This window comes from Crinia signifera, chromosome 11 (assembly GCF_055691185.1).
Source record: "Crinia signifera chromosome 11, ASM5569118v1, whole genome shotgun sequence".
Taxonomy (NCBI): Eukaryota; Metazoa; Chordata; class Amphibia; order Anura; family Myobatrachidae; genus Crinia; species Crinia signifera.
The window spans coordinates 89,194,726-89,329,862 of record NC_139227.1 but is presented as its reverse complement, the minus strand read 5'-3'; the positions used below and the strand labels follow the sequence as shown (position 1 = coordinate 89,329,862).

At 45.5% G+C, this 135,137-nt stretch overlaps 1 protein-coding gene across 2 annotated transcripts; it reads right to left on the bottom strand.

The window, feature by feature from the left end:
* Positions 1 to 30,179: 30,179 nt before the first annotated feature.
* On the bottom strand, positions 30,180 to 86,141 carry LOC146046373 (synaptotagmin-2-like). 2 transcript variants are annotated; one of them, XM_083165634.1, is made up of 9 exons: positions 86,056 to 86,141; positions 45,003 to 45,154; positions 44,654 to 44,820; positions 43,616 to 43,711; positions 41,939 to 42,106; positions 38,333 to 38,500; positions 37,764 to 37,881; positions 35,022 to 35,155; positions 30,180 to 31,974 (listed from the first exon to the last, which is right to left on the bottom strand). In XM_083165634.1, the coding sequence occupies exons 2-9, from the start codon at positions 45,106 to 45,108 to the stop codon at positions 31,741 to 31,743; spliced, it is 1,191 nt and encodes a 396-aa protein (XP_083021760.1). In that variant the 5' UTR covers positions 45,109 to 45,154; positions 86,056 to 86,141; the 3' UTR covers positions 30,180 to 31,740. The 2 variants fall into 2 exon arrangements, with proteins under 2 accessions (XP_083021760.1, XP_083021759.1); XM_083165633.1 differs by lacking the exon at positions 86,056 to 86,141 and adding an exon at positions 45,425 to 45,605.
* Between the last annotated feature and the right edge of the window lie 48,996 nt (positions 86,142 to 135,137).

The following is a 135,137-nucleotide window of genomic DNA, read 5'->3' as shown; positions in this document are numbered from 1 at the left end:
CACTATATGGTTTTACAAAGCTACTTCTAGCTAATCGGAACCACCAGGCCTCGTTGTACAGTAAGCCCAAGCTCCTGAATACACCTTTAATTAAGTATTCCTACGTCGCATTATAACCGGCCTCTCTGCCCTTCCCCTGTCTTTTCCGGGCACTCTGCCCTTCCCCTGTCTGGTCTGGGCTCACTGTCTTTCCGATGCCTGGTATAGGCACTATGCCTTTCCCCTGTCTGGTCCGGGCTTGCTACCCTTCTCCTGTCTAGTTTGGGTACTCTGCCCTTCCCCTGTCTTGTCCGGCCTCCCTGCCCTTCTCCTGTCTGGTCCGGGCATTCTGCCCTTCCCCTGTTTGTTCAGGGTACTATGCCCTTCCCCTGTCTGTTCAGGGTACTATGCCCTTCCACTGTCTGGTTTGGGTACTATGCCCTTCCCCTGTCTGGTCTGAGTACTATGCCCTTCCCCTGTCTGGTCTGGGTACTATGCCCTTCCATGGTCTGATCTGGGTACTATGCCCTTCCCGTCTCTGGTCCGGGCTCACTGCCCTTCCCTTGTCTGGACCGGGCACTCTGCCCTTCCCCTGTCTGGTCTGGGTACTATGGCCTTCCCCAGTCTGGTATGGGTATTATGCCCTTCCCCTGTCTGTTCAGGGTACTATGCCCTTCCCCTGTCTGTTCAGGGTACTATGCCCTTCCCCTTTCTGGTCTGGGTACTATGCCCTTCCCTGGTCTGATCTGGGTACTATGCCCTTCCCCTGTCTGGTCTGGGCTCACTGCCCTTCCCTTGTCTGGTCCGGGCACTCTGCCCTTCCCCTGTCTGGTCTGGGTACTATGGCCTTCCCCTGTCTGGTCTTGGTACTATGGCCTTCCCCGGTCTGATCTGGGCACTCTGCCCTTCCCCTGTCTCGTCTGGGTACTATGCCCTTCCCCGGTCTCATCTGGGCACTCTGCCCTTCCCCTGTCTGGTTCTGGGTACTATACCCTTCCCCTATCTGGTCTGGGTGCTATGCCCTTCCCCCTGTCTTCAAATTACAGGGAAAATGTACTAGGATGTGGAATTGAAATCCCATTGGTTTTGCTGTAGAGAGCTCAAATCCACTGAGAGACCACATTTTAGATTAGAAAATTGAATGACCACCAATAATTTTCCCAGTAAAAGAATAGAAACCCCAGATGTACTATGTGGCAGGTATAGAACCCATTGCAAACTTTCTCAACAATGTATATAGAATAAATGGCAGAATCTGCCCAAATAAATGACCCTCCTCATAGGCTGGATCTCTCTAAAGCTCTGTACAGGTCACTAAGATCTGTGCAGGCCGGGATACTTTTACATTGTAAAGGTGCTAAAAAGAAAAAACGGAAAGTATTATGGGAGACAGACACCATGGGGTTCCCTCAACTTTTCATTAACCAGTACTAGATAACACAAAAAGGAGGGGTGTTAATCGCACAGGTTAATAGTAGTATAATTTTAATTATAAGGACCCTTGTATTTCAATAATGTTATAATTCATATATCATCGACAAAGAAGGGTGTGCTACCACTGGACATTAATTGAAACAGAACATTGTAATTTTTTGAAGAGACAAAAAACAACTGGAGAATGTCTCTATGTGATGCACCAGAAAGGAAAGAAATAAAATGTAACTTTTAATTGATACTTAGTAAAACTTAAGCGAAATAAAAGACACAGTACATATACACAAACACATACATGGACATTTTAATAAAAAGGATAATTAAATCCTCACAGCGTGGAACCCCCCTGTCCCCTGAAATGTTAGTAATAAACCTTTATAATAAAGGAATCTGTTTATTGATCCGTAAATGAACTGGTTTATTTATTTGATGCCAGTTCGTGTGTTAATACACAGATTTTCCTAAGGTAGTCTCATGATGTGGGGTAATAATCCCCTAAATGTTATTGTTACTAGTGGCTAAATTTTTTAAGTGAAAGATGGGTTAAATCAGAAGTTATTTTTGGCTACTGAGTTAGCCTAGATTGCCCAATGTGTATGCCTAATTGGCGATTTTCACTTATAACACAAGATGAATTTATTTAAATAGCATAAATAATTTCAGCCACTTAGTAATATCCAATGGACAAGTAACACGGCTGGCAGCAGGTTGCTATAGATACGGCAACCGGTTATCTGCACTAGGAGCCGCGAGTAGGTAGTACAGCGTGCTGCGGCTTGGAGAAGCTCACCGGGGGACAAGTAAGCGCTTGTGTGGACGTCACACACAGCGCGTGTCTGCCGGGCAGACTTTTAAACGCTGAAACCGCTACCTATAAGTTTTTAGGAAAAATACAGATCAAAATGCATTTCAATAGGGTAGGGGGAAACAGGGGGAGAAGCCACGAAGTGTACAGTCGGCGTACGCTTCGCCTAGCAGCTTCGTCAGGACCAGACGAAGCTGCTAGGCGAAGCGTACGCCGACTGTACACTTCGTGGCTTCTCCCCCTGTTTCCCCCTACCCTATTGAAATGCATTTTGATCTGTATTTTTCCTAAAAACTTATAGGTAGCGGTTTCAGCGTTTAAAAGTCTGCCCGGCAGACACGCGCTGTGTGTGACGTCCACACAAGCGCTTACTTGTCCCCCGGTGAGCTTCTCCAAGCCGCAGCACGCTGTACTACCTACTCGCGGCTCCTAGTGCAGATAACCGGTTGCCGTATCTATAGCAACCTGCTGCCAGCCGTGTTACTTGTCCATTGGATATTACTAAGTGGCTGAAATTATTTATGCTATTTAAATAAATTCATCTTGTGTTATAAGTGAAAATCGCCAATTAGGCATACACATTGGGCAATCTAGGCTAACTCAGTAGCCAAAAATAACTTCTGATTTAACCCATCTTTCACTTAAAAAATTTAGCCACTAGTAACAATAACATTTAGGGGATTATTACCCCACATCATGAGACTACCTTAGGAAAATCTGTGTATTAACACACGAACTGGCATCAAATAAATAAACCAGTTCATTTACGGATCAATAAACAGATTCCTTTATTATAAAGGTTTATTACTAACATTTCAGGGGACAGGGGGGTTCCACGCTGTGAGGATTTAATTATCCTTTTTATTAAAATGTCCATGTATGTGTTTGTGTATATGTACTGTGTCTTTTATTTCGCTTAAGTTTTACTAAGTATCAATTAAAAGTTACATTTTATTTCTTTCCTTTCTGGTGCATCACATAGAGACATTCTCCAGTTGTTTTTTGTCTCTTCAAAAAATTACAATGTTCTTAACCAGTACTAGGCTGTAGTCAGGGCTAGAAGTACAATAGAGGCATAAGCCGCAGAGTGATCCAATCATCTCCAGTCGGCACCATAGCTGGCTTTCCCTGGGGGGTTGGGCTCTCAAGGAAAGATGCAGGCACCCCCCTCATGGGTATTACCACCTCTAGTGCCAGTAGACCTAGAGCTGTTCTATAAACCGTGAGATTTGGGTGTGGGGTTAATATAGTAATATAATATATAAAAGTGATCATTTGTCTGTCCTTCTATCTTTCTATACACATCCAGTTTACAAGGGGAGATTGTGAAATTTTACATACAAGCGTATTAAAACACGTCCGAGGAAACTGAAAGAAATTCCAAATCAAAATGACTTACTGTTAATTTTTTATTAATTAAAAAACACAATTTTTGCTGCACCCTCATATGTATGTTCCAGCATAACTCCGGAATGGCGGCAGCAATTTACACCTATGGTTTACAATCTGGGAAATGGTACAACAAAGAATAGTATGGTGTGGCGCATTACAATCTGTGAACACACTCTGTGGGGGTAACACTCCCCTAGGGGTGGGACAGCAGCACAGAGTATTTTAGGAAACATCATAGCACCAGAATGACTTCAGCAATTTACACCTATGATTTACAATCTGGGAAATGGTACAACAAAGAATAGTATGGTGTGGCGCATTACAATCTGTGAACACACTCTGTGGGGGTAACACTCCCCTAGGGGTGGGACAGCAGCACAGAGTATATCAGGAGACATCATAGCACCAGAATGACTACAGCAATTTACACCTATGATTTACAATCTGGGAAATAGTACAACAAAGAATAGTATGGTGTGGCGCATTACAATCTGTGAACACACTCTGTGGGGGTAACACTCCCCTAGGGGTGGGACAGCAGCACAGAGTATATCAGGAGACATCATAGCACCAGAATGACTGCAGCAATTTACACCTATGATTTACAATCTGGGACCAAACGCTGTGGGGATAACACACCCCTAGGGGTGGGACAGCAGCACAGAGTATATCAGGAGACAGCATAACTCCAGAATGGCTGCAGCAAATGACACCAAACTTGGTACCCATATGACTTACAATCTGTGAACAAACACTATGGGGGTAACACACCCCTAGCACCCTTAGGGGTGGGGCAGCAGCACAGACAATACCAGGACATGCATGATATGTCAGTGATGACAGGTCTGCACGTGACAGGTACAGTGACATGATGTAAGGAGGGGAATGGAGATAGCACGAACCCACACACTGAGAGATGTATAGTGGCAGTAGAAGGGTCCCCCAGCAGCACAGAGTATATCAGGGGATGTGCTGCGTACAATAACAAACAACTAATGTTATTTATACTGTGTGTTTAATATTAACATTGATTTTTGTAAACAACCATATCTTAAAATCCTGGGCAACGCTGGGTACTTCAGCTAGTAATTACAATATTTTTATGATTAGGCTGCAATTAGGTTAGGTAAATGTAGAAGTGTCGACATTCATACTGTGTGACACAGTGAATGTCGGCATATGTCTGTCACCAAACTGAGCTATACTATGGGTTATAGCACCTTTCTCCATAAATTTTGTTTGTACAATTTTATTTAAATGTCTTAATCTGAGTAACTGTAGTAACAAATGAAGTAAATGTAAATTACATGGACATCATTAATATTGTGGTTTGTAAAAGACAAATGTAACATTTGCCAGTGTGAAAATTAAACTAAATTGAATGAACATACTAATGGATATTTTGTCTTTACCTGGTCTTGGCTGATCTTCATCCGGGTCTTCAGCCTTACCTGCCGCTCTCTCTTGCGGGGATTCCTCCTCTCCAGATTTTCTTGGTGAAGTGTTCTTCTTCCTTCGGACATCCATCTCCGTCTTCTGGTCTTTTTTTTCTGTCTTGCCGCTGGACGATTCCTCAGGTGCTTTCTTTTCAGGCTTTTGGGATGATTCCTTTCTGCGCCTCTTCTTTCCGACCATCTCCTCTGGCTCCTGCTTTGGACGGAACGCCTCCTCAGATGGTTCCACTTTTGGCTTCTGGTTTCTCTTCCTCCTGCTCCTCTTTCCGGGCATTTCTTCCGGCTCCTGCGTCTACCGACGGGTACACCTGATCCAATAATTTATGTGGTCTGATCTGGCTCCTGCGTCTTCCGACGGGTACACCTGATCCAATAATTTATGTGTCCTGATCTGGCTCCTGCGTCTTCCGACGGGTACACCTGATCCAATAATTTATGTGGTCTGATCTGGCTCCTGCGTCTTCCGACGGGTACACCTGATCCAATAATTTATGTGGTCTGATCTGGCTCCTGCGTCTTCCGACGGGTACACCTGATCCAATAATTTATGTGTCCTGATCTGGCTCCTGCGTCTTCCGACGGGTACACCTGATCCAATAATTTATGTGGTCTGATCTGGCTCCTGCGTCTTCCGACGGGTACACCTGATCCAATAATTTATGTGGTCTGATCTGGCTCCTGCGTCTTCCGACGGGTACACCTGATCCAATAATTTATGTGTCCTGATCTGGCTCCTGCGTCTTCCGACGGGTACACCTGATCCAATAATTTATGTGGTCTGATCTGGCTCCTGCGTCTTCCGACGGGTACACCTGATCCAATAATTTATGTGTCCTGATCTGGCTCCTGCGTCTTCCGACGGGTACACCTGATCCAATAATTTATGTGGTCTGATCTGGCTTCTGCGTCTTCCGACGGTTACACCTGATCCAATAATTTATGTGGTCTGATCTGGCTCCTGCGTCTTCCGACGGGTACACCTGATCCAATAATTTATGTGGTCTGATCTGGCTCCTGCGTCTTCCAACGGGTACACCTGATCCAATAATTTATGTGGTCTGATCTGGCTCCTGCGTCTTCCGACGGGTACACCTGATCCAATAATTTATGTGGTCTGATCTGGCTCCTGCGTCTTCTGACGGGTACACCTGATCCAATAATTTATGTGGTCTGATCTGGCTCCTGCGTCTTCCGACGGGTACACCTGATCCAATAATTTATGTGGTCTGATCTGGCTCCTGCGTCTTCCGACGGGTACACCTGATCCAATAATTTATGTGTCCTGATCTGGCTCCTGCGTCTTCTGACGGGTACACCTGATCCAATAAGTTGATTTACCTTTGAGAAAAAGAAAGAAGTCACCAAGGTGACAATATAGGCGCTTAAGGGGTTGGCGGTTGTGCCAGCTGCTCACACAAGGGGAACATCAGTCCCCAGAAAAGGTACTGGCAGAAAAAAAAAGGGGGGGGGGGGGGTTGTGGAGCTCTCAGATGTAATATGTTAGTAATATATAAAACAATCTATTATGATCAATTGGGTATCACATAAAGGTTTTTTAAATTTCATATGATGAGATATATGAAGAAGTTAATTCATAGTAAAAAGCAATATAAAATACACAATAAAACATACTCTATATCAGGGGTTCCCAATGTTTTTCTAATCACGGCACCCTAGAGTATCAGAATTTTTCCACGGCACCCCTAGGCCCCAAAAAATATATATCAAATGAAGTAGATTGTGTTTATATGCTTCTTAGGTTCAGTTATGTGGTAAAGGGCAGGATTTGCTTCTGATTGTACACATTTTATGATTGGCAGCCACCAGCACTGGATTTGTCCAGAAGTAATTGATAATAAATAATTTGATTTGGTCCTAGACGACCGACCCGAGGCACCCCTGCAAGTGTCCCGAGGCACCCCAGGGAGCCTAGGCGCACAGTTTGGGAACCACTGCTCTATATAAAGAATGCACTCTGGTGTATTATGGAAGGACAAAGGAAAATATACTTAGACATGGCTCGCTTGTTCCTAGTATTGCTCTCCTCCAGTAGTTAGATGTGGTATGTCACATTAGGATCCATGGTAGACTGGTATTGTGGGTGTCCATAAACCTGGCTGGTTGCCTTGTTGTTTTGTTTCCACTCGTGAAGAAATGTTTATTTTTTATTTTTTTTATTATACGTACTCACGTTATATAAAAATAAGAACAATACATTTAAAAGACACATTCACATTTCAATTAACAGAAAGGAGACAAGCACTATCTTCACACACTAATATCCTATGGGTCAGAGACCTAACAATGTTCCCTGAAGGGCTTTGATACATTGAGGATAAAGTACTTATAAACACCGAGCATACATGTTACATGTTAATCTTTCTGTAAGCAGGACATGGCGATGCAGCCTTCAGACTCCCCCAGAGTGCAATTGCATCCTCCCGTTACTAGTCTCCACAATATTCTGACATATATCGATACATACACTATTTCAAGTTTTATAGTTGTCTCCTAGACTCCTCTTCTTGCTTCCATTCAACAAGCGAAAAACAGATCTTAATTTTTTCTTGGACTTGGGAGGAGAGAGTTTGTATAAAATCTCCCCAGCTCTCAAGAAACTTATCTTGATTTTTTACTTTTTTGTGTGGAAGCTTCCACCCAGTCCATCAGGAATATAGTTTTTTCAAAAACAATTTCATAGATGGGGGTTGTGGCTGAATCCACATCTGCAGAATGGTTTTCTTTGCAGTGGCGGATATAGCCATCATCACTTTATCATTAGCCCTTCTGCTCCTGGTTGTCTTATCATAAGGTTTTATACTAAGAATGGCCCATTGTGACGATATTTGGAAATCACTCTGTATATAGGCTTTAATAAATCGTTCTACTTTTTTCCAAAAATGGAAAACCTCGGGGCAACTCCAAAGGCAATGGACCAGATCTGCTCAACCAATCCCACACTTCAGGCAATTGCTGTTAGATAACCCAATCGTATTCCTCCTATTTGGGGATAAATATGCTCTATGATAAATTTTCAAAAATAACTCTGTATATGTTGGCATGGGTAACATCTTACAGATAGAGTTCAGATGGGTGTATAGATCATTCTCTGTCACCCCCGGAAATAACACAGACCATCTGCTTATCACTGTTTTCGCCACTTTGTCAACGGACATGGGGCCTTATTCAGATCTGAGCTCAGTACAAATTTCTTTGGAAAATGGGCAAAACCATGTGCACTGCAGGTGGGGCAGATGTAACGTGCAGAGAGAGTTACATTTGGGTGTGGTGTGTTGAAACTGAAATCTAAATTGCAGTGTAAAAATAATGCAGTCAGTATTTACCCTGCACAGAAACAAAATAACTCACACAAATCGAACTCTCTTTCTACATCAGGGGTGGCCAACCCATCTGAGACAAAGAGCCCAAAATAATTCCTTTTAAGACAGAGCCGCACCTATTCAAAAATGGGTGTGGCCTAGCTCCCAGAAGGCCATGCCCCATTTTAAAATGGATTGTGGCTTAGAATGACATTTGCCATATATATATATATATATATATAACAGGGGGAAAGCACGCACCCACGGAGACTGAAATAAGGCTTCACAGACTCAAATAGCTGTCAAACGTTTTCGATGCTTTATTGCATCGTCATCAGGATAACGAGTGTCAAACAAAATCAGCGTATATATAGACATACAAACAATGAACTCACCCCCCGTGCACCAGGTCGCCAGCTTCCGGTCAGGTCCAGCACGCCCAGGCGATGACGCGAGCAACCAGCTCCGGTTGCCTAGACAACTCTGCAACAAGCGCGCCGGCTATTGACAGGCGTCTGCTCCCCGCTGCGTCATCATCCCGTCCAGCCAATAGGCGCGCACCACCCCTCCGGTAACCACGGAGACCTGGAATAAACAACAATACGTGCGTTACATAAAATACACAACAAAGCTTAAAAACAGTGCATTAATGTAAACGGAACATGCACGCAATATAGAACATATATAAGCATGGAAAGCAATCTTCATAGCCTAATTCAGGCTGTAATAAACATGTGTACTGAAGTCAATGTGCCTATAGAAGAGAACAAGAGGCAATAGTTGACCTAACAAAAAGCTATAAGTATATTTACATAATCAATAGGGCTGTCATAAAAAACAATGGAAGCCAGTGGCCTCGTTTAATCCATTAGGGGACAAAGTACCAAGTCGGTGTATCCACCTAGCCTCTCTTTGTAGGAGGCGTAGTGAACGGTCTCCCCTGCGCAAATTATCAGGTTCATGATCGATTATCATGTATTTTAGCATGGAGATGTTATGTCCATTAGTCACAAAGTGCCTAGCGACAGGCTGATCACTCCTGCCGCTGGCAAACGCTGCTCTCAGGGTAGATTTGTGTCCTGCTATGCGTTCTCTCAGGGTACGGTCGGTTTTACCGACGTACCCGAGCCCGCACGGACAGGTGATGAGATAAATGATGTACTTAGTGGTACACGTGACCCTGTGTCTAATGGGAATCCTAACCCCCGTGTGAGGATGTGGAAAATCAGCACCAGTATTTAGTGCACGACAAACTGCACAGTTAAGACACCTGAAACATCCTTTTCTTAACTGTAAGAAGGTGTTCTGTACGGAATCAGCCTGTTTCATGCCAGTGATGTCTGTTTTCATCACCCAATCCCTGATATTCTTGCCACGTGTGTAGCAAGACATCAGGGTGGTGCTTTTAAGGTTAAGATCAGGATCAGTGCTGACAGTGGGCCATAGTTCTCTGGATGTTTTCTGTATGGTCCCACTACAGGTATTATAGTGGTTGACCCATGGTATCCGTTTAGTGAGGGAAGTTTTTTTGCGGGTCTTAAGTGTGTCAGAACGATCCCAAGCTAGGGCCCTGTTTTTAGACGCATCGAGCTGAGTGCGTCTATAGCCCCTTGCTAGAAAGTCAGTGTACATCCTGTCAATGTGTTTAACAGCTATATCACGGCTGGAGCAGATTCTTATAGCTCTTAAAAATTGGGAATAGGGCAGAGAATATTTAAGTTTGTCGGGATGGAAACTGGCCGCATGTAGGGTGGTGTTCCTGTCAGTATCTTTACGGTAGATTTCAGTATTTATTTTACCATCACTTAGTGTCACCTGTACATCCAAGTAGTTAACACTGCTAGTGCTCATGTTGTGAGTAAACTGTACCGGGTGTCCAGAAGCGTTGTGTGATCTAATAAACTCCTCCAATGTCAATTGATCACCTGTCCAAACCAAGAACAGGTCATCAATGTACCGTTCATACATTAATGCATTAGTAGAAAAAACATGATTATTGAACATGATGTCATCCTCAACGCTAAACATGTATGCGTTGGCGTACGATGGGGCCACATTGGACCCCATCGCACAGCCTGACGCCTGTAGAAAGAACATGCCGTCAAATAAGAAATAGTTGCAGGTAAGTACCATTTCTAATAAATCAATAATCAAGTTCACATCAGGGCCCGTATAGTGCGTACTGCCATTAATCAATCTTGCGACAGCCTGCATACCCTCCAAATTGGGGATCACAGTGTACAGACTGGATATATCCAGACTGCATAAGATGGAGCCAATAGGAACAGTGTTCATCTGTAGAAGTTTATTAAGGAAAGAGGTCGTATCCTGCAGGTATCTAGGATGATTCTGTATACACGGTTGTAAGATGGAGTCCAGGTATGTAGATACTTTATGAAAAAGTCCATTACGAGCTGATATTATCGGGCGTCCTGGGGGATTGCTGGTCCCTTTAAGTTATTTATACAAGGACTGGGTGCGTTTGAAACAAAAAGAGGTGGACTTCCTTTACCATGGGATTACTCTGAGTGGATACCACAAAGATAAGCGCATACCTCGGGGGTTCAGGATAAAGAACTCTCCTACCATTGGCCGTTTCAATTCCCTATTCTGTAAAAGGTGGATTGCGGTGCTTAATAAGTGCAGCTTTGACTTATTACTCCTCGTCATTGAGGAATCAGCCCGTGAGCTGAATATTGCACAAGAAAAAACCAAGGCGTTTGAGCAACTACACCTACCCACTTTTCAGCTTGACACCACACAGGATTGGGCCAATAAATTGGAGGCACAAATCAGCAAGTATAAAAGAGATTTGATGATCTTTAAGAAAGAAAAGCTCAATAAAGTTATCGCTGATTACGATCAGAATAGGGTCTATCAGTGGGCCTCCAATAGTGAGCGACAGAGGGCACGTTACAGACGGCCTAGAGATTACAGGCAATTGTGGCAGTCTGACTCATCACAAGAGGCGGGGACTAATAGTGAATCTGAGAGTGTTCCGATTACCAACAGACAGGTTGACAGTGTGGCCCCTTTAGGGGTTGGTTCCCGTCGCAGACGCGGCGGACCCGCAGACGCACCCGCAGAGGAGGTGAAAGGGAAAGGCAGAGGCAGAGGAAGAGGACGAGTAGGGAGACCCCCACTCCGTCCGAGGACTTAATCTTCAATTTGTCTGATCACCCGCTCACGACTATTGAGGAACAGGTACTCAGGAGAGGCATGTCTTTTGTTCCGACAGTTAGGCTGGATGACATGCAATGGTCCATTGAAAAATATAAACTTGGCCGACAGCTGAGACTTTATGAACATTTTAATGGAGCAAAAGCCAATTCATGCCCTGATCCTGATGATGATAATATACTGATTCCATCTGCAGTACAGAGCCTACAGAGAAAATCACGCTTCGATCCTCTGTCCAATAACCCTTCTTTAAAGACCTTTAATCGCCTACTTGATCATCAGACTAAGAGGAATATCGACATACAGTGTCGACAGAGAACTGTATACAACAACATGAATCCTTCTGAGCTGCGGGCGCTCAAAGACCTAGCTGGGTACACTGACATTGTAATACGCCCCGCTGACAAAGGCGGGGCAATTGTAGTACAGAGTCTTACTGACTACACGGCTGAAATAAACAGGCAACTGAGTGATGGTAACGTGTATCGACGTTTGCCACAGGACCCGACGTTGATCTTTGCAAAACGATTGGAAACACGTCTACAACTGGCTGTATCTGATGGAGTGATCTCCAAGAAACTCATGACAGCACTCATCAATGTGGCACCAGTGGTCCCTATTATTTACACGTTGCCTAAGATACACAAATCCACCAGCAATCCCCCAGGACGCCCGATAATATCAGCTCGTAATGGACTTTTTCATAAAGTATCTACATACCTGGACTCCATCTTACAACCGTGTATACAGAATCATCCTAGATACCTGCAGGATACGACCTCTTTCCTTAATAAACTTCTACAGATGAACACTGTTCCTATTGGCTCCATCTTATGCAGTCTGAATATATCCAGTCTGTACACTGTGATCCCCAATTTGGAGGGTATGCAGGCTGTCGCAAGATTGATTAATGGCAGTACGCACTATACGGGCCCTGATGTGAACTTGATTATTGATTTATTAGAAATGGTACTTACCTGCAACTATTTCTTATTTGACGGCATGTTCTTTCTACAGGCGTCAGGCTGTGCGATGGGGTCCAATGTGGCCCCATCGTACGCCAACGCATACATGTTTAGCGTTGAGGATGACATCATGTTTAATAATCATGTTTTTTCTACTAATGCATTAATGTATGAACGGTACATTGATGACCTGTTCTTGGTTTGGACAGGTGATCAATTGACATTGGAGGAGTTTATTAGATCACACAACGCTTCTGGACACCCGGTACAGTTTACTCACAACATGAGCACTAGCAGTGTTAACTACTTGGATGTACAGGTGACACTAAGTGATGGTAAAATAAATACTGAAATCTACCGTAAAGATACTGACAGGAACACCACCCTACATGCGGCCAGTTTCCATCCCGACAAACTTAAATATTCTCTGCCCTATTCCCAATTTTTAAGAGCTATAAGAATCTGCTCCAGCCGTGATATAGCTGTTAAACACATTGACAGGATGTACACTGACTTTCTAGCAAGGGGCTATAGACGCACTCAGCTCGATGCGTCTAAAAACAGGGCCCTAGCTTGGGATCGTTCTGACACACTTAAGACCCGCAAAAAAACTTCCCTCACTAAACGGATACCATGGGTCAACCACTATAATACCTGTAGTGGGACCATACAGAAAACATCCAGAGAACTATGGCCCACTGTCAGCACTGATCCTGATCTTAACCTTAAAAGCACCACCCTGATGTCTTGCTACACACGTGGCAAGAATATCAGGGATTGGGTGATGAAAACAGACATCACTGGCATGAAACAGGCTGATTCCGTACAGAACACCTTCTTACAGTTAAGAAAAGGATGTTTCAGGTGTCTTAACTGTGCAGTTTGTCGTGCACTAAATACTGGTGCTGATTTTCCACATCCTCACACGGGGGTTAGGATTCCCATTAGACACAGGGTCACGTGTACCACTAAGTACATCATTTATCTCATCACCTGTCCGTGCGGGCTCGGGTACGTCGGTAAAACCGACCGTACCCTGAGAGAACGCATAGCAGGACACAAATCTACCCTGAGAGCAGCGTTTGCCAGCGGCAGGAGTGATCAGCCTGTCGCTAGGCACTTTGTGACTAATGGACATAACATCTCCATGCTAAAATACATGATAATCGATCATGAACCTGATAATTTGCGCAGGGGAGACCGTTCACTACGCCTCCTACAAAGAGAGGCTAGGTGGATACACCGACTTGGTACTTTGTCCCCTAATGGATTAAACGAGGCCACTGGCTTCCATTGTTTTTTATGACAGCCCTATTGATTATGTAAATATACTTATAGCTTTTTGTTAGGTCAACTATTGCCTCTTGTTCTCTTCTATAGGCACATTGACTTCAGTACACATGTTTATTACAGCCTGAATTAGGCTATGAAGATTGCTTTCCATGCTTATATATGTTCTATATTGCGTGCATGTTCCGTTTACATTAATGCACTGTTTTTAAGCTTTGTTGTGTATTTTATGTAACGCACGTATTGTTGTTTATTCCAGGTCTCCGTGGTTACCGGAGGGGTGGTGCGCGCCTATTGGCTGGACGGGATGATGACGCAGCGGGGAGCAGACGCCTGTCAATAGCCGGCGCGCTTGTTGCAGAGTTGTCTAGGCAACCGGAGCCGGTTGCTCGCGTCATCGCCTGGGCGTGCTGGACCTGACCGGAAGCTGGCGACCTGGTGCACGGGGGGTGAGTTCATTGTTTGTATGTCTATATATACGCTGATTTTGTTTGACACTCGTTATCCTGATGACGATGCAATAAAGCATCGAAAACGTTTGACAGCTATTTGAGTCTGTGAAGCCTTATTTCAGTCTCCGTGGGTGCGTGCTTTCCCCCTGTTATACAACGGCCGTTCGCGTCCTTTGGCACTGGCACCGGAGCAAGTTGCCTTTCTGGATCGGAGTGCCTTCCCTACAACCTCCTCTATATATATATATATATATATATATCCATGGGGTGGGACGACACTAACTTAAAAAGTTCATTAATGCTGGGGTACACACTCAAAATAGTCCTCCGTGTGGAGTATATTTGGTATATACGTGGGTACAGGTAAGGTCACTCGCCAGACTGAAATTTTTAAATCATTGCTTTATTTCATCATATTCATACGCTGCCAATACCCTGGTCAATGTTTCGACCCGAATTAGGGCCTTTATCAAGACTTGTTTTGACAGCCATCATAAATACATTGAACAAGTGCACACCTTGCGGTGTGGAGAAAGTAGCAACACGATCTGTTGCACATGCCAACTATATATATAGTATATGTTTGTGACGGCGGCACTCACGCAATAAATCAGTCAGGAGACTTGGCTGTCACCAACGTTTCCAAGCCAGTGCGGCTTCTTTATCAAGGTGTAGAAGACCTTGATAAAGGTCTTCTACACCTTGATAAAGAAGCCGCACTGGCTTGGAAACGTTGGTGACAGCCAAGTCTTCTGACTGATTTATTGCGTGAGTGCCGCCGTCATAAACATATACTATTACACAAGCTGTATGGTTACAGTCTTGTTTAAGGAAGGCACCACGATTTACAGACATTAACTTGACAGCCGGGGAGTGCCGCTCCAATATATTGCTATATGTGTATATAGTCCGAATCGTCTATCCACCGTCTGGATCAGCAGGGAGATAGACGATTCGGACTCAACTGTTTATCTGAAATTGTCATCAGTCGGAGAGGTGTGCCATTTTCGCCTTTTATTCTGATATTGCTGCTCGCTTCAGTAGAAGCACTACAGGGTCATCTGACCCACAACGGTGACCACACCTTTTTAAAAAACCTATAAAGAGTATACTTCAATGTATTTACACTATACCAAGGTATAAAGATTCCATAGATCTTGGTGTACTACCCCTGAGGAAGTCCCTAGTGGACGAAACGCGTAGGGTTAATTCGCATGATCAATCTACACCTTTGTTCGGAATCACTATGAATTACTACGATCCACCAACAATCTCTGTAAACCATTCATGACAAATGTATTTTAAACCATTTTATTGTATGAAATAAATTTTGTATTTTTACCATTGTGGATTGGTGATATCACCTTCTGAGCGCACCTCTACACCTTCTTCTCTCTACCTTGTACATCAGACTCCCATTAGCGGCGGAGCCTTTAGAGAAGTGCTGCTCACCTACAGGCGCAGGACAGGGACACAACCCCCCCTTTTTTTTTATATATATATATATATATATATATTATAAACTATTGTGAGAGTGACAAGAATCCTGACCTAAAGCAAAAAAACCCAGATAAGCAGCGAAGACCCCCCTGGATATCCCCCCCCCCCCCCCCATACACACACACAGCTCTTATTTACTGTATATAATTATATGCATTATATTAGTTACATACACTTTGCCCAGAAGGGCTCAGGATGGCAGGAGGCTGGGGCAGATCAATGCCAGCCAGAGCAGGAGCACGGCATATCAAAGCGGCATAGATACGCCGACTGGGCAGTGATAAAATGGCGCAGAGCACACTGCTCCTAATGTGACTGCGCATGCGCTGGCTCACGGCGGCCGTGGCTTGTCGTCACACATGAAAGGCCGGCGCCGCAGAGCCGCACATCAAAGGGAAGGAGCCGCCGACCATCATATGAAGGGATGATAGCTGCCGAGCCACGGGTTGGCCACCGCTGCTCTACATGTTGCATCTGCCCCACCTGCAGTGCACATGGTTTTTCCCATTTTCCAAACAAATTTGTACTGAGCACAGACCTGAATAAGGTCCATGGTTCTGAGAAAATTATAATAAAAAGAAAGGGCTTTTTTTTACCAGGGTGTGGTTGTAACAGGAGCTTATCTAGGTCATTGTCCCAGTAATTTTCCTTTAATATTTGGGTCATTTCTTGTACATAATGTTGAGCTTGAATGAATGTGAGATCTAATGGTATACTCGCCGCGTATTTCTCTGCTACCTGACTATAGGTCATAGGCCTTCTATTCACAGCATCGATTAATTGACCAAATCTTACTACACCCTTATCTTTCCAACGATTAAATGGATGCGCAGCTTTACCATCTTGGAAACTAGGGTTATATAAAAAAAATTAAATTGTGGAAACTTTGGAGTTAATGCCCAATCTATGATGGACAACATACCATGCTCTTCTATTGGATGTTAATAAGGGCTTCGGTGTGTCCCGAGATTCAGCATCCGAATCTGTAGAATGGAGAAATGCCACTAGGTCCCCCTTCAGAAGGGTTGCACAATCCAACTCTATGTTGGTATACTCTCCTCTCCCAGATCCAATCCCTTATATAGCGGAAGTGAGAAGGCAGGCTATAGCTCTCCATATTTGGGAAGTTAATTCCTCCTTTTGCTTTAGGCTATTGTAATTTTTGGAGACTTATTCTGGCTATTTTTCCTTCACAGATGAGCTTTCTAAATATTTTATCGATCTCCCGAGTATCTTTAAGGGACAGGAGGACAGGTAGCATCTGAAGAGGATACAGGAGTCTGAGGAATGTTATCATTTTAATTAAATTTATTCTCCCCATCAGAGATACTGGTAATTTTGCCCATCCTTCCATTTCACATTTTCTAATAACAGAGCCTACATTCAAATCATAGAACCGGCTAAGATCCTTGGGAATATTTACCCCAAAATAAGTAATATAGCTTTCTGCCCATTTTAATGAAACCTCATTGGCCCTTGGTGGTTTTTTAACTCCTATTTTTAAGTAAAGTGCCACTGACTTATCGAAATTTAAGTCAATTTGTTGCCAAGCCACACTTCCCTGTTGGACTATGGAAACTTTTGATTTACCATCCCACTTGGACCACCCCATTAACCAGTAATTGCTTACTAACTGGACACTTCAATTTGGGACACCACCACCTGCATATTCTTGGAGCCTATCCCCAACGTGAGTTAGAAAAAACTTTTTTTACAAGTGGAAACAAAACAACAAGGCATCGAGCCAGGTTTATGGACACCCACAATACCAGTCTACCATGGATCCTAATGTGACATACCACATCTAACTACTGGAGGAGAGCAATACTAGGAACAAGCGGGACTTGTCTAAGTATATTCTCCTTTGTCCTTCCATGATACACCAGAGTGCTTTCTTTGGTACTTGTGTAGTTTCACGGCGGCAGCTTACGCTACATTTGAAGCTACGCTAATAGCGTAGCCCAACGGCTGCCTTACTTGTCTAGTTTCACCGCGGCAGCCTAAGCTACGTTATCAGAGTAGCCCAATGGCTGCCTTACTTGTGTAGTTTAATGGCTGCAGCCTAAGCTACGTTACCAGAGTAGCCCAATGGCTGCCTTACTTGTGTAGTTTAACGGCGGCAGCCTAAGCTACGTTACCAGAGTAGCCCAATGGCTGCCTTACTTGTGTAGTTTCACGGTGGCAGCCTAAGCTATGTTATCAGCGTAGCCCAATGGCTGCCTTACTTGTGTAGTTTCACAGTGGCAGCCTAAGCTACGTTATCAGCATAGCCCAATGGCTGCCTTACTTGTGTAGTTTCACAGTGGCAGCCTAAGCTACGTTATCAGCGCAGCCCAATGACTGCCTTACTTGTGTAGTTTCATGGCGGCAGCCTAAGCTACGTTATCAGCATAGGCTGCCACCGTGAAGCTACACAAGTTACTACAGTACTGTTGCCGGGAACTGCATCTCTGTCCCTGGCAAGCCTAGTCAGCGCCTCTCTCACACCGCAGGCGCCAGCATGATCCCCTCTCTTTGGCGGAGAGGGGATCATGCTGGCGCAGGCGGAGAGGCGCTCCATCTGTTTGAGATGCAGGAGCATCTGAGTAGCTATTACGGCAGGGTACAGAAACCCTGCCGACAGGGTTAGGGGTTCTGTAACGCGTGCCTCTCCTGTCCAAAGAGGGGGTGCGGACGCAAGTGCGTCTCATTCACAATGAAGGATGCATTTGCCAGTGCTCCATGTTACATACTGGCAAATGCCTCCTTTTCAAACCCCCACTATCCACGGCAGCCCGAAACGTGGTGAGTGGACGCGTTACACGTCCTCCCGACCTTTTCATACCCCACTGGCGTGGAGTTGGTTTTATATAGTTTGGCGAGCGGACGCAGATTATATGTAAGGTAATCCGCATCCCCTCGCGGGGCTCGCTACGCTCGCCAGGCTTCGGGCTCGGTGGCTCGCTGTGCTCACCACACTATATAAAATCAACTCCACGCCGACGTGGATAGTGGGGGTATGAAAAAGTCGGAAGGACGCGTAACGTGCTCGCCACGCTTCGGGCTTCCGTGGATAGTGGGGGTGTTTCAAGAACACATTCACACCTGTCATGTCATACATCTAATGGGCCCCATACATCAGCAATTAATTGTGACAATTTTCAGATATAGAGATGATTGCCACAATTAATTTTAGATGTGTGGGCTCCCCCTTTTGGCAATCCCAATCACAATCGCCAATCGATTGCTTAATCAGGTTTTTAAACATGTTTAATAATCTGGTATTATCTGCAGATCTTTTTTAGATGTGTGGGCATTCCCAATTCGTTTTCTTCATCTATTTACATTATATACAGCTGAAATGACAATCGATTGGGGCAATTTCCAGATATGAAGATGCAATCTTTAGATGGAAAAATCTGCCGATCACTGAAAAAATCTGTAATGTGTGGGCAAAGTCGGATAGATCTGAAAATCCATTTATCTGGCCAAAATATCCCAATATCTGAAAATCCATAAATTGTGATTGCTGATGTATGGGGCCCATAAGACAGTAATGACAACATGTGTTAACATGTAACTGGATTTGACTGACTACGCTGGATCTGGCAGGGATGCTTATGCGGCCGCGGGAACACTACGCTACTTCTGACTGACTGTGCTAACTATGCTGGCCGTGGCAACACTACGCTTCTTCAGACCGACTACACTAACTACGCTGGCCGCGGGAACACCGCTGATTCTGACAGGGTCGCTACGCTGACGGCGTAACTGCCACCGTGAAACTACACAAGTACCCATTCTTTATATAGTGTATGTTTTACTGTGTATTTTATATTGCTTTTTACGGTACTTGTGGAGTATCACGGCTCCCACGACCTTCATCGTATGCTGATTGTATGCTAAAAAATCGCATTGAAATGTGTATTAAACTTGTGAAATGCCCCCAAATGCCATTTTTCATAGTGCACCACCCCCACTATCAACGTGAACCCGAAGCGTGGCGAGCGCGGCGGTACGCGTCCTACGACCTTTTCATACCCTCACTATCCACGTCGGCATGGAGTTGAGAATAGAAAGTGTGGCGAGCGCAGCGAGCCACCGAGCCCGAAGCGTGGCGAGTGCAGCACGCCCTGCGAGGGGACGCGGATACCTTCACAGCTATACGCGTCCCCTCACGGGCTTCACAGGTATCCGCGTCCCCTCGCGGGGCTCGCTGCGCTCACCACGCTTCGGGCTCGCTGCGCTCGCCACACTTTCTATTCTCAACTCCACGCCGACGTGGATAGTGGGGGTATGAAAAGGTCGTAGGACGCGTACCGCCGCCCCACGCGGGCTCGCTGCGCTCGCCACGCTTCGGGTTGACGTTGATAGTGGGGGTGGTGCACTATGAAAAATGACATTTGGGGGCATTTCACAAGTTTAATACACATTTCAATGCATTTCAGTGCAAAATCGGGTGCCATCGCATCGCATCGTATGCCATCGCATACGATTTTTGAGCAAAAATGCTAAAAAATCGGTAAAAATCGTATGCCATCGTATGCCACTACATATGGCATACGATGCCATACGATGGGAGCCATGATACTCCACAAGTACCCTTTTTACTATTTATTAACTTTTTCATATATCTCATCATATGAGATTTAATAAACCTTTATGTGATACCCAACTGATCTTTATAGATTGTTTTATATATTACTAACATATTACATCTGAGCGCTCCACAAACCCCCCCCCCCCCCCTTTTTTTTCTCTATCAATAAGTTGATTTACCTTACCTTGATTCGGCTCCTGCTTCTTCAGACGGGTACGCCTGGTACAATAATTGGCTTTCTGGCTCCTGCGTCTTTGGAAGGGTCCACCTGATCCAGTAATTGTCTCTCTATCTCCTAAAATCGCTTTTTCTCCTCTTCTCAATCCTCTGCTTGGGCTCCTGCTTCCTCCTCTGATGCTGTCTACTGCAGAAATGCCAGTTGGAAAATAACTGCCACTCTCAGCTATGAAAGTGTATAGCTTGGGTCATGTGACCAGCTTGCTGCTCTCCCATATACACTATGTAGTATCCATGCTGTTGGGTATCAATTTTTTTTTACACGTAAAGCACATCTAGTAAAATCTCTGTTGGACTTTTGTTTGTATTGGTATGGGGGATGGGAGTTAGGAATGGAAGTGGTGCGAATATCAGATCCCCCAACGTGACTCCTTCCATCAGGTACAAGAGGCTCTGCTCTTGGGCTTCATCTAAAATCACTAGTGTGATTTGGGCACTTTTCATGTGATTCCAACTGATCGGTCTGCTAAAAAGTGTCAAATATAGATAATATAAACTCAGACTAGGGAGACCCAAACCCCATCACTGTTAGCCCTAACCGAAGACTGTAAAGCTACGGTACCCTGGGAGTCCCCAAATAAATGAGGAAATAATACTATTGATTTTAGTGAAAACTTTCTTTGGGATATAGACAGGTGAATATTGCAAAACATATAAATATTTAGGCAATATAACCCTATTAAGGAGATTCATGCGACCGGCTACAGTGAGAGGGAGTTCCTGCCAAGTATGAATCCTTCTGTGGAGATCCAATGTAACTGGGACAATATTATGCTGTGTAAAGGCTTTAACATCTGAGGTGATCCAGACTCGTGATTTTTACATTTCACAATTTTTTTTATGTCTGGAAAAAAGGTTCAGATGTAGGTTCAGATTTAAGGCCCATACACACTGAGCGACTTTGTGCTGGAAGTCGCTCTAAACAGCATGTTTGAGCAGCTTTAAGCTCAAAGCCGCCCAGTGTGTATGGCCCGGCGGTGAGCGCTGCTGCGCGCTCCCGCAACATCGCCAGGAAAGCCGTTCATCTGCCGGTAATACCAGCAGATAAGCGGCTTTGAGGACGGCTTTACATAGCTCTGCGCTATGCAAAGCCGTCTGCCCCCCGCTGACGGCGCCAGGCAGGGGCAAAGCGGCTCAGTGTGTATGCACTGAGCCGCTTTCCCCCATTGATGAAAACGATCATGGCTGTCCATACATGCTCGGCATAGTCGCCAAGTGTAAATGATTGCCGCTTTAAAATAAATGGAGATTTCTTACCAAATCTCTCACTTTCTGATTCTCTCATCCTATTACATTTCCCCAAAGGTGTTGCTACTTTGTTGCAAAAGAATTCGTGAAAAACTCGTGTCAACCATGTTCATGCTGACCGGTCAATGTCGACCTGGAGTATGTGGGCCATTTTTAGATGTCGACCTACTCACTATTGGTTATTAGTGGGCAACCTAGTGATTGTTGATGTTGACATTGTCCACCGGATACCTAGCAATTATAGGATCTGAGTGGTTGCTAATAGCAACACCTCCACTAATATTTCATGAAGCTTTAGTAAATCTTCCCATTAGGGTGCATTTATATCATGGACTTAAACACGCATTAACCCTGACTTTATTTGTTACGTAGCACTAGACTGCAATTCCCTTTATTGATTTCATATAGGCGGGCGAGACATCGAGAGTTACTTATCCTCTTATGTGTGAATGCTCCTCTTTTTATACTTTCTGCGTGATACATGTCATAGACATTCCATCATATATGGTATGGTGAATGGATGTCCAGTGCTCTTACTTCCTTCTTCTGAGCTATTCTGTGTTCCCAAATATATTTTTATAGAGCAATATGCATTGTCAGCCTGGCTAGTATGTTTCTTGGGGTTTGTTTATGAAGAGTTGTGTTTTTTGCGAGACATGGCTGCTGTAGTTTAGAAGCATTTCCCTTTTATATATCAGACAGAAACATGATCAAAAGTGACGGGTCTTACCTGTGTATCCCTGGCGTTACTTTGTTCGTTGGTTGTGCCGCTTATTACCGTATGTTTGACATGATTTGTAACGTAATGTGATTGTTATGTATCTTGGGGGTGACTATTTGTTAGAACCCTTTGTTGTAGCTTGCTTACGGAGACTGAGGAAGACTTGTGAGTCGTGGCTTAGGTGCCTACTGTGATTATTGACTACTTGGATTTTATACAGGTAACAAGTTTCACTTTTAGCATGGTTCCATAATGGGGATTTGCCAAGCACTTATATGTACGACCGTGTTAGCTGCTCTGGTGGTGTTCTGAGCTTCTGTTCTTAGTAGATTCTATTTATATCTGTTTCTTTATATATATTACTCCTTATTGCAATTTGGCTACTTTATTGTACTTTACATCATTTTGTACATTGTTTTTTATCTTTTGGTGATGGTCGTTGTTGCATGCAAGTCTATGCAAGATGTCAGTTATGTACAAATACAGGTCATTCCTCCCAGCCTCATTTGCTGCAACACTGCAGACTGCACCAAGGCTGTTTTCTGGTGGCGCGATGTGGGAATGCAGGCTATGGGTACATGGGCATATGCAGGTTCCATTTGATTTCGGAGGTCTCTCTAGCACCAGGTGTATGGTTTTATGCACGGATAGCGATGACAGCTACTTTCACAAGTGGATGGATCGGGGTAGAATGGCCGCATAGCTGGGTGTACAAGAGGAGAGCCACATTTATTTCTGTGCATGCACTTTGGCCACATATACTGTAAAGACATGTAATAGGATGTGATTTTTGGTACGGTTCTGAAATCGCATCATATCGCATGCATGTTTTGAAATCACCAATCTTTTGCCTAATTTGCATATGTAATAGAATGTGGTTTTTCGGGTAGAAATGGAATTCAATTGCGATTTTATGGACATTTTCACAGAAATGTGTAAATTATGGTAATGGTAATGTGCGTTTTTTGGTACTAATGTAAAAAAAAACTGCTTGGGGTCCCCCCTCTTGAGCCAAACCAGCCTCGGACTCATCGAGCTGGTCTTGGTTCAAAATATATGGTGGACAAATACGTAGGAGTCCTCCGTATTTCTGAGACAAGCTCCGGGCTCTTGGACCAGTCTTGGTTCAAAATATAAGGGGAACAAAAAACTGGGGGTCTGCAAGTATTTTGGAACCGGGACCAGGCTCCAACATTACTTTTTATAGAAGGTCCGTAAGATGAGCACTGTGGCTGGTCAGTCCTGGACGGGGTCCGTGGGGGAGTCAGAACCCCCACATTAAAGCCGCTCAGGGGCTTATGCCCACCATACCAGTTTCTAATGGACTCCATTGTGACACATTACGCATACTAATTGGAGGAGAGTAAGACTAGGAACAAGCGGGACCTATATAAGTATAAATTCCAGTGCCCTTCTATTCTATTCTGTTTTATAACTAAGTGAATTTTTATTGTGAAGTTCTTATGGTTTTTGATACATTTTTTTTATATATTGCATTTATTATATGTTAGATTTAAATAAATACCAATGTGATACCCAATTGATCATAATATATATATTTTTTATACTGCTAATACAGCACTGGAGCTCTCCACCACTACTTTTTTCTTTTCCGCCCAGGGCTTAAGTTCGGTGCTGTCCCCGACATCCCAGGGCGGTGGACGCCAGGCTAATCTGTGTAAAAAAATTTAAGGAAAAATTGATATTACTTTATACAGGAGAACTACTCAGGGTTCCCGTCTCCGCTATAGAAAAGGCTGCTCACTCGGCTGCTGTCAGTGGCAAGTGAGCGGTGGCAGAGAGGACAGCGCTGGACCAGGTAAGTATGTGTTATTTGAAGTGTATAAGGGGTGTCTAATAAACCTTTTACTTTTCTGGGTGTGTGTGTCATTAATTCCACATTCTTTTTTTACACATATTAATGCCCCGCATGCTGGGTCTTGTAGTTCCCCTGTATAAAGTAATGTTTTTTTTCTATTTGTTACACAGATCAGTCTGGCATCCATTGTCCTGGAATGCCGTGGACAGCACCAGACTTCAGCCCTGGACGGGGGACGCCCCCCCTCCCCCCCTTTAATGAGGGGATTCTGACTCCCCACGGATCCTGTCCAGGGCTGACCAGCCACAGTGCTCATGGTACAGCCAGGGATCCTTGTATAAAAAGTGTCCCCCGGCAGTGGCATGACAACACTGGCTGTTGGAGCCCGGTGCTGGATCCAGAATGCGGGGGACCTCCAGTTTTTATGGACACCGTATTTTTTAGGACCAGGGCCACTCCAAAAGTCCAAGGCTGGTTTCAGAAATACAGGGGACCCCTATGCTTTTTTGTCCCCCATATTTTTGGAACCAGGACCAGCTCAATGAGTCCAGGGCTGGTTTAGCTCAGGAGGGGGGGACCCAATTTTTACTGCAATTTGCATCCTATGACATGTGCGAATTACACTAAAAGTCTCAAAACTCTGAAAATCTCATCCTATTACATGTCACCCCTTGTGTCTGACCAGCCCGATGCTTTGTACTCATCCTTGAGTTAAGTTTCTTTAAAGCTGAAAGTAAGAAATCACGTTGTAAAGAATAATTCCCAAGACTGCCGCCCAGGGTGTGTGTGGATCGTACTTGCCTACACTCTTGGAATGGCCGGGAGTCTTCTGAATCTCGGATGGTCTGGGTGTTTGTTGATGTGATTCGCCCTGAATTGTGTCATTGTAGCTACACACCACACTTTACAGTGCCAGTATCCTCAGCATTGTATAGTGTGGAGAGGGCCATTATGCAATTGCGTTGCCATGCCCCACCCTCACTTTTCACACTTATACTGTGCCAACTTCCCTACTGTGCTGACCTAGCTGTTGCCTCCTGGAAGTGGCCAGTGCCAGATTAAGGTATAAATGGGCCTGGATCTGAAAATTATCAAGGGCCTATTATGCGCAATAAAAGGGGTTGTAGCCAGCACCTAATAATGTGTGTGTGTGTGTGTGTGTGGGGGGGGGGGAACCAGTGTTCTGGTTGGGTGGTCTACTCACGGGTGTGTCTCTATTTGTGTAAATACTAACTATATGTCTGGAAAAGGAAGGGGGCTGGCATAGGAAAAATGCAGGGAGATATATTGGCAGGTGTCCAAAGTTGCACCCGCAGGACACAGATGTCCTAAGATACTTGCGGGGTGAGGCGGCACTCCACTCATAAAAAAAATACTGAAAGCTGAAACTTGGTAGACAACATTTCAGCACCTTTTATGTGGTCACCTAAGGTTACCACACCATATACCCATTATACAAATCATGTAACACAATAGTAACCCCCCTTATTCAGTACTTGCCTCTTACACATTATGCCACATGGAATGAGCCAAAATTCACACTATGGCACACAGATTGAGTCAAAATTCATGTTATGCCACTGGATTGAGACAAAATACACACTATACCAAACAGATTGAGCAATAATGCACAATATGCTTCATAAACAAGGGCATTGCACGCCAAAGGAGCGCATTAAAAATTGACACCATAATACCCATTACATGTTAAGCCACACACCATAATGTCCATTACGTATTATGCCAAACACCATAATGCCTATTAAAAATTATGCTGCATCAGTGCTGTTTACCTACATGCTCATTGCCAGGGGTTCCATGCTCATTGCCAGGGGTTCTATGCTCGTTGCCATATGGGATTACATGCTCATTGCCCAGGGGGAATACATGCTCGTGGTAACTGGGGAACAGCTACCGCCAGGCAGAAATGACAGCCATTGACAGCCGGGCAGAGAGCAGGGGGCTGCCCGGCTGTATTCAGAACACTGCAGGTCCCGGCTATTTAAAATAATACCCCTTTCACACAAGAAAATGCAGGGACTTACCCGGGTATATGGTCCCAGGATCATACAGGGACATTCCTGGGCTGGCCCCTTTTACACCAGCCTAGTCCCTGCATTTTCTGTGACCAACTGACCCATTTATATGTGGACGAATGATTTTGGTCCCGTGAAACCGGACCATTTGGTTCCAGAGAAATCTGCCCTCAAACAACATGAACAGCCATGAAATTTCAGAAATGAAAAAATCGGTTTACCCTCAATATCTCTGGAACCAATTAAACCATATGGACCAGACTGGTCTCAGATTGAAGGCCCAGCGATTTGGGTTCAACCTCGAGCTTCTGTGATGCCGGAGGGGGAACTGGCAGCCGTTGGAATCGGGTGGGGGTCGGAACTAGAGGGTCCCATGTTATTCTAGGGGGAAAACAATCCAGCTTTGCCTGGCTCGTTGGAAAGCCCTGGCCCTCAGCTACAAAATGGGCATATTTGGAGAGTTGGCCTGGAGCTGTAGCTCCATCAGGCCCATTGTTAATCCGGCCCTGGAAGTGGCAATCAGAAAGTCAAGTGTGTTGTATATAGATAAGACAGAGACACACACATACTGAGGGGGTCATTCTGGTTGACTCGCAAAGGTTGCAAGCAACTAAACACCACCCGCAAAAAACATCCCCCCCTCACATGACCAATGTCCCTGCATGCATGAGAATAGATGTTTTGCATAAACATCCATTGTTGGTCACGACCATCGAATGATCTCTAAAGCATTTGCAAATCTAAGTCACTCTCTAGTGACTCAGATTTGCAGCACCCCGCTACATGAACAGGGTGGGCAGCTGACATTCAGTGATGTCTTCAACTATACACCTTCCCTACCCAACCACAGCAGGGCAGAAGCCAGAGTAATTCTCCAACTATCCACCTTTCCAACCATAGCAGGGCAGAAGCTGCAGAAGCCAGAGAAGGTCTCCAACTATCCACCTACCCCTGCCAACCACAGCAGGGCAGGAGCTGCTGCAGCAGCCAGAGCAAGTCTCCAACTATCCACCTTCCCTTCCAGCAGGCACAGAAGATCCTGAAAACCCTTAATGAATAAGCAAACAATGAAGAGAAAAAAATTCCGTTTGTCAAAAGTTTTGTAAAGTAAAAATGTTTATCATTTAATGGACCCCTATAGGCCTTTATGGATCCATTTAATTGAGTCTGTTTATTGTGTTGTATTCAGAAACAGAAATAGCATGGACCTTTATGACAGCACCCCTAAGGGCTCGTCTGATTAAACACATCTTCGAACTTAGATTGTCCCTTAAGATGATGGGGTAGTGTGCAAAGTTTGAATACAATTAGTTGAAGCGTTCGAGAGTTATTGTGGAACATACATACACACACAAACATCATTCAATTAAATAATATATAGATTAAGGGTGAAATTTACTAAGATGTGAAATACACTTCACATGTGATGTTGCTATGGGTAACCAATCACATCCTGTCTACTATCTTCTAGAGCTGGGGTAGCCAACCCTAGTCCTCGAGAGCTACCAACAGTGCATGTTTTGCAGGTCTCCTCACAGAATCACAAGTGAGCTAATTAGCTCCATCTGTGGATCTTTCAAAATGTGTCAGTGATTAATGAGTGCAGCTGTGCAGCAGCTAGGTGGTCTGGAAAATGTGAACTGTTGGTAGCTCTCGAGGGCTAGGTTTGGCTACCACTGTTCTAGAGGGTGCTAAATAAATAAGAAGTAGCTTCTGATTGGTTGCCCATAGCAACATGACCTGTGAAGTGTATTTCACATCTTTGTAAATTTCACCCTAAAAGTCAACTGATTGGAGTCCATGTCATAGTGTTGTGAAATTAAGCATTATAATTATCTACATATATATATATATATATTATATTCATCTACATATATATGTATTATATGTCTAGTGTCCATGTGTCATCTGTTGGCAGTAAGTGAAACTACATCTAGGTTTCGAAGCAGTTGCTTCATGCGGGCTTACACTGCCATCTGTTGGCAGAAAGTGAAGTTACATCTAACTTTTAAAGCATTTGCTTTGAGCGAACTTACTAATTTGGTATTATATAACCCTAACTAGGTTACTGTACACGGTTATTTAGCAAGTCATTTGTAAATATATAATTTATTGACAAAGGATGGAAGTATATGAGTTTATTAGCACTTACTGTCACCTAATAATTACAAGCCAAAAATGCAGTAAATGGGTTGTGGATTTACAGTGGGGGGTTATTGTCACACTTGTGGGATCCGAAAGAATAATATATGTAAATCAAAATAAATAGATGCAAATGCAGTAAGTATATAGTATCTAACAGAATGGACCATTAGGAAACCCATGTCAGAGGCGGTACTGCAGGCCTGATGTCCTATCCGTCAGAGGCGTACTGCAGGCCTGATGTCCTATCCCTCAGAGGCGGTACTGCAGGCCTAATGTCCTGTCCGTCAGAGGCGGTACTGCAGGCCTAATGTCCTGTCCGTCAGAGGCGGTACTGCAGGGCTGATGTCCTATCCATCAGAGGCGGTACTGCAGGGCTGATGTCCTCTCTGTCAGAGGCGGTACTGAAGGCCTGATGTCCTCTCCGTCAAAGGCCGTACTGCAGGCGTGATGTCCTAACCGCCAGAGGCGGTACGGCAGGCCTAATGTCCTATCCGTCAGAGGAGGTACTGCAGACCTGATGTCCCCTCCGTCAGAGGCGGTACTGCAGGTTTGATGTCCTATCCGTCAGAGGCCGTACTGCAGGCCTGCTGTCCTATCCGTGTCATCTGGAAATGTGGCCTATTCTGATGCAAGCGCACAAATACGTTTGATAAAATGACATGAATAAATGTTTACAGAGCCACTAATATAATAATGTGATCATGGGGCATGTATGTTTCCCGAATCCACCAGATTCCCAATCTTATGAATAATAATGCAGCCAGGGATTCTGGGGTCAGTTCAGTTAAACAAAATGGCGGCATAGTTGTGTTGGAAGGGTGACACTTCGGGACCGCCTACATTGCTCTCCATGAGAATTGCAGCATCTGTGGGTGATTTCTATCATGATGTATGCACCCGAGCATCATGGCCGCTAATAGAGGTGGATAGAATACTGGCCTCCAAGTCCAAAAAATGTTGATGGTGGAGAACTATCCTGTCTACATCGCGTCACATTGGCTATAACACTATGGGGCACATTTACTACAGCTTCTAAAAATGACAAGATCCTGTCTTTCATTTTCTAGGATGCTAGTGAGAAATGAGCAGCATCACTTTCAGAAGCTATAGTGAATGTACACCTGTGTCTAACACCTAGGGTGAAATTTAATAGGATGAGAGATTCAGAAAGTGATAGGTTTGGTAAGAAACCTCCAGGTTTTTTTTAAAGCGGCAATCATTTACACTGCAAAATCAAACTCGATTTGCAGTGTAAATGATTGCCACTTTGAAAACACTGGAGATTTTCTTTCCAAATCTCACCCTAATCTCACCCTACATGTTCTTTCCAAATCTCACCCTACATGTTCTTTCCAAATCTCACCCTACATGTTCTAAAACATCAGGACTTCTGCCTTTGTGTGTATGTGTATGTATGTGTGTGTATATATATATATATATATAGTATTTTTGAAGGAGGGCACTCACCATTTCGCAGTAAAAAACTTAGCTTTTTATTCAATCCATTAAAATATTGAACTTAAATCGTCAACGTTTCGGTCTGCATCTCAGACCTTCTTCAAGACAGACAACAAGGCAATAAGAGATCTTTCTCCAACAGAGTCTCTGTTGGAGAAAGATCTCTTATTGCCTTGTTGTCTGTCTTGAAGAAGGTCTGAGATGCAGACCGAAACGTTGACGATTTAAGTTCAATATTTTAATGGATTGAATAAAAAGCTAAGTTTTTTACTGCGAAATGGTGAGTGCCCTCCTTCAAAAATACTGTACTATGGTCCTGTGCCTTGGAGTGAGCACAACCTAGATGGATTGTTGAATTGTGTGCGGATTCCTTGTATGTATATATGTGTATATATATATATATATATATATATATATATATATATATATTCTAGGAGAGGAAAGAGGAGCGCTCCAAATAGTGCTTTATCTTTTTATTTCAATCAAAAAAATATATAATCCACAGGTACATTGTAAATGGTGTCACGTACCACAATTGACGGTTAGGCACAACCGCGGGTGATAATCAGCATGAACTGGGGCTGTCTCCGTCAGCAAACGAATTGGCAAACGGGTGCTCTCACCACTCTCACATCCACCACGGAGTTCAGACCAACGCCAGGCCACGCCCCTACGCGTTTCGTCACGAGGACTTTGAAATAAAAAGATAAAGCACTATTTGGAGCGCTCCTCTTTCCTCTCCTAGAATATCGCCTACCTGAGAATCCAGGTGCCCGCAAGGGTAATTAAGAGGAAGCTGCCGGTTTTATACTGGATCTGAAGTGCTGGAAAATTATCTCCTTCTCCCCCAAAATAAAGGGACTGATTTTAAATCCTACTGAAAGGATAAGGACTTGCGCGCTAATTGGACTTTATTGTGATATATATATATATATACTCGCTAACCTCCGGCACCCCGATAGTAAATCTGGCTTTGGTGCCCTCCACCAAGCCATGGCACGACCCTATGTACTAAAAATAATGATGAAAGTGGTGGCACTCAGAGACTTAGGACTTAGTAGTGAATAAATAAAATGTGTATTTCACATCTACAGGTAACTAAAGTGCCATAGTGCAAGAGCTAATAAATGTAAACAAATATATCACAAAATTCTAAAAATTCTATGCACCTGATTTTTTTCTTTTTTTTACATTTATTAGCTTTTGCACTATTGCACTTTATTTACCCGCTGTTATAATTGGGTTATTAAATTAAGCACTTCACACATGGGGCTCTATGATGTGTTGCTATAACAACCTGATGTTTGTTTACAGCGTCACCACAACCACACGGATGGGCACACTAACGTCCCAGCCGTTGGAGGCGGGTCTCAGGCACAGGTCTTAGCTGACATCACATCCACCGGAAGTCTCTGAGTGCCGCCTCTTTCATCAATATTTTTATATACTTTCTGAGTAACTTTTGTCCAGATTGTGCAGACGTGTTTTTGATTTTATGATGCGGCATGAAAAATAAAGACATGTTTAAAGACCATTTCCACCAAGGATATGGTCATGCTCGTTGGCAGTATGGCCACACCCCATTTGTGCCACACTAACGCCAACAGTTTTGCTTTTAAGACTTCCTCTGTTGGCATATTGGACTCTTAGTGAATTGTTGAGGTCTCTGTTAGTTGGGTTATTTATTCAATGGCTGATGATGAAAGACTCCACAATGTGCACTTTTCTATCTGTTGGGAAGAGGCAGTTTGAAATTATGTTTAAGGTTTAAAACTTTGTCAACTTCTTCTGCTGGCTGAAGAGTGTGCCACTGGGCAACGGGCCTTCTGGGATGTGCAAGCATGTCCGACCAGTGCCGTAAGGCGTTCCCTGAAGCTCGGCAGCCTAAGTATATCTTTCCGATCTGCTCATTTTTATTGACTTTATCGTGGTCCCACACTGAGATGATAAGATCCACATCCTGAAGGAGAAAAGAAAATAAGTGTCACACACACACAGCCTGTAACTGTCGCCAATACATTAATAAAATGTCAAAAACCCTTTTCTCTGGAGACAATGTTTTTACATCGATGTCGACTACTGGAACGTCAACATGCATTAGGTCCACCACTGAAGGTCGACAGGCTTAGGTCGACTCACGCAAAAGGTCGACTTAGGCTTAGGTCGACCCACGCTTTTCCGCATTTTTTGTCTCTTGAATTACGACACAGTTGCCTTGGACACCGTCCCGGTGCACCACGTCCCCTCACATGGCTCGCTGCACTCGCCATGCTTCAGGCACAGTACCTCGCTACACTCGGCACACTATTCTATTCTCGTTGCATGCCCCAGTGGATGGTAGGGTATGAAATACCGCGTGTCGGCTCAAATAAAAACGTGAAAAACCAATGTTGACCTTTTGACTGTTGACCTTCTCCATGTTGACCTAATGCCTGTATGGACCTAATGACCCTGTCGACCAAAAGCCATGTTGACCTTTTGTGTTGACCTACTGCCTGTTGACCTTTTCAAGGTCAACATAGTGAAAGTATACCACCACCAGGAGTAAGATTCACTGAGAACTAAGCAGATTCTATTTAACAATCTTTTCTTCGAAAATCAATGGTCTTTGAATAAAGCATGTTTACCCTTTAACCCTTTGAGAGATGTTCAAAATATCTGCTAAAAATTCCAGCGTCGCTCACATTTGTTATATAAATTAAAATAAAAAATGTGTTAAAAAATATTATACTATAACCATAATATTATAAGAAAGTCAATTAGTAAATGTTATGGTATATGGGGGAAGTGGTATTATTTGAAATATAACAAATCTCACCCAGCACTGTAAAGGTTGCATGCCTAGTTAGGCTCAATCCCTAGATAAATCTTATATGCACAGTATAGTATACTCTTTCTTTTTTCTTTTTCCGATGTGTATAGTCATAGTTTGTAAATGAGTAAAACGTGCATAATAAGTAAGTTGTCACAAGCAATCGATTGATGGTAATTCATTTTCTTCTTTTTTTATTAATTAGGGCAGTGATGCTCGTGTTGCACAATATACACTCTCACATGTTTATATATAGCATAAGGTCATAGATGGTAGCATTTATGTCTCTATCTTCCCGACTGTTGGTTTTCTCTTTTCTGTATTAGTTCATTTTTTTAGTAAATAATCAAAGGAGCGACTTCACACGTGTAGAAGAACATGTCCATAGTTTGAGCAAATAGACTGGGCAAAAAGCAAGCCAGTATCTCTAAGAACCTAGTACTTTAGTAAAATCCTCTAAATTCCTCAACGGGATTTGATGAAATACTATTACCTCTCGTTTTAAACAGGGGAAAGGGAAATAAGTAGTATAACTTGGCCAAACCATGTAGGTTGCTGATTGTATGTAAATGTATGTGATGTATGTAAAGGTTGGGTGTTTTTGGGTATAAATGATCTTTGTATATGTTATTTAGAAAAAGTTTCTTAATAAAGATGATTAATAAAAAAAATATGTATATTATACTGGATTTTCTATATAAGGTAAACATTGCAGGTCATCATGATGAATAAAATGTTTGCTTGGCAATTTTCACACCAATTTTGACAAATTCACTTGGCACTCAATGGGATAATATATAACCAATCTTTTTTCTTTTTTTTTCTAAAATGCCACCAAAATTGTTTTCAATAATAATATTTAAACCTGATTCAATATAATTTGTTTTTATTTTTACAAACATACCAAATCAAGTTTGGATTTCGCCGAATCCAGTCATCTGTTGGTTCCAGCCAACTCCTGTCTAGACCCAATTCCAATCTGGTCCAGTGACCTTATACTATTGCCACAAACTCCTATTGTCCACCCAAACATATACTTCCCTTCAGGGCTGCCGAGAGGGGGGGGGGGGGGAGAGGGTACGATTTTTGGCCCCTATACGATGAAAGATTGTATAAGCACCCTAAAGGGTGCTTTAAAGCGGTACGCGTCCTCCGACCTTTTCATACCCCCAATATCCACGTCGGCGTGGAGTCGAGAATAGAAAGTGTGGCGAGCGCAGCGAGCGGACGCGGATACCTTTACAGGTATCGGAGTCCCCTCGCGGGCTTCACAGGTATCCGCGTCCCCTCGCCACGATTCGGGCTGGGTGGCTCGCTGCGCTCGCCACACTTTTTATTCTCAACTCCACGCCGACGTGGATAGTGGGGGTATGAAAAGGTCGGAGGACGCATACCACCGCCCATTAGGGTGCTTATACAATGTTTAATCGCATCATATGGCATTGTATGCCATATACAATGCCATACAATTTTAAAATTGTATGGCATTGTACAATATTGCGCGATATCGCGTCGCATCGCATACCATCGTATGCCTTATGGTATGCGATGCGATGGGCGCCGCCAAAATACACAAGTACCGTGTATTATGTACGGAAAGGGAGGTGCAGGGTGGTGGCAATAGTGTAGTGTGTACAAGGAGTAGCGGCGATGGGTGGGGAAGAGGGTGCAGGGTAGTGATGGTAGTGTGTGCAGGGATGGCGTGTAAAGGTATTGACAGTTGTGTAGTGTGTGCTGAGTGATGAGTACAGGTAGAGATGCCAATCCTGGGCATTTTTTTTCAATCCCGGGTAAGGGATTGAAAAATGCTCAGTCCTGGGATCCCAGGGCTTGGCATCCCTAATAAAAACACACCTGACCCCCCACACCGGCTTCCCTAACTCCAGTACTCACAGCCACGCCTTTGGGCTCTGAACTCCACCCACCTCACTAAGCTTCCCTCATTGATGTTGGTTAAGTCTATCAGAAACTCTAGTTTTATTTACAAGCCAACTCCTGAGGTTGATTCACAGACCAGACAAACTCAACCCTCAGGTGTGACAATCTGGTTTTTGTTCCAGTTACTTATTACCGTATTTTAGTAAACAGACCTTATAGGTTGCGCAGTTTAGACAGTATTGTATAAATATTGCATTCAGAAACATTATAGGTAAATGTTTGAGCAGAGAGCTAACTGCGTATTCTAAATGCCTCACCTGAATTTGTTCTAGTGTCACATCAAAGGTAAACTGTTCGTTGAAGTATGGGTTCAAGGTGTTCTTCTTCACGCCTGTCTTCTTACGCTTCCATTTCTTCTTCTGCAGAGCAAGCTGCACTTTCACATAGGGGTCTATGGGGATAAAGAGGTTGAGGTAAATAAGGGGGGTGCCTAATTATTGAATGTGGGTACAATAGATGTAACAAGTAGTGGTTGGAGAACAGGGTGCTTACATATGTCATGGTCCTATTTTTACGGGTGTGGTACAGCTCTCAAATGTCAACATGTGTTTCACAGAGGGGGGTTGTGCCAATGTCGACACATGAGCACATAGGTCCTGAACTGGTACTCCATGTGGATGGTAAAGTATGAAAAAGCTTACAAAATGTAAAAAATATCCCCCAAAAGTCATGTTAATGATCATATGGTGTCAAAATAGTGACTGATTATTGAATATCTGGACCTAGACCAGGGTGGCCAAACCGGTCCTTGAGATCTACCAACAGTACATGTGTCTCAGGCAACCTGTGGATCTATAGTAGGAATGATGCAGCATATATATCAGGCAACCAGTGGATCTATAGTAGGAATGATGCAGCATATATATCAGGCAACCTGTGGATCTATAGTAGGAATGAATGCAGCATATATATCAGGCAACCTGTGGATCTATAGTAGGAATGAATGCAGCATATATATCAGGCAACCTGTGGATCTATAGTAGGAATGATGCAGCATATATATCAGGCAAACAAAAAAGTATATTTTGAGCGCTATGGGTCAGTATTTGGGTGCTGTGTGCAAGTGGCTGCCCTCTGGGAGGGGGTTGCCGCCCCCAAAAAAGGATACGTAGAAGAAAGGAGATACCAGTAGGCGCCTTATGCACACAATTTATGACAATTTATTAAACAATCTTAACATACAAAATATATTAAACTAATAAAGCATAAAATAATCCACAACAATACTATAAATATAAGAAGTTAAAAACATGTGCACTAGCAAATGCTGAATTGATGGATTTTATATTTACCAAGTCCCGGTAGGCTTTTAGCATATGCGCATATGTTGCCAGGTACTAATGTCCCAAATTGAAGAATAAAGAACCAGCGTTCTGCAGAAATATGTGACACCTGTGAGATTTCCCACAGCGTTTTTTGTAATCCAAGAAAAAGGGTTATTAGAGGCTTGAAAATAGCAACCAATGATGGAGTCGACACTTATAAAGCATTGTCTGCAAGAATTGTGGATTTTGTCTCCATCGACACATAAGTGTCGACTCCATCATTGGTTGCTATTTTCAAGCCTCTAATAACCCTTTTTCTTGGATTACAAAAAACGCTGTGGGAAATCTCACAGGTGTCACATATTTCTGCAGAACGCTGGTTCTTTATTCTTCAATTTGGGACATTAGTACCTGGCAACATATGCGCATATGCTAAAAGCCTACCGGGACTTGGTAAATATAAAATCCATCAATTCAGCATTTGCTAGTGCACATGTTTTTAACTTCTTATATTTATAGTATTGTTGTGGATTATTTTATGCTTTATTAGTTTAATATATTTTGTATGTTAAGATTGTTTAATAAATTGTCATAAATTGTGTGCATAAGGCGCCTACTGGTATCTCCTTTCTTCTATATATATCAGGCAAGCTGTGGATCTATAGTAGGAATGATGCAGCATATATATCAGGCAAGCTGTGGATCTATAGTAGGAATGAATGCAGCTTATTGGTTTGGCCACCCCTGACCTAGGTTATCCTATCTAGATGTCAGCCATCTGCATACTTTTGTTTCTAAGCAGGATCTCTATATTTATATTGCTCCAGACAAGTGGTAACTGATCTTAAGACATCAGAAGCAGCAGCAGCAGCGGCCAGTGGAAGCTGCAAGAACAGGTAGAGAAGCAGGATAGTGTCATCTGTTCTGATTCTGGTGGGGAAGTCTGACTTTAAACCACTGTCATGCTCATCTAAAATGTTGTACGGACAGTCTATACATATTTTCCGCTTGACGCTGCTCTTTGGGGGCGATTAACTTGTTTGTGCGATGTCTCGTCTAAAGTAATGGGAAATCTGTGGGTGCTATTGAAATTATTTTTCTTTTATTACACTTGTCATTCTAAACAGATCAAGTTTATCCAAGTACAGCAGCTGAACCCAGCTAAAACAATGGGTGAAAAGTTAATAGGATGAGAGATTCAGAAATTGAGAGATTTGGTAAGAAATCTCCAGTTTTTTAAAGCGGCAATCATTTACACTGAAAATCAATGTTTTTTTGCCGTGTAAATGATTGCCGCTTTAAAAAAACTGGAGATTTCTTACCAAATCTCTCACTTTCTGAATCTCTCATCCTATTACATTTCACCCAATATGGGTAATGTAAAAAGTGCTGTTTGGGCGCACAAATGGGTCACCTTTTGCACATTTCTACTTGCCAGCAAAGAGGAGTGCGAGCAGAAATGCCAGCACTGACAGCCCAAACCGGGCAACAATTGAATTGCTCCGTGGGGGACCAACACTGACAGCTACTAGGACAACAATTGAATTCCACTCTTTCTGTGACTTGAAGCTATTAATAAGTTAATATAATACATGTATGAACTACTCTGTGGCAACAATTGCGCTTCTTTTTACTTTATAATCTCTACAAGGAGAAAACTCTGCAACCATCAAACTCTATGAATGGATACTATATAGTTCATTATTGACCTTAATGTTATTTCATAAATATCACCTGATAATCCATCACTGTCCATTTTCTTTAGTTTCTTAGCCTCGAGGATAACAACATTGAGTTTAGAAGTCACAGGGGTATATTTCAGAGAGAGGCAGATGTCCCCGAGCTTTTCATACTGTAAAAAAGATTGAAGCGGTAAATATAAGTTGTGGTAAATGTTTTGGGTGTGTTTTTAGAATGGGCTGACATGGGGCCTGATTCAGACCTGATCGCTGCAGTGAGAATTTGCAGAGGACTGTGATCAGCTAGCCACTACCCAGACTGCCCTGTGCAAGTCTCTGGATGGATTGCTGATAGCAGGCTATCCATACGCAGCTCACCATCGAATGATTTTTCCAGTCTGTGCAAGTGTGCGGAACTGACCCTTCCACAACAGTGCGACAGATACAGGCTGTCCTCACACACCCTCCCTGAATACGATTGGTCACTCCTGGGTTTTTTAAGACACTCCCAGAAATCAGGTAACCAACCACAAACGGCGGCTTCCTGTCAGTTAAGTTGCAAGTCTTACTAACCTCCTTTATTCCCAGGGTGTGACCCCCTACACCAGTGTATGTTGCCCTCACCTCAGATTTGCCTGCAGCCTCCAGCTCTTTCCACTCCTCAATGACGTGCTGCAGATCCATGTCCCTCAGCTGCAGCCGCACTTCCCCGATCACATCGTGCTTGGAGAAACGGTTAAAGTCATAAACCTGCATCACCACCTCTGTTTCTTGTATCTCTGACTGAAGCACCTGAAGTAGATTACATAAAGTTACTACAATCTACACAAGGAACATTATGGAATGTATACATTTTCAGAAAATGTGGTGCATATCTATAGAAGGTCCGTTATCACATCTGAATTAGGGGCATGTGAAAAAAAAAAAACTTTTTTTATATGGTGTAGACTAGAGCACAGGATCTCAAAGTCGGTCTTCAGGACCCCGCACAGTGCATGTTTTGCAGGTCTCCTCACAGAGTACAAAAAAAGATTAAAGTACAAGGACTGGCGCTGACACTTACAATATATGCAGCCAGTGGGGTACACCAAGTGTTCTGTCAACACGAACACTTAACAACCGTGACAAATATACAAGAAACGGTGACACCACACAATTAGCGCTAAGTGGTGTCACCGTTTCTTGTATATAGGTCTCCTCACAGAGCCACAGGTGAAATAATTAGCCCCACCTGTGGATCTTTAAACATGTGTCAGTGAGTACTGAGTGCACCTGTCGGGTGACCTGGAAAATGTGAACTGTGTGGGGTCCTGTGGACCGAGTTTGGGAACCCCTGGTGTAGAGCATTGATCAGTGTAAACCCCACACCATAAGACTCTTGTTACTGTTTTTCCCTATTAAAGAAAGGTTTATTGTTCGCCTTACCCTGTTTTGCTCACTGATACGCTGTCCTCTAACACTCTAATAGGACGCCCGTGAAGTTCTATATAACCCCTTTTACACCGCCGCACAAACCCGGGTCATCGACAGGTCAGACTCGGGTCAGCGGCAGTGTAAATGGGTCATGCTGTGTACCTTTACGCGGGACTTCTACCCAGTTCCTGACCTGGGTAGAACACGGCTAAGACCTGGGTAGAGGGCGGTGTAAACGGGTACGCCTGGTCATCCGACCCGGCTCCCGTTTACATGAATGGGGGGCGTCCAACCGCGCCCCCAGGTTGGACGGGTGGGGGCACACACTACCTCCGCTGCTGTCTGCTTTACTCTGCAGAGAGCAGCGGAGGAGGTGAATGGATGCCTGCGTGTGGCATCCATTCACCTCCCGGATGACGGCTGGGGGTTGCACGGGGGCTGGGGGCAGCCAAGCAGCTTACCTTGGTGCTGGGCTTGACCCCAGCACGGCGATCTGCGGTCCCGGCGCGGATGACCATGGTCCCAGCACTTGGAGATGATGTCATCTCCAAGCGCCGCCTCTGTCTACACTGCGGGTAGGCACCGCAGTGTAAACAGGGTGAATCCCGGATCCGACTCGGCTTGGATCCTTGTTCCAAATGCCGGGTCGGATCCGGGATTTTTGGTGTAAAGGGGGCATTACTGAAGCGGCTAAAAGCTGTGATTTTTTTTCTACAAGAACACCATTTTGGGTGCGTTATCTCTGTAATACCTCCGGCTAGCCATGGATACCAGTGAAGACTGTCTAGATTCTGTTGGCAGATGAGATTTGTGTTGCAGGAGGGAGACAGCACTGCAAGTGACTTAATTAAAGTGTGGATGCGAACCGCAGCGATACTACATGGTTTACACTGACGGTAATGATTTATTATAAATAGAACCAAAGAGCCTGATTCGGCAGTAGACTGATTTGCACTGCCACACACAAGCAGCTTTGGTAATCCGTCCTCTGAAAATCTAAATGCTGAAGGAGATGTTGGGCACCTCCTTCTTGCACTTATGATCCTAGCACTGTGACCGAGGTCGCGGCCGGAGATGATGTCTCCCGCAGATGGTTTGCTGAGTAAGCCACGGCATACTCATGCTGGCTCCTGGGTCAGGAAGTATGCGTCCAGAGATGCAGACCATGGTCTTGCCACTCCTGGAAACAGATGGTGATGAATTCCAGGGGCAGAAGGATAACTGCGTGTGATATAACTTAATATTCCATATCATTGTATGCATTCTGCAAATGTCTTAGATCATTGCTGATAATTTAGCAGCTCCAGACAATTATCAGCTCTTTCATGTCTACCCAATGATTGTATTAATAAAGATACAGGTTCGACCATCGGTCATGGCACTGGATCAGTAGCTGGATGTTCATTCTTTTGACGCTGTATCAGCCTGCAGTGAAAGAGCTGTCTCTGCTGGATCAGTGCATGTGCACATTCCTGGCTGAAGATGTTCAGTTTAAGCTCCATACACACTGGGCAATTTTCGACTGTTTTAGCGATTTTCCTGGGGGTCGATGACCTTCCATAGCAGGACTCTATGGAAATCTGTCCACCCCATCGCTCACCCGCTGATAATACCAGCAGATGAGCGGCGGTGGCCAGCGATGATGTGGGAGCGCACATCATTGTCCCGTACACCCTGGCGGCTTTTGAGCTGAAAGCAGGTTTTGGCCGATTTTCGTCTGAAAATTGTCAAGTGTGTATGGGCCTTTAGATTACTTCCTTATAATTACACTGTCATAGTAGATTGTTTTGTTCTGCTTTTCCTAAATCAAGTATTGGATGGTATAATATGTGCGGGTGTCAGGTGACCTCCTGACAGTTGGGATTCCGGCGGTGAGCAGATCGACCGCGGATTCCTGACTGTCGGAATCCTGATTTATGGGGCTTTTCTCCCTCGTGGGGTCCACGAACCCCATAGAATGAGAATATAACCTGTGTCAAGCCAACGAGCCCGCAGTGTAGCAAGCGCAGTGAGCCCACAAGGGGCTTCTTTGCGCTGGCCCCGCTGTCGGAGTACCAGCAGTTGGTATTCCAACGTCGGTCTAATGACCCCTATACTACAATCAAAATCTGCACCCCACTAAGATATAAAACGGAGACGATCCTCTCTGGAATTAACAACGTTCAGCCTTTTTCAAACGGTGTGCCGCGGCACATGACCGGTTGCTAGGTGTGCCGCCGCCCACATGTCTGTCAGACCTGCAGCCAGGGCCGCCTCCAAGCATGTTTGAGTTGAGCGGTCGCACAGGGCATCAGACGCCGGCGCCGCATAGCGCGCACAGGTACTGTGGGGCATATCTGGCACTGTGGGGGCATTTATGTATTTGGCACTGTGGGGGCATTTATGTACCTGGCACTGTGGGGGGCATATATGTATTTGGCACTATGGGGCATTTATGACCTGGCACTGCTGGGGGCCATATCATGTCTACCTGGTGCTGCTGGGGGCCATATCATGTCTACCTGGTGCTGCTGGGGGCCATATCATGTCTATCTGGTGCTGCTGGAGAGAAATAGAAATAGAAAACAAATATCAACATATATTAAATCTATGTCAATATTTGTTATTATATTTGATTAAAAAACTGATGGTGTGCCTAGGGAATTTTAAAATCTTGTTTAGTGTGCCACGAGTTCAGGTTGAAAATCACTGGTCTACATTATGCAAGCAGTGACAATGCCTTGTATCTTACAATGTGTAGAACACCATGCCGTATACAATATTGCATCTCATCGTATTGCTCCTGTCTTTCTGGCTTTATTGTTTCTCATACTGTACCTTATAAGTGAAGTTCTCATTGAATGTTGGGTGTAGTGTCTTTCGATACACTTTGGTCTCATTTTTCTTTCGGGTGTCGTTGGTCAGGAACACAACAACGTACGGGTCTGATGTCCCTCCACTGTCCATAGCCTTCAGCGAGGCAGCTTGCTTCACCGCAATTGTGATCTGTAGTGAACAGAAGCCAGCGTTGGTGTTAGCTCATTATCTCTGTCACAACACCTCCCCGTGGTAGGTACGATTACATGGCCGCGATTGTGCAACACATTCTTTCACAGTACAGGTGCCCATACATGGTACAATTATTGTATACAATATCGCATCTCATCATATTGCATAGGTTTTGCAATGCAATGAGATGAGATCTAGTACAAAAAGTACGTGCAGCACATACTTTTTGAGCTGTGCGATGAGCTGAGTGATGGGAGCGCGCATCTGATCGCACATAACAATTGTGAATTCAATGCACTAGAAGAGACAAGGGGACTTGTTTTCAATATTTTCTGAAAAGGTTTAAACTAACCTCTAAACTAATCTGCAAATGGAACCATGCGCAATTTGTATTTGTAGGGAATTTCATTCTATTAATCATCAGTTAATATTGTCAAAAGTAAAACAAAACCACCCCACCGCCGCCGCCACCATTTCACCTTGCAACCATGCCCCCGAGTGTACACGCATATGTAAGTTTGCTCGGAGCAACCTTTTATATATACGTGCACCTTCCACATCTTTCGATGGGCAGCGACCATCGAAAGATGTGTGAGGGTCCCAGTGGCATGTGCATGGATGTTTATGTAAAACAGCCATTTGCAGCCAGTGCTTGCGAATGGTGGGCCGGCATACCACCATTCACAAGGCGGAATGTGGTTCACTCGTAAGGAAGCAAATTCACATCCGAGCGAATGAACCAGAATAACCCCCCTAGTCAGGGGACGAATTCGGATCACTATGAGTGATCCAGAATGGGCCCCTGAATGTATATTATATATACTATACATATATATAGTCCTATACCAGCATCTGTGGCATTCAGCCATTTCTACATGATTTAACTACTAGGCAGTTTCTACTTAAGTAAGGCAAGTCATCATTTAGAAGGTCTTTTAATCAATGTAATGAAAGGAAGGTGCTTGTTTAGTTTCACAGCATACGATATATCGGATGCGATATCAGCCGATATATCGGGCGATCTGATGCTATTTTTTACCTGTTCATAACCCCACTATCTACTACGCATGGAGTTGATTTTATATAGTGTGGTGAGCGCAGTAATCCGTGTCCCCACGCAGGGCTCGCCACGCTTCGGGCTCGGTGGCTCGCTGCGCTCGCCACACTATATAAAATCAACTCCATGCGTAGTGGATAGTGGGGTTATGAACAGGTAAAAAATCGGATCGGCCGATATCGCATCCGATATATCAGCCGCCATGAAACTAAACAAGTACCGAAAGGAATTTCAGTGGAAATGTAATAGTTAATTCAGCGTAATATAATAGTAAGCCATAGGAAACCTTCAGGTACAGTTGTTCAGGTAGTTCCCGGGAACAAGTGCAATATTGGATGTAAGGCATCATGTAGATTCTATTGTATTGTTTTCCATCACATAAAAATACATCATTCAATACAGTAAGTCAGCTGCTTAGTGATAGGTGTAGGTGTGCCGCGTGATCTTACCTCCTCCTTCTGATAGTTATACTCCACTGAGTACTGCAGTTTACCACGGTACGCATTCTCCTGTGCTCCCGCCAGCCCTCCTATCCCTGGCTGCACCTGTAAGTACATATGGAGCAATGTGTAATTACACCAAATGTTGTATGTTCTTAGGTCTAAGAGGCAAATATTGCCTGGCCAGAAATGTGTCCATAGGAAGTAGCTGAGATGGTGCCAGGGTTTGCAAAGGGGAGTCCCGCAAAGTTCAATATTGGGACCCACCTTGTTTAATATATTCATTAATGAATGTTACATCTGCCCCACCTGCAGTGCACATGGTTTTGTCCAGATAAGAAGGAATTTGCCTCTACGAGTGAACTAGAATAAGGCCCATAGTGAGTAAAATTGCAATATTTGCGGACAACACGGAATTAAGTAAGGAAATTAACTCAGGAGAGGATGTGGATACACTACAAAGTGACTCAATTAAACTGGAAAGGTGGGTGGAAAGGTGGAAAATGCAGTTTAATGTTGATAAATGTAAAGTGATTAATTATGGGAACGAAAATGAACAAGCTATATATAGGCTAAATTGAGATGATATAGGGAATTCTGCTGTAGAGAAGGACTTGGGGGTCATCATAGATGAAATATTGGGTAATAGTGTTCACTGCTCAAGTGCAGCAGCAAAAGCAAACCGGACACTGTCATGCATTAAAAGGGGAATGGATTCAATGGATGCCAATGTGATAGTGCCTCTTTACAAGGCATTGGTGAGACCACACTTGGAATACTGTGTTCAGTTCTGGGCACCGCACCTTAAAAGGGACATAAATGAATTGGAACAGGTACAGAGAAGGGCGACTAAGCTAGTAAAAGGTCTTGAATCACTAGAATACAAAGATAAGTTAACGATGCTGAATATGTTTTCACTGGAGAAACAGAGGTTGAGAGGTGATATAATTAGTATGTTCAAATACAGGATTGGGAATGGAACTGGGAGATGATTTGTTATTTATGCCTATGAGTTTTACCTTAGGAGTATGGCCAACTACAACTTACCATTGTTGTACTGAGATCTGTCTTTGGAGATATTAGTTTGATCTTTTCTTTTTTGTCCTTGCCTTTTCCTTTCTTCTTTCGACAGCAGCAGCAGCAACAGCAGATGATGAGCAGGAGGATGAGGAATAGAGCCACACATCCTAGGGTGTAGATAGCCCAGCGTGGTACTGATGGAGGAGTTTGTGGCCATAGGTGAAGTGGGTGAAGGGAAACAATCAGAAAGGTAACATTGGTTAGTTGGCATACAGGAGAGGCCCAGTAACAGTCTCGGAGTGATTCTGGTCGGCACCGTCCGATTAAACCAGAATGAGGGCCTCTGTGTAGCCCAATGTCTCCATCACATACTTACAGGGAATGCGGTTCAATATGCTGTCTATCCAGGACCATATCCCTGAGGCGACGGCAGTAGTGGAGTGGACGGCGTTAGCGGCTGTTGTGTGGGTTGCGTTGGCCATGGTTGTGGTTGGAGAGAGGAGGAGTTCCCCTTCCAGAGCACAGCACCTAGCATAAAGTATCAGATACGTATTATATACATAGGAAAGCTGCGAATAACCTCTTCTTACATCTCAATTCATGTGTTATACATAGGTTTTATTACTGCTGCTACATTCACATAAATCTCCTAAGTATGACACCATACAGTACAATACTCTACTTACATTGCTCCATTGCCTTACAGCCATACTATAAGATATATCATGGTGATAACACAATATAACAACAAGTCACAAGCCACAAAACGTATATGCTGTTAATATTGTCAGACTTTACCTAGTGACCTAAGACGATGGTAGTCTCACAAGACGTCTTGTCGCACTGGGGACTGTAATAATGCAAGGAGGGCGAGTAATGTGTTGGAACTAAAAGGAAGGGAGTCACTTCCTCACAGGATGAAAGGCAGGAACTCAATCCATATATTGCCGGCCTTGGCTGCTGTACCATGTTGCTGCCCAGCCGTCTTCTCAGTTTGTTTTCTCACAAAAAAAGTTTGTGTAGTGTAGATAGTTATTACCTACAATAAGGGCCTTGTCATAGCAAAAAAAGCTGAGCAAATGCCCAAAAACAAATGGGCCAATTTCCCCTTCCGCAGCAGCATATGAAGCATTTGTGTACAATACTGCTGGTTCTCTGCATCTATGGTGTATTTAGTCACTTTCATCTAAGCAGACACAGCCCGGCATCTGTCATCACCACGCACAAGGTTTACAGTACCCACACGTCTTGTCCCTCCACTACCTGCACTACCTACACTGTCACGTTTTTTTTCGGCTGCCAATTTGGGTGCAACGTCTCCTTTACTGTACTGGCTGCGTTTATGTGCTGCCTGGCCGCATCTACATGTCCTCTCTGACCCTAATATCAGCTATCTTGTACGCATTTCCGAAAGTGCATTATGTTGGAAAAGCAATGTGAAAAAGACGTGATTCTTTAGATTTCTCTCCATATGTGTTATGAATTGATCTATAAGTAAGTGGCTTCTAAATCCCTGGAAAAATCCTCAGCCATAGCCCCCAGCGGAAGATGCGGCGAATTGACCATCAAATCCCCCGGCCTGGAGGATCTGCCAACCGAAGACCCCTGGCAGAGGGAGCAACCCAGCCAGCGAGTTCCGGCCACAGATGCGACGCCCCGCCGGCCTGGAGACTGACTGTGATCCCAGTGGGGAGAGCATGCCGGCCTACAGGATCCTTGGCCGCAACCTCCAGAGCAGCGTCCCTTGGAGCATTCCAGCCTGCAGAATCCCTGGTTGCGACCTCCACAGCAGGGGAGGGGGTAAGGCTCCTGCCTCGAAGGTAGCGGCGCTGGGCTGAAGGCCTAGCTCCGCACCCCCTCTCTCTGCTCCCACTGGCTCACCCCACAGCCGTTTCTTTAAGGCCCCTGGACACGCTGGCTACGTCTCAACTTCTCAGGACTCAGTCAGATAACATGCTGACAAGAAAAATGGCCTGTTAGGCCCTGCTGCCATGGAATTAGCTATGACCAAGATAGTGCCGCTGATGGCTGCCTAGGAGCTGTGCAGCTCAGCCATATATGTCCCACGTCATATATATGGTATATCTGTACTGTCTCTGTTTACTTGTTACCTACCTGGCTGCGGCAATGACGAGTGCCGCTGCTTGCATGAAACTGGTTACACCAAATTATCATCCTCCTGGACACCCAGGTCACCATTATACATCAGGGATGAGTGGCGGTCTGATCACTCCATATATATAGACATGCCGCATATCATTTTAATCACTGTTTACTTGTTACCTAGCTGGCTGTTGCACAGCAATCACAATATAATTCCTAGTATAACAAAGCTGATTCTGAAATAAACCAAATCTCTAAAGCCATGCTCCCTTCATACTAATTATCACTTAAGCTACAGATATGTCCACATACAGTACATCTAGCCTCCTTGCTCATCAAATAGCTGTTCTAGTCAACATAGCGTACGTTGGTAGCGCAGAGCATCTCTGTGCACCTGTTTACATTCCAATGCATCTCAGTTGCATATAGAATAAAACAGCAGCTTCTGCTGACTAAAATGATATGCGGCATGTCTATATTTGTGTGTGACTGCAAATGAAATGTTGTTACAGTGTTTTCCAGTAAAACGTTAAGAGATGTGTTGTGCTGAAAGCTTTGTCCTGTCCCCAATTGTTTCCCCTGCGGGACCTTAGTCTGGGTATAAAGCATCAGATTGCTGCTTGCACCAGGGTTATAGCACTTTTATAATATGGCTTCAAATAATATCTTTTTTTTTCACTGCTACTACAGACCAGGAGCACCGTTAGAAGGTACGTGTGGATGAATGGTAGGCCCCGCAGCTGTGTTCTGTAGTCACCATGTTTTATTATGTGTACCTGTAGGGATGGGTGCATCGCGATGAGGCATACGTGCCTTAGGTGCCCAATCTTGTCCCACTGTAAAATTGAAGTGAATCCTCTAATGCAGTAATTGGGCTACAGGATAAGTGTGATAATTGAGTACAGCTTTATATGTGTACACAGATTGTGCTACCTAAGGAAGTGCCTGAAGGTTCCACATTATATACCAGCACTCGTGCATGGTAATCAGAATAATCATTAGCTGTAGCTACCAGTGCAATAGGAATAGTGGTGGCCATGCTGGATCACAGACAGTGTCTAGGTCAGTGATGGCTAGCCTTGACACTCCAGCTGTTGTTGAACTACACATCCCAGCATGCCCTGCATCAGTTTAAGCATGTCCAAATAGTAAAACTGTTGCAGGGCATGCCAGGATGTGTAGTTCAACAACAGCTGGAGTGTCAAGGTTAGCCATCACTGGTCTAGGTAGACCTTCAAAAGGTGGACATGCAATAGGTCGAGACTAACAAAAGATCCACTTTTTCATGTTTAACCATCCACATGGACTGCGATTGCACCTGAGTCATGGCGATCAAATAGCTACACCAATCGCGGGTCCCCGTGCTCAGGTGTTAACAAAACAACCCTGGAAAACTCATGTCATACTTTTCACGTGTCCACCTTTTGTCAATATCGACCTAGTGCCTGTCCACCTTTTGGTTTCGAACAATTGATTGTCCACCTAGACATTGTCTGTGAACTAATCCACACCCCAGATTGGGGTCCTCCGCTTCATTCTTTTCTCATGCCCAATCAGCGACAGAGACGGGACAGGCTATGGGACACAAGGGCCAGGGACTATATTGCAGGGCTTATAGTAGGGGTAGGCAGTGGATTAGCTGTGACCCAGTGCTGCGTGGATGTGGCCATTGTCATGTGTAGAATGCTGCACACCCTCTCATTACTTCCAGCCCCAATGTCTCCATATGCCCTGTAAAAGTAGAAACATTAGGTGACGTTTAATGGGATGAGATATCCCGACTTTTGCGATTTTTTGTTGTTGTCAAAAAACGTCCGAATTCGCACGTTTTCCGAAATTGCCAACTTAATAGGATGCAAATTGCGGTGAAAAATCATACAACATTTTGTTGTAAAAATCGCACATTCTGAACTGTCGTTTTTTCAATACACTTCATTTCGAAACCAGATGGTTTCCCATTAAAAAGTATAAAACTCGCAAATTTAATAGGATGCGATTTTGTAAAAACATTACCAAAAATTGCAACACAAGCAGACCAGGTTCTGACAGATGAATTTGACAGAACCATGCACAGACCAGTGTGTAAAAGCTAAAATAAAAAAAACATGGCTTGGAGTTCCCCTTCCTGAGTATTACCAGCCCCGGGTTCATTGGGCCGGACCTGGTTCCAAAAATATGGGGGGGTCAAAAAAACTTTTTTTTGTATTTTGTAACCAGCCGTGGGCTCCAACAACCCGCTGTGTCATGCCATAGCCGGGGGACACTTTTTACGTAAGGTGTGATTCACCACTCCCCCATTACATCCCACAAATGCTCCCTGACTTTCAGTCACTTTGCAGAAAAGTTCTTACTACTACCTTCATCGGAAGACCAACGTCACACACACACAGTTTCAAAAACACTCCGTAGCATACAACATCGACATCTCTGAATGTGTACGCATACTTGCCTACTTTTGAAAACTAGTTTCAGGGAGATTATAGTTGGTAGTGTAGTGTCATGCTTCACTTAAAGGGCATGTCTAATTCCGTATATGGAGATATTGTGAAAAGAGATTGTGAACGTGGCACCTAGAAGCGTGGCTGTGTACTGCTACATCTGAGGGGAATCTTTTACAATTACTTATATCCAAAAGCAGTTAGTAAGAGCTACTATAGTTGCTAAAGTGCTGGGAAATAGTGCAGATTATTCAATGTAAATGTATCTAGCTCTCATTCCTTTTTTCTCCAAAATGTAACCGTGTAATGTGGGCCAGGTGAAATAAGGAAGATTGCTAGACCAATGAGGGAGAGAGGGAGATTGCTGCTATTTCAGGGATTCTCCTGCAGAATGCAGGAGGGTAGTCAACTGGGGTGCCTGACTGCTCCCCGCCAGTCGGGATTCCGACAGTCATTACTCCGACGTCGGAATCCCGACTTCTCCCTCGTGGGGGTCCACGAACCCCATAGAGGGAGAATAAAATAGGTGGCAAGCGCAGCTTGCCACCGTGCCCGCAGCGTGGCGAGCGCAGCGTGGCGAGCGCAGCGTGGCGAGCGCAGCGAGCCCGCAAGGGGCTTCATTGCGCTCACCACGCTGTGCAGTCGGGATTCCGACGTCTGACTAATGACTGCCGGAATCCCGACTGTCGGGGAAATATACCACACCCGTCAACTGTGTGTGTACGTCTTAAACTGGCCATACATCAGAACGATCAGCTTCCGATCCAGTTCATGTCATGATTTCCCTTGAACTCCCCGGCAGCTTCCCAGACACACGATAGATCTTGTGTGTGTCTTTTCGCATAAGATCTGCAAATACTGTTCGTTAGTTAGCAGCATCTTCAGATCATGTGTGCAGCACGTAACATCCATCTTACGAACTTCTGGTCCGCGCATCGGATCTTAATCGTACGAAAACACCTCACAATGCGCACAAAAAACACACAGTGCATCGTACAAGCCGTCGAAATCGTGCATTCGGGCCTGAAATTGTTGTAATATATTCGCAGCTTTAGCGGTGTGTTATAGCAATATCATGGCTGTGATGCCTAACTGGTTCATACACCCGAGACCATACTCTAATAGGCAGTAAGCACCTAGCAAGTGAGATGTAAGTTTTGTTGATGCATCTGATAGTAGCATCGGCTTTGTTAGCAAAGAAAAAATCAACTTGGCAAAACCAGGTTGCAGGTGGGGCAGATGTAGCAGGCGCAGAGAGATTTAAATTATGTGTGATCAAACCGGAAATTTAACTTGCAGTGTAATAATAAAGCAGCCAGTACTTATCCTGCACAGAGGAAATATAACCCACCCAAATGTAACTCTCTCTGCACATGTTACATCTGCCCCACCTGCAGTGCAGCATGGTTTTCCCCAGTTGTGTGCCTTTTTCAGTTGAATCTGGCCCCCTTCCCAATAGGGACAGTTTTTCCCCATTCCAGCAGCAACACACTGCAATTACCAGTATAATAATTGAGGTAAGTAAACATGACATGATTGTGTTGTAGTGCACCAGGAAACGCCATAAGAATACATACTGTGCTTATACGCAACAACTCAGCGGACAGGTATTCCTGGAATCTATCTTAAAACAGCATAAAGCCCTAATGCAAACATAGGAACAGCTTTATTATTTTTGTCAGAAAAATGTTTGTTCTTATCGTCAAGTCATTGGCAAGTTTTCTCCCACAATAGCTATGTACTGCATTATGTTGGTATTGTTTTATTCCTGGAAAGATCTCAATGACCTCTTTTAATGTACAGTATGTGGGCGGAGGTGGGAGAAATGTTATACCCTTTCACTAATGCCAAGCCTTTCTGTTAATACAAGTCCTCCCACTGCATCATAATAGGAATGGCCATCGACTATCGCTGTTCCCAAAACATCGATAGTTGGGACATATTGTTTGATGTTTTGGGCATCGATAGTGGAGGGTCGAATAGTTTTATGCCATCGATGGATGGCTTGCGATGGTAAGGTTGGGGGTGCGTGCTCCGCGTTGCTGCATTCAGTGGTGTCGCTACGGGCGGCCCCGCCCCACTAGCAGGTGCGCACATGCGCAGAAGAACCTTAAACTGGATGGATGGCTAGTTAAAGTTTCTTCTGCGCATGCGTGCAAATCCCGGCCGAGCAGGCCGCCCTCAGCGACGCGGCTGCCCATCCCGTTGCTCTGCACATGCACTTCGAATCGATAGCAGGAACCATCGATGGTAGGTGGTAGAAACGGTTTATAGTCATAGATTCTTTAAAAGCTATCGATGGCAACCATCGATGGGGGATGTGGCGATGGCCATCCCTACATTATAATAGAGTATATTTCAGGTGCTGCTTAGCAGAATTTTGTCCAAATATACATCCCCGCCAACAGCAACCAGGTGACAAGTTATCATCTGGTTGTGGTTAGTGGACTCCTGTTTGTTCAAATTATGCTAAGCACATCAACTTTGCTCTGTTATACAGTATTTTGGAGCTTATTATATTTATGATTAGTAGTGTTTGAATAAAGTTGGTTTTTATTAAGAAAAAATAAACGTGGTACATCGTGGTCATTTACATTGCACAATTATTGAAGATGTAATTCTTCACATTTGACGAACATGTAGGTACAATCACAGCCATCAAATATCCTCGCATTATTGTGTGATCTATGCAAGAGTATCTGCACGTGTACATACATGAAAACCTCTATTATGATTTTCGCCCCCCCCCCTATAAACTAAACTTAAACTAAGAAGAAAAAAAAAAAAAAAAAAAAAAATATATAATAAAAAAATATTTTAAAACATACCCAAGCATTAACATCAACCCATTTAACATAACGTATGGTAACTAGCTGGATGCCTTCTTACGCCAATTCCTCTCGCGCTGTTCAGCATGTTATCTTACACATTGCTGCCTTACTGCGCGTCCGCCCGGCCCTCAAATGCTAGGCCCTCTACTCCGTTAGCCGATGGCCTCCTATGTATGGTACGGGGAGTCCATCCATTTCGACCATATTTTGTCAAATTTAGCACTGGCTTGCCTACTCATATAAACATATCGCTCATGGGCAATGGTGGAGTTTACAAGAGCACGGAAGGCAGAGAATTCAGGGCCGCTGGTGGCCATCCATGAGCGGGCAATAATGACCTTGGCCAAAGCACATACATTGATAACATACAGTAGTTCCGCTCGAAGCAGAGCCCCCTCCTCGGCAGCTCCCAACACACACAACTTTGGTGTTAATAATACGGAGGCAATGCCCGTTGAGACTAAAGCTTGATGCACCCTAAGCCAAAATTCCCCAACCAGCGGGCATTCCCATAACAGATGCCAGAAAGTACCCACCCCGGACAAGCACCTGGGACATGTAGAGGAAGAGCGAGCCCCAAATCTAGCCAGTCGCACCGGCGTCAGATATGTTCGGTGTAAAATAAATAATTGTATTTGCTGAAATCTAATACTAGTAGTAGCAAGTTTAGGTAATTCCCTAGCGGCTATCCAGTCATAGTCGTCCATGGGGCCCAGGTCACGCACCCATTGATCCTTGAGTTCAGTAAGGGGATCTAAATGATGATTAAACAGCAGTAGGGAATAGGTTAGAGAGACTGTTTTTCGGTCGCTGAGAGTAATCATAAAGGACCTAATGGGGGAAGTAGATAGGGCGGGAGGGGAGTCTTTAAATTGTACCTGCAAGGCGTGCCTTAATTGTAAGTACCGAAAGAAATAGTGTTGTGGCAGGTTGAACTCCTCTTTTAGTTGTTGAAAAGATTTTAGCTCCCCATTCAAATACAGTTGACCCAGCGCTATAACTCCCTTGGAGGCCCATAATCGCTTCCCTGTAATGGTTCGCAATTCAGACAAAAGAGTAGAGTGCCAGAGGGATGTCTCCGGATCAATATCTGAAAAGCCAACAAGGGTCTGGGCTACCTGCCATATTTTAACCGCCTGAGTCAATATAGGGGGACTATGAGGAGGTAGTTTGGCCCCCAATAGCAATTGTATCGGAGTACATCCAGGGACACAGTGTCTGACAAATGCAGCATGTAGCGCGTCCACATTGGTATCCTGGACCCATCGCCTAAGATGTGCGAGCTGTGCAGCGCAGTAATAAAACCGAAAGTGTGGTAAAGCCAAGCCACCAGCAACTCTAGGCCTAGTAAGTGTGTCTAATTTAATCCTGGGACGTTTATTGGCCCATATTAGTGAACTCAACATACTGTTCAGCTTTCTAAAAAAGGCAACCGGTATATACACGGGGGACTGCTGAAGGACATAAAGGAGCTTTGGCAGGACCACCATCTTTATCAAATTGACCCTCCCTGTAACTGTAAGGGGTAGCCTAGTCCAGGGGCCAGATTTATCCTTGATAAACATTAAAATTGGAGCAAGGTTGAGAGGTATAAAATTTGAGGAATTGCTAGTAATAATAATACCTAAATATTTAAATTGGGGGACCCAGCATAGAGGGAGAGGGATTACTGGGCATGACAGGGAAGCATCCCTCAGTGGCATAATAGCCGACTTGCCCCAATTAATAGAAAGGCCTGAATAGGTACCAAATTCAGTAAAAGTAGACAGGACTATGGGCATCGCAGCTCTATAGTCTTTTAAAAAAAGAAGGACATCATCAGCATATAGTGCTATGGTATCTGTCCTTGTGTCTAGTGTCAATCCCACAATTCCTGGGTGGTTGCGTATCAAGCATGCCAATGGTTCAATAGCAAGGGCAAATAGTGTAGGGGATAGGGGACAGCCCTGTCTCGTGCCTCTAGCCAAGGGAAAGGAAGGGGAAACAAACCCATTTACTGCAATTCTAGCTCTGGGTTGGTAATACAACAATTGTACCCACTTAACAAAAGATGGGCCGAAACCCATACTCCTCAAGACCTCCCACAAAAAGGGCCACTCCACCGAATCGAACGCCTTAGCGGCATCTAATGAAACTAGGACTGAATCGCCCCCCTCTGAGTGAGAAGCCTGGAGATGAGTATACACCCGCCTAAGATTGATAGCTGTCGACATACCTGGCATAAAGCCCGTTTGGTCAGGGTGTATAATGGAAGTAATAACAGAGCTTAGTCGGTTTGCCAGGACCTTAGCCAGTATTTTAGCGTCAGTAGGGATCAGGGAGATTGGCCTATAGGAGTCTGGAAGTCTAGGATCCTTACCAGGTTTGGGCAGCACGACAATGATGGCCTCAGACATCGAAGAGGGAAAGACACCCTCCTCAAACAATTGATGGAAAAGAGTAAGTAATCTAGGTGCAAGAACCTTGCTGTGTTTTTTGTATAGCTCAATTGGGATGCCATCATTGCCGGGCGCCTTGCCTCCCGGAGAGGCGTTGAGGGCCCCCTCCACCTCCTCCAATGTAATTGGTGCATCTAAAAAATCTCGGGCCTCCGAGGTCAGCTGCGGTAAGCGGGCAGATTGCACAAAGGTCTGCAGGGCCGCCTGTGTACAGGTTAGCCTGGATTCATACAGGGTCATGTAGAATGACATAAAAACGGTCGCTATGTCCGGGGTAGTAACCACTATGTTACCTCCAGTATCTAATAGTTCCATAACTGTCGTCCTGGGTCTATCTGCATGGACTAAATGTGCAAGGAAGCTACCTGGTCGGTCAGAGTGTAAAAAATATTTATGGGAATTAAATAACTGTCTGCGCATGTTGCGATCAGATTGATGCTGTAGCCAGTGAGACTGGGCAGCAAGCCAGCGTGCCCTAGAGTCCTCCGAGCCATCCAGCAAGTACCGGGATTCCAAGGAGCGGCACTCAGCCTCCAATTCTTCCTCCTCATTTCTACTAAAAGCCTTCAAGGCCGCCACGCGTTTTATCAAAGTGCCCCGCATAAAAGCCTTGAAAGCATCCCACACCACAGCCACTGAGGCAGAGCCCACATTTTCCCTAAAGTAACCCTCCCACGAGGCTTCTAGTTCCAAGCCCGCCCCCATTTGCAATAGCCACGCCGGGTGCAGCTTCCAAAAAACCTGACCCCGCTGGCACTCCATATCAACTCGCAGAGACAACGGGGAGTGATCTGACACCCCTCTGGATTCATAGTGGACATCCTGTATCTTTGGGAACAGGGAGGGGGAAACCAGTGCTAGATCTATCCTAGAGAAGGAGTTATGGGATTTGGAAAAACATGAGAATTGCCTGTCTTGAGGATGTGCTAATCGCCAGGCATCCACAAGACCTAAATTATTAACAAAGGAAGCAAATACCGTAGGGCCAGACACTGTGTCAGGTCCCTGGTTCTCCCTCCACCTATCAAGGGAATAGTCCATCACATTATTAAAGTCCCCGAGGCAAATAACAGGGGTGTCAGGGGATAGGGCTATGAAGGCCGCAGCCTTCTTCAGAGTTTCGTAGGAGAAGGGAGGGGGGACATACATGGCTAGTATAAGGAATGGCCTAGAGTGCAGTTTACAAGCAATAAAGACATATCGGCCGTATGGGTCAGAGGTCACAGATTCCAACACAAAGGGCACAGACTTCTTGATTAAGACGGATACTCCCCGGGAGTGAGTGGTATGGGAGGCATGATATGCCCATCCTATCCATGGCTTACGAAGCGAGAGAAGCCTGTTACCCTCCAGATGCGTCTCCACAAGGCAGACCACATCTGACTTATATTGCCGCAGTAGTTTAAACACCAGAGAGCGCTTAATCCTGTCATTCAATCCGCGGACATTCCACGTTAAACATGTGAGGTGAGACATTTTGCAGTTCAAATGACAGTAACTCGGAGCAACAGCATAGCCAGCATATTAACCAGGCATATAACGCCCAGCAGGCAGCGCACATACAATACTCTAATTCGTCAGCAGCAGAGACTATAGTACGTATATCAGCACATCCAGAAAACAAAAACAAAAACATAATAAAGCAAACAAACAAACATCCCCGCCCATCCACCCCGCATACCATCCCAACCACGGTACACTTTGTCCCCAAACAAGAACTAAACTAGAAGGGCAGGGTTATACTAACCCTCCCACTTCCCTATAGAGAACCTAACAACACTAACAAACAGCAAGTCGGTCCCAAAAGTTGGAAGCAATCTATGTACCAGCCACCAAAGCAAGGGGGCTCCCCAGTCCCAATTAGCTAGGAGTTACGTACCTCCCTTCCCACAACCCCTCCCCCCCCCCCGACAACCCAAGCGTGACATATGTAATCAATTTGCGTAGACAGTTATTCAAATCATCATATATGTAGCGATCAAAAAACATAGGTCATAGATATTGAAAAGGAAAGGCAAAAACACTGATTATGAAAAAAACACCCCACAGAAATATAACCACTCTCTATCTCTCCCCCCCCCCCCCCCCCCCCAGAAAAAAATAGGATTTATGCTCCGGAGATCCAGTAGCATTGTCCCGTATCAGAGCCCACATGTTGCAGCCGTGACTTCCAGGCACAGCGTCCACGGATATATGCCGCAAACACTTCGTCAAGATTTAAACCCGGGACAGTCACTCCGGAGCCATCTGCCTGACCGCAGGGGCATAGCGGTCTAGCCATGCAGCAGCCTCCCTGGGATTGGAGAAGAACTTTGTCTCCCCGTTCGCCACCACTCTAAGCCTGGAGGGAAACAGCATAGCATAATTTAACTCCAGTTCACGGAGTCTCCGCTTAATTGGCGCAAACTGCGCCCTATCCTTCTGCACCTCCGCTGCAAAGTCCGGGAAGGCAGATATCCGCACACCATTCCTCATCAGCGGACCTTTAGTGCGACCCAGCTGCAAAATAGCGTCCCTGTCTTTGTAGTGTAACAGCTTAGCAATGAACGTGCGGGGTTGTGCACCAGGGGGCAAGGGGCGAGACGGGACCCTGTGGGCCCGCTCCACAGCAAAGTGAGGGGAAAAAGAGTCTCTGCCGTAAGTCTCCGTCAGCCAGGCCTCCAAGAAGGCCTCTGGAGCAGCACCCTCCTCCCTCTCCGGCAGCCCAACAAAACGGATATTATTCCTGCGTAGACGCCCCTCCATATCCAGAAGTTTATTCTGTATGGTCGCTACTTGGCCATTCAGTGTAGACACGTTGTCCTTGAGCGGGCCAAAAGAGTCCTCAATGGTGGAGACACGGGTCTCAACTTCACCCACACGCTCTCGGATTCGCTGCACATCGTGGCGCAGTAATGATAAATCACTCTGCACCTGGCCTATCTGGTCAGTAAGCCGTTTTTCAGTGCCAGCAATGGCCTCCAAAACTTGTTGTAGTGAGATAGGAGGGGGTGAGGGAGTCTCAGAGGCATTATCTGAGGAGGAGGTACCCTGCTGGGGCTGCACAGGTTCCGGCGAGGCCGAAGAAGTCTGAGTTGCGGAGCCACGGGCATATTTTTCCAGTTTAGCAGCAGCAGCCTGCTGTGCCTTCCTCATTTTGCTTTAACTGTTATTTACTGCTTTGCTTAATTATTTATTTATTTTTATTGTGGAGGACAGGGAGCCACAATGACAGGCAGGGGATGCCAGGGTACTCTGCAATAAGTAGTCCTTGCAGGGAGCACCACCGCAGTCAATGACCAGCAGCAAGGAGGGGGAGACCCAATATCCCAGGCAGCTTAGCAAAAGCTTAGGGCCGATAGTGAGGGGGGGGGGAGAGAGGACCCCCGTCACCCCCGACCTCCAGGCAGTCTAGCAGGGTCTATTTAAATTTGGCTGCCGGGCTCTGGCGCAGCCAGGGGAGCAGAGCCAGCACAGGGCTGCAGGCGTGACCCCAAGCTCAGCCGACTCACCCACCTCGCCAGGCTCCGAACCCCCCAGGGAGAGGCAGCAGGGGAGTGTACTTCAGCTCCGCCGCGCGTCGCCGGGAGTCCCCCGGTGTTTCAGCCGCGTGACAAGGCGCCGGCCACTGGAAATGCCGCAGGAGCGGGTTCAGGGGTCAGGCTCCACACAGCGCCCCCCGGAAGCAGGCCGCAGTCCACCGCGCGGCCGCCCAGCGACACCCGCCCGCCGGGAGAGTGGTAGGGGACGGTCGCCAGCAGCCCAGGGCTCGATGTCACGGCAGGTGAGGGGTAGCGGCAGCCTAGGAAGGGGCTCAGGAGTGTAATTTCAGGATGTAGGACCGGGGAGCACAGAGACCTGCTGCCTACGTCCTCGCCGCCGTGGCCACGCCCCCCATGATTAGTAGTGTTTAGTAGGCCATCTGCATTTTATCTTTTTTTTTGTGGAACTACAAGTCTCAGCATGGTAGCACCTCATGATGTTTAGAAAAGAGCATCGGGGCAAATGCAGGATTTTCAGAAGGGGGTTTCCAGAGGGGCGGAGCAAAGCACGGAGATGGACACTTAGGTGACCCAGTATATGCCGGGTCAGTTAAAGTATTATAGATAGACCAAATGTATATAAATAATAATACTAAACCTGATTTATTGACATCTCACCAGCTGGGCTTTGTGCGGGGACGCCATTCGGTCAAGGCCATTCGAACGGCCATCGCAGCAACAATAGCAGCGGTGCAATCCAAAAACTCTGAGCATATGCTACTGAGTTTAGACACACAGAGGGCATTTGATACGGTGGCCTGGCCGCACTTATTCCAGATTCTGGAGACTAGAGGCTTTAATGAGGAATTCACAAACCTAATTCAATATTTTTACCAAAGCCCAATAACGACCTTATTGGTAAACGGGATGAAGAGTGCACCGGTACAGATGCTCAGAGGCACACGACAGGGGTGTCCCCTATCTCCCCTCCTCTTTAATTTGTCTATAGACCCCCTTTTGAGAATGCTACAATCAACCGCAACATTTAAAGGCATCGAGATAGGGAATGAAGAGGTCAGGGTCTCTGCTTTCGCAGATGATTTGATGATATATATTACTAATCCCAGAGAAACCCTACAAAATATTTTAAAATTGCTAAAAAATTATGGGATTATATCAGGTTTTGAGACTAATTTGGCAAAATCAATAGGTATGTACTTATCCCCTGGAATATCACACCCTAGGTGGAGCACCCACCTACCCCTAAAATGGGCAACTTCGTACATAACATACCTTGGGGTTAAACTCCCAAAAAACCCAGCAGACCTTTATAGAATCAATGTCACAGAGGCCATTAAAATTGTGATAAACCGGAATGACCAGGCCAGGAACCCCTTTACCTTGCACTCTGTAATTCCCGTCTTCGTCTCTTCGTAACGGTCACTGGACAAGAACCAGACCAAGCAAACGGTGCAACGGAATTTATTTAAGATTAAATAGGATACTTGAGGTCGGGTAGCAGGCAGGGCTACCTAGGACATAGATTACACTGAAAGGGGTGCACCGTAATACAATAAGGTCACAATAATAAAATAAAGCACGTCTGAATACATTTATGCACCGTCTCGTTCTATAACCGACTATAATAACTTTTTGGTATACACAATTCTAATATCAATCACGGTTATCACTTTGTAGCAATGTAAGGTAATTAGCAATCACAATAATTTACACAGGATTATTAAACTATCAGCTTCACAATGCGAGTTAACATCACACAATATCTCTTTACGGTAAACGATACTATTCTACTGGGTACCCAGTTCCTATTTTAAACAGTGTCTCAAAGACAGACCTATGCATAGGTATTTAGAGTTCGCTGGAGGCCTCCTGTAGTCACTGCGTTAGGATAACAGTCCTCCTCATTAGAAAAGGGTAAAGGTTTGGTGGGGCAATGTCCCGAATAAAAAGGGAAAACTGTACTCTTCCTTATAGATCAAAGGTAGTAACACTACCAAGGTTACGCCACAAGATGGCGCTGTTGTTTCCTTTGGAGGACATGGCTGCACTTTGTCTCATGAAGATCTCCCTTTCATAGCGCAGGGGCTGTGGGTGTCTGTGATAGGCAGAGAGTGTCCCGAACTGTGCAGCTGGGGCGCTTGTATTTCTAGAATTCCCTAGGGCTGGCAAATAAGGATGTCCTGGTCCTCAAAAAGGGGCTATATCCAGGGCTCCCAAGCTGTCTTTCTCTACACAGGCTGTGCTCTGGGCTGTAAGGGGCAATATCCCTGAGTCCCTTGGTGGACAGTGCAGGGGAAGGACTCACAGCAGGGCTGTGCTTAGGCCTGTGGTGGTTATGGGGCTGCAGCTGCTGAGTTTATTAAGGGGCCGGTTAGTGAGGATGTCCCAGGGTAGGAGTTGCTGGGCAACACTTACAGTTCAGGTGCGGCGCCTGCCGTCTTGGGTCCACTGCTGTGCTTCTGGAGTGTCTGCAGCAGCTGGGCGTCTCTTCCTCTTCACCCTCCACGGCGGGGTTGCAGGCTGCCGTCCAGTCTAGGTGCTGCTGGCTCCTGCGGCTGGCGTCTTCCCCGCTGTGCGGCCGGATCTGTCTCTCGCGGCTCTCTCCCTCTGGATGCTGGAGGCGCTGCTGCGGTGACGCGGCTGTCTGTTGCTGCCGGTTACTTATGCCGCCGGGTCTCTCAGGCGGCTGTGCTGTCAGTCACCGCCGGGTGCTTCCTTTCTTTAGAGCCGAGCGCTTCTCGCCCCGTCTGCAGCCACACGATCTCTCTCAGGCTGGGCTCGCTCCGGCTTACTCTCACCACGCTGGGGGTGCCGGGTCTCCTCCGCGCTGGCGCGGCTGTCTGTACGCGCTTTCTTTTTCTCCCCTCCTCGTCACAGGGCTGCGCGCCGCCTCCTCTCTTTTCGCGCTCTGTCTCTCCTCCAATCCGACAGGGGGATGAATGTAGGGGTGTTGCTGCAGGTCACACAGGGGCTGCCTACCCTGCGCCACCAATCACAGGCCTTCTCTCTTTTGCTGTGCCTCGGAAGGCCCGGTGAGTCGGTTGCCTAGCAACCTTTATGTGTACATTCGTGGGGCAATATCGGGGTTTGTACAAAAGGGGTGCTCCCAGGCTGGAACAAGGGGCACTTCCCGATTCTGGGGTGTCACATGTCCCCCTGCTCGAAGGATGCCAGTCCCCGGGCATCAATTTACGAACTAGCAAAACTCCTGAATGGAGTCTCAAATCTGAAGGTAAGGCCCTAAATGTCCTTGCAGAAATGGGCCAAAATACAGCATCACATATTTACAAGTGGTGAAGAATTTGCATTCAAATATTATTTACATTCTATATCGGCTGGTAACACCCCTTTCGTGTATCGCTCAGATCTTCTAACTTTCGGAGCGGTCTTTCGACTGCACCTTAGATCACAGCATGCGGTCGGCAATGGGCACGTGGTGCCCCCTTTCCACTCTTTCTGGACCTGTTGATGGCCTGTTGTATCATGCACACAAATTCTTCTCCTGTAATTGTCGTGTACGCTTGGTCCGTACCAGTTCTCTCTTCCATGGGACGGGTTTCGGCCTTTTCAGCTGTGTGGGTGATTTCCGTAGTGACCTTTCCTTCGGGCGGTGGCACAGTTGCCTTTGGGCTTTCGGGTTCCAATGGCTCCAGTTCCTTTGCCATGGTCATGTGGGCCACGACTTCGAGGCATCTCTTGCGTTCGGCAGCACTGGTATCTGTCTGCTGTAGAGTTGCTGTCCGGCCACCTGTATCTACCATTCTTGGAGTGTACTTGTGTTCAGTTCCTGGCCTCACTTCTTTCTGCTGGGCTTCTGGAAGGCCCTGCGGTCTAATGGCATTTTCATGGCACTGTTGCACTGCCTCACTCTGACTCCATATGTCTGTTCTCTCGTTGTTCTCCAGCCATCCCTTTCTCATTGAGCCTTTAAATTCTGGTGATCGTGGCATCTGGTCAGGCCGGGGATGATTACTGATGGGCCGATCGATCTCGCCATAAACATCTTGTGGTCCTCTCCTCTTCAGGTTGTGCTGACTATGTGGCTGGTGACTGCATGGATCGTAGTGGGGGTTCATGCAGCGTCGATATTGACTGTGGCTTGTTGCATATCTGCTGCCTCTTACTGCAGCACCACCGGGGCCTGTGACGTTAATTGCCTTGACGCCTCTTCTTCCATTGGTCACTCCGAATTCGACCCATTCTCCTTTTTCTAGGCTTCGGAAGTATTTGTTCCTAGGGGTCTTCTGGATGCCGGAGTAGTGTACGTATACGGTCTTCCTGTTATCTGCCCTTATGAAGCCATAGCCACGTGCTACACTTAACCATGATACCTGGCCGGTCACTCTTCTTGTTCCGACTCGTCGATCCTCGGTGTTACGTGGTCTTTTCGCCGTGGTGTGACTTTGCACAAGCTCTGGCGGACTGATAGATGGATCTTGTATGGAGCAGGGCCACCAGTTTTGTTTCTGCGGACCTAGTAGTGGGTCTCTTCCCGAGGATCGGTCCTCCTCCTCGGGGTCTCCTCGTTTAAAGTATTCTGATGACAATTTCTTTCAATATGTCCGCTCTGTTGGCATCTTCGGCATATCGGCATAACCTCTTCGTCGAACTGATCGATTGAGCCTCCTCCCGATTCTCTGGACGTGCTCCAACGTGGTCGGCTTCCTCTCTCTCTTTGCGGGCGCCACTCATTATGTCTGGCTTCGCTCTGCTCCAGCCTTTGCCCCATTCTGGCGATGTTTAGGGCCAGTTCTGTGAGCTTGCTGTTAATGGCGGACAGTGGGTCTGGGCCTGCTGGCGATTGCGCCTCTTGAAGTACTGTTCTCTTCTTTACACTACCAGGTCCCTGGCGTCTGGCTTCCCAGTGATCCTCCGTCTCTTCTTCTTCCGCCATAGCTCCTTCTTCTGGCTCCTCATTCTGGACTTTTTCCAACACTTGTAGTGCCGATTCCTTGAGTTCCTCAAATGTGCAGCCTTGTTCTTGCCGCTTTATCATTCGGAGTTGGGCGCGGGTGGTCTCTTCTCTTGCCCCTTCTACGAAGAGGTCTATCAGCATTTCATCCGCTAGTTGTACTTCTCTTGGGTCTGCGGCTTGTACTGCCTTCATGGCCTCGTGTAATGCCAGTGCGAAATCACGCAGTGATTCTCCCTGTTTCTGCTTCCTGGCATATAACCTGCTCTTCAGCACTGGCACGGTTTTGGCATCGAAGATTTTTGCCAGTTTTTTCAATATCTTGTCCGCCGTCTCCTTGTCTCCTTCTGCCCATGATTTGACTTCTCTCAGGGCGGACCCTCTCAGTTGCGCCAGCAATATTTCTTTGCTTTGCTGTTCGTTCAGTTGGTATAGGGTGAACGTCGAATTCATGCGGTCCTTGAATGCCTTAAAAGTGCTTGTGCCTTTCGTCCGCGTGTCTCCTGAGTACGTGAGTAGCCATGTGGCCCCGAAGTAGTAAGGCATTGTGATCTGCGCCGCCGCTGTCTTCGGCGGTTCTCTGTCCTCTGGTAGTAGCGGAAGACGTCTGCGGGGGGACGGTGGCGGAGTGCCGGGTTCCGACATGTTTCCGATCCTGTTCGCGGACGCCAAGATTTGATGTGATAAACCGGAATGACCAGGCCAGGAACCCCTTTACCTTGCACTCTGTAATTCCCGTCTTCGTCTCTTCGTAACGGTCACTGGACAAGAACCAGACCAAGCAAACGGTGCAACGGAATTTATTTAAGATTAAATAGGATACTTGAGGTCGGGTAGCAGGCAGGGCTAGCTAGGACATAGATTACACTGAAAGGGGTGCACCGTAATACAATAAGGTCACAATAATAAAATAAAGCACGTCTGAATACATTTATGCACCGTCTCGTTCTATAACCGACTATAATAACTTTTTGGTATACACAATTCTAATATCAATCACGGTTATCACTTTGTAGCAATGTAAGGTAATTAGCAATCACAATAACTTACACAGGATTATTAAACTATCAGCTTCACAATGCGAGTTAACATCACACAATATCTCTTTACGGTAAACGATACTATTCTACTGGGTACCCAGTTCCTATTTTAAACAGTGTCTCAAAGACAGACCTATGCATAGGTATTTAGAGTTCGCTGGAGGCCTCCTGTAGTCACTGCGTTAGGATAACAGTCCTCCTCATTAGAAAAGGGTAAACGTTTGGTGGGGCAATGTCCCGAATAAAAAGGGAAAACTGTACTCTTCCTTATAGATCAAAGGTAGTAACACTACCAAGGTTACGCCACAAGATGGCGCTGTTGTTTCCTTTGGAGGACATGGCTGCACTTTGTCTCATGAAGATCTCCCTTTCATAGCGCAGGGGCTGTGGGTGTCTGTGATAGGCAGAGAGTGTCCCGAACTGTGCAGCTGGGGCGCTTGTATTTCTAGAATTCCCTAGGGCTGGCAAATAAGGATGTCCTGGTCCTCAAAAAGGGGCTATATCCAGGGCTCCCAAGCTGTCTTTCTCTACACAGGCTGTGCTCTGGGCTGTAAGGGGCAATATCCCTGAGTCCCTTGGTGGACAGTGCAGGGGAAGGACTCACAGCAGGGCTGTGCTTAGGCCTGTGGTGGTTATGGGGCTGCAGCTGCTGAGTTTATTAAGGGGCCGGTTAGTGAGGATGTCCCAGGGTAGGAGTTGCTGGGCAACACTTACAGTTCAGGTGCGGCGCCTGCCGTCTTGGGTCCACTGCTGTGCTTCTGGAGTGTCTGCAGCAGCTGGGCGTCTCTTCCTCTTCACCCTCCACGGCGGGGTTGCAGGCTGCCGTCCAGTCTAGGTGCTGCTGGCTCCTGCGGCTGGCGTCTTCCCCGCTGTGCGGCCGGATCTGTCTCTCGCGGCTCTCTCCCTCTGGATGCTGGAGGCGCTGCTGCGGTGACGCGGCTGTCTGTTGCTGCCGGTTACTTATGCCGCCGGGTCTCTCAGGCGGCTGTGCTGTCAGTCACCGCCGGGTGCTTCCTTTCTTTAGAGCCGAGCGCTTCTCGCCCCGTCTGCAGCCACACGATCTCTCTCAGGCTGGGCTCGCTCCGGCTTACTCTCACCACGCTGGGGGTGCCGGGTCTCCTCCGCGCTGGCGCGGCTGTCTGTACGCGCTTTCTTTTTCTCCCCTCCTCGTCACAGGGCTGCGCGCCGCCTCCTCTCTTTTCGCGCTCTGTCTCTCCTCCAATCCGACAGGGGGATGAATGTAGGGGTGTTGCTGCAGGTCACACAGGGGCTGCCTACCCTGCGCCACCAATCACAGGCCTTCTCTCTTTTGCTGTGCCTCGGAAGGCCCGGTGAGTCGGTTGCCTAGCAACCTTTATGTGTACATTCGTGGGGCAATATCGGGGTTTGTACAAAAGGGGTGCTCCCAGGCTGGAACAAGGGGCACTTCCCGATTCTGGGGTGTCACAAAATCACTGCCGCAGAATTGGATAAATGGAAGACACTACCCCTGTCATACTTGGGAAGAGCCAACTTAATCAAAATGACAACATTCCCACGACTTTTATACATTTTACAATCTCTCCCTATTCTGATAAACAATTCAGATGTCAAAAAAATAAACACTCTGTTCAGGAACTTTATATGGAAGGGGAAAAAACCCCGTATAGCATTAATAAAATTGCAACAGCCAAAGATCAATGGGGGCATAAATTTCCCCAATGTTCAATCATATAATTAGGCGACCTTGCTGCGCTACCTGCGCGACTGGTTGCACAACGGAGAAACCTACGCTAATACGATTATTGAAAAGCAATTTCTACCAGACGGCAATTTAATAAGCTTTCTGCACAAATTTGAAGCGGAGATCCCACAATACATCAAGGACAATCCATTGTTGTGGACTACCTACAAATTATGGCATAAACTGAGACATGCAAAATATTTGAATTCACACCACTCGCTATTCCTAACATTCGTGGGCAATGGAGACTTCCAGCATGGGGAGGCTGCCTTCCCATTCACCCTATTTGTCAGAGAGGGGATCTCAAGCCTGAAAGACATCTGTGACCCCTCCCTAAATAAAGTACTAACCTTTCATCAAGCCTGCCAGAAATTCCCAATACTGACTAAATTTCCCCTCGCCTACTTTTAAATGAGCCACTATGCTAAAATAACAATCAAACACCTTTCAGACAAAGATTGGTATAACGACCTAGATGGTGTACTGAGAGCTAGTCCTGTAATTGAAAAAGCCATATCTTTGCACTACAATTACCTTAGACCACTTATAGTACATGACGATACAAGGTCAGGCGTGAAGTTATGGCTGAAGGATTTCCCTGATTTATCATGTGAAGTATTGCTAAAAGCCCTGGTAAGCTCCTGCCGTATGATGCCTGCCGCCCAATACCAGGAGCAATTTTTAAACCTTTTTCATAGAGCTTATTTTTCACCGCACAGACAGCTCTTAGCGGGGATGCCATCAAATGGATCCTGCCCTCGATGTGGTGAGTTGGAGGCAGGGTTATTACACTGCCTCTGGTCGTGCCCAATAACAAGAGGTTTCTGGCTACAAGTGAGGAAATTCGCATTAGATAATTTAATAAACTACATTCCCTTTAATGCAGAGTGGGCTATATTTGGAATCATTCCTCCTGAACAGAAAGTGACGAGGGGATGTAGAAAACTGGTGCTGGCTGTGCAGGCAGCCGCTTGTAAAACAATTTTGCATGGTTGGGTGTCCACGCAGTCTCCTTCGATGGCCCTCTTCAAAACTAAACTCCACCACATCTTTCAGATGGATTGGTTGGAGACAACCCTAGATAAGGAAAAACGTACAGCAAAATTCTTTGAAACCTGGGAAAGTTACATTGTGACCCTACCAGCGGACTTTCAAGTGAGAATCCAAAACACCTTACAACATACGGAGTGGTACGAGACGAGGAGGCTGCTTGGAGATCCCCCAATAGTAGTGGTTTAGATGAGTGGAAACCATTGAATTGTCCTTGGTTGGGAGAGAGGGGTCACTACGCTTTTACTATCACCTAGATGGCTTGAAGGGGAAGAAGCCTCCATGCATACAAAAAAATAATAAACCACAGGAGACTTATTGGGTACTTATATATTGCCTTTTTAATGGAGTAGCGTACGGACGAAATTTTGAATATTGTTAAACCACATGATTAAGGAAATGTTTACAGTTCAATTGAAAAATTTGTAAAATCACTTTGTAAGCTATGCAATGTCTTTGATATATTTGTTTTGCAATGCATTACACAATAAAAAAAAAAAAAAAAAAAAAATAATAATACTAATAATAATAATAATAAAAAAAAAAATAGGATTTTAATACCTACCGGTAAATCCTTTTCTCGAAGTTCTTATGGGATACAGGGAGTCGTTCTTAACGATGGGGAAAAGAGCTTATCCGAAGGAGACAGGCACATATAAAACTTTATACAGGGTGTACTGGCTCCTCCCCTCTGCTCCCCTCCCTCTAGCTTCAGTTAAGTGAACTGTGCCGAAGGAGAAGAACAATATGAGAGGAATATGTGTATATTTACCGTGGTGAGATTCATCCAGCACACCCAACATTCAACATAACAGACCACATTAGCAACCCCAGAACCTGGGAAGTCTAAGGCCTAAGAATATGTCAACATGACAACTTTTTTGAACTGTGTTCCCACTGGAACAATGTATAGGAATTATCACCTAAGTGACAATTTACACTCGTGAACCTTTAAGGTACACTATGTAACAGTAAGTTACCTAGGTAACCTACACCCTTATGTCCGCCAGGAACAAAAAGGGTAGCAGAAGGACCCAGTATTGGTCCACATCTCACAAAGTGAGCAAGGCAAACCTCCGCACAGAGGCGGGCGCCCTGTATCCCATAAGAACTTCGAGAAATCCTATTTTCTCTATCATTCTTATGGGATACAGGGAGTCGTTCTTAACGATGGGGATATACCAAAGATATCAGAACGGGCGGGATTGTGCGGAACCTATTGCCGCAGCACCGCTTGCCCAAACTGAGTATCTTCAGTGGCCAGAGCGTCAAACTTGTAGAATTTGACAAAAGTGTGTTGGCCAGACCATGTGGCTGCTCTACACAATTGTAAGGCCGAAACTCCTCGGGCAGCCGCCCAGGATGTCCCCACAGAACGAGTAGAGTGAGCTTTCACCCCAACAGGCATAGGCAGCTTTGCTACCACATAAGCCTGTTTAATGGTTGCACATATCCATCGTGCAATAGACTGCTTGGAAGCAGGATGCCCAATCTTTTGGGCGTCATAGAGGACAAAAAGTCCATCAGTTTTGCGAATCCTCGCTGTTCTCCTGATGTAGACACGGAGAATCCTTACCACGTCCAAAGACGTTGGCACCTCAGAATGAGGCCCACCAGCAGGAACCACAATTGGCTGGTTCACATGGAACGCAGACACCACTTTGGGTACAAAGCGCGGGTTAGTGCGTAATTCTGCCCTGTCTTCAAAGAATATCAAATATGGACTCTTGCAAGTCAATGCCCCTAGCTCCGAGACCCTCCTAGCCGAAGCTAGGGCTAGTAAGACCACTGTCTTCCAAGTTAGATATTTCAGGTCAATTTCCTCCAAGGGCTCAAACCAGGAGGATTTAAGGAACTACAGAACGACATCCAAGTCCCACGGTGGAGTAGGGGCCACAAAAGGAGGCTGTATATGCAACACTCCTTGCAGAAATGTCTGCACTTCAGGTATATTAGCCAGTTTCCTCTGGAAAAAAACAGATAATGCAGATACCTGCACTTTCAAAGAGCCTAGACGTAGGCCCAGCTCCAGACCTGCTTGTAGAAAGCTAAGAAACCTTTCCAGTTTGAACTTTGAAGGAGTAAACTTTTCCTGTTCACACCAACCCACATATCTTTTCCAGATATGGTGGTAATGTGCAGCCGTTACCGGTTTTCTTGCACTTGTCATAGTTCTGATGACCGAAGTGTGAAACCCCTTCTGAGTCAGGATCTGCCGTTCAACTTCCAGGCCGTCAAACGCAGCTGTTCCAAGGCCTGGAAGACACACGGTCCTTGCATGAGTAGATCTCTTTGCAGGGGTAGGCGCCACGAGTCCCTTTGTAGACTTAGAAGCTCCGGGTACCACGTTCTTCGTGGCCAGTCTGGAGCCACCAGAATCACCTCGGTTCCGTCTTTTCTTATCTTCCTTATCACCCGAGCCACTAGGGGAATCGGTGGGAAAACATACACCAGGCTGTTGAACGTCCACGGTATTGAGAGGGCGTCCACTCCTTCTGCCTGAGGGTCTCTTGCCCTCGAGAAGTACCTGGATACTTTCCAGTTGTTCCTTGATGCCATCAAGTCTACCAGTGGGGTCCCCCACCGGGCCACCAGAGAACTGAATACCTGGTGGTGTAGACTCCATTCCCCGGGGTGGAGCTCATGGCGACTGAGGAAATCTGCTTCCCAGTTGTCCACCCCGGGTATGAATATGGCCGAGAGCGCCTGGCAGTGACTCTCTGCCCAGGACAGGATCTTCGATGCTTCCCTCATACAGGGCCTGCTTTTGGTCCCGCCCTGTCTGTTCAGGAATGCCACAGTAGTGGCATTGTCTGATTGGATGCGGACCGCCTGGCCGCTGAGGAGAGGGGTCGCCTTCAGAAGTGCGTAATACACAGCACATAACTCCAGGTTGTTGATATGGAGGCGTGTTTCCCATAGGGTCCACTTGCCCTGAAAGGACTGACCCATGGTCACTGCCCCCCATCCCGTGAGGCTTGCATCCGTGGTGACTAAGACCCAATCCTGGATGCCAATCCGACGCCCTGCCAGCAGGTTGGGCGTGTGGAGCCACCACTGTAGTGACAGTCTGGTCCGAGATGACAACACAATCCGCCGGTGCATTTGGAGGTGTGAACCGGACCACTTTCCCAGGAGGTCGAGCTGGAAAATCCTGCTGTGAAACCTCCCGAATTGGAGAGCCTCGAAAGAGGCGACCATCTTTCCCAATAGGACAATGCACTGGTGCACCGTCACCTGGGGGGTTCTCAGCAAGTCTGTGACCAGCTGCTGGATGTCCAACACCTTGTCCTGTGGCAGGGACACTCTCATGAGAGCCGTGTCCATCACCATCCCCAGGAACTGGAGTCTCTGTGAAGGGATCAGAGAGGACTTTGCTAGGTTCAGGAGCCAACCATGACCCGACAGGGTCCGTATGGTAACTTGTAAGGCTGTCTGTAATTCCTGTGGCGACCGCGCCTTTACCAGCAGGTCGTCCAAGTATGGTATCACACAGATACCCTTTTTCCTTAAAACCACCATCATCTCCGCCATCACCTTGGTGAATATGCGCGGGGCTGAGGACAAGCCGAAAGGCAGTGCGCGAAACTGATAGTGCTCGTTTAGCAGCGCAAACCTCAGGTATTTCTGATGAGGGGGCCATATGGGGATGTGAAGGTAGGCGTCCTTCACATCTAAGGACGCCAAGAACTCCCCCTCCTCCAGTGCCGCTATCACGGCCCGCAAGGACTCCATCTTGAATTTGGTTACTTTCAAGAAGGGATTTAGGGATTTTAAGTTCAGAATCGGGCGTACTGACCCGTCCGGTTTTGGAACTACAAATAGGTTCGAGTAATAACCCTGCCCCCTCTCTAGGGGAGGGACCCGGGTTATCACCTTGGCCTGTACCAGCTTTTGGATTGCTTGCTGCAACACCACTTGGTCCTCTGGGGACGCTGGGAGGCCTGATTTGAAGAACCTCTGAGGTGGCTGTGCTGCAAACTCCAGCTTGTAGCCGTGCGTAATAAGAGCCTGCACCCAAGAATTGAGGCACGAGGCTTCCCAAACCTGGCCGAAGAACGCCAGTCTGGCTCCCACCTCTGCCGGAGCTAATGGTGGAGCCCCACCGTCATGCTGCGGGTTTACCTGCAGCTGCCCCGGATGGCCGCTCTGCGGTGGCCGAAGCAGAAGGCTTCCTGAATTTACCACGGGAGCCTCTTGCAGCATTTGAACCACCCCTGGCTTTAGGGCGGAATTTACTTGCCCGAAAGGACTGCTGGGAGTGAGCTTGAAAGGGGCGCTTCGGCGCCTGTGGAGTTGATGGTTGGAAAGTGGACTTTCCCGCCGTGGCTTTAGAGATTAACTCGTCCAATCACTCTCAAATAACCTGCCACCTGTGAAGGGGAGGTTTTCTACACTCCGTTTGGAGTCAGCGTCAGCTACCCACTGCCGGAGCCAGAGGGATCTGCGCCCTGACACCGCCATGGCTGAGTTACGGCCGTTAATGGCTCCTAACTCTTTCTGCGCTTCACACAGAACTTTAGCAGTGTCCTGAATATGGTGTAATTTCTCAGACACCTGTGCTACTGTCATATCGCCCAGAAGACCTTCCTGGATCTGGGAGGCCCACGTGTATATAGACTTTGCCATATAGCAACTTGCTAATTCGGGACGCTGACACGCGCCACTAGCAGTAAAAATGGACTTCAAGGTGTTTTCAACCTTTCTGTCCGTGGTATCTTTTAGTGAAGACGACCCTGGTACTGGGAGTACCATCTTTTTGGCTAAGCGAGACACAGAAGAATCAACCTCTGGTGGCTCCTCCCACACCTTACGTCCCTCAGGATCAAAGGGGAACGTGGATTTAAACTTTTTTGCCACTTTAAACCTCAGTTCTGGGTTATTCCACACTGACTTGAATGTACTTTCCAGGTCAGACTGCTCAGGGAAAACTACCTGTTGCTTTTTCTGAGTATCAAAAAAGGCATCCCCTGCTGTGGATTCAGCTAAGGGAAGGTCCAACACCTCCCTGATTGCCATAATTAATGGCTCTGTGCCCCGCAACAGTGACTGTGAAGCATCAGGCTCCTCATCACCTGCGTCTGCATCATCCACATCATCATCGTCATCCCCATCATCAGCCCCAGAATCAGGGGTTTGAGAGGGGGCCCTTCTCTTGCGAGTATCCCCAGGGTTGGGAGTGATTACATCCACTCTGGCAGAGAGGATAGCCAGCTCCCTTTGTACTCTCTGGGTCTGTGCTGCAGTAGCAGTTAACTGTGTAGTCACAGTTTCAAGCATGGCTTTCATTCCTGTAGCCCAGGCAGGCTCTTGTGAGCTGTCCTGCATGCTACTCTGCTGCCCAGTAAGCTGTGGGGGAACCCCAGTACTTTGTGGGGACATGCATGGCTCACAAGTAACCTGTGATGAAGATGCTGGCACAAACTTATCACTGCACACCATACATGTAAGTTTCCTCACCATTGTGACCAACAAACAGTCTCCCCTCACACACCGCCAGGGGCAAACGCAGGATTTTCAGAAGGGGGTTTCCAGAGGGGCGGAGCAAAGTACGGAGATGGACACTTAGGTGACTCGGTATATGTTTTGATGTCCCGCGGGTGGTAGGGGGTATTATATCAAGCGCTCAGCATGTAGGGCCTGGATCAGTAATTTCCACTAATTACCCCTTTACTGCACAGATGGTGGGAGAAGGGGGCATTGGGCTGAATGAAGGGGCCCTGATACATAACTTCCGGGGTGGTAGAAGATGTTTAATATGCAGAGGAGGGGTGTATATTGGAGTGGGCTTATTATTCATAATTTTCTGGTAGGAGGACAACTTGCTTGACTGCAGATATCTCCAGTTCCCGGAAATAGATTTCTTAGATTTTAATGGAATTAAAAACTAGAGAATCCCACCTACCAAATTATATTGGGGACTAGGGGATCAGATTTCAGGAGGCAGAGCAATCTGCCAACGAGTATATAAAACTACATACCAGGTGTGTGGAGCTGGAGCAGTAACCAGCTGCTGGAAGGCTGATATCTCTGGTTCTGGAAACAGTAGAGACAAGTTTCTAGTGTCCATCAAAGGGGGAGAGTCCCAGCTTTTGGAATATATCCTCAGAAAAACTCTACGTTAGATAGAACCTGAAATATCTGACACTGGGAACAGCAATTAACAGGCTTGGATGGGGACCACTGCTTTGAAGTCAGATATCTCCGGTTCCCAAGGTCCGATTTTAAAAATTCTTGTACTCCTGGAAAGAGGGGACCCTCAGCTTTCAGACAATGACCCTTAGACTCCTGGGGGGTTTCTGGGTACTTGGAAACCCCCCCCTGCGTGCGCTACTGACCGCGCACACACAGTGGATATGCAGTGTGATATAATCCAGATAAATACTATGTGTAGCTTTATCTGATCTTGTACAGCTTAACAAGCCAGTGGGGTGGTGTACAGAGGATAATGGAGGAGACCAATACACCTGATAACCTTAGCTCTCCGATTAGAAGGGCTGGTAATACAGTACAGTAATCAATAACAGTACTTTTACAGTGTAAGCAGGCAAGTGTACAAGTACACAAGCGCTGAAAACCTGAAGCTGTCTCTGCAAGCAGATTCCCTCTGATCCACACCGCTGAGGAGTGTCTGGAGCAGTATAATGGCGTTTCCAGCAGCCAGGGAAGAAGCAGGAAGCAAGTTTTGGCACCCTCACAGAGCTGGTCTCACTCTGGGTAAGCTCCGCCCAGCGTAATGGCGCCGGAGCTTACCTGCGTTTTATACTGAGACTGACATTGGGGAATGTCCAAACCTCTTTGGTAACTGCCCTGGACAAAACAGGAACTGTACCCTGTCCCAGTGTAGGCAGGGGGTTACGCGGTCCCTGTGCAGGGCACCGCCATACCGCCGCCATCTTGCCGCACAATAACCCGGGGAACCCAAGGCGGGGGACCCCGGGGTCATACTCACCACTGACGTCTTCAGACTGGACTAGGGGTGTGCGGCGTGCCAGGGGTGTGCGCGCTGCAGCGCAATGCCCGCAGTAACATCACCCACTCAGGACGGTGGTCCTGTGGCAGGGACAGCTTGGTACCTTGAAGTGGCCAGCAGCTGAACCCTTCCCCTAGTCTCCCACGACGCAGGACTGCTGTTAAGTCCAAACAGCAGCCCCAAAATAATAAAGAAATAAAACAGAAGATAAAACTCTCTGGAGCTCTTCCTGATCTGTGCTTCTCCTGAGGCACAGTTCTCAAACTGAAGCTAGAGGGAGGGGAGCAGAGGGGAGGAGCCAGTACACCCTGTATAAAGTTTTATATGTGCCTGTCTCCTTCGGATAAGCTCTTTTCCCCATCGTTAAGAACGACTCCCTGTATCCCATAAGAATGATAGAGAAATATATATACAGTATATATATATACACACACACACACACACACACACATATATATAGACAGGAAGATAAGGCGGCACTCGTCAGGTTTTCAAAAACAGGTTTTTTTATTTGCATTTTACGACATGTTTCAGGAGTCTAACTCCCGTCCTCAGGGAGTTAGGCTCCTGAAACATGTCGGAAAATGCAAATAAAAGAACCTGCTTTTGAAAACCTGATGAGTGCCGCCTTATCTTCCTGTCTATAAAGAGTACATCACTCAAGGAAGGGACCGGAGTACTTCGAATTATCCTTTTCAGGGACGCGAGTGCCGGGCATCTGCACTATGGGCCTTATTCTGGTTAGGTCGGTGAAACGGACGTACGGTCCGTTTCACCGTACGTTTCCTGTACGCTCGCGGTGAGCGAAAGTCCGCCCACAGAACAGCCGCACACGGACAGTCACAAACAAAGACAATAGGGAGTGTCGTACACTTGAGCGTACGCCACCGTGTACGGATGGATCTCCCTTTTAGCCACCGATACCTGGTGTACATCAGAGCGTACGCCACCGTGTACAGACGGATGTTGTCTGTTTTCACACCGACACCTTCCGTATATCTGAGCGTACGTCACTGCAAGTAGAAATTGAGTCCAAAAACATCCTTGTTGCCCTTAGATGTGGTTTATGTGTCTTTTTCCATATAAAAACTGTTATGTTTGTGTAACAGTGAAAAAGTTGACACATGTCGACTTCTGTGAATTCAGTGTCCTGGTTTTTAAAGTATACCAAAACACTTTCTGAATGGGTGTAGATGGTTATAAAATAACTACCTTGACATATATAAGCACATGCTTCCAATGTGTTTGAGGGCTGTGTGTGGCTTGCAGGTAGTGAAATCATGGTTTTCACTTAATAGGCTGCAGCATTGCTTATTACATTCAGGTGTAGTAATCAGCGTTAATTAGCAGACCCAGGCGTCATACAGTATCTCTAGGGGTGGTCTGGAGCTATCTTTGGCGTCCACCTGTTTTGGTCCAAAATGCACGGTGCGTTTGCCGATCGAGGCGGTTGTGGCACCGTACATTTTGTGTGCACACCCCCGTGTATGCCCAGTTTTCCTCATTATTCCGGCCACTCCCATAAAAATGCCCACATGCCGCCCACAATGACCGTACTCTTGCGGACAGGTTTTTTCGCACGGGAGAGAGGCATCCGTGACCGGTGTGAGGTCACGGCACATGCGCATTGCGAAAGCTACGCATGCGCTGATGGAAAAAAAAAACAGATCCTCCCGTATACGGTCCCACCGTACCAAGCAGAATAAACCATATATATATTATATATATATACATACAGGGGTGTCAACAGCAATGTAGACCCCTGGGCATAGCAATGTATTCGGGCCCCTACCGATCCTCCCTGCAGTAGGGGTGGGGGAAGCTTTGATGTCCCGCGGGTGGTAGGGGGTATTATATCAACCGCTAAGCATGTAGGGCCTGGATCAGTAATTTCCACTAATTACCCCTTTACAGCACAGATGGTGGGAGAAGGGGGCATTGGGCTGAATGAAGGGGCCCTGATACATAACTTCCAGGGTTGTACAGGATGTTTAATACGCAGAGGAGGGGTGTATAGTGGAGTGGGCTTATTATTCATAATTGTCTGGTGGGAGGACAGCTTGCTTGACTGCAGATATCTCCAGTTCCCGGAAATAGATTTTTAGATTTTACTGGAATTAAAAACTAGAGAATCCCACCTACCAAATGGTACTGGGGACTAGGGGATCAGAGTTCAGGAGGCAGAGCAATCTGCCAACGAGAATATAAAACTACATACAGGGCCGGCCCACCACTAGGCAGCTTTAGCCATTTGCATAGGGCCACTGGAGGGTGGTAGTGAGCAGCAGAGCTCCCGCCGGTGCTGAGAAGAGCAGGAAGAAAGCAGCTGGGACTGGAGCAGGTGAGTGAGCCAAACCCCTGCCCCTGGATAGCGCCCGCACTCCACTGACCCCCCTAAAGCCCGCCCGGAGCTGCGGCTATCGCCGCATCTTTAACAGACCCCTTCCCCTGTGAAGCGGGCTGCTCCCCTACTCTCTCCAATATCTGACAGGGAAGAGCAATTAACAGGCTTGGATGGGGACCACTGCTTTGAAGTCAGATATCTCGGGTTCCCAAGGGCCTGATTTTTAAAATTCTTGTACCCATGAAAAGAGGGGACCCTCAGCTTTCAGGCCCCGAACTTCGGGGGGGGGGGGGGGGGGGTGTTCTGGGTACTCAACCCCCCCCCCCCCCCCCCCCCCCCTGCGTGCGCCACTGAGCATAGGTTCTTGAACTTGGTCCCAAGGACCCCAAACGTTTTTCAGGTAACCCAGCAGGTACACAGATGCATTCCTTACTCATGGACATAGGATGGAGCTGGTTATTTCACATTCTTTCTGTGTGGAGACCTGCAAAACTTGAACTTTGTGGGTCAAGTTTGAGAACTAGTCCTCCCACTAGACCACGGGTATTCAACATGCTGCGCTCCTGATGCTACTGAACTGTACATCCCAGAATTCAATGCCATGGTTTTGCTGTTAGGGCATCCTGAAATTGTGACAGTGCATGCTGGGAGATGTAGTTCCATTATCAATCAATACTTGGAGTGAGTGTAGTAGAGAAACACCATTTATTGCTGCATCCAGCTGCAGAAATCCCTCCTGTACATGAGTCCTCATACATCATTTCTGGATGTAAAACAGTCCCTCTTAGCACATCTGGTCCCGTAAGACTCTGCTAGCATTAACAAACAGACCGTTATTAGATCCACACCATAACTTCAACTGGATTAAAAGATCAACCCGGTTAAAAGGTTGACATGAAAATGGTTGACAAAAAATGTTGAAGCAGGGTTTTTTTTTTTTATTGTGACATTTTGTATGTTTAACCATATATGACCCAAATTGGGAAAAACTATGAATCGCTTCCCTCACCAGAATTTACCGCTCCCGAGTCGTTGTATACAGGATAATAAAGTAAGCAAAGGTTAAAAAAAAAAAAACACAAGAAAAAATACCTCTGACATCATCTGCTCCGGCCCTGATCTGCCTGTTTCATTGTAGCTGGCGAGTAAGTCCAGGGCTACTCTGACACTGAGGGCAGTATTCAATGACAAAATTCGGCATGTGCAGTGAATCCTGTTTAGGATTCACTGCAAAGTCGCCATGTTCTGGAGGGCTGGAGCCTTCGCTGCCAGCCCTCGCTGTCCCAGTATTCAATGCCGCAGGGGCTCACTGCCCCTGACGGCGAATCTTAACCCCTGTGGCGGACGCCGCAGGGAGCCGGGGGACGGCGGCAGGCAGGAAGATGGAAGTCTCCCTGCCTGCCCCAGAATGTATGTGGGGGGGGGAGGGCTCCCCAGGACCCAGGCAGCACAAGCTGCCCCCCGGGAGAGCTAGCAGGGGACCGGGTAGGGAGCCGCTAGCACTGCTCCTGATCGTGCATATGTAATGATCGGGAGCAGTGAATATTTGAATATCTAATGAGCAGCTCCTGGCCCCCTGCTGGCTGTTATGTGTTAAAAAAAAAAAAAAAATTAACTATATATTCATGTGCTGTAAGCACATGAATAAAAATAGCATGCCCCTTCAGATAATAAAATTCCTGATTTTTTTTTACACCAAATTTAAAAAAAAAACACCTTTATTTTAAAAGTTCACATTCCAGTTCACCATAAAAAGATGGCGATTGCTACACGGTGACACACGGCAAAAATCACTTAGAAAGCAATTTGCCATCTGATCATTGGCGAATCACATTGAAAAACCCATTGAAAAACCACAGCGAATTGCGGAGACTATCAGATGGCGAATTGCCCGTCATTCACTGTTCGCAGACGGTGAAAAGTTCACATTGAAAAGGGTGATTCACTTTCTGACACAAAAAATCACCTTACAACGTGAAAATAGCACAAATTCGCCGTGAAACATGGCAAATTGGCTTAATTGAATACTGCCCTGAGTGGGCAAGTCATTCAATGGTGAGTGTGCTGCAAATGAATTTGCCAATATTCACCAGGATGTGATATCATCGCAGCCCATTGACAGGCTTGCATAGGGGCGGGTTTACACTCTGGTGGGTGGGGCAGCGGCTATGAGATCACAGGGCTCTGCTCTTTAGAAGCCCTTCAATTGGGTCTCTAAATCAGGCTCTTTATCGCAAAGAAACATTAACTTCTGAGTGTGATCACGAAGAACTGCACTATTGTGTTGTATTAACATAGGAGCTATTCCTTATACCTCTGTTTGGCGGTTTATGGTTCTCCAGACTTCTATGTCACTACCCAGTTATGGAATTCCTACCCCAATCCCATAATATTCACACCTTCACTCTCTGTCTGAAACCCATGTCCCTATTAGAGCTTACCCTGCATCCACCTACACTAATGCACACACGGGTGCCGGACGGTTCCCCGACAGTCGAGATTCCGACAGTCTTTCCTCCGACGTTGGAATCCCGACTGCTCCCTCGTGGGGGTCCACGACCCCCATAGAGGGAGAATACAATAGGTGGCGAGCGCAGCTCGCTACCGTGCCCGCAAGAGGCTTCCCCCGCTGTGCAGTCGGGATTCCGACATCTGAGTAATGACTGTCCGAATCCCGACTGTCGGTGATTTATACCACGCCCGCACACACACCTGTCTAAGGGTCTGATTCAGAGTTGATCGCAATTGAAAAATCTTTCTCAAATGGGCACAGGCCCTTATTCTGGTTTACTCGCAATGGCAAATTCCTTCTCAAATGGGCAAAACCATGTGCACTGCAGGGGGAGGGGGGCAGATGTAACATGTGCAAAGAGAATTAGATTTGGGTTGGGTTTTACTTTAATGCGAGATCTATTTTGCAGTGTAAAAATAAAGCAGTCAGTATTTTCCCTGCACAGAAACAAAATAACTCACCCAAACCTAACTCTCTCTGCACATGTTACATCTGCCCCATCTGCAGTGCAGCATGGTTTTGTCCATTTGGGAAGGAATTTGGCTTTGTGAGTGAACCAGAATAAGGGCCAAAACTATGTTGCACTGCTGGGGTTGGGATCATTTGGTCTATTGCATTATGGTCGAAAGTCATTAGGTCGAATTAATTAGGTCGACATGCTAAAAGGTCGACATGACTCTAGGTCGACATGATTCTAGATCGAAAGGTCATTAGTTCGACAGGTCATTAGTTCGACAAGGTCATTAGTTCGACATTGTCTATGTCGACATTTACAAGGTCGACATGGGGTTTTTCACTGTTTTTTTACCTGAATGTCAACACAGTCGACATGGACACAGTTTAAAGTGCACTGCATCCCCTTGCATCGCTCGCTGCGCTCGCTATGCGTCGGGCACGGTGCCTCGCTACGCTCGGCACACTATTTTATTCTCCCACCACGCCCTAGTGGATGGTAGGGCATGAAATACCGCCTGTCGGCACATGTTGGCTCAAAAAACAGTGAAAAACTCCATGTCGACCTTGTGAATGTCGACATAGACAATGTCGAACTAATGACCTTGTCGAACTAATGACCTTTCGAACTAGAATCATGTCGACCTTTTCCCATGTCGACCTTTTAGCATGTCGACCTAATGGATTCGACCTAATGACTGTCGACCATAATGCAGTAGACCAAATGACCGCATCCCCATAAGAACACCGCAAGAAGAAGGAAATCTTGATTGAGGAGTTATAGGTAACTGTGTTAAATGTTTTCCATGTTATTAGTTATGTAAAAGAACGTTTCTGGGGGCATATTTATCAAGCTAATTCTATTTAAAAAAAATATAGGAAAATGTTTCCCCACAGATGTAATTATCCCAACTGAGAAGGGATTTTGTGATCCTTTTCCAGGGGAACCGGAGTAACTTCGATGCCTATAGATCAGAGGTTCCCAAACTTTTTGTAATCACTGGAGTATCAGAAATTTTTTTGTGGCACCCCCAGGCCAAAAGTTTCTTATTGAATTTTTTAAACAAATATATATTAAATTAAATAAATTGTGTTTATTTGTGATCCTTAGGTCCAGTTATGTGGTGAGGGACAGGATTCACTTCGGTTTGTTCACATATTGTATGATTGGAAGCCACAAGCACTGATTTTCCCTATTACATTGACCATAAATAAAATGAAATGTTCCTGGACCACCATCCCAGGGCACCCCTGCAAGTGCTCTGCAGCACCTCAGGGTGCCACGGCACACAGTTGGGGAACCACTGCTATAGACAGATGGCTGTTACTGTATGGGATTTTACTAGAGACCCTGTACTTAGGACTACAGTCATAGGCGCCAAAACTGGGAGCTCCGGGGCCCGAGCACCCACGGAAAGTGAGGAGCACCCACGGCACGGGCCACAGCAGCGGGGTCCCAGCAGCAGATATGCTGTCAGCAGCGGGGGTCCCTGTGGCAGATGGGAACTAGTAGCGGTATTAATACCGCTGCTAGTTCCCATCTGCCAAAGGGACCCTGCTGCTGACGGCATATCCGCTGCTGGGACCCCGCTGCCGTGGCCCGTGCCGTGGGTGCTCCTCACTTTCCGTGGGAAATATTGTAAATCGGCACCCCTGACTACAGTAACATACACACCCTGGCAAAAATATTATTTACTGCTGCAATACGCGGAGATATGGAATGTTACATTTAGGGGTATACTGCGTTTTTTTATGTTTTTATTGAAAGAAGTATAGCATTGACAATAATGCAGATACAAGTGTGTCACATTGTTTGAGAATTAATACGATTGCACAATGCCATTTTGTGACAGTCTGAACCAAGGACATAAAGCAGTTTGTGTTTCACAAGTATGTCAATATGTATTTACAGAGGGATTTTCTATTGTTGCTAGAGCGTGACGCAAGTTGGCAGCATCCTTTCATGTTTATGAATGTAACCGTAATCTAGAGCTTGATGTTCTAATTCTCTCGCACCTCAATCAGCTTGTGCCGGCTATTGCAGCTTGTGCCTTTGCCCAGTGAGGTTCCCTCCACATCATGGGCCAAATGAAATGCAGCCCGAGTTTGCCGGCCGAAATTGGCAATTTTTTTTAAAGGGGCAATCTCTTACAAGGCAAAAAAGTACCTTGTAAGTGGTTGCCCTTAAAATAAAAATGACCCAATTTGTCCGGCAACCCAAACAGCCGCCAAACTGGGGCTATATTTCATTTGTCCCCTCTTTTTTTGTAGTTAATATGGGAAATATACACATGACCAGTGGTAAGGATCCCGGTGTTCAGAATACAGACGCTGGCACCCCCAAGGAGATAAGTATACTTGCCCCCCTAACCCAAAAGCCTATCCCCGGCAATCCCATTGCTAAAACTTATCCCACCCCGCAGTCTAACCCCCCTACTAATTGCCTAAACGCCCCCTCTCCGCAGCCTACCCTTCCCTTCCTTGCAGCCTATCTCTAAGTTTCTCCACTAGTGCCTAAACCTGACCCCCATCCCCTGCCTGACCAGAGCCCTCTCCTCATGCTCACAGACAGGTATGCCTGCTGTCAGTATTCCGACATTGACATCCTGATCTATTGGGGTCTTGTGACGGCAGTTGTGATGCGGTGTCAGTATACTGAACAAAGGCATCAGGACGGTCGGGATGCTGACTGGATCCCGTTATATATGACCACAGTAGAATCTATTTAACAATCAAGTTGACGGTTAGTTAATACGACAATATCACCTCTAATTTGCGACACCATCAAAGGGAGTTACTTTAGCAGAGAACAGAAAGTGTATTAACGTGTAATAATCCCGCTTGTTCAGTCAGACACAGGCTTGTATTAGACTGATCAGTTAATGCCTGATTGGTTGATGGTGGGTTACTGAACTTTAAGCATATTTGCATGTCATTAGTAAGTAGCTGCTGTCATTTTATGTCTAGTTACCTGTGTATTTTTTCATATAGCTTAAATAGCATGCAGACAATTATCTCTGCTCTGACTACAATGGGCCATCACGAAGGTGTTCTTTCAGCTAAATTCCTTTGTGCTTAGTGTACTCCAGATGGTTTAGTTTAGACCCTTGTTAGTAAATTGCCCTCGTAACGTTGACTGTCTGTAAATACCCTGAAGGAAATGTAATAGGATGAGAGAATCAGAAAGTGAGAGATTTGGTAAGAAATCTCCAGGTTTTTTTTAAAGCAGCAATCATTTACACGGCAAAATCAAACTGGTTTTGCGGTGTAAATAATTGCCTCTTTAAAAAAAAAACCTGGAGGTTTCTGACCAAATCTATCACTTTCTGATTCTCTCATCCTATTACATTTCACACCAAGTTTGTTGTATCACTGTCTCCTATTGTAAAGTGCAACGGAATCAGGTGCGCTATATAAGAAACTGTTAATAAATACAAATAATGTTCTCTTTCTTAGTCTCTCAAAAAATCGGGTGAAAAAATATTTTTATTGAATCACAGGTGTTTTAGAAACCCTAAAGCCCAGTACACACCGGGCGATTCTAGCCTATATCACCGGGGATATGATCGCTAAGCAACCATGTCCCCGTATGGTGACTGGAATGGAGACTGCAACCAGCTCTGAGTCGCCAGACAGCTGTTTCCCCTGCAGAGTCTCCTCAGCGACCATCTGTGGTCGCTGATGAAAATGGGACACTGAGCAATATATTGCTCCGTGTGTGCGGAGCGTTAGAAATCCAGTTCTATAAATTACTTCTAAGTATGGTACATTGTCCGATTATCACTAACAATATCGTTAATTAGATTTTCTTGCATAACTTGTAATGTGTACACACTATATTATTAACGCTGCACGCGGGTCGTTACGGACCGCCTAATGTGTACGCAGCTTTAAGCTTCAAATTACCAAAGCTCCCAAACATATTGCTTTGGGCCTGATTCAGACCTGGAGGTAAATGCCACCCCGCCAAAAGCATGCCCTCTCCCGCCGTCGGAATCCCCGCACTAACATGCTGCCGCCAGGAGGAGAAATCATTTGATGGTCGCTCACCATCTCCAGCCTTCGCTCTGAAAAGTCTATACTTATGCCCGCTATCTGCCGAATTTGGGGTGGACGCGGATGTCATGTGACGCCAGCCACCCGCCACGAAGATGTATGGGCACACATGCATTTGCAGGGTAACGCCCACTGTTTCCATGAGCTCGGCCACCGTTTTAGTGGACAAGCCCATAAAATGCACGGCGGTCCCCTGTGTCCTCTCCCACTTCCTGCCCATCCTCTTGCGAAGGCCCCCTGCGAGTGTGAAACTTACCAAAGAGGTTCACTCCTGGTGCATGCGCATATTCGCACGTGCGCAAACCCACAACATCGGCCGGGGTAGCGAATTCAGATCTGAGCGATCAAGACCGAATCGTCCCCTTTATTTCTTCTCCAAAACAATCAGTGGTACTTGTGTATTATCTGGGCGCCCGATTTAATGTAAATCGCATATGATATCACATACGATATATCGGCCGATTTTCGGTCGATTCGATAGGCAATGAGATTTAGCGTCCGATTTTCGGCCATCTCCTGCCGATTTGCATGCTTTTCCATCCTTGCACACCCCCAGGTACTTGTTTCCTAGCACGGCGCCCATCGCATACCATGGCATAACATATGCGATGGTATGTGATGCGATTTTCGGGAAAATGCCCCTGATTGTACAATTAAATATCGCATAGCATAGCATGACAGCAAGTGGCATGTGATGCAATGCGATTAGATTTTTAATTGTACAAGCTCGCTGATGGGTGCTTACAATGTTAAATGCACCTCCATTGTCAACCCCACCCCCACTATCAATGCCAACCCGAAGCATGGTGAGCGCAGCGAGACCGCGAGGGGCGGCGGTACGCGTCCTCTGACCTTTTCATACCCCTACTACCCACGTCGGCATGGAGTTCATTTTAGATAGTGTGGCGAGCCACCGAGCCTGGAGTGCAGTGAGCCCGTGAGGGGACGCGGATCACTTTACATGTATTCTGTGTCCCCTCGTGGGGCTTGCTGCGCTCGCCACGCTTTTTTTACAATGCTGGTGTTGTTCCCAGAAGTTACCTTCACTGGTGTGCAATATGGAGGTGAAATATTGGTCCCATTATAAATACAGCACAGGACTGGAAGACAGCTGGTCCTAAACTGTTGCAAAGTTCCAGATACCTTTTATTTATTTCCTGTAATCTCACAACATTAGGTACATCGGTACTATACCATATTTGAAAGGGAAACCTGTCTCAAGTTTAGATATCTTGTGTATTGACATTAGACAGAAGTAACTGGGCATCAGTCCCACTACCAGAGCACCTGGAGGAAACCATCCACATACAAGTGGAATACTTATAGTCACACACAGGTAAGGCCAGGATGGAATGGAAACCTTCACCCTAGACCCGTGAGGCTAGAATGCAGTGTCCAATCATATCATCAGTTATGAAAGAAACAGCTTGACATACAAGTGAAAATTTACTAAAGGAAATTTGTAAAAAATAGGTGTATTTGTATCCAGAAATACACTTATTTTTGACATTTACTATCCTGAAAATACGGCAATTCGTATTGATAGCACATCAATATGAATAGGAATTGCCGTATTTTCGGGATAGTAAATGTCAAAAATAAGTGTATTTCTGGATACAAATACACCTATTTTTTACAAATTTCCTTTAGTAAATTTCCCCCATAATGCCAGCTTCCTTGTTGCTTTACTCACGTTGCCTCCATATGTTTTATACTCTTTATGTTATATAATACCCAACGGTTTTCTCGCCTCAGTTTCTTCATTCCTGGAAAGTTGTTTTGCGCGGTCGGATGCAAGATGGACTCTTTCAGATCAGTGCAAAGAGCTGTTTTCCAAGTTCTTTGCGCAAAAGGCGGGCATGCTCCAGAAATGTATCACAGGATGATGGCGATGTCTTGCACAGTGTACCATATTCTGGTGGTGTCAGCGTTATGAGGTGGGACACGAAAGCATCAAGGACTTGTCAAATTGGATAACAGCTCTTTGCGCTGAACTGGGAGAATCCATCATGCATCCAACAAGAATGAAGAAACTGAGGTGAAGCCGTTCTCTACACAAGGGGGGGGGGGACATGAACCCACTGCGATTCGATACAACGCCGCTACAATATATAGAATGATAACTTTAGCCTATCTGACCAATGTATTTTTACACCTAAACCCAATATTTATTGAGCCATATAAGCACAAACCAGTGTATGATAGTTGAAGTATGGAACCACTGAAGCGTATTTGAAACTTTTTGCTATATGCTCAAGTCAACAATATGTAAGCATGGAGCTGTATAATAAGCAGGTACCACCATAGATATCATCAATATATTCTGCAGTCCAACTGTTTAGCAACATACATACAGTATATATACACATATTCAAAAATATAAAGCGATACATAGTTTAGCCACCTACATACAGTATATATGCATATTAGGATAGAGAGAGTGACACCTACATACACCCTTTGTACACTGTGCAGTGGAATTATAACACCTGTAAACATACTTTAATGTGTAGCGAACTTATAGACAGACACTTATTGACTGTTGACTCAAGGTGTAATGTAGTTACCAGCTGAACCGGTTAGACTTACTCTTACGATGGTAAAAGCAATGTAAGAAGAAAATAAAACTATTTAGATGTAAAATACCCACTGTGATAACCCCCAAAAAAACAGTATAACACAAATCGCAAAAATAGAATCACATGTGAATTGCTGAATATAGAAAAGTAAGATGGAAACATAAGTACTGTTATGGCAGATTATTCCTACGGTGTATTATTCATGGACAGTAAAGTAAGTAACACATATTTATACATCAGTTATACAAGCCGGCTGCTATAAGGTTATTGTAAAGCCCCAATATGATCTTGGTGACATTCTTACGACCTATTCTGAGAAAAGTCCATGCTCTGTTCTTGTCACAATTGAGCCTTGAATACTAACAAATTGCTCATAAGATCCAATCGCTTTTCATACTACTTGTAGTAAGTGATAGCTGTACATACATACTACCATCCCCTCTGTACTGAGACCCTTATTAATATATAACATAGGAACAAAAAAGGCTCACCCACCAGCACCATTCAGTGTCCTTTGCACTAGTAGAAGCCTGTTTCCTTGTCACTCCTGTCCCCTCAACCCTCTCACACAGAACTGGAAATTCAACTATATTGCAACCTAGAAGGATACCACACCCACGGTCACACAAAGACCATTGCAGTGACACTGAGGCACAGATATACACACAGACTGTCACAGCTAGGATATTCCACTGGTAGTTGGCAGCAAATCACAGCTAGAGACTGGCACCTTACCCTATTGTGTATAGAGACACGTTTCCAGGCATTACTATTGGAATGTGTAGGACATGCGTTCAGGCCATTAGATATTAAAGGACTGACTACAGTACATGATGATTAAATATAACAAACGTGTGTTCTATTGGTATGGGACCCTTCAGCTACTTTTGTGTCAGGATCGTTTGTTGGCTGTGCCTCTCTTTTTTGTGGTTAAGGACATAGGCGCCGATTCTGTGGGTGCTCAAGGGCCCGAGCACCCACAGGAATTAATGAGCACCCACGAATCCCAATGCCGTGCCACTGTATTTGCTTGTTGAGCCTTTCAACAGGCTTGAGCACCCACCAGCAAAAAACATAAATCGGCACCTCTGGTTAAGGGAGATGTTAATGCATGAGTTTCCTGAAATATAGTTTCATGATCATGGGGGTCAGTCCATTTGTGGGCATTATTTATGTCCCCGCGAGTGTTGCTGCACTTCACAGAAGCTCAGACTCAAGGTCCATACACACTGGGAGATTTTGCCCAGTGTGAATGGACAGCGATGATGGAGAAAATCGCTGGGATGAAAATTGCTCAGCGATTTTTGGCCATTTGAGTGATTTTCCCAGGGGTGGACGGCATTCCATAGCAGTACGCTATGGAAAGCCATCCACCCAGTCACTCATCTGCTGGTAATACCAATGGATGAGCGGCCAAGCTGCCCCACTGGGCGGCTTTCTTGCTGAAAGCAGCTCAAAAGACAAAATGATCGGCTTTCAGCTCAAAGTTGCCCAGTGTGTATGGGCCTTTAAACAATTTGGTTTGCAATACGGATTGCAAGGAGGTTGTGATGATGGTCGTCAGAAGGTCCACCAGCATCCTGATAGTCAGAATCCCAACAGGGGTTATCCAAATAGCATTTCTCTCTCCCTACTTGACACCTTGCCCTCACCGTTATTGTCTGACCCCTCCCCCCCCTTAGTAGCCTCAAACCTCCCCCCACTTACTGTCTAACACCTCCACCCCTGTTTTAGAACATATCCTTCCCTCCCTGTAACCTAGCACACTTGCCCCCCACCAGTTCTGACACACTTAAGATCGAGATGCCAGTGTCAGCATTTTCATTGATGTTGGAATTCCAGAGCGGGTGTTATGGCCACCAGGTGGTATTTTGACTGCCTGATGAACGCATTCCCCCTCCCCCATACAGCTTCATACAAAATTGTTTGAGTTTGGGGGTGATCAGGCAGCAAGATGCACTGCCGTTTATGGCATGCCCACAACGTGGCATCAGAAACATCCCATTCGCCGCAATTGAATTGGCCCGTTATAGTTCAATAATTCAAATATTTATCATGTAAAGTAATTGGGATCAATCCAATTAGGTGTGAGTTGGTTCCTGCCAATTAGGTGTGAGTTGGTTCCTGCCAATTAGATGTGAGTTGGTTCCTGCCAATTAGGTGTGAGTTGGTTCCTGCCAATTAGGTGTGAGTTGGTTCCTGCCAATTAGGTGTGAGTTGGTTCCTGCCAATTAGATGTGAGTTGGTTCCTGCCAGCTGTTGCACGCAGAGTTTTACATTTCTAATCCAGTTCCAAACTCACGTTGATTTTCTGGATTCAATTTGCATTTCCCTCTGAGCAAATAAAAAGGTATGGAAATATTTTATATTTTTAAAATGTCTGGACATAGAGCCTAATTCATGATTGTATTGAATTGCAAACTGGCTGTACAATTCCATGTAATTTAAATTCACATGTGATAGAAGATGTGTGTAGGAGACAGATACCTTCTGTCTGCATTTGCGAGATCCGAGTGCTGAGTCTGCAGAAAACGCAGCCGCAATGGTTTTAGGCAGCATTAAGTCCACATAAGCTGAAGCTCACTCAGGCTGGCTGTCAGATCCAAACACCCGGGTCCAGTAAGTCTGCATCCGGCAGCACATACTATGGACCCATCACGCCTTTAAAATGGGGGTAATATGCCCATTTTTTAAGAACGGTGGCAGTTTACCCCCAATGCAGCAGCATGTCAGTCATCTGCTGCTGACATGGGAGAGAGTGATACTGCAAGATCCCTTCAGCAAATGTGCGAAATGTATCATGCACCTGCACAGACACCTAAACATAGTATTTGTTCACTTCCGGCGGTGGCCGAGGATGGTCGCATGCATGTGGAGCTCCCATCCTCAGCCCTCGGAGAAGAGGCGTTCTGCCGTGCAGTGAGCATCCGACCCCCACCCCCGGTGACCTCAAGGTTGAGCTGGTGGCGGTGACCCGATGGCAGACGCGACCCCCTGCCTGGAGATGGGCAAGAGGCAGGATCCACTGCTGCGGCACCCGGTGGAAAGATGCAGGAGGAGAGAGTGCAGTCACTCACATGCCGGGGGAAGCAATCCAGCCAGCGAGTCCTGGCCGCAGGCACGACCCCCCTCCCACCCCAGCGGAAGACGGAGGACGCCCCACCAGCCTGGGGAGACCCCTGACTGAAACCCCAGGGGGGGGGGGGGGCATTCCAGCCTTCAGGATCCCTTGGAGTCCATCTATCCTACATCAGCCCTCACGGCGGAAAACCCCCAGAGGGGGAGGTAAAGCTCTTCCCTCAGGGGGGTAGCTGCGATGGGCCTGCATCCCAGCGAAGGCCCAGCTTCATCCCCTGGCCTCACCTCTCTCCCCACACTGGCTCACCCAACCTCAGCTTCCCAGAAGATCGGGACTCATAACATGCTGAATAAGAAAAATGGCCTTTCAGGCCCTGCTGCTTCCCTGGAAGTAGCTCTGACCAAGATGGCGCTGCTGATGGCTGCCTAGGAGCTGTGCAGCTCAGCCAAATATGTTCACTGTCTTATACATATCTATACTGTCACTGTTTATTGTTACCTGTCTTGCTGTTGCAATGACCAAGTGGCGCCGCTGATTTGGCTGGGTGCTGTGCTCAGCCAAAAATTGTTCCCCATGTCTCCCCTGTCCTTGTCCTCTACCCTCCTCAGGGTGCATCTAGTGTTTAACTGTATGTGCTATGTATATCTGTATGCCCAGCGTGTATGGACAACGATGATCGCTATCATCTCAGAGCATACACACCGAGCGACTTTCCCCCTGCCCGGAACCATCAGTGTAGGGAGGACGGCTTTCCTCAAAGATGAACGGCTTTCCCGGTGATGATGCGGGAGCGCGCAGCATCGCTCACTGCTCATCACCGAGGCCTTCCCCCTGGGCGGCTTTGAGCTGAAAGCTGCTCAAACATACTGTTTTGAGCGGCTTTCAGCTCAAAGTCGCCCGGTGTGTATGGGCCTTATATCACTTGTCACTTTTTTTTCACTTGTACTTCCATCAGGTCACATTTTGCAGAAAAGTCATACATTTCTCGGGTATGCACATTGGTGTTAAGGGGTGTACACACAGTGTCATGTACTTTCTATTCAATCCCAATTCAATTGAATTGCACAGCACTGTGCACACATGTGATTTAGACTATATAGTACAGATCTGAAATATATAGTCTTGCCTGCACAGTCTATTTCTCTATTTGATTTTGATGCCGCGGGGCCGCGCTTCGGGATCAAAATTTAAGGTGTTTCAATTTCCATTCGGTTTTGATTCTTGCTTTTATAAGCAAAATAAAACAGAAAAAATAGACAAAATAAAACCGTGTGTATGTCCTATTATTAGCTTTATCAGTCACACTCTGTTTCACAAGCTTGCACCTAATAGAAGCCCAGCAGAGGTAGGAGACGGTATACAGTATGTTGAATATGCTTCCGATAGGTGTGTATTTAGTAGACGAGAGAACAAGAATGATCCGTGACCGAGTTAGCCGCAATACTTGGTTAAATGGAATGTCGTTGATTCTATCATTTTTACAGAAGATAATGGGGATTATTCTGGTTCATTTGCTCCCACGGTGGAGCGTTGTTTTGCGACTGCGCAAGTGCACATTTCTGTGCAGGCGCACGGTGTGCGTGCGGCCACAGCGAACACGGTGTTCAGTGGGTCCATGCACCCAAGTGTGGGGCAGCGAGCCATTTGCATATGCCCAGCGTTTCATAGGCGTTCCCACGAGAACGCTGGGCGTTCTCATGCAAATGACGTGGGTGCAGGGGGTGGCCAGCTTACATCAGCACCAATGCAATGATATTTCCAGAACTGCTTCTTTGAATATCCTGCTTTCCAGATCATCCAAATATCCATCGTGCTGCACAGCCTGACTCCCTCCAGTGGCCATCACTGGTATCCTTCGGTTCCAGCAGATTCCCAGCATTGCTTCTAATATCTGTCCTGCTTATCTCCCCTTGTCCTGATGCCATCGAACGCCGTTGCCTTCCTGCAATCACTACTTATTATCAGCTGCTTGTCTGCTCATCACTACAGTGCCATCTCTCTACCAGTCACCACTCTGAAGGTTTTCATCGATATCTGTCACCATTGGTGAACTAACATCAGAAACCTTAATCCCAGCTTAACCTTCCGCAAGTGCCTGTGATATTGGTATCTGACCCGAGCTACATTTTACCTACCTGCAGTGTATTATTACCATCTCATCATCGATGGTCACCATCGAACATTCCTACTATGAAGCTCTTATCAGTTCCTACCGATTCCAGTCACCATTTTATTTCTACGGGTTCCATTCCGGCCCCAGCATTATCCAGTATTTGCTGTTTTACGGACTCTGTGCTTATCCCAAATAAATAACAATATATTTTACGTAACCTCTTCCGGACTCCGTCTTCTCAGGCATGACAAGTCTTGGTGCACTGAGCGTGATGACAAGTATCAAACCAAGCGCCGTTTCCGACAGCGTCTAAGGCAGTTTCCAATAAAACAGATCCAACTGTACAAAAAAAAGTTGGATCTGTTTTAATGGCAAAGGCTGTGAATTGTCGTATTCTCAGCCAATTTTTGACAATCCCAAGCCTTTTTTTTTGGGGGGGGGGGGGGGGGGGGGGCGCGCATTCCAACACTTGACAGTCGAAACATTCAATGCCAACTGTCAAGTTCCTGTCGTACGGAACAACAAGGTCCCGAGATTCCGATTGCCGAGACGTTCTGACAGAGTCCCAAGTGTGGATAAGCATGATAGCACATACATATGTACACACATATGTAATGTATAATGTTTCTATTCCTTGAATGGAATCCCAAACCTGGGCTATCAAGGTGGTGCAGCAGTGCCCACATGATGGCAGGACATTTCCCCTTCCCTTCCTCATACCCCAACATGATTGGCCGCACACTTTTAGTACAGGAGCCATATAGGTTCCTAGCAGCTCTGCCTAGACACAACTGTAGACCATTGTGTGCCACTTTGGGCTTTATTACTAAGATGGGAGTTCTATTTCAGATGGTAAGTTGCTATTGGCAACCTATCAGAAGTTATTTATTTAGCACCTTCTAGAAGATAATGGATATAATCAGATTGGTTACCCATAGCAACAGCCCATCTGAAATAGAACTTTCATCTTAGTAAATAAACCCCTTTGGGTGGAACCAGTGTGTACAAAGACAGAAACATGGATGAAGACTATTATCACCAAACATGAAGCCTAACATCTCCTATTGGGCCAGATTCTCTAAGCTTCAAAGGTGATCAAATGGAGAGTGATAAACAGCCAGCCAATCAGCTCCTGTCTGACATTTTTCAAACACAGTCTGTGACATGGCAGGTAGGAGCTGATTGGCTGGTTGTTTATCACTCTCCATTTTATCACTTTTGAAGCTTAGAGAATCTGGACCAAAATCTGTTTGGTTTTTTTCTGCATAAATAACTTGAAATTTTGCTCTCACAATGTATGAGGGACAGTGGCGTAAATTTGTTCCAGATGCCCGGAGGCAAGATATATATTGGTGCCCCCGCACACGCACACATATACACAACACAACACAATAAAACCTTATATAAAATATATATTTATGTTACAAATATAGATAGATAACACATATATTGGACAATATTGTTGGCTTTTAAATAACTGATTTATACTTGAATGGGGAGGAGAGGTGCCCCCTTGGGAGCAGGAGCCCGACGGCAGATGACTCCATTGCCTCCCAGAGTTCTGCCTCGAATGATGGGGGATAAATAATGTAATATATAAAAGTAAACAATCTTTACCTGCTTACACTACTACATCATTTATAGATCCAAATGTCATATTTGATTGTACAGCAGTCAGTGTAAGTGTTTGAGCACCTCCCTGTCATTTAAAATGAGACAAGTTGATGTGTCTTTGGGTAGGATCTGACGAGTACTTCAGGTTATCCCACTACTGTGCCAGTTAAGGGGAGGTGAGTTCCTCACATCCTGGATTACATAGAAGAATAGAATTGACCTTTTTTTTTTTCTGTGACTATACAGTAGATTACAGGTTAGATTACAAAGCTTTCCTCCCCAAAATCCAGTTTCACATACAACTAATAAAAGCATTGTGACCTTTACTACCAATAGTGTGATCAAGGTAGATTAATAGTTTTTACATATTAGAGCCAATCAACCGAATATACCAGAAATGAAAGACTCTAGGGGAGATGTATAAACTGTTGTGAGAAATGAAGTGATAATATTGTCTTCAGCAACCTATCAGCTTCTACTACTGAACTATCGAGCACAGTCTATAAAATTTACAGAAGCTGATTTCGCTTTATCCAGCTTGATGATTTGATATCTCTCCCCAGTATTGTAGGGAACAGATAAATCGAAACCAATTCAAACATTTTTTTTGCTAATTTAGGCAATAAGGGAGGTACAGGTTGAGGGACCACGAACATTTTGTATAAGGGATTTTTTAAATATTGAATAATTTTTTTTCCATACTTACCTGGTTCCCTGGTGGTGGTACCCCGATGGTCCCCCGACGTTCACGGTGTCCCGCTTCATCCACGGTGGCCTTCAGGATCCTCTTCAGCAGCTTCTCCGGCCCCAGGGGCGCATGGCGCAAGTGTGGATGAGGTAAGTATGAAAAAAGGGGGGTGGGGGGGAATACAAAAAAAAAAAATACAAAATATTCTGAAAAACCACAGTTTATTTCGGTTTTTGGAATACACGGATAAGAGAGACGCGACTTGTATTAAATAATCCTGGATGTTTTTGGCCTGTGCAGATTCTAATTTGTTTAAAGTCAAATCTGCATTGTCAACAACGGCCACTGGATTGTCGAATATCAATTTTAACAATCTTGATGGAAACAGGCAGGCGGAAATATCAGCCGGGATTGAATGCCCCCACCTAAGTTGGAAAGGGCTAGGGGAAGACAAGTAGTTTTACAATGTGGAGAAATAAGCGGGTATATCTGGTTCAAAATGAGAAAGAACTTTTAAAATAATAAAAAAAGAGGTCCATTAATAGTACAAAGATACACAAGGTCCTATACATAAGGAATAATACACAAGGTCCTTGAATAATGAGTCAGAAGCAGTTGCTCATAAAACTCCTATAACAATTGGAGAAATTCGCAATCCTCTAAAATTGCTTGAATCCTTCAAAGCACCAGGCTCAGATGGCCTAAGTGAAGGCTTTGTAGAAATGTCATCCAATAGTAATTGTGAAACCTTGCAAACATATTTAATGCCATAATGAAGGACAGCTTAAAGCTTATATTATATTAGTACAGCGACACATATTTTCCTACAGGCCAATTCCACTTGTGTATGTAGATTACTAAAAGTTTCCAAAAATGTTAGTAGAAGGGCTGAAAACGATGCTCCCTATCTTTATATATGGGGATCAGACCGGCTTTGCGCAGCAGACATTCTGTTATTTGTGGTCTTATTTGTCAACAAGCCCTGAAATGACCTATCTTCTATTGTCGCTGATTGCTATGCTCTGTTCCCTGGAGATACTGAGCAGCATCAGTACGTATACATCCGCTTGGGGTCCTTCTTGCTCATGTCTGATCCAGCGTTAAGAAGGCGATAACAAGACAGCAGTACATGCCAAAATTTTTCTAGACAGGGCTTGAAGTGGTCCTACAAAGAGGTGGTGAACTCATCCCAAACACCCACACATTAGGGCCCTTATTCTGGTTCACTCGCAAAGGCAAATTCCTTCTCAGATGGACAAAACGATGTGCAGGTGGGGCAGATGTAACATGTGCAGAGAGCATTAGATTTGGGTGGGGTTTTTACTTCAAATTGAGATCTATACTTCAGTGTAAAAATAAAGCAGTCAGTATTTTCCCTGCACAGAACAAAATGACTCTCCCAAATCGAACTCTGCACATGTTACATCTGCCCCACCTGCAGCGCACATGGTTTTGTCCATTTGACAAGGAATTTGCCTTTGTTAGTGAACACTAATAAGGGCCTAGGTACAGTATAGCCTCTCTGCCAATTCCAGAGGAGCAAATATAAAGATGGAGCGCCTCACAGCCAGCACCGGGGCTCGCCAGAATGCCCCCGCTGATGAGATGGTGCTCCATCTGACTGGGATGTGCGTCCCAGTTACCGTGTGCGCTGAGACGCGAACCCTGCCCGTCTCTGCTTCAGGGAGGCAGGCAGGGTTAGGGGGGAGCGGGGAGGTGGGGGAAGGCGTTGGGAACCGGTGGGGAGCTCCGGTTAAAGGGGATGCGCGTGCATCTCGTGCGTGTTCATCCACTTATGGGCGCTCCATCTGTACTTACATCAAATAAAATTAAAAAAAGACTGTGCTATAGAACACTGCTCCTTAACACTGTGGCTGTACACGGACATTGGTACTAACAGACACATTGGAAACACAATAAGGGAAGCACAAGACACGGGGTGATTCAGGCCTGCTCGCTATGCTGTGTATAGTCGCTGCCTAGCGAGCAGATAAACATTGTCCCGCCGAACACAAACGCTAATTCATTTAAGCCTTTAGTTAGGGGGTAGACGTAGACCCCCCCCCCCCCCCCCCAAGACAACTGCTCTCAGATCTCCCCGTGCAGCGGAATAATTTTGTTGCAGGATTTATCCAATTATTGCTGGACTTTCTTACTAAGGGCCCAATTCAGACCTGCTCACTATGCTGCGTATATTCGGAGCCTAGTGAGCAGGTTAATGCTGCCGGGGTGAACGCACTATCCCCCGCAGCCAGACTCCCTCGCTACGCTGAGCGGACATGTACACTTACACATCCGCGCACAAAGGAAAAATCGTCTGATGGTTTCTCACCATCAAATGATTTTTCCTCAGTTGGCGAAAGTAAGCCAGGATTTACTTTTAACTTTTGTACTTTTAAGTTGGACCATCTTCTGCGCACTGGGCCGGGCGCTGAAGGGCATGTGACGTCATCCGCCCTGCTCGACGAGCATGTCTGAATTAGCCCCTATGTCCAGGAGTGATCAGGAGCACAACGTAAGCGAATATTGTAGGCTTAAGTCAGAATTGACCTAGTACGACCAAACCCTTACTGTATATTTGAACAGCACAGTATGCTATAGAAATATGCAAGGAGCGTTCATTTACTTTCCCAAACACCAGAGGATTATACCTTCAGCGAGGATGAATTTCCCTCTGTGCTCGGCACAACTGTAGCTAGAAAGTGTTCTAAGCTGTTAATCATTTCCATAAAACAAGTTCTATTTCTGCGGCTTTGTGTAACAGTGCAATCTGTGCGCTGGGATGTTTTATTGGTACTTGTGTAATATCTGGGCGCCCGATTTTTTCATTGTATTGCATCGCATCGCATGCAATAGAGTGGCATACAATTCATGCGATGCGATTTTTCATTGTAAAGACCCGATTTTTAATTGTATAGTCACCCATGGGTGATTTCCTACCCCCACTATCCAACTACGCATGGAGTTGATTTTATATAGTGTGGCGAGCGCAGCGAGCCACCAAGCCTGAAGCGTGGCGATGCAGAATACATGTAAAGTAATCCGCGTCCCCTCGCAGGGCTCGCTGCGCTCGCCACTCTTCGGGCTCGGTGGCTCGCTGCGTTCGCCACACTATATAAAATCAACTCCATGCGTAGTTGGATAGTGGGGGTAGGAAATCACCCATGGGTGACTATACAATTAAAAATCGGGTCTTTACAATGAAAAATCGCATCGCCCAGATAATACACAAGTACCATTTTATTATTTTTCGTTTCGTTCTCTTTGGCCTGATTCTGAGATTCGCGCAGCAGCAGCAGCGACCATTGGTTGTTGCACACAAGCTACTTTATGCACACAAGCTACTTTAGACTTGGGACCTTATTCAGGTCCGTTCGCAAGTGCTGCTTGTTCGCACGGGACTGATGTTTCTTCTATGTGCATGGACATTTCTGCGCATGAGCATGCGCTTGTTGCGTGTGGCCACGGCTAACTGATTGTTCGGCGGGGGCACGCAAGCAACCTTGCGGGCGGGAGGTGGCCCCATTACCATATGGGAACTCCCAGCGGTTCATGGGTGTTTCCATGAGAACGCTGGGAACGATGGACTGGTGGGGGGTGGGCAGCTGACATCATCGGATGGCAGCTGCCCGCCTACTCCCCCCCCCCCCCCCCCCCCCCCCCCCGAGCAGACACACATCTATAAGGTTGCTCCGGGGCAGCCTTACATATGCGTGAGCTTTGCCCATCATTCGATGGTCGGCGACCATCGAATGATGGGGCGGATCTCCCCAGGCTGCGAATGGATGTTACTGTGTAACATGCCCTGCATGCCAATTTGCCTTGTGAATGGGTGGTGGCCAGAAACCATTTGCAAGGTGGGGTTTGGTGGACTTGCAAGGCTGCAAACTCACAGCCTTGTGAATCAACCAGAATAACCCCCTTGTTCCCTTGTGTTCATCCATTCACTGGAGTTTGCAATGGTTATGGATCTGCTCATGTACAGGAGCCGCATGCAGGGCCGGTGCAAGCCCCCGCCCCAAGCAAATCCCCCCCCCCCCCACCTGCTCCCCTCAGGGGGGGTGCTCAGCACAGGGAATGTTGGGGGGGGGGGTGTCGGGGGGGGGGTGGGTGCGTGCCACACGGGGATTGCAGGAGGGGGATTGCCGGGGTGCCGCATGGGTATTGTTGCCGATCGCTAGCTGGGGGGAGCGGGCTGCCACCTACCGATACTAATCCTTGTCGCCGATGAACACTGGGGCGGGGCACATATCACTCACCTGCTCCCCGCTCCCTGACCGTGCCGGGATGAGTTCCGGTGCTCTCCTTGGCGGCTCACTACCGCCCTCCAGTGGTCGGCACCCTAGGCAGATGCCTAAAGCTGCCTAGTGGTGGTGCCAGCCCTGGCCTCATGCTGTACCTGCAGATCTGGAGATGCGAGGTTGCTCACGGAGCAACTAAAGGTTCTTCCAGAATGACATGTCGCTCACGTTTGGGGGCTGGAGCGGGGAGCTTTCCGGAAGATGGGCGTGTCTGCATTATTTTTTGGGTGTGCTGAAGAAAGTGTCTGTATCCCAGTATGCAGCTTCACTGGCTCCAGCAGCATGATTTGGCGGAACGTCCTCATTTATCTAAGGGTTTTTGAGATATCCAAAGGTCACACTGTTGATCCGCTGCTGTGCCTTCAGGCGCAGCAGCAGGTCAGAGAAGCCGGCAGTGGGTGTCCTATGATCTGCTGTTATAACCTAATTTCTCCCAGCCACTGCAGCTGTGATGCCCACCTCTGAATCAGCCCCTTGGTGCGGTCGGTTTCCTGCTTGGTAAAATGAATCACAATGGCTCACTTGGCTGAATTTGAGGATCACCGTATATATGACCCATGTAATTATTTATTTGGATCTGATTTTTATGTTACTCTGTAGAATAACTGTGGGGGCAACATGTACTGTGCTCTGATCCCAAACTCTGTAAAGGTCTGAATCAATTGGGAGCTTACACTGCGATTTCATACTATTCCTATACTACACCCAAACAAGTGATAAACTAGCCTTCACCTTATACACAAACATTCTAATTCCTAAATCTGGAAGTGATATTATTCTGATAATCTCCTTACCTGCCCTCGTGATAAATCTAGCACGAGGGCAGGTGACCCTCCACAGACAAAATCCCCTTTCTCTGGATGAAGTGACTGTATTTCCCCTTCAAATCCCTTTTCATCCCTGTCACACAACTCTTAATGTAATCTGTAGTCCTTTACTGTAGGAGAATGAGAATATGCTGGGACTGTTGCAGGGTTGGATTTACGCCACTGCATTGGTTTCTCCACGTGTTTAGAATATGAGATCACACAAGTGTGAGAATGCATCCTGAAGATCTTACACTTAAGAGAAAGAGGCAAAAACCATGAAGAAGAGATGTTCTCACATAGGCAAAATACAGTGTACTGTAGCAGGGGCAAACGCAGGATTTCCAGAGGGGCGGAGCAAAGCACGGAGATGGACACTTAGGTGACCAAGTATATGCAGAGTCAGTTAAAGTATTATAGACAGACCATATGTATATAAATAATAATAAAAAAAAAAAAAATATATATATATATATATATATATATATATATATATATATATACGCGCTAGGAAGAACAGGCGTCACTCCGGGATTTCAGTGAAAGTAGTGAAAAAACTTTTTACTGCATGCCTTCGGCCAATGCCGTTTCGGGACCTCTCCCTTCGTCAGGACCAACATGTTGGTCCTGACAAAGGGAGAGATCCCGAAACGGCGTTGGCCGAAGGCATGCATTAAAAAGTTTTTTCACTACTTTCACTGAAATCCCAGGGTGACGCCTGTTCTTCCTAGCGCGCATATTGCAGATGAGATTCTCACCCAAGGAGGGCACCTGGGTCATCCACCATTGAAAGTGAGGAGTGCCGGACAGAACCTGGATACGTGTGATATATATATATATATATATATAAACTGTGAATGCGCCCGGTAAGCTCAGCTGATACGTGATTTATGCGGGGGGCGGGGTATTGTCTGCTTTTAAATTGAGTCTGTATCATTGTGCACTTTGTATGTCCTTGAAAACGGGTTAATTCCCGAAACGCCGTCGGATGAATAAAGGCTTTTTATTTCACCACTACCAAGTCTGATGAGTGCCGCCTGCTTCCATACACCTATACAGGAACACCAGTTGGTTCCAGAGGAAGGCACCCCAGCAGTAATCACCTGCAAACTGTGAGTGCCGGACCCCACCACCCTTGCAATATATGGGACACTTGTGGCTGCAAATTGCCTAGAGAGTGTCCTGTCAAGGCACCGCTTCCAGTATAAAGGAATATTCAGCATACCCGGATTGATCACTTGCCAGTGGCATCTGTATACCACAAACAGCACAGGTGAACTGTGTTTGTATGTTTTTATAAATCGACATAGCCACAATTGCGTCTGGTGTCAACTATGTCGACTGCAAGCCAGGCCTTGGAGGAGGCAGCTGAACTCTTGCAACTGGATGTAAGAGAGCATTTATCTTTCAGCTAATCTGAAGCTGATCAGATCCTGTCTAAGAAAAGACTGAATGAGGACGGTCTGGGGATTCCTCCTGAACACTTATACAAGCAGCTTATCAAATTAAAACAACGTGAATGTGATTTCACCTATTACAGTGTGACTCTTTTAGAGTATTATCGTTTGAAGCAGATTCCTCAGGGGTTCAGAGTCAAAAACTCGCCTACCATAGGAAAACATAACATCAATTTTTGTCGCCGTTGGATGGCAATCCTAAATAAGTGTTCTATGGACCTGATCCTATTGGTAGTGGAAGAGGCGACACGCGAACAAAAAATATACGAACAGCAGATCGTGGAGTTTGAGAGGTCACACAAGGATACCTTAAGTAAGGACATTGGTGCAGATTGGATGGAAAAAAATCCAGCAACAAATGGATAAATATAAAAGAGACCTCATCGCGTTTAAACGCGAAAAAATGCGCAAAGTCCAAGCCGACTATGACCAGAAGCAGGTCTACAATTGGATTTATTCCGGACAACAACAAAGAGACAGGCCAAGATTCCATCGGCGTAATCGGAGAGCACCAGGTCAACAGCAGGAGACGAGCACATCACAGAGTGAAAATGAATCACTCGCTTCTAGTATTGGTGAGCAAAGTGGCCCTTTAGGGGTGGGTATCCATTCAAAACCCACTTTACCCACGGGAAGAGGACGAGGCGCGCGGGGCAGAACCGCAGACAAAACAAGATATTGTCCTCCCCGCAAAGTAAAGAATTAGTATTCAATTTGTCTAAAACTCCACTTACTGCACTGGAAGAACAAGTACTATCTTTAGGTCTCACGTATGTACCAACGACAAAAATGGACCCTTTCAGATGGCAGATTGATACTTATAGATTTAACAGATCTCTTAAATTGAAGGAGCATTTTGGCAAACAGATAACAAAACCTAAAGGGACCAATACCGAAATAGAGGAACCAATACCACAACAATTGAAGAAAGTTATCCCAGCCTCTAAATTTGACCCAATATCATCCAGTCCTTCAATCAAGACCTATACCCGACTATTACAACAAATGGGCGAGACAACTTCAGAACAGGATTTCCATCACCACAATTTAACACACGCCCAACGCGAAGCTCTGGAAAACTTGTCCAAAAGAAGGGACATCATCGTGCGCAGCGCGGACAAGGAGGGGGGGGGGGGTCATTGTCCAGGATGTGGAGGATTATAAGATTGAATGTTATAATCAATTATCAGATACCAAAACCTACAGAGCTCTCCCTAAAGACCCGACAACTATTTTTAAGCAGGAGCTGGACATATTATTGTTAGAGGCTCACAGAGGGGGCTATGTAAGTAATGATTTATATAATGCACTGAGGGTAGAGTTTCCGGTAGTACCGTTATTCTATACTCTGCCGAAGGTGCACAAGGACCCCAAATGCCCACCTGGCTGTCCGATAATCTCGGCCCGGGGGTCCTTGTGTCACCCTATAGCCATATACCTAGACAGCATTCTTAATCCTTTGGTACAGAACATGCAAGGATACTTAAAAGACACCACTTCTCTGTTGAAGGATTTGGAAGAGATACAATCTAATGACAGCCTTGCATTGTACAGGTGTATTTGTACAGCTGATGTCATTAGTCTCTACACCTGCATCCCCCATGATGCAGGTGTAGCGGCAGTGGGTAGATTTATGTCATCAGTGCTTGAATATAAGGACCCCCCGTGAATTTGGTCCAACAGCTGCTCAGTTTCATCTTAACCCACAATTATTTCATTTTTTACAGTAAATATTTTTTACAGACATCGGGCTGCGCAATGGGGTCCCCAGTGGCCCCGGCGTATGCCAACATATTTATGCATCACATTGAGCAATCTTTGTTTTTTTATCAGTTTTCGTTAATTCCCGAGATTTTATTTTTTCGGAGATTTATCGACGATTTATTGATAATTTGGGGTGACGAACCTGAGCGGCTGATTGAGTTATTACTTAATCATAACTCATCTGACAGTGTGGTGAAACTGACACACACCCTTGACTTGAATACTGTACAGTTCCTTGATGTAAATATAGAGGTGCGTGACCAATTGATCCATACCTCTCTTTTTATAAAAAAAAACAGATCGTAATACAGTTTTACGCAATGAGAGTTTTCACCCTGTGGCAACACGGAAGGGGTTACCCTATTCCCAGTTATTATGGGTTAGAAGGATAACCTCTGATCAGTCATTAATTGAACCAGCTTTGGATGCTATGATTGAGAGGTTTATTGACAGGGGCTACTCCCGCCAGGAATTACTGATTTTGAAAAACAAGGTCCTTAAAATACCACGATCGGATCTTCTGACATATACAAAGAAGGATCCTAAATCCACCAGTAATATGATCCCTTGGGTCAATCAATACTCCGTAATGAGTAAAAGAAACACAACACGTGCCAAGCAATTTTGGCCTGCCATCTCTACGGATAGGGACCTTCCCCTTTAATCTAACACCAGATTACTCCCTAGTTATACTAGGGGTAAGAACATTAAAGATCAAGTAGTAAAGCTGGACATTTCTGGTTGGGACAAACCACAGGGGCCTAAATTTTTGGGAAGAAAGAATGGATGCTATCGCTGCCTGGGGTGTATAACCTGTAGATCCATGTCAGTAGGGCCCTTTTTCAACCATCCACATTCAGGGAAACGTATCCCCATTAAGTTCCCTCTATCATGTCATTCCACTTATGTGGTATATTTGTTAACTTGTCCCTGCGGCCTGACCTATGTGGGGAAAACTCAACGCACCTTTAAGGAGCGTATGGCCCTACATAGGTCAGGTATACATCAGGGTTTATCAAGTGGCCACAGTGATCAACCGGTGGCTCGCCACTGTATCAAATTTGGACACAGTGTGGCAAGTACAGTATAAGATCTATGGTGATAGATCAGGTGCCAATTTCGCTGAGAGGCGGTAATAGAAATAAGAAATTGCTGCAGATTGAAAGTAAATGGATTTTTAAATTGCAAACTCTGGCACCGAAGGGCCTTAATGAGAATTTGGGGTTACAGTGTTTCCTGTAAGCATTGAGGGATTCATATTTTATTCATTTCGACATCAAATGTATTTACACCTCGATCCACTCTCTAATCCACTCTTTAATCCCTAATTTAAATACAAGGGGGTAGTAGAGCCTGGCCCTCGATTTAATTTCCCTCCGCTGAGATAATCAGGTTTTTATGCCTAAATTATTTCTATACACTAAAATAAATGTAGTGTATAAAGCAGTCACATTCACTCTAAGTTTAAACAAGTTATTTCTTTTTTTGTAGAGTAATGTATTTGTTTAATAATTATTACATTGTTTATCGATTATTGAAACATCGGTCAAGATTTGTGGATATTAACCCCTTCCTGACATTTGACGTATATATACGTCATGGCTGGGATGTACTTCCCGACACATGACGTATATATACGTCATGACTTTAAACTGTCACCGCGTCTATAGACCAATCTGTCGTGATATACTGACCTGATCCTTGCCTGATACTTACCTGATCACCGCTGGTAGCGTGCTGCCAGCAGCTGGATGCTTCCTGGATCTTGTGACTTCCTGTGTGCTGCTGCTGCAGTGTCATAGAGTGACAGATAGTGAGAGATAGTGAGAGATAGTGAGAGATAGTGACAGAGAGTGATAGAGAGTGCTATATTTTGTGTCTGCTGCCCCCCCTTTTGTGCTGATCAGTATATCTGTGCTGATCAGCAACTTTTTGGGGGTGCAGGGTTGTTTTTTTTTATATATATATATACCTGTCAGTTGCACCAAAGGTTGTGCTGCCTGTGCAACTGACTGCTGCCCCCCCCTGCTGCCCCCCCTTTTGTGCTGATCAGTATAAATTAACTGATCAGCAACTTTTTGGGGGTGCAGGTTTTTTTTTATATATATACCCTGTCAGGTTGCACCCACAGTTGTGTGCCTGCTGCCCCTCACTGCTAATCAGTGTTGCATCACTGCATCACTGATCTGCAGTTTTTTTTTTTTGGAGAGTGCAGTGGGGTTTTGTTTTTACACCCAAGTTGCTTTTGTGGGTGTCCTGTGGCCGCTGAGCGCTGATCAGTGACGTACATCACTGAACAGCATTTTTGGCACAGGGTTGATATAATTTTTTTTCTGCAGTTTTTTTAAATTGTTTTTTTTTTGGAGAGTGCTGTGGTTTATTTTTTTTAAATTGTTTTTACACCCACGTTGCTTTTGTGGGTGTCCTGTGGCCGCTGAGCGCTGATCAGTGACGTACATCACTGAACAGCATTTTTGGCACAGGGTTGATATAATTTTTTTTCTGCAGTTTTTTTAAATTGTTTTTTTTGGAGAGTGCTGTGGTTTATTTTTTTTAACTTGTTTTTACACCCACGTTGCTTTTGTGGGTGTCCTGTGGCCGCTGAGCGCTGATCAGTGACGTACATCACTGATCAGCATTTTCGGCACAGGGTTGATCTATTTTTTTGGGGGGGGGATCAAATTCCTGTTGCCTTTGAGCGCTGTTCAGTGACGGACGTTACTGACCAACATCTGTGCTCAATTTTTGGCGCAGGACCTTTTTTTTTTTTTTTTAACCCCTTCAAGGTTGTACCAAAAGCTGCCTTGAAGTTGCTGAGTGACGTACATCACAGATCAGCATTTTTGCCACAGGGTTGATCTAATTTTTTTTTATTGGGATCAAATTCCTGTATAAAGTATTTTTTTTTCTGCACTACATACACACTACACACTACATACCCCCCGTGTTGAAATAAAGGTTGTACCCCCCCCTACACTATACACATGTTGAAACATTACACTTACAGAAACACAAAAATAAAAATGGCATCCCAAATGTCATCCCAAATGTCATCCCAGTCATCCAGAAGAATGTATTCAGCGGAGGAGGCATATGCCATGCTTGCCTCTGACTCTGACACAGCCAGTGATGCAAGCGGGGAATTTGAAGGATTCGTCTTAACCTCATCTTCCTCCTCTAGTGATGAGGGACCCCTCAAAGACGCCCCCGTAGAGCAGCTGAGACCCCCCCCCCAAATGATTGATCCCGTATGGACCCCACCACCAGACAATTTTGAGCCCCAGGTTCCTGAGTTTTTGGCCATCCCAGGAATCCAATTTGATTCAACAGGTCTCAGAGAAATTGACTTTTTCAAATTATTTTTCTCTGATGATTTTATAAATTTAATGGTGGACCAAAGTAATTTATATGCCCAGCAGTTTATTGCTCAAAACCCCACGTCATCATTTGCTAGGTGGACCCCTGTAGATGCAGTAGAGATGATGACGTTTTGGGGTCTGGTGTTACATATGGGCATAGTAAAAAAGCCAGAAATTAGGCAATATTGGAGTACAGATGTTCTGTACAGCACCCCACTTTACCGTATGGCCATGGCTCGGACTCGTTTTGAGACAATCCTTAAATTTTTACATTACACCGATAATGCACAGTGCCCACCCAGAGATGATCCCACCTTTGACCGGCTATTCAAAGTCAGGCCGGTCATTGATCATTTCAGTGCCAAATTTGCAGAGATGTACCTCCCTGAAAAATTTATTTGAATTGACGAGTCCCTTATACATTTTAAAGGAAGGGTTAAATTCCGCCAGTACCTTCCCAGTAAGAGGGCAAGGTATGGCATAAAAATGTATAAACTGTGTGAAAGCACCTCAGGGTACACCCACAGGTTTAGGGTATATGAAGGGAAGGATTCAAGAATTGAACCGCCAGAATGCCCCCCCTCCCTCGTAGGTGTTAGTGGAAAAATTGTCTGGGATTTAGTGCACCCCTTCCTGGATAAAGGTTATCACCTCTATGTGGATAACTTTTACACTAGCATCCCCCTGTTTAAGGCCCTTGGTTCAAGAGGTACAGCAGCTTGCGGTACTGTGCGCAAGAACCAAAGAGGCCTCCCAAAAACGCACATTGCCCAAGTACTGAGAAGGGGTGAAAGCAGGGCACAATCCACCGAAAATATGTTGTTGGTCAAATATAAGGACAAGAGGGATGTCCTTATACTGACAACAATACATGGAGACAGTACCACCTCCGTCCCTGTACGAGGTACCAGTACCCACACCTCAAAACCTAATTGTATCCTAGATTACAATAAGTACATGGGCGGAGTGGATCTTTCAGATCAGGTACTGAAGCCGTACAGTGCCCTGCGGAAAACAAAAATCTGGTACAAGAAGCTGGCCGTGTATATCATCCAGATGGCACTGTATAACGCTTACAAGCTATTCCGTTCTACCAGCCAGAGGGGGACATTTATGCACTTTCAAGAGGAAGTCATAAAGGGCCTAATATTTGGGAACCAGCAGGCAGAGGGCCCCAGTACTTCTAGTACTGGCCCCCGTATTGTACCAGGGCAGCATTTTCCTAACGAAATCCCCTCCACTGCAAAAAAGGGCAGGACACAAAAAAGGTGCAAAGTTTGCTATAAAAAGGGAATAAGAAAGGATACTATTTTCCACTGTGAAACTTGCCCCGACAAACCCGGCCTATGTATAAAGGAGTGTTTTAAAATATACCACACATCTATGGATTATTAGGTTCATCATTTCACCGTGCTTCGGGGGTCTTGCTAATGCCACATAGCACCCACCATTCATTCCACCAGAATCTGAGCTGCAAAATCCAAAAATCACTCCTTCCCTTCTGAGTCCTGCCATGCACCCAACTGGTATTTTTTGGTCACATATGAGGCATTGCCATACTCGGGAAAAATTGGGGCACAGATTTTGGGGTGCTTTTTCTCCTTCATACCTTATGAAAATGAAAAATTTTGAGCCAGAACTGCATTTTTGTGTAAAAAAAATGTAATTTTTCATTTGCACAGCCCAGTTGTATCAAAATTGGTGAAACCCCTGGGGGTTTGAAATGTACACTATACCCCTAGATGAATTCCCTGAGGGGTGTAGTTTGCAAAATGGGGTCACTTGTGGGGGGGTTCCACTGTATTGGTGCTTTGGGGGTCTTGCTAATGCGACATAGCACCCACCAACATTCCACCAGAATCTGTGCTGCAAAATCCAAATATCACTCCTTCCCTTCTGAGTCCTGCCATTTTTTGGTCACACATGAGGCATTGCCGTACTCGGGAGAAATTGGGGCACAGATTTTGGGGTGCTTTGTCTCCTTCATTCCTTGTGAAAATGAAAAATTTTGAGCCAGAACTGCATTTTTGTGTAAAAAATTTTATTTTTCATTTTCACTGCCCAGTTGTACCACAATTGGTGAAACCCCTGGGGGTTTGAAATGTACACTATACCCCTAGTTGAATTCCCTGAGGGGTGTAGTTTGCAAAATGGGGTCACTTGTGGGGGGGTTCCACTGTATTGGTGCTTCGGGGGTCTTGCTAATGCGACATAGCACCCACCAACATTCCACCAGAATCTGTGCTGCAAAATCCAAATATCACTCCTTCCCTTCTGAGTCCTGCCATGCACCCAAATGGTATTTTTTGGTCACATGTGAGGCATTGCCTTACTCGGGAGAAATTGGGGCACAGATTTTGGGGTGCTTTGTCTCCTTCATTCCTTGTTAAAATGAAAAATTTTGAGCCAGAACTGCATTTTTGTGTAAAAAATTTAATTTTTCATTTTCACTGCCCAGTTGTACCACAATTGGTGAAACCCCTGGGGGTTTGAAATGTACACTATATGCCTAGTTGAATTCCCTGAGGGGTGTAGTTTGCAAAATGGGGTCACTTGTGGGGGGGTTCCACTGTATTGGTGCTTCGGGGGTCTTGCTAATGCGACATAGCACCCACCAACATTCCACCAGAATCTGTGCTGCAAAATCCAAATATCACTCCTTCCCTTCTGAGTCTTGCCATGCACCCAAATGGTATTTTTTGGTCACATGTGAGGCATTGCCGTACTCGGGAGAAATTGGGGCACAGATTTTGGGGTGCTTTGTCTCCTTCATTCCTTGTGAAAATGAAAAATTTTGAGCCAGAACTGCATTTTTGTGTAAAAAATTTAATTTTTCATTTTCACTGCCCAGTTGTACCACAATTGGTGAAACCCCTGGGGGTTTGAAATGTACACTATACCCCTAGTTGAATTCCCTGAGGGGTGTAGTTTGCAAAATGGGGTCACTTGTGGGGGGGTTCCACTGTATTGGTGCTTCGGGGGTCTTGCTAATGCGACATAGCACCCACCAACATTCCACCAGAATCTGTGCTGCAAAATCCAAATATCACTCCTTCCCTTCTGAGTCCTGCCATGCACCCAAATGGTATTTTTTGGTCACATGTGAGGCATTGCTGTACTCGGGAGAAATTGGGGCACAGATTTTGGGGTGCTTTGTCTCCTTCATTCCTTGTGAAAATGAAAGATTTTGAGCCAGAACTGCATTTTTGTGTAAAAAATTTAATTGTTCATTTTCACTGCCCAGTTGTACCACAATTGGTGAAACCCCTGGGGGTTTGAAATGTACACTATACCCCTAGTTGAATTCCCTGAGGGGTGTAGTTTGCAAAATGGGGTCACTTGTGGGGGGGTTCCACTGTATTGGTGCTTCGGGGGTCTTGCTAATGCGACATAGCACCCACCAACATTCCACCAGAATCTGTGCTGCAAAATCCAAATATCACTCCTTCCCTTCTGAGTCCTGCCATGCACCCAAATGGTATTTTTTGGTCACATGTGAGGCATTGCCGTACTCGGGAGAAATTGGGGCACAGATTTTGGGGTGCTTTGTCTCCTTCATTCCTTGTCAAAATGAAAAATTTTGAGCCAGAACTGCATTTTTGTGTAAAAAATTTAATTTTTCATTTTCACTGCCCAGTTGTACCACAATTGGTGAAACCCCTGGGGGTTTGAAATGTACACTATACCCCTAGATGAATTCCCTGAGGGGTGTAGTTTGCAAAATGGGGTCACTTGTGGGGGGGTTCCACTGTATTGGTGCTTCGGGGGTCTTGCTAATGCGACAAAGCACCCACCAACATTCCACCAGAATCTGTGCTGCAAAATCCAAATATCACTCCTTCCCTTCTGAGTCCTGCCATGCACCCAAATGGTATTTTTTGGTCACATGTGAGGCATTGCCGTACTCGGGAGAAATTGGGGCACAGATTTTGGGGTGCTTTGTCTCCTTCATTCCTTGTGAAAATGAAAAATTTTGAGCCAGAACTGCATTTTTGTGTAAAAAATTTCATTTTTCATTTTCACTGCCCAGTTGTACCACAATTGGTGAAACCCCTGGGGGTTTGAAATGTACACTATACCCCTAGTTGAATTCCCTGAGGGGTGTAGTTTGCAAAATGGGGTCACTTGTGGGGGGGTTCCACTGTATTGGTACTTCGGGGGTCTTGCTAATGCGACATAGCACCCACCAACATTCCACCAGAATCTGTGCTGCAAAATCCAAATATCACTCCTTCCCTTCTGAGTCCAGCCATGCACCCAAATGGTATTTTTTGGTCACATGTGAGGCATTGCCATAATCGGGAGAAATTGGGGCACAGATTTTGGGGTGCTTTGTCTCCTTCATTCCTTGTGAAAATGAAAAAGTTTGAGCCAGAACTGCATTTTTGTGTAAACAATTTAATTTTTCATTTTCACTGCCCAGTTGTACCACAATTGGTGAAACCCCTGGGGGTTTGAAATGTACACTATACCCCTAGTTGAATTCCCTGAGGGGTGTAGTTTGCAAAATGGGGTCACTTGTGGGGGGGTTCCACTGTATTGGTGCTTCGGGGGTCTTGCTAATGCGACTTATCACCCACCAACATTCCACCAGAATCTGTGCTGCAAAATCCAAATATCACTCCTTCTCTTCTGAGTCCTGCCATGCACCCAAATGGTATTTTTTGGTCACATGTGAGGCATTGCCGTACTCGGGAGAAATTGGGGCACAGATTTTGGGGTGCTTTGTCTCCTTCATTCCTTGTGAAAATGAAAAATTTTGAGCCAGAACTGCATTTTTGTGTAAAAAATTTAATTTTTCATTTTCACTGCCCAGTTGTACCACAATTGGTGAAACCCCTGGGGGTTTGAAATGTACACTATACCCCTAGTTGAATTCCCTGAGGGGTGTAGTTTGCAAAATGGGGTCACTTGTGGGGGGGGGGTTCCACTGTATTGGTGCTTCGGGGGTCTTGCTAATGCGACATAGCTACCACCAACATTCCACCAGAATCTGTGCTGCAAAATCCAAATATCACTCCTTCCCTTTTGAGTCCTGCCATGCACCCAAATGGTATTTTTTGGTCACATGTGAGGCATTGCCGTACTCGGGAGAAATTGGGGCACAGATTTTGGGGTGCTTTGTCTCCTTCATTCCTTGTGAAAATGAAAAATTTTGAGCCAGAACTGCATTTTTGTGTAAAAAATTTAATTTTTCATTTTCACTGCCCAGTTGTACCACAATTGGTGAAACCCCTGGGGGTTTGAAATGTACACTATACCCCTAGTTGAATTCCCTGAGGGGTGTAGTTTGCAAAATGGGGTCACTTGTGGGGGGGTTCCACTGTATTGGTGCTTCGGGGGTCTTGCTAATGCGACATAGCACCCACCAACATTCCACCAGAATCTGTGCTGCAAAATCCAAATATCACTCCTTCCCTTCTGAGTCCTGCCATGCACCCAAATGGTATTTTTTGGTCACATGTGAGGCATTGCCGTACTCGGGAGAAATTGGGGCACAGATTTTGGGGTGCTTTGTCTCCTTCATTCCTTGTGAAAATGAAAAATTTTGAGCCAGAACTGCATTTTTGTGTAAAAAATTTAATTTTTCATTTTCACTGCCCAGTTGTACCACAATTGGTGAAACCCCTGGGGGTTTGAAATGTACACTATACCCCTAGTTGAATTCCCTAAGGGGTGTAGTTTGCAAAATGGGGTCACTTGTGGGGGGGTTCCACTGTATTGGTACTTTGGGGGTCTTGCTAATGCGACATAGCACCCACCAACATTCCACCAGAATCTGTGCTGCAAAATCCAAATATCACTCCTTCCCTTCTGAGTCCTGCCATGCACCCAAATGGTATTTTTTGGTCACATGTGAGGCATTGCCGTACTCGGGAGAAATTGGGGCACAGATTTTGGTGGTGCTTTGTCTCCTTCATTCCTTGTGAAAATGAAAAAGTTTGAGCCAGAACTGCATTTTTGTGTAAAAAATTTAATTTTTCATTTTCACTGCCCAGTTGTACCACAATTGGTGAAACCCCTGGGGGTTTGAAATGTACACTATACCCCTAGTTGAATTCCCTGAGGGGTGTAGTTTGCAAAATGGGGTCACTTGTGGGGGGGTTCCACTGTATTGGTGCTTCGGGGGTCTTGCTAATGCGACTTATCACCCACCAACATTCCACCAGAATTTGTGCTGCAAAATCCAAATATCACTCCTTCTCTTCTGAGTCCTGCCATGCACCCAAATGGTATTTTTTGGTCACATGTGAGGCATTGCCGTACTCAGGAGAAATTGGGGCACAGATTTTGGGGTGCTTTGTCTCCTTCATTCCTTGTGAAAATGAAAAATTTTGAGCCAGAACTGCATTTTTGTGTAAAAAATTTAATTTTTCATTTTCACTGCCCAGTTGTACCACAATTGGTGAAACCCCTGGGGGTTTGAAATGTACACTATACCCCTAGTTGAATTCCCTGAGGGGTGTAGTTTGCAAAATGGGGTCACTTGTGGGGGGGTTCCACTGTATTGGTGCTTCGGGGGTCTTGCTAATGCGACATAGCACCCACCAACATTCCACCAGAATCTGTGCTGCAAAATCCAAATATCACTCCTTCCCTTCTGAGTCCTGCCATGCACCCAAATGGTATTTTTTGGTCACATGTGAGGCATTGCCGTACTCGGGAGAAATTGGGGCACAGATTTTGGGGTGCTTTGTCTCCTTCATTCCTTGTGAAAATGAAAAATTTTGAGCCAGAACTGCATTTTTGTGTAAAAAATGTAATTTTTCATTTTCACAGCCCAGTTGTACCACAATTGGTGAAACCCCTGGGGGTTTGAAATGTACACTATACCCCTAGATGAATTCCCTGAGGGGTGTAGTTTGCAAAATGGGGTCACTTGTGGGGGGGTTCCTAACTTTTAGCATCTTATGGTGCCTAGAAACCTACATGGTGCCTAAAAAATAATCTCATAAAAAGGAGGCTCCAAAATCAAGTAGGTGCTCCTTCTATTATGAAGCCTGTGGTTTGGTCAACGTGCACACTAGGGCCACATATAGGATATTTATGAAAACAAAAGAATTGGGGGAATCAATTTTTAGTCACATTTCTCTAGTAAAATCTACTGTGTTCCTTAGAAAAATGTATTAAAATTGAAAATCTGCAAAAAAAATGAAATTTTGAAATTTCACCTACACTTTGTTTTAATTCCTGTGAAACACCTAAAGGGTTAACAAACTTCCAAAATGCTGTTTTGAATACTGTGAGGGGTGCAGTTTTTGAAATGGCATCATTTATGGGGGTGTCTCACATACAAGTCCCTCAAAGTCACATCAGATCTGAACTGGTCCCTAAAAAAAATCAGTGTTTGAAATTTTCTTGAAAATTTGAGAATTTGCTATTCATATTTTAAGCCTCCTAGTGTCCAAAAAAATTAAAAGGAGGTTGAAATAATGATGGAAACATAAAGTATACATATGGTCTATGTTAGTTATTAACTATTTTGAGTGGTATGATTATTTGTCTCACAAGCAGAAAATTTAACATTTTGAAAATTGCTAAATTTTCAATTTTTTTACGACATTTTGGTATTTTTCACAAAAAACCACAGACTGTATCGACCAAAATTTACCACTAACTTGAAGTGTCACCAGAAAACAATCTCAAAATCACTGGGATAAGTAAAAGCAAAAAAAAGTTATCCCCACTTAAGTGATACATGTCAGATTTGAAAAAAAGGGCTCTGTCAGGAAGGCAAAAACAGGCTGCGGCGGGAAGGGGTTAATATTTCTTATATATTTTTTATATATAATGTTTTTAATTATGTTTTTAATGTCTCTTCTTGTTTAAGGCTTTTGTATATGTTGGTTGCTAAGCAATGACGCTGATAGCGCCGGGACGCTGCAGGGTGAAGCGTGAGTATGTCAGATGACCGGAATTGGAGATCACTGGTCCGACGCTGCTTCCGGGTAAACAATGCCACGCTAGCTTAGCGTGTGCTGTTACCACGGTGCGGAGGGAGAAGGAAACCAGCTTCCGGAACACTGACTTCAGCTGTAAACTGTGAATGCGCCCGGTAAGCTCAGCTGATACGTGATTAATGCGGGGGGCGGAGTATTGTCTGCTTTTAAATTGAGTCTGTATCATTGTGCACTTTGTATGTCCTTGAAAACGGGTTAATTCCCGAAACGCCGTCGGATGAATAAAGGCTTTTTATTTCACCACTACCAAGTCTGATGAGTGCCGCCTGCTTCCATACACCTATATATATATATATATATATATATATATATATATATACACACACACATATATATATATATATATATATATATATACATACCAACAGCAGTGTAGACCCCTGGGCATAGCAATGTATTGGGGCCCCTACCGATCCTCCAGCGGTAGGGGTGGGGGAAGCTTTGATGTCCTGCGGGTGAATGGGCACACCTTAGGGTGGTTTCCTGTTGACCATTAACCCTCCTCAGCTCCGTGTATTGAGAAGCTGCTGTTAGGAATCAGTAATACATCTGTGACCATGCCCAATGCTCCACATGTAACTGCCCACAGCTCCACGTGGAACTGCCCACAGCTCCACGTGGAACTGCCCACAGCTCCACGTGGAACTGCAGCAATAGCAGCAATCTCCCTCTCTCCCTCATTAGTCTAGCAATCGCCCTCGTTTCACCTAGCCCACATTACACTGTTACATTTTTGGAGAAAAAAGGAATGAGAGACAGATACATTTACATTAAATCATCATCAGCATTTCACAACACTTTACCAAGTATAGTATTTCTTACTAACTGCTCTGGGGCTCATCTACATTTGGATCTAAGTAATTTTAAAAGATTCCCCTCAGATGTAGCAGTACACACCCACGCGTCTAGGTGCCACATTCACAATCTCTTTTCACAATGTCTCCATATATGGAACTAGACACGCCCTTTAGGCCGGATTTGTGCCTAGGCCCGTGAGGCACCGGCCTCAGGGCGCCACCTATCAAGGGCGGCACAGCAGGCTGACTTCTTTTAAATAGCAGCATGGCAGAGCGGGTGGGCAGCGGCAAGTGACAAGCGGCGCCGCCACCGACATGATTCATCATATACAGTTTTGGACAGGAAGAAATGTCACTATGTGGTGCACCAAAAAATAAAGAGTCAAATAAAATGTAACTTTTATTGTTATGGGTTTAAAAGTATAGCGAAATATAAAAGACACAGAACAAAGATGACATACATATAATTTTAAAAAAAGGATATAAATTATCCTTACAACGTGGGGTCCCACACTCCTAATATTCAATTCCCACTAATGTTGGGGTACGTGGTCCGTCTATTGGGTGTCTTGTATTTTTATATATACACGGCGGGCATTGAACATGTATCATAAATTACCCCATTTGTAGGGGAAAGGTGGTACAAGCTTGGGGTTGGCTGTTCGAAGATAGGTTTGGTATTACCGCGATAATTATGCCAGATATGAATAATTAGGCAGAGTTATGCCAAAAATAATTAGGCAAAATTAAGCAAGATTTGCAATTAGCAATACCAATAATCGCTCAGTATGTAGTATTAGTATGTCTACAAGAGCGTGTCGGTAACGACCAATCTAGCACAAATCGTATATGCACATAATAGGGATGCCCATTATAGAGTAGCCGTACACGTCAGTGGTGGTCTTAATACAGTTCCTGGAGTACAATGTGTCTGACTATAGGACACTTTGTCTCACGATGTAATGGGACTGTATAGTCAGGTATATTAGTACTGATATGATCCCTGGAGTACAGCGTATCTATCTTGGGACACGCTGGCTCACGATTTAACAGGATTAAATATCATTAATTCCTCAGTAATTAATGCTTAATATGCCTGCCGTTATTTCACAAATAAATTGTCACGGTACTTGTGCCATTGGTTTTTAGTATAAACAAAGTAGTGTCTGGTACGCTTTTTTATAAAAAAGCGTACCAGACACTACTTTGTTTATACTAAAAACCAATGGCACAAGTACCGTGACAATTTATTTGTGAAATAACGGCAGGCATATTAAGCATTAATTACTGAGGAATTAATGATATTTAATCCTGTTAAATCGTGAGCCAGCGTGTCCCAAGATAGATACGCTGTACTCCAGGGATCATATCAGTACTAATATACCTGACTATACAGTCCCATTACATCGTGAGACAAAGTGTCCTATAGTCAGACACATTGTACTCCAGGAACTGTATTAAGACCACCACTGACGTGTACGGCTACTCTATAATGGGCATCCCTATTATGTGCATATACGATTTGTGCTAGATTGGTCGTTACCGACACGCTCTTGTAGACATACTAATACTACATACTGAGCGATTATTGGTATTGCTAATTGCAAATCTTGCTTAATTTTGCCTAATTATTTTTGGCATAACTCTGCCTAATTATTCATATCTGGCATAATTATCGCGGTAATACCAAACCTATCTTCGAACAGCCAACCCCAAGCTTGTACCACCTTTCCCCTACAAATGGGGTAATTTATGATACATGTTCAATGCCCGCCGTGTATATATAAAAATACAAGACACCCAATAGACGGACCACGTACCCCAACATTAGTGGGAATTGAATATTAGGAGTGTGGGACCCCACGTTGTAAGGATAATTTATATCCTTTTTTTAAAATTATATGTATGTCATCTTTGTTCTGTGTCTTTTATATTTCGCTATACTTTTAAACCCATAACAATAAAAGTTACATTTTATTTGACTCTTTATTTTTTGGTGCACCACATAGTGACATTTCTTCCTGTCCAAAACTGTACATGCAACTTTTTGATGTCCTGTGGTAGCACACCCTCACATGTCACACGAATTTAACTATCGAGACACCTATTGAGGGGCCAATCTCCTTGATCCATATTTACCCTTTCCTGTGCGATTACCAGCCCTCTCCTCTAAATATATGATTCATCATATGTCAGCGGCAGTGCCGCTCGTCACCCACCGCTGTCCACCCGCTCTGCCATGCAGAGTACATCACCGGCTATCTCCGACGGTCCCCCTGAGCGTCCGGCTCCGCCGCTAGGTGAGCTGAGCTGAATTGCTCTGGCTCACTGCCGCAGGCGGGGAAAGCAGCTAGGCTGAGCAGCGCGAACCTCCCTGCAGTCAGTCAGTGTGAGAGAGACTGAAACTGCAAATAAAGTTAATTCACCCTCCCTCCGTGTCCTCCATACAGTTAGCAGTCCAGGCTGATAGATAGACTTATACCTTAATAATGATTATATTAAAATAGGGGGGGGGGGGGGGGCGGCCAAAAATGTTGTGCCTAGGGGCGGCCTGACCTCTAAATTCGCCCCTGCCTTTAGGTGGAGCATGACACGCCCCCTGAATGGGGCGCCATGCACAATTCTACAACCAACTATAATCTCCCTGAAACTAGTATTCAAAAGTAGGCAATAATGGTCCACATGCATGTAACTGTCCACTGCTCCACATGTAACTGCCCACAGCTCCTTATGTAACTGCCCACAGCTCCACATGTAACTGCCCACAGCTCCACATGTAACTGCCCACAGCTCCACATGTAACTGCCCACAGCTCCACATGTAACTGCCCCAAACGCGAACCCTCACCTCAGTTGTCGAATCTAGCACTATATTTGCTCCTTTTTGTCCTGACCGATGTGCCAAAAACGATGAATGTGTTTCCACTGTGCATACTGTCTCATGTCTTATGTAACTATATCCTGATGTATATTATTGTCAAACAAATTGTGAGGCAACAGATCTTTTCAAATCATGAGCAAATAGCCGCTAGGTCAGAAAACCACCAATAAGGGTCCCTCTTCCCTTAACCACAGCGAATAGTCATCGATATATTTGTGTGCAACATATGTGTTTTAATTATTAAACTGTCCTTCACTATATTGTTCTTTCTCCCATTATTTTGGGTGTTTTGTTGCACAAGGAAGTTGTCACTCCGAAGAGGAAGACAATCACTAACATTTGACTACAGCGCTGGTTAAGTTAACTACCATTACCTATTTCACTACACACAGAAATGTCAATGGCAGCTTTTAGAATTCAAAACTTAAAATGCATAGTCATCCTGGAAAAGCACTGTCGTCAGACATCTGTGTGTTGTAATAGAAACTGGACGATTCATCAAATGTGGAATAAAGATCTGAGAAGAGCAGTTTTTTATACAAAATAACTTATTGTTAGTATTTCATATTAATACTAGTAACTTGATGCAATAGACAGAAAAGCAGGAAAGTGAGCAGGGTGCTCACCATCCTGATGGGCTGTACTGCACAATCTCCATGCATTGTGCAGAGAAAGTCACATAACATGGAAGCTGGCTGCTTCCGAACATTATTACCCTTCGCTTTATTACAAAGCACAGAACAAATAAGATCCAGAGTAGCCAGCTGGCGGTCAATCCTCCCTCCCAGCCATGGGCAGCCCCACAAAGTACACTGCTTTTCCCAGTTTGGTGCCACATTTACAGGTACAGAGAGCCGCAGGAAGCTTGAGAGTTGTGAGTTGGCCACTACTAGTGTAGAGGTTGGACTGATTTTGTTTTAGTGAGCAGATATATTCATGCATAAAGTGAATTCATTGGGTTTTTTTTTTCGTGGCCATGATTGCAAAAACACAAGGATCTGGGATAAGTTGAATAACGTAATGTCTGCAATAGGCATGGAGTGGGTTAAACATCCAAGACTGTTGTGTGACCTAGGGAAGCATGTGACTCGGTGGTCCAATAAGGACTTAGGGAAGAGCAGTGTTAGCTGGGATATCAGGGCAGGAAAGGGAGGAGTATTTCTCTCTTTCCTGAAAGTTTTCTGGTGAGTGGATCTGTGCCCCTGAGCTCCCCAGTTAGTGTATAACTGTATTCAGTTGAGTGCTGATACATTGCTTTGCTGTCTCAGTAGTGCTTTCCCTGACTATTACCATGCCATGCATACCTCCCAATTTCTGAAGATTGCTAATAGGGACTCTCACAGCGCCCGCAAGGGGCATGGCCTATGCTAATTAGGTCGCGATGTATGCTAATTAGGTCGCAGCATATGCTAATTAGGCCGCAGTATATGCTAATTAGGTCGCGGCATATGCTAATTAGGTCGCGGTATATGCTAATTAGGTCGCGTTATATGCTAATTAGGTCGTGGTATATGCTAATTAGCCGCGATTTGGCCCCCCCCCCACCCCTCTGCAATGCTGAGTAGATGCTGTGCGAAGTCAAGGAGGCCTGAACAGACGCTGTGGCATCATCCCTGTCTCTGGTCCCCGTTCACGGATGGGCTTGTGGTAGACGCCCGGCTGCAGGTGAAGCCTTGGAGGCTCCTGCGCTGCGGCCTGCTTCCGGACCCGGGGCGGCTAGAGCCAAGGGGTGGGACACCGTGGGGCAGCAAGGCCCGGTGTTGTAGGTGAGCGCTACAGTAGCTGCGAACATTAGGGGTCGGGCAGCGTGGGCCAGGTTAGTGCGGGCAGCATTTACATGTCCTCATCGGCCAACTGTGAGGCGCTGCCACCTAGGGGACATACTACTGCACGGGCTTCTGGGGGGTGGAGTCAGGGGAATTGGCAGGCTTCCACCGGTGGGGTGCTCTGGATCCAAGGCAGGGTCTGGGGGTGCAACCACGGCTAGAGTCTCCACTACCTCCTGTGACCCCTCTCTGCTGTCCGCAGCAGTGTCCTCAGTTGCTGTGGCTCTGGTGCCCATTGTTAATACTCTGCCCCGGGAGACGGTGGGGTCCCAGACAGTTAGAGGATTGGTCTCAGGGGGCACAAAGGAGGCCCATTCCAGGGTGCTCAGAATTCTTGCAGGCTTTCAGGGATATGGGGTCAGCTGTTGCCATGATGGAGAGGGAGACACTCTGAGGTGATGGTTCTGCACAGAGCCGCATGCGTGACCGAGGCCTACAGTCCTCGGGGTCCCCCCCTCCTTTTTGCATGTTCCCACAGATGTTGAGGCACAGCTGGACTACAGCGAAGAGGATTCGTTCACTGCTGGCGAAGTCGGGGAGGACGATGCAGATGATGACACATGGGCTGCTCAGCCTGAATCTTCAGACGTCAAGTCCCCACGGATTTTCGGGCAGTGAAGTCGGCTATGGAAGCGGGCATGGATAGTGATGCTGATGTTGGTACATGTACGGCGCGGCCTGGATTTTCAGGTGAGGGGGCTGAGCCTGTGTCGGGCGGCTTATCTGGCATTTCTCACTCGTCCCTCCCCCCCATGGGGTTGACATTGGTTGGGCGCTGCGAATGCACAGCAGTCCTTCAGGTATCGAGGCATTAAGTGAGAGCCGTAGGGGGTAAATTTAGAAGGATGACTTTATGTACTTGTTCAGCCTAACCGACGAGTCCAAGTAAGCCTCCCAGGCTCGGTGTTCCTATGTCTCAATTAGATCAGCCTCAACCCCTAGATCAGTGGTTCCCAAACTATGGGCCTAGGCTCCCTGGGGTGCCTCAGGATACTGGCAGGGGTGCCTCGGGTTGGTGGTCCGGGACCAATTCAAACTATTTACGTTCAATTATTTCTGGACAAAACCAGTGCTGGTGGCTGCCAATCATAAAATGTGTACAATCGGAAGCAAATCCTGCCCTTTACCACATAACTGACCCTAAGAGAAATATATCAACATCTACTTGATTTGATATATTTTTGGGGCCTGGGGGTGCCTTGGAAAAATTCTGATACTCTAGGGTGTCGCAATTAGAAAAAGATTGGGAATCCCTGCCCCAGATACAGCGTTCCTAATAAAGTAGTTCAGCTCAGGGACCATCCTTCTCCAGGGCATTTCTCCAGAAGGGTGTGATTATTACTGCAGAATAAATAGATTACATAACATGGCGGTGGAAACGCAGTACCAGCGAATGAGTTATTTAGGAGCATCAGCCTCTAAAGCTTGGATTAGCTGTATTCTAAGGTACAAGACCTGTCATTTGCTTTGCAATGCTAAAATTACGATGAGTGAGGGAAAGGTGACATGATTGGCGGTAGAACACATCAGGTAAGCGCATGGGCAACGCTGTGTTCTCGCACAGTAATATTCCCTTCTAAAAATTTCCAGCGCTCCAGGCTATGCTACGGACGCATATCTGGATTAGGGGTCGTTCAAATCAAAATATTTGCTTCTCGAATGTGTGACGAGCAGCAAAATAAAAAAAAAAAAAGGCAAAATCTCTAGCATTGCAGTAATAATTATTATTTTCGATAATAATATTCCACAATAATACTTCTAAAATGTATTGGATGCCAAGAACGAAATGAGTTTTGGTGGGCATACGTGTCCAGGTGAATTAAAATATAGACTTTAAGTTCAAGGCAGCAATCTATGGGTGCATAGATCCCCTGTAACACACTACGTAGTATGGGAACAATGTACATCACCACTACCAATTAAATAGCAGCAATGCCATGAATAAATAAATCAGGATTATAACACCTTTAGCCTGTTATTCACTAGCCTTAGCGAACGGATCTGCTGTGTAGAGGCGAGGAATACTTCATCGTCAAGTGTTGCCGATGGGGTGTTCCAATTCTCATGCATAATTTAAGGGGTTACACACCTTTACACTGGGGCGTTGAAGTGTCCCCGTGTCAGGGCTGTATCTCTCACTACCTTTAGGAATTGCTTTTTGTTGGCCCTGCTTATTCTGAACGCTGCGCTAGGCTCCTGGGTGGTTTCCGTTCGCTATTCGGACATTTTGGTGTGCTAATCGCTGAGGTTGGAATGGAGGAGCGGTTACTTACCTGTCCTTTCTGGGAATCCAGATTGCCGCTGTGTATGACCTCTGTTACCTGAAGTCATTTGTACCCATGGGTCACTTGTCTGCCACTCACTAATAAGGGCCGCTGCGGGCGTGGCCAGATCCCATCATCTGGTTCGCTTGTCTACCATAATTGGGCAGGATGGTATCCAGCTGGCTCTAGTAGTTGTCAATGCAGGGCTGCAGCCATCTACCCAGTAGGCCGGGTCTTCTTGGTTGCGTGGGCTAGGGGCAGCTCGACCTGCAATGTTTTCACTTTCCAATTCTATTTAGGGAACGTATGTTCCGGGCGATGGGTTGGCTGATCTGCGCAGTCAGGTTGGCGGGGGTTGGGGTTAATATTGTCTATTCTAGGAGATGTTTAGTGCCGGGAACTTCAGGGTGGTACTGGCGCATTACCTAATGGGTATTTTCTTTTTTCTTTTGATTTTTCCAAAAAATGCCCTCCCCTCCCCACCACCCCATCACCTTTTGCTTGCTGCTGGTTTAGGGTTGCGCAGACACTGCTTACGATACGCTATTGTCCGGGAGGAGTCTATCCTTGCTGTTTTGCTACAGCTGCATGGTGCCCCTCGGGTGCCTTATCTGGTAGTGCTTTCTAGGACCCGCGCTGCGTTTTTTGCTGGCATAAGATATCCGACTAGTCCCCGGGGTTCGGGGGTTTAAGATTAGGCGGCCGAGATGGATCTGACGGCTGGGGGCGGAAGTGTGTCCTTGGTTCCTGTGGTGCCCTAGGTCATCCTCCCAGTGGCCTTGGCAAACATTTATACACTGGTCAGGCTTTCCTTTGCAGGCTCTGGCTCCTGCAGTTTGGTGGCTCTCTGATGACCTGATGTCAGTTTGCTGGGTCGAGGTGGCGTTGTCCAGCGAGTTTCCATTGGGAATTTGGAATCCATTCCCACTGCCTTGGGGCTGCCACATCGGCTATAGCCGCTCAATTGGCCTTGTCGAGCTTTAAATCGCTAGGAAGATGGCGCTCCGCAATTTAAATAGTACATTAGGCCTCACCTACTGCGCTGTAGGTCCTTGCGCTTTGTATGTATGTGTTTGATTTAGGTCATTTGTTTATTCCCCCATCCTTGTCTATCCTACTCGGGGATTAGCTACGCTCTGCTGTTGGGCCAGCGTCCGGAGTTTTCTCGCTTTTTGCCTGAACTGACGGACTGAATTTGATCACTCTGATTCGGCTATAGTCTCAATTAAGAGTCCCTCAGCAGGTCCAGTCGTTTTTTCTCCGGCCGAGTACACCCGTTTTTTCCTTATACCCTTCCATTACCTTGCCCTCCCCCTGTTTGTCTCTTTCCATCTTTGTTTCCTGGTATGGCTTCAATTGGTATTGGAGCATGTCTTAAGCACCTAAAATTGTGCTTCAACAGAACAAATTTATTTTCTTTTTGGCAGATCCTCCTATTATACTTAGGTCAACCCTTTAATATAAATACTACTAGTCTCCTCTTATAGCTTCTCCTTTAGAGGTATGAAGGATAGGCTCAGAGTGTGCATAGTTGAACATTCGATTGTGTATTGGGCAGCCGGCTGGGCCTCATCTGGGGGTAGGCCGGTTGCGAATTCTCTGTTAGTCTGGTGGCTTGGAGTTCGAGGGCTGTACTGGCTTGAGTTTAGAAGCGTTCCTTGAGGTGAACGTCCGCCAGTGTCTGAGGTCTTTGGTACTTCAGCTGGAGGCAACAATTTGGGAAAATGTCCCGATTGAAGCTGTCGGCCTTGATCTTGAGTGATCTTGCAGCCATTAATACAGCTTGGTTTTTCTGCACCTTGGTTGGTCTCCAATTGTTTCCCCGACTCCGTTTTGAGAGATGTTAGAAATGGTAAGGCTTCAAATGAGGCTCGGAAGCAGCTATATCGGCGGTGGCACAGTGGGTTCTAGCTGCCAGAGGTGCTGTTGACCCACAGGAGAGGATTAGGTTTTGGTGCCATCAGGTCTTCCTGCCTAACGGGGTGCATTTGGTTAGGGATGGTTCATTAATTTTGGAGGATCTATCTGTGGTTGTAGCTCAGTGCTTTAGGTTGGTGGCCGGGCGGGGATTCTGGGCTCAGAGTCCCCGCTTTGGCGGGAAAGAACGGCAGGTGAATAGAATTAGTTCTTATTCAAATGATGATGCTACGTATATGTTTGCTTTTCGGTGCGCTCGCCTCTCATTGGCTTAGGCCTTCGCTCGATCTCCCGCTCGGGGGGCAGCGAACCCATCAGATGGGTGGGTAGTCAATGCAGTAGGTCGAGCGGATACCGCTTGTTAGGGTAGGCTTGATTACGTATGCAGATTGTGTGGGTGGAGCTTAGTTAATTAGCCGTTCTTTCTGGGCCACCATTAATTAATTAATTATTAATAAATTAATCTAGCTTAAAAGTGCTAAAATAAATCAGCTAACAAATTCTGCCAAACCTAAGTCTCCGAGTCTTTATTTCAGGTTTAGTTTGTAAGTTTTGAAATGTGATGTATATACATGCTAGAGGTCACACACATCAGATGCTAGGATGTTTATCAGGATATCGGGTAAAAATGAATTTAAGTGAACTTTTTTTGCAGTGAAATTTACTACGATCGATTGAATCACCCCTTAAACTTCTTGAGGATGACATAACACGCAGATTTGGTTGATTGTTATTTTATTTATTTTTTTCAATTAGATGAGATTGAAATTTTTGAAAGTTAATGTAAATGCAGTTTAAAGTGAACTATTTATGAAATCGGTGTAGGCATTTTCTCCAGTCTTTTGGAGTCAAGTAATATTGCTTCTCTACACTGATCCGGTAATAAACAGCTGAAAAATCAATGATATCTAGACAGTATTTTTTTATTCAATAATTTTTATTGGTATTTATAACTTTTTAGTCACATTAACAATACACAAAAAAAGGGGTCAATAAAATAAAAGCTAAAGTGAAAAGAAATAACATAGCATGAAGTACATTAACAGAATCACCGTGTAAATATAGTTAACTGAACAATAAATACTCTTATCAGTGCACCAATCATGAATGTAGTTATTTGATACCGTTGAAGGATGTACATATGTTCAATAAACAGGCTATTCTCACAAACTCTTACGGTGTAGCTTTTTTTTATAATGTTTTAGTAGCACGTCATATGTACGTAGTGACTTGCTGTGGTACACCAGATAATTATTTGTTTGGTGTGCGTCCGCTCCAATCCCCAACCCAACACAAAAGTGCAGTATGGGCATGAGTGGCAAGTGCAGAGCACTGCATCCATCTCGAGAACCAAAAAATATCAAGATTAGAAAAAGTGTTTTTGGGGATAATGGACATAACATCAAAACTCAACCTTGGTCAGTATTGTGTAGAGTCAATCCATCTGTTCCAAATGTCATCATATTTTTTTCCTCTACTCCTTGAAAGGTATAGAAACCTTTCGTGTCTGACCACCTTATTTGTTAAAAACATCCACTCTCTCAACGTGGGCCCACTGGAGGCCAGCCATGTTCTGGCAATGCAGACCTTTACCAAGGTACAATGGTTAATAATATACAGTTGAGTAGGTTTGTCTACCACATCCCCATCAATAACTGCTAGTATACATAACAAAGGGTTGAAGATTTCTTGGGGAGAGCCTGTGCTCACTATAGTGTGGGTGTCTTCCCTCCAGAAGGCCAACACCTTTGTGCAGTTCCACAACAGGTGCCAAATTGAGCCCTCAGAGGACCCGCACTTGGGGCATTTAGAGTCTGCCCTGCCGCCCATCCTAAGCAATCTAATCGGTGTTAAGTATACTCTATGTAATACATACAACTGGATTTGTTGAAACCTCCTCACACAGCGGGCCAATATCCGACTCCCACGTCTCCTCAAGGAGGGGCAGGTCTGACTCATGTTGTGAGGACAGTAGGTTAGCGTAAAATATAGAAGTAGCTCTAGAGGTGCCACACGGGGATAGTAATGTCTTAGCTGGTGAGGTATTCTATACCGGGGGGCCTGCTGGGAATTGTGTTTGGTAAACATGTCTAAGTTGAAGATACCGGGAAAAATTAATGTTAGGTATGGGACAATCAGTCTGTATTGGCTGAAATCTCTTAAACACCCCATCAGAGTATACCTGACCAATTGAAGTGATGCCCCACTGACATCCATACATATATTGCTCCCATGGTCTGGTCTGAAATCAGGACTGGCCTCTGCATACATTTGTAAAGCAGCAAAACACCATCTCAGGATGACATTATATTTACCCCCTGGCATTGTATAGCAAGTTCAGGTGATTCGGGTGCATGTGCGGCCTTGTTGTATTCGCAGTTAGAAGATACCATATTTCTCTTTTGCCAAATATATCTGTTTGTCTGCATATCCATATTTGAATCAGAGTAATTGTATGTATGTCCTAAAAAAAGCTTAACCCACTATTGGGTGGCATTATAAAATGACATTTGAAACACCTTGATAGGGACCTAGGTTCAAGTTTAAAGTTCATATAAATGGGCATGCAATCACTATGTTCATGATGTGACTGGCATACAGTATATCCGTTAAAAGTGTGTATTTTATACAACTCTTCAGTACTCTTAAGCCCCTTACACACTATTCGATTAGCGGGACAGCCATTGTAATTAACTATATTGACAGTGCCACTGGGTAACAGATACAGCGTATACAAACTGTATGATATTTTTCAGTGATGTCACTGGGTCTCCCGCGGTGCATGCAGGTAAGAGCATCATTCATTATATTGAGTATACACACCAAACGAGTCAGTGTTTAAACAATATAGTTGAGAAGGGCCCTTTGTAGCGAATCTAATGTGTACGGAGCTTGCGTTGCATATGCATGGTTCCAGAACCGATACAAGGTGAGTGCGCAACTGTACTCTCAGACAGGTACACCATTCACTCTGAATCGATCTCATCGTGTCTGTCAATAATGGTGCCAATTTTGGGGAAAAAAAATATAATGGCAAGAAAACTGCATTGGTTTAGAACGAAGCACTCACATGGTTACTTCTATATAATGTCAGTTATTGTCATTTACGTACTGAACTTTTTCTAGTTTGCAATTGTGGTACTCTCTCAAATTAAAAAAAAAAAGCAGAAAACCAAAGTGCTAATAAATTTGGCCTGATTACCCAATGGTCAGCACAGCAAAATTGGCGAACACAACAGTATGATGGATGCACTATAATTGGAATTTATACTCTTCATATATTTTAATTTGAAATATTCTTCTAAATGAATATAAAATTACTTTAAAGTCCTGATACATTAACTGCAACATGCAGTTTATTGTGACGTTAAGGAGTGAAAACAAAGAATAACAGCGCTCAAATGATATATGACAAGTGAATAATAACGATTAAAAACAATTTAATATTACACCAAAAAAATGGGTACACAGAATATAATTGTGATGCTGTTAAAATCAGAAACTTGGGAGCCTAGCGGGGTATATATAGTGGTATAACCTGCACTGGATGGATGAATTGTTTTCCAGCAGATGGAGTCCAATATGGTAATTCCACTTGGTACCGTTTGGAGGCAGGAGTCCCAGTGAAGGGGGGCTGGTCAGCATCCAACGAGTCCTCACTATTATCCAGCTGTAGTCCAATGGTATAAAGGGGGCTCCAGAGAAGTGAAGAGAGTCAAATGTCCAGATAATTGAGAAGATGAATATCCCAGCAAGTGATGAGTGGGTCCCAAGGTGAAACACCAACGCGTTTCATTACTACTAGGGTAACTTTATCAAGGTCCTGTAACATGTAGTTTATTGTGACAATCAGTATTGAAAAATTGACACACTTCCATGAACAGAAATTTATAGAGTAGAAAAAAATCTTTAAAAACTTTGAACGAACCGTGAAATAAGGAACCATGCAAAGGTTCCCTCCATGTTGTTCAGCTAGAGGGAAAAGGGAGTGGGGCCTGATTTTAAATAATTTTTTGTGTTTCTCTCCCCCCAAATTTGTTTAGACCATTCTTGAGCAATCATCCATTTTTTTATTCCCTTTTTTTAACTGATGACTGATCACAAGTCCGCAAGTTCTTCCGCTCTTAAAGCATGTGAATGTGTATAGTAAATTGTCACCATTTCACCCAAAAGCTTATTTCAAAATTAGCCTCCTGAAAAAGGAAGTTCTGTAGAATTACACAAGCAACGGTAATTGTGTCAGCATATTAGCAGAAAATGCTTTACTTGGCGAAAAGTTCATTAAACCTAAAACAGAAAATGTTCCAATGTTGAATTTACCAGATCCACAAGCCGCAATACATTGACATAATTGAAGATATTTAAAATATGTTTATTCATTTTTTGACAATGCAAATAATAAATGAATTGTTCAGATATCAATTAGAAATTCATTTATACACTTTATAACCTAGTAACTATGAAATAAACAAAGACTACGTGTCCTATACACATCTGTGGACAATGTACCATCTAGACACATCACTAAGTACTCAGAGGGTTGTGTTCTTTCCACACACACACACACTCAGAGTTATTCCTCTATTGTAAATTAGTGGTCCCTTAATTCCCTTCTGAAAAACACTAAAAATTCTAGAACTATAAAAAAAAATTTGAGGAGGCAAATAGCATGTACACTGCTATCTGTGCCAAGTGTATTCCTCTAGATCACAGGTTCTCAAAGTTGGTCCTCAGGACCCCACACAGTGCATGTTTTGCAGGTCTCCTCACGGAATCAAAAGAAATAACTAGCTCCACCTTTTCAAATGTGTCAGTCAGTAATGAGCGCACTTGTTGGGTGACAAGCTGTTTTCTCAAGCCTTGTGGCCAGGGTGCTTCTTGCAGGGATTAAGTGGCGTAAGTTTGTCCCAGTTACTCGGAGGAAAGATAAATATTGGTGTCGTTACTGTGGTACACATAAAAACGGTCTAACGAAGGACGCAATGATCATAGATTATTCATTAGCATACATCTAGCAACGCCAGCTGGGTGACATCGCGCACACATTTGTTTATTTTGTTGTTATGCTTCGGCCGGAAATAATATTGGGCCATTATAGTTGCCGTTTGTACCCAGCTTTACGGTGCTGGTTCTGTCCCATAGGTCATACTATGAGAACCAGGAGGGAGAGGAAAGACAAGAATGGATCTCTCATCACCCTCCAAGAGCATACCTCCCAACTTAGAAAGAGACGGAGGAGGGACAGATGATGTGCGCTGTAGCCGCGCCAAAAATTTCGAGGGCGTGGCCTAATCAAGGGGTGTGGTCTATACTTGCCCCCATTTTGACGCTAAGGGGTCATGACCCAGAGGCTCTGTGAGCCTCTAGCTATGCCCCTAGCCCCCTGGGTGCGGGAATAGACGCTGTGCGCATGCACACAGCGTTTATTCCCTGCTGCTCAGCAGCCGACGGGGGGACTCCCAGCAGCCCTCACTGTGGGACACTGCCGGCTGCGGGAGGGATGCGGGAATGTCCCCGAAAACCGGGACATTCCCACGGTAATCGTGACTATTGAGAGGTATGCAAAAGCTCTTTCCATAGGACAGTGGCAGATGAGTGTAATGCTTGCAGTCTATATTTCAGGCCCCGTTTCCCTGTAATATCGCACCTGTATTGGTACAGTTTTTTTTTTCTGCCCAGAGCCAATACAAGAGAATGTTATTTCACCTTACCACTGAATTAGGTCCTCCTTATTTGCACTCGCAGCAGTACTGGCCATGCCCCCGCTTTCACTCCCAGTAAGTCCAGCTGTATCTCTCCCAAAATAAATGGGCACCCAAGTCCCTACACTATCATTTATGCTTCATATAACAATAGATTGTAGTTAAGTTGTACTCACCTGTCAGATACAGAGGGAAGCATCTGGACAAAGGCCAGCATGTGACCCACACCCAATTAGTGGGGTTATTCAGAGTTGATTGTTGAATTGTGTATGGACTTGTAGGCGAATAGCGATATTTCCACAATTCATTCGAGATTTGCATGGGGCACGTTTTCTTTCTGTCTTTCCTGTCTGGGCGGCAAACTACTCGCAGTCATCTGCAACTTTGCAGGTCAGTGATCAAGTCTGAATCAGGCCCCAGGTCCAAGCACCAGTGGTGGAACTTGTGAGTGGTAGGCTCAGGTGCAAAAATATAACCACCCCCCCCCTCCTCCACTCCAACCCAATTTGACATTATTCCACACAGCAGTGCGTGGTAGCAGTGGGCCCCTCCACCCTCAGGGGAACCGGTGTATTGCACTTACTACTACACTTTGTACTGCACCAATGGTAGTTCCGCCACGCCATTCGATCTGAGCTGAGATCTCCAACCATGGTAGACAGCCAGAGTAGGCTACTGGTGCTGTTCAGGAGGAGGGGGGGGGGGGGGGGGGCTCTCTGGGTCCAGTGATTGCTCTCTGGACCGCTTTGGGGCAGCACCATTTAACATTACATCATTCTTTGTTTGTTTTTTTATATATAAACATTGTCACTTACCTATCCTTTCACTTTTAGAAATACACACCAAGCAGCCATATTTTCACTTTCCTAACACTGATACTGCACTTCACTTTTTTATACTAACACTCTGATACCTCACTATTATACTATCACTCTGATACCTCACTATTATACTAACACTCTGATACCTCACTATTATACTAACACTCTGATACCTCACTATTATACTATCACTCTGATACCTCACTATTATACTAACACTCTGATACCTCACTATTATACTAACACTCTGAAACCTCACTATTATACTAACACTCTGATACCTCACTATTATACTATCACTCTGATACCTCATTATTATACTATCACTCTGATACCTCTCTGGGCCTTATTCTGCTTGGAGCGTCCGGGCCGTACGCGTACGTCCCGGGGTTTTTTACAATCTGCGCATGTGCAGATACGCTAATGCGCCGGCGCGAACACTCCACAACGCTTACGGCCGGGGTCTCAACGTGCGAAAAAACCTGTACGCGAGCGTACGGGTAATGGGGCGGCATAGGGGCGTGTTGATGGGAGCGGCCGAAATAATGAGGGAAAATGGGCGTAAATATGGGCGTATACGGGGGTGTGCACCCAAAATGAGCGGTGCTACTACCGCACGATCGACTAAGGCACCGTTCGTTTCGGACGCCAAACTGGCGGCCGCCAACCGCCAGCTAAAACCACCCCTACAGATACCGCATGCCAGCGTGCGCCTGAGTTGGCTAATTAACGCTGATTACTACTCAAACACATACACCTGAATGTAATAAGCAATGCTGCAGTCTATTAACTACAAACCATGATTTCACTGCCTGCAAGCCACACATGCAGCACGCAAACACATTGGAAGCTTATGTTTCTATACTTCTCCACATTTAAAGGTTTGTTTAATTTAAGGTAAGAATCTTTTTATACGCTAAGGTAGGTGTTTGCTAAACAGACACATTCACTACCTGCTTTCATAGACTTTACGCAGTAGCACACTCAATCTACACAAGTCGACATGTGTCAACGTGTTCACTCTAATACTAACATAGGTTTTGTATTTAGGATACAATAACATAAACCACATCTAACACCTACAAACGATGTTTCAGCAATGTTTGAAGCCCATGACCACTATTTTCCACACAATCTTTGTATAGTACCCAAAATTATGACCTGTACCACTATCTCATCTGCTATGATTTGGATTTCACTACACTCTGGATGTAAGATGCCACCAATCACATTATTGCACTCTCATCTCTCTAACAAAGGATTCCTACATCTGATTATGACACTGTCAAATCATATATATTTTAAAAGTTATGCATGTTTGTTCACAAGCTAATTTATCATGTTTGGCCCATTCACACATCTTTTTTTAGGGAGGACACATCTGAATTCCTACACAAATGTACCTTTTCACCCTTGTTTGTCTGCCTCACCCACTCCATGAGGAAAGCATTGTTCTGGACCTGCTTTTACCTACTACTGTAGGAGCTACCTCACCTGCACACAAACTGCTTTCTCACCTATTAAGTTGCTCTGCACATGTGCTGACACAAACTAATTAGCAGGGAAAAGTTGGATAGGAACATGGGAATGGCCATGGAGAGGGTTACACATGGGAAACTTCCACCACACTTCAACAAATGTTCAAAAATACCCTGGTCAGTAAGTACACATAAATCTAGTATTTGTTTCACACAAGAAATGACACATACCACAATTTTGATTTAATTTGTAAAATAAATTTATTTGCTGTTCAGCATCACAGCTTGACACTTTAATGTGAGAAATCAAAAAAACAAATAAAATAGACACACAAATAATAAAACAGCCAGAACAAGAGGTTGCATATCTCCAAACATGTGTTACCCTGCAAATGCAATGGTGAAAGAAATGGGGACACCAGAATACGTACTGCAACAACCAGGGTGAATACTAAGCAAGATACACACCACCAAAAAAAAATATCCTGCATTTGTAGAGGTCAAAATACGAACTTTCATGGCCATGGCACGCAAATGGATCGATGGGCAACTCAGGAAGCGGATGTCCAGTGCAATTTAAACCTTTGGCCTCCAACCACAGAGGAAGTGAACCAGGTCTCATTTGGGCCCTTTTTTGCCCCTTTTAGATGGGGCCTTGGGGACAGGGGCCTTTGGGTCAGCTGGCTTTCGGCGTCTTCCCCTAGTCGCCACAGGAGGGTCAGCCGAGGTGGAAGGTTGGGGAGCAGCTTGGGGTGGGGCAGCAGATGGGGGATTGTCCCTTAGGGACCTGGCGGTGGACAGCTGCTCCGCAATAAGTTCATTCTGGCGGCTGAGGTGTTGGCCAATGCTTAGCATGCCAGCCGCCAGAGTTTCATTAATGCGGTTCAAGGCCTCAACCTGCAGCTGGTTTGTGGCCTTCCACTCCGCCAGAAAATCCGCCACCTGCTGCTGACGGATCGCAGCATCCACCCCTTGCTGCTCGATCCTGTCCAGCGTCACCAACAGGCTCTCACTCAATGTCTCCTGGGGCTGGGGGCGACGTCTTGCTGGAGGCTGGACCACCTGCTCCACCTGTGGCTCTGCAGAGGCCGATGCTGCCGGTACATCCTGACTTTCTGCTTCTGCTAGGATAAGAATTGAAAACAATGTCACCATCACATACGCAATAAAAAATATCTTTCTAAATACAATGCATTACTGTGACTTACCATCAAAAGCAGCAGCAAAGACCTCCACCGGGAGCTCACTGTCCATATTGGAGATCCCCCTGATCTCCCCCACATCGATGACGTCACAGGAGTCCAGCTCCAGGGGGGTAAACTCCAAATGGTCAGGCATAGGACCGCTCCCGGTGGACATGCTGTGGTTGTACCGGTCAGTCATCTTCCTCTTCAGGGCACTTTTGAAGTCAGTCCACCTACAAGTTTAAAAATACAAATATCACCATGAGATATGTGCACCACTGTGCTACGTGTAGGGTTACCACCTAGTCCCTTTAATTCCGGACACATGTTACTTACACAGGTTCTGTGGCAGTTTAAAATTAGGTGAAGTGGAGTCTTGAAGTCAGCCAGCCACAGAACCTGTGTAATTAATATGTGTCCGGAATTAAAGGGACTAGGTGGTACCCCTAGCTACGTGACATTTCCTAGTGTGGGTGATCTTTTGTGCCATGTGTGGCCAAATATTTCTTTGATGGACAAAACCATGTGCACTGCAGGTGAGGCAGGTGTAAAACCCCACCCAAATCTGATTATCTCTGCACAAGTAACACCTGCCTCACCTGCAGTGCACATGGTTTTGTCCATCTAAGAAATATTTGGCCAGAAAGAGTGAACTAGAATAAGGGCCTCAGTTCCTGCTGGAGACTGCTGAAAAATTGACCTGACAAACACACTAACCTTTTCTTCACCGCGTCCCAAGTTCTGACCACTGGTGCCACCTGGTTCACTTCCTCTGTGATCTTGTCCCAAAGGTTTCTCCTTGCACTGGCACCCGGCTTCCTGGTTGCCAATTCAATCCATTCGCGTGCCCTGGGCACGAGAATTCGCATTTCGGCCTCTACAAATGCAGGGTTTCTCCTTCTGGTGGTGGTATCCTGCTCAGTCATCACCCTAGATGTTGCAGCACGTTTTCTGGTGGCCCCAGCTCTCTCACCATGCACCTGCTGGGTCACACCTGTTTGGAGAGATGCAACCTCTTGTTCTGGCTGGTTGCTTGGCCCTTGTGGAGCTGGTGGAGGTTCACCAGGGCCTGTTACTGAGGGGCCCGCTTGATCTTGCAGGCGACTCCTCTCTTGGGCCCTCCTTCTCCGCTCCTCTTCCCTCTTCTGTAATGCTTGAAGCAGGGATTCGGCTTGTGCTCTCTGCAGAGCGTCCTCTGCTGCTGAATCGTCAGAGTCAGACATGTTTGCAGCAATTGTGGGCTGCATCTGACTGAATATTTATATGTTAATCTCCCGCCACGAACAAGGGGGCGTATATATTTTCCCGCAAGGTAGATGCAAATTTACGCCGATATTTCCCGCCGATAATTGCCGCTTAAATTACGCAGGTCTCAATGCACCTGATCAATCACCCGTATATGTATATACACAGGTTGTGGAGCATTGTGGGCTACATCGTGAAATGTGTGCACCTGTCATTCCAATGATGAGTGTTGTCAGCTGGTATCTGTTGGAGTTCGTGTATGCTTTGTGAGTCACATTTCAAAACATCACGTTATCATGCTTGCCTTGCATATGTAATGTGTATGAAATTGTCATACAGCAACATGTTGCATTGTGGCCCTTTAGGCAGCGTAGTTATAAGTAGAGGGTTGCGTGTATTATTTTCCGCCTACTGTATATACAGTACTCCTCCCCATGCATATCGGTGTATCGTGCCCCCTTTAAGCAGCGTAGTTATAAGTAGAGGGTTGCGTTTATTATTTTCCGCACACTGTAAATACAGTACTTCTCTCTTCATTGAATGCATGCTGTTGGTTGTGGTGTGTGTATATCGGAACGGTCCGCGTAAGTTTCTATTCGCATCCAGTTTGTTAATGTAAGAGGGATTAATAAAGTTAATACCAAACAAACAATTTTTTCGACCAATCAGCAAGCACCAAAAGTGATATATGTACCTGCAATTAATAACTGCGCCATTGCCAATATGACTTGTACAAGAGCTAGGCCCTTTTCGACATCAGAGCTTTTGGCCCTGGTGGAAGTGATGGATCGTCACCTGGGGCCCAGGGGCCCATATGTTTCTAATGCGGACAAGCGGCGGGCGTATAATGCTGCCCGCCGCCTGATATTTTCCACAACCGGCGTCCGCAGAAGCCTGGGGCAGGTTGAGCGGCGCTGGTCCGACCTGCGCCGGCGGCAGCCGGTTCTACTCAGCAGCCTTCGCCGCCATATTGCCCGATGTAAGTTTTGATTACTAGTATGTCAGCGTTTTTTAGCAATGTTTTGTGTACTTTTTATAAATATGTTCCTGAGTATGGGGGTGTATATGGGTGTATAGGGGGTATATATGGGGGTATATGGGGGGTATATGGGGTGTATATGGGGGTATATGGGGTGTATATGGGGGTATATGGGTGTATATGGGGGGTATATGGGGGGTATAAAGGGGGGGTATATGGGTGTATAGGGGGTGTATAGGGGGGGGTTTAAGTAGTTGATCAGTTTTTGGGTGTAGGATATCAAATAGTTTGCATGATAAATGTCTGAAATTTCACAGCAATGATAATTTTGAAGGTTATGAGCATGACTAATGTGAATTTTTCTTTCCCCCTTTTTTATGAAACCCAATCTTCGATTTCTATGCCATCAACATGAACATTTCAGCACGGGCAAGGGCACGCATTCAAGCCCGGGAGCAGGCAGCCCGGGACCAGGCAGCCGAGGAGGAGGAGGAAGAGGAGGAGGAAGAAGAGGAAGAGGAGGAGGAGGAGGAGGAGGAAGAGGAGGAGGAGGAAGAGGAGGAGGAGGAAGAAGAGGAGGAGGAACAAGAGGAGACCCAGGGTGCAGTTTGGACCCACACCATTTCCCCATCCCCTTCCCCCTCCACAACCCCCACCCCCTCCACAACCCCCACCCCCTCCACAACCCCCCCCCTCCCCAACCCCCACCCCCTCCACAACCCCCCCCCTCCACAACCCCCCCCCCCCCCCCCCTCCACAACCCCCACCCCCTCCACAACCCCCACCCCCCCCCTCCCCACCCCATTTCCAACCCCCCTACACCTCTCCACCACCCACCCCCAAACCTCTCCACTCCCCAGTTACACCCACTACCTCGGTCCAAACACCAGGACCATCCTCCTTGCTCCTGCCCCCCCCAACCACTCCACAGCCAACCAGCGGCGCCCAGGATAGCTCAAGTAGCCGTAAGTAAATAATGTGTCTAATGTTGACCTACACATTTCTACACATAAACAATCACAACAACCACATATGTGTATCCAACATCAACATTAGTTGCAACATATCACTGCAGGCCGACCATGAGGTGTGTCCTGTCCTTCTCCAGGAACAAGGCTCCCCTTGGTGGTTTTTTTGAGTGTGGCCATGCCTCACCCCTTGAATAATTGACATAACAGTACATCCAATGAGATATCCGACATTAGTGGTGTGGTAGTTATGTGGCTCCAGGTGTTGGGTAACTCCAGTTCCCAGCATGATGTGCAACACAGGGCCAGGTTATAATGGAGGCGCAAGGGGTCAGTGCCCCTGGGACCCCCTCTAGCTAGGGGCCCCCTGTGGT

Excerpts from the sequence above, each read along its gene's own strand:
- LOC146046373 (XM_083165634.1), bottom strand. The coding sequence starts at position 45,108 with ATGGCCAACGCAACCCACACAACAGCCGCTAACGCCGTCCACTCCACT. Across the intron at positions 43,712-44,653 it reads CAGATCTCAGTACAACAATG|GTGCAGCCAGGGATAGGAGG; the intron begins GTAAGTTGTAGT and ends ATGTACTTACAG. Across the intron at positions 31,975-35,021 it reads TGACACTAGAACAAATTCAG|GATGTGGATCTTATCATCTC; the intron begins GTGAGGCATTTA and ends TTTCTCCTTCAG.